Below are 133,486 nucleotides of genomic sequence, written 5' to 3'. Positions count from 1 at the left end.
AACTCGGGAGCATTAAGGACATCTGAATGGAAACACACCACAGTTATCGTAGACTGGAGACTTATTTGGTAAACCACCTCTGCATGGATCAACATCATTGCACCAATCAAACTCTTTGTATCTAAACAATATCAAATATATGTCCACAAACCATGAATGCTAACATTGTCAATTTTACATCAATGGCATGAAAATAGTACTAAACCCATGTTGACATCAATGCCAACACATATGACTACATTTTGAGTTACATGTAGACCATTGAAGGTGCAGCCATATCAGAGAGATTGTATGAAGAAAAATATGCATGTTAGGAAGGAGATGCATGAGCTCAACGGGAGCTACATGAGGTTTGAAGTATTTTTTTTATTTTAGATTTTATCCTTATTTCAATTTGTCATCAGTTGGATTAACCACATATATTTGTTGATAGATTTGGAGCAGTTGCATGTTGATTCTTATGATATTTTTGAGGACATGAAAACCATGTATTTGACCTTATGAGTATGGTCAAGGAGTTTATTTAGTACAAGTGTGATGTGCCTACACATGTTTGTTTGAAGACAATTTATATTTCATATTTTTAATGATTGATATATGCAACGAGAGCTTGTGACCATATTGTGGGAGAATGTTGTCATTTCATGGTTTATAATAGTTTGGTTTGGTGAATATAATTCCTTTTGTTGCCAATTATATGCTACAATGATTTATGCTACTAATGGTGAATCTGCTCAGAGTTTTGTGATTAAGATTTAGAGCATGAACTCTTCAAAGAGAAGGATGCAAAGGAGTGAAGGAAGGGCACATGTTGAGTGGGAGAACCTTTTCTTCTAATGGACCAACATATTGTTGGCATTGTGTTCATTGTGGAGGAGCTTATTATGCATCTATTTGACATTGGTTTATTGTAGGAAGATGTTGAAAAAAGTTTTGTTGTGGCTGCCTCATGAATATTTAGATGTGTTAGTATGCTTGCATGGAAAAGTTGTATGCTTCTAGTGCTCACAACACTAGATTACAAATTTTCATGTATTATCATTCTTGTGTGGCTTCTATTGAGATAAATCGATGGTGTATTGGAGTTGGCACATATAGAGTGTACACATTGTTATTTATGACTTATATATCTAGATGTATGATGTATATTGTTGTTGATGCATGGAGTGAGTATGATGTTGACGAGTCTCATGAGAGTATGTATGTTGCCTATTATGTTTTGGTTTTAGAGATTGATATGCTTCTGATGCTAGGTATTTTGTTCTCACTGTCCAAGGAAAGAGGGTGTTGGCCTTGATAGCATGACGTCAAGGAGATGGTGAGTTTATGAGCTGCTGATGGTCCTATATTGAAACATCTTATGATTTTTTTTGTTTGTTATTTCTTATTTGATGCACTATTTTGTTGGATACTTATAAATGATGTTGGAGATATTATTGTTATATTGTCTTATATGCTACCAATGATTCTTTTACTACTTGCTATTTTGTTTCCCAGAGCTAGAGTTGGTGTTATAGGAGTATCCTTCTATAATATTGAGTGTCATAGATAGATTATTTTACTGATGAGGAGGATATATATTTTGTTGTCACTATGTCAAGTTATATATTACTACTACTATCGCATCATTATGTTACAGACGTCTTTGCAAAAGGGTGGTGGTTGCTAGTTTTTTAGCATGATTTTGCTACAGAGAGTGTTGGGCATCACAATTGTTATTAGACCAAAACTTGGAGGTGTTCGTCAACGATCGCATTGCTAGAGATAAGGATCAATGAGATGTGGTTAGTCCATGTCTTAAAACAAACAGGAGCGTTGGTTTACCCAATGTATAATAATCTCTGCCCAACACGATCCAGGAGTGTATCGAACTCATGACCTATGATCTGAGATGAGTTGTTGTGATCACAATTGTTGTTAGACTAAAACTTGTAGGTGTTAGTCAACAATCACATCTCCAGATATAAGGATCAATGAGAGGTGGTTATTCCATGTTTCAAAACACACGGGGAGTGTTAGTTTATCCAGTGTCCAATGGAGAGTTGATTGTTGGCGTTGGTTGTTATTTTAGTAGTTTTTGATCAGTCATATTTTGTTGCTATACTTAAAGGTTTGTGAGTATTTTGGATACTAAAAAAGGTGCTCATTGAGATTAAATGTATATGATATTAAGAGCTCCATATATGTTGCGCCTCATATCCTTGTCTATCTTTGAGGTGTTGAGAGTATCCATATCCTATCATATTCCCATGTATTTTTCTCCTACTATTGTTGTTGTATAGAGAACATATCATTACACGTGGATGTCATGCATTTGCCACATATCATTGTATTGATCACACATAGAGGAGAGCACACATGTGCATTTATAAAATCCATGTATCATTATTGTCCCATATTTTGGTGCAATGGTCATGGAGAGACACATGGTGTCTAGCATGTATTATAAAAGTTGTCGAATTTAGCTATGTATGGGCTATTGGGTATCAAAGTATTTTTTTCATATCATTGACATTAGCCTTTTTGTATTGGGAAATTTGATTGAATGATGTAAGTTAGGTCCATAGATTCATTGGTTGGTACCAGTAGAAGAGTTATATATCAATCATATATACTTATCACAACCAGGTATTTGCTCCATATAGCATTTATTTGTATTGCATATCATTGTATATCATTGGTCAAAGTTGGTTGAAGTCCTAGTTCATGAGGAGTAGTCTCTTGCACTTGGAAAGAAGGCTTATTGTAGAGAAGTGGAAGTGTTGTTACAACAACAAAGAGAGTATGATTGCAACCCTTTTACATGGAATAAAATTTTAAAATGGGTTTGAACCAAGGTATGAATTTTTTGATTATATTACTTGGAAAAGATAAACATATTCAATAGTGTTCATTCCTAGTGCCAAACTAGCCAATGATTTGGTGTAATTATGGGATGATGTATAGGCATTGTTAATGTAATTTTAAATATTTTACAAACCATGTTGAACCATTATGGAATTTTTTTTGTCACTTATCTTGTTCAAACCCATTAACTATAGTGTATTTTGAAGAGGAACAATCAATCTCAACTTTTAGCATGATGAGTTAGAATGGAGGAGGAAATTATAAATAATAAAGCAAGTTTGAACCCACTTTTAAATAGGAATAAAGGAGGATTCTAAATTTTCAACTAATAATAATATATAGAACATGCATTTTGAAGAAATTCATAGCATTTTGACAAGTAAGAAGGATAATTCTCTCCCACCCATAGCCTAACATGTAAAAGACCCAAACCCAGTTGCATCCATATTCAAGTATGAATATAAAACACCTAAGGCACCCAAACCCATTACATTTATTGGGTGTGGAATCCAATTATCTTCCTCATTCAAAGGTTTTATTTCCACTAGGTTTGGATACTTATCCTTAATGGTGGGGTGTGGGAGGGGGGCCAGTGACAACCCTTTAGCCACCTCCCCTAGTGGGGGTTTGTGGGAAGCTCCCCTGAAAGAAAAAATTATATTATAATTTCCTTGTAAAATGTTGTAATTTTCTAGTCAATTTGGAATGTTCATTAGGCAAAAGACAATAGAAATTATGTTAATTTAGGGGTTTTTTCCCGAGAAGGAAACCCTCGATTTATATGAGGGAATTGTATTACGACTGTGTATTATTTTGTGTAAGAAAAAGAGAGGAGATTGTGTGGGACCAAAGAGGAAGTTATAATGGATTTGCTATAAGTAGTGTCCCTTCAGTTCACCGGATAATATTAATGGAAGGACTAGCTAATTCTACGTGGATGTAACCCAAATTGGTTGAACCACATATATATGTGTCTCTCTTCTTTTATTCTTTTCTATGTTTGTGTTTCTAAAATATTTTTTGTTCCATTGATATGCTATTTAATTTCCAACAACATTCAGATTTGAGTATGAATATATGGAACACGTTATATAATTTGTAAAAATACATTTGATATTTTTATATCTAACCACTAAATAAATATGTTTTCTAATTAAACTAATAAATAGACCATTTCATAAAAATCTAGATCTACCCTCAGCTTACAAACACTAAAGAAACTACATAAAAACTCTCGAAATCAAATAGAAAATGTCTATTTCACCAATCAAACAAGAAAAGTCAATTATATTAGTGTTTTGTATAGCATATGAATGGTTAGTGGGTGTAGTCATATCGAGTAAATATCAACCTTTAAGCTTCAAACTTTAAGCTTAAGTTTGTACACAGTAGGATTGCAAGGTGTGAGTGGAGAGGATGGAGACAAGTTTTTTCTAACAAGTCCAATTACCAACTATAAGTGAGTTTATTTTTATCTTGGAGTCTCAAACACTATGGGGAAATTTTGTGTGTATCTTAGAGTCTCAACTAGAAAGTTTTTTATTTTATTTTCTAGAATCAAATTTGAAATTGCTTATATATATATATATATATATATATATATATATATATATATAGATACTTGTTAAATATTAACCATTTTAAAATTTATACATCTAATCATATTTACTTAATTATTATTATTATTATATATATAATAATAAATGGTAAATATATTAGATGTATAAATTTTTAAATGGTTAATATTTAACAAGTACATAAAAAAATAGCACAACCATATAAATTAAATGACCCATAAATGTTCATAGTTGTAAACAAGATTTCAAGCTCCAATGCATAAATAAGATTTTAGACTTCAGAATAAGCATAGTATTGCAAAGAAAATAAAACAACTGAAATGTAATATAAATCAATTGAATTATTCTATTTCTAATATTATAAAAAAATTATTTGAAATTAAAATTTAAAATAAATATGAAATGAAAATGACTTAGCTATTAAAAAAACTAAATATTATCCAAAAATAATATTCTTCTTTAAATATTATAAATATTAATCATTTCTTCAAATACCTTTTATTGTTATATATTTAAAAACACTATCAAATAAACACATCGCATAAAACTACAACCTCCTTTAAATAGTACACAGCAAATTAAACTACATAATTTACTTATATGTAATACACCAAAGAAGACCCCAAACTCACTTAGCTCATAAGAACTCCCTCTAAAGTAGTAGACCACAAAAACTACAAAAATAGGTTAGATGAACTCCCAACGCCCTCTCCCACTTCAAAGTGGCCAATGTGGTGCTACCCATGAGCTTTCCATTGACTCCCACTTCAACATGGCCAACGTGGTGCTACCCATGAGTTCTTCATTGACATGTGTGATGCATAGAGTAGTCTTTAATTGTGGCTTTTTGGAGTTTCTGGTAGAGTTTTGCCCACAATCGGGTGGAAACATTTGTGGCCAAATCTTGACTTTTGTTGTTTAAATTGGTTTTTAACACCCTCAAAAACCCCCCTGGCACTTTGATTGTGAATATTTAACCTATCAAACTTGTGATTTTAATGAATCCCTGCAGGATTCTAGACAAATTAGATCGGAAAATAAACTAGAAAACTTTCCAAAAGGTCACACTCAAAGACAATTCCTTATGCGTAGAAAATTTGGAAGACATCAAAGACATACTATTTTTTTTTGTGTGTTTAGGTTGAGTCTAAGTCACGATTTATTACCTAATTTTTTTTGTTTAAGTTAAGTTTACCTTAGTTAAAAATACTTATTATTAATATTGTGAGAATTTAAAACACTAAACCCCACAAAAACTTAACCCCACACAAACAAATCATAAACAACAAATCCGTCATATTCCACAACACATGCACGACGAACTAATAAAAGACGTCAAATCAACGTGTGTGATAATTCACAGAACATGTCCTTCGATGAATGCGAAGCTTGTTTGCTTCTATTTAGAGATTTTAGCAAAGATGGTGAATTGACGCAGTCGTATAACACTAAAATTAAATGCCACGGTTTGGCGACTAACGTGAACGGAACAAATAGAAAGCGTATGTAAATGAAATTAAATATTTTAGCACTCCTAGTAAGTTGGTGGGGTTAGTGGATTTCTTTAATATTAAAAACAAGATTGGCACCCTCGTTTGCTTGACCAAGTTGTTGGTGGGGTTAGTGGAGTTCTTTAATATTAAAAAAAAGATCAGTACCACAACTTGTTTATGACGGATTCTTATGATGTCTGGTTCATAGAGACTAGCGCAGTGACGCACATTTAATTATATTTAATTCAATAAAATGTAACACTGTTAGCTGACACCTAAACATGGGTTTATAATATCAATCCCTTAGGTTTATTAATCTAAGGGTTCATATTCTCAGGGTTTAATATTAGTCCCTTAGGTTTTGTAATCCCTTGGGTTTTTACTATTGATTCATAGGGTTTATCGTTCCCTTGGTTTATGATATCGATCATGGTCAACCACGATCAACCACGATTAACCATGTTTTATAAATTGAATCATGGTTAACCATCATCAACCATATTTTATAAAATCAAATGTGGTAAATCATGTTTAATCATAGTCAACCGTTGTTGAATGTCGCATTGAGGCAATGATTTTCTCAATGTGAAAATCAATCATTGTCTCAACCATGGTCCAGCATCGCATTACGATAATGATTGTTTCAATATGATAATCATGGTCAACCATGATCAACCATGGTCAATCATAGTCAACCTTGGTAAACTATGTTCAACCATGTTTTATAAAGTCAAACATGGTCAATCATGACGTTATGAAACCAGCTCAAGAAAAGATAGAAAAGATAGATCAATACCTTAGAATTCAGCCTCTTCGAGGGGGCAACCTCCTTTACATTACATAAATGAACAATTCTTGGATGATTCAAATGATAAAACCTCCTTTCTATATTTAGGAGTCTAAGAAGTCACAATATAATCCAGCCGACCTAACAATAATAATATAAAGCCACAATAATAACAATAGTGGGCTTCTATGGGGCACAACAGTAACAATATGGGCACTACATGGGTACATCAATATAATAAGTGGGTTATACTAATAACAGTAAGGGGTTACACTAGTAGTATAGGGGCCTAACATGCCCCTCTCCTTGAGAAAGCGTTGTCCTCAACGCTTGAGTAGTTCTTGATGCTTCTGTATAAAATTCTTGTCCTCCCATGTGGAATCTTCAGCAGGTAAGTTCTTCCACTTGATGAGATACTCTGTAATTGATCAATTTCCTAGCTGTCGGGTTCTTGTTTCTGTGACTGCTCCAGGTTCTAATATGATTTTTCCTTCCTCTTCAATTTCTGGCAATATTGTTTGAATTGGGATCTTTTGCAACTTTTGAATAAGTGGCCATACTTCTTCGTCCTTCTTCCATTCTTCCCTTGCTTCATTTATCCAATCTGGTTGGATAATATAAATAGCACAAAACAATGCTTCCACATCCTCATCCTTGAAGAGTCTTCCCATTCAGTAAGGTCGCCATTTTTTAAGTGCATGTAGTATTGCCAACATTTCCTTCTCATAAATAGCTTTCTTGAGATGTAGCAGTAAAAATATACAATCACCTACATCAAAACATTTTTCACTATGATGTTGATCTACCTGTTGTTTCATTTGATTTTGCACCGAAGTGATGTTATCCTTTAAAAGTTGGAGAACTTGTTGTTGATGCTCGATGTGATCTTTCACTTCTTGAACATTTTTCTTCTTGATATGTCCTTCTATCTTGATAGTTTGAGGAGTGGTAATTTCGAACAATGAATTACAAGATATGGTTGGATTCATTTCTTCTTTCTCAATGTGATCTTTCACTTCTTGCACCTTTTTCTTCTTGATATGTCCTTCTATCTTGAGAGTTTGACGAGTGGTAATTCTTGCCAATGCTTTGCAAGACATCGTCTGATTCATTTCTTCTTTCTCTGGGGTGGGGTCCTAGCGTATATCTTCTTCTTTTGATATTTCTTGATCCTTTTCTTCCTCCTCTTCATATTCTATGTAAACTAATTTCTTCTCAGCACACTTATGACCTTTAGTGCATTTGCTATCACAATTGTAACAAAGCCCTTTCTCTCTTTTTTCTTCCAATTTTTGTGGTGTAACCCTTGTAGGTTGTGGAAGGCTAGGGGAAACAACACTTCCATCTTTATAGTTGTGAGGGGTAGGCTTCCTAGTTTCTATAATTTTGCTTTCCACTATGTCACAAAGCCCTTTTACTCTTTCCAATTATTGTGGTGTTTCTCCAAAGAAGGAGTTGCTCTTTGTATCCTTATAATGTGCTATCATTTCCTCCATGAAAATTGACCACGTAACAAGTTGTTTATGAGAACAAAGCCCTTCGTAACATAAAAATTTATCTAGTTCTAAATATGAAGATGCAATACATACCTTTTGTAACAGTTGTACACCATGTAGATCAAAATATTGCTCCATCTGAAGTATCCAATTTACCGGATCCTTGCCATCAAATTTCCTCATCTTGCTTTTTCTTGATTTTAGGAGCTCGACCTTGAAATGACTGTAATTTTGTACTTCTGGATCTTTAGGTTTTGAAATTGTGAGCTATTTAGCCCTCTATGTCCTCTTTCTAATGCCACTAGTCTGATCCAAATTGGATTCTCTAAGAAAAAGTTATGCACAATCACCCAGGATGACCTGATTATAGACCTTTCCAGAAGAGCGAAGTTGTATGAAGTGCCACGTGTACAATTTTCGATATTTGGTTCTGAAAAAGATATACAAGAAACTACAGTCCGTCCTCTTTCTATACCATCTTACGAAATTTCAATCTGATTCCCAGAGAGAAAGTTATGACAATTTTCCCGAGGTCACCTATTTTGAATGTAATTCAGGAGTCTGCAAAAAGACCAACTTCCACAGATCATATCTCCGAAAATATCGCGCTAAAAGCTCTGAAATTCGGACCCAAGGTTAAGTGCGATTTCTTCTCAAATAGGTTTCTTTTGCGACTTCTGAAACGTCACAAAAAAAAAAATTATAGCGAAAATGCCACGATGACTTGTTTGGAGCAGCAAAACCCTAGAATCCAAAGCTCTGATACCAAATGTTATGAAACCAGCTCAAGAAAAGATAGAAAAGATAGATCAACGCCTTAGAATTTGGCCTCTTCGAGGGGGAAACCTCCTTTACATTACATAAATGAACAATTCTTGGATGATTCAAATGACAAAACCTCCTTTCTATATATAGGAGTCTAAGGAGTCACAATATAATCCAGCCAACCTAACAATAATAATATAAGCCACAATAATAACAATAGTGGGCTTCTATGGGGCACAATAGTAACAATATGGGCACTACATGGGTACATCAATATAATAAGTGGGTTATACTAATAACAGTAAGGGGTTACACTAGTAGTATAGGGGCCTAACACATGATCAACCATGATTGAACATTGCATTGTTACAAATATTGCCTTGATATGAAAATCAACCACAATTAAGCATGGTGAACCATGGTCCAATGTCACATTGTGACAAAGATTGTCTCAGTATGAATATCTACCATCGTCATCCATGATTATTTTAGTGTTTATAATATTTATCTTATGGTTTATATAACTTCGGTTTATAATATAAGTCCCTTATGTTTAATATTATTCCCTTGGGTTCATAGTCACTTGGGGTTTTAGTATTAATCCATTAGGTTTATTATTCCCTTCAGTTTATAATATCAACCATTGTAAACCATGGTTGAATGTCGCATAGTGACAATGATTGTCTCAACAACAAAATCAATCATTATCTCAACCACAGTCCAATGTGGCATTATGACAAAGAGTGTTTCAATATGATAATTATGATCAACCATGATCAACCATTGTCAAACATGGTCAACCTTGGTAAATCATGTTCAAACATATTTTATAAAATCAAAGATGGTGATCCATGGTCAATCATGGTCAACCATGGTCGAACATCGCATTGAGATAAATATTGTCTTCAAATGAAAATCAACCATGATTAGGCATGGTTAACCATGGTCCAACATCACATTGTGACAAGAATTGTCTCAATATGAAAATCCACCATGGTCAACCATGTTTATTTTAGTGTTTATAATATTTATCATATGGTTTATATACCTTGGGTTTATAATATTAGTCCCTTGAGTTTAATATTATTCCCTTGGGTGGGTTTTAGTATCAATCCCTTGGTTTATAATATCAATCCCTTGAGTTTATTGTTCCCCTGGGTTTATGATATCAATCCCTTGGGTTTATAATATCAACCATCGTCAGCCATGGTCGAATGTCATATTGTGACAATGATTATCTCAATATGAAAATAAACCATTGTCTCAACCATAGTCCAACGTCGGATTATGACAAATTTTGTTTCAATATGATAATCATGGTCAACCATGATCAACCATGGTCAATGATGGTCAACCTTGGTAAACCATGTCAACCATGTTTTATAAAATCTAACATGGTCATCCATGGTCAATTATGGTCAACCATGGTTGAATGTTGCATTGTGATAAATAGTGTCTTGATATGGGAATCAACCACAATTAAGCATGGTCAACCATGGGCGAATGTCACATTGTGACAAGGATTGTCTTAATATGAAAATCGACCATGATCAACCATGTTTATTTTAGTGTTTATAATATTTATCTTAGGGTTTATGTACCTTGGGTTTATATTATTAGTCCCTTGGGTTTAATATTATTCAATTGGGTTCATAATCCCTTGGGTTTTTAGTATTAATCCCTTGGGTTTATAATATCAATAAGTTGGGTTTATTATTCCCTTGGGTTTATAATATCAGTCCCTTGGGTTTATAATATCAATTACTTGGGTTTATTATTCCTTTGGGTTTATACTATCAATCCCTTGGGTTTATACTATCAACCATCGTCATGCATGACCAAATGTTGCATTATGACAATGATTGTCTCAATATGAAAATCAATCATTGTCTCAACAATGTTCCAACATTGCATTATGACAAAGATTGTTTAAATATGACATGGTCAATCATGGTCAACCTTGGTAAACCATGTTCAGACATGCTTTATAAAATCAAGCATGGTCATCCATGGTAAATCATGGTCAACCATGGTCGAATGTCGCATTGTGAAAAGGATGATATTGATATGAAAATAAACCACGGTTAATCATGGTCAACCATGGTCGAATGTTGCATTATGAAAAGGATTGTCTCAATATGAAAATCAAGCATGTTCAACCATGGTCAAGCATCTCTACTTTAGTGTTTATAATATTTATCTTAGGGCTTATGTACCTTATTATAATATTGGTCCCTTGGGTTTAATATTATTTGCTTGGGCTCATAACCCCTTGGGGTTTTAGTATTAATCCCTTAGGTTTGTAGTATCAATCCCTTGGTTTTATTGTTCCCTTGGGTTTATAATATCAACCATCATCAACCATGGTCAAATGTCACATTATGACAAGATTGAATCAATAAGAAAATCAACCATGGTCAACCATGGTCCAATGTCGCATTGTGACAAAGATTGTATCACTATGAAAATCAATCATGGTTAAGCATGGTCAACCATGGTCCAATGTTGCATTGTGACAAGGATTGTGTCAATATGGAAATAAACAATGGTCAACCATGTTTATTTTAGGGTTTATAATATTTATTTTATGGTTTATATACCTTGGATTTACTATCTTTTATCCCTTTGGCTTATTATTCCCTTGGGTTTATAATATTAGTCCCTTGGGTTTAATATTATTCCCTTCGATTGATAGTCCCTTGCTGTTTTAGTATTCATCCATTGGGTTTATTATTCCTTTGGGTTTATTATTCTCTCAGGCTTATAATATCAATCATGGTCAACCATGGTTAATCATAGCCAACCATGGTCAGTCGTGGTCAAATGTCGCATTATGGCAATGATTGTCTAAATATGAAAATCAACCATGGTGAACCATTCTCCAACACCACATTGTGACAAAGATTGTTTTGATATGAAAATAAATCATAGTCAAGCATGGCCAACCATAGTCCAAAATTGCATTATGACAAGGAGTTTCTGAATATGGAAATCAACCATGGTCAACCATGTTTATTTTAGGGTTTATAATATTTATGTTATGGTTTATATACCTTGGGGTTATAATTCTTATCCCTTAGGTTTATTATTACCTTGGGTCTATAATATCAATCCCCTGGGTTCTTTAATCTAAGGGTTCATATTCCTAGGGTTAAATATTGTTCCCTTAAGTTTTTAATCCCTTGGGTTTTTTTATTAATCCATAGGGTTTATTATTCCTTTGGGTTTATAATGTCGATCATGGTTAACCATGTTTATTTTAGTGATTATAATATTTGTCTTAGGGTTTAAGTATACCTTGCATTTATAATATTGTTCATTTGGGTTTAATATTTATCAGCCATGCTCAACCACGTTTTATAAAATCCATCGTGGTCAACCATGGTCCAATGTCTCATTATGATAAAGATTGTCACAATACAAAAATCAATCACTATCTCAACCATTGTCCAATTTCGCAATATGACAAAGATTGTATCAATATGATAATCATCATCAACCATGCTCAAACATGGTCAATCATGGTCAACCTTGGTCAACCATGGTAAACCATGTTTTAAAAACTCAAAAATGGTCATCCATGGTCAACCATGGTCAAATGTCACATTTTCACAATGATTATGTTGATATGAAAATCAACCATGGTTAAGCATGGTCAACCATGATATATAAATTACCCATGGTTAATAATTAACTATTATTAAATTATAATGATTATGAATTGATAAATAATTAATTAAAGATGATGATGATGATGGTTAACATCCTAGCTTTCATGATGAGGAATCATCTATAGTTTTTAGGAATCTTTTCCTTTCATAGAAAAAATTGAATGGAAGCATGAAATTTACAATGGAAACTACAAACTTAGTTGTGGTTAAGGTCAAGCAAGAAAACCTAATGGAAATATCACCGCTAAGATAGAAATAACATAGGTTATTAGAGAAACATTTTTTTGAGATGACATACAAACTAAAACAACAAAAGGAGAGAATAAAAAATTTCATGAATCAAGACTCTTACTATAAAGTTTGAAAACATAATGTGAATGAATTTGTCCTTTACTTTCACGATTATGTGAAACAAATTGTGCCACTTGTCATTGACTTCTTAAAGAATATTCTCACAATCAAGGATTATGATGCTAATATCATCATGGTAAAATAACAATTAGAATAGGGAATTTCATAAGTGGCGACAAAGATTCAAGACTTAAATGAAAACATCACATTGTAAGAGAAATACAATTTTATCTCAACCAATGTACACTCGTTTCTATAAAGTGAAATATATTGGTTTTCAACCAACATTTATTAAACCAAAATTATGAAGTGCATTTGAAGACATTGAGTTACTAAGGAAAGAGAATAATGGGAACCTAGTTAAGGGTATGGAAACGATCCAGTTAGAATAAATATAATGTCCCAAAGAAAAAACAAATTAATACCATTCTTTTATAGTTTGGACATTTTATATGATTGAAATAGGGATAAGAAGCAACAAGTAACTAAATTAATAACATCATATAACAAATGATGATGGAGTTCATTAATGTTACCCTTACTATTAAAGTATTTCTATTCATCTGTGCTAATAAAATTAGACCGATATCTAATGAATAAAAATTATTATCCATTGCATTGTGAATTAAGGTGATATGAGATTACTTGTGCTATGAAATGTTTGATTTAAATCATTTACTTATAACAGTTCTTGAATATTAATGAAGAACATTTTCATAAATTTTTTGGAGTTAAGAGTTGTGCATTACCTTCACTTTGAACATATTCTGTAATATTGACCTAGTTGAAATCTCCTTGAAACACAATATATGATAAAAAAGAAACACAAGTAAAGAAACAAAATTACATAAAAATTTTACTTCATTTTTCTATGCTATTGTTTTTTATGCTACTCTCTTAGAGTGTTTCCTTTACAATATATACTACATACGCTAGTGATATAAACCTATCTACTTATGTCAACCAACCACATTGATTAATATAATTATAGACACAATATAATTATACTAATTATAAATTATGTAATACTTTTATATATATATATATATATATATATATTATATATATATATATATATATATATATATATATATATATATATACATATATATATATATATATATATATATATATATATATATAAGCAACTGAGGATTCTTAAGGATTTCTGCTCTACCATGGGTATGACTGTTAACACTGACAAAACAAAAGTTATGATTATCAAATCCAAGAAGGACACTTACGCTAATTTTATGTATGACAATAATAACTTGGAGGAAGTGTATTCTTACAAGTACCTAGGAATTGATATTCATCACAAGCTCAACTGGAACCATAGCATTGAGAAAAGGATTAATGGGGGTGGAAAGCTTACTATGGTCTTGAAAATAATTGTAAAATTGCAAACCTTGTAATGTGGGATAAAAAGAAGTTCCTCTTTGAAACTTTAGTCACTCCTGTTATCTTATATGGCTATGAGGTTTGGGGTTGCAGCATCTCCAGAGAATCATGGAGAAAGATTGAGCAAATCCAGAAGCATTTTATAACTTATAACCTGAAAATTAAAAGTAATACACCCTATCCTATTCTCCTTATAGAAGCAGGTCTTTCCCCTATTGAGAGCCTAGCTATGCTTAGGTTTCTATTGTACAAGCACAAAATTAGTAACATAAACGATCATAGACTTCCTAAGCTAGCTTTAAATTCTAGCCAAAACCACCTAAGGCTCAATCGAGGGTGGCATAAAGACACAAGGGCCTGGTTAAACTATTGGGAGATCAACGAAAATGATGCATTGCAAAACATAAATAACATTAAAGATATTGTTACTTCTAAGTTCAAAAAAAAATGTGGTGTGAGAAAGACTTAGCGGCTAAAAGAAAATTAAGTTATTATAAGAAGGTCATCAACCCCACCCTAGAAGATCAAAAGTATCTCTCTATTTTAACTAGCTCAAAGAAGAAAATTAATATAGCAAAGACTAGAACGAATTCTCATGAGCTCCATAGTGAAACAGGTCGTTGGGTAGTTCCTAAAACGCCATGGACGGAAAGGATCTGCCATATATATAAGAATAGGAACATCGAGGATGAAAACCACTTCCTCTTAGAGTGCCCCGCATATAACCACATTAGATCTCAGTTTCACAATCTTTGTTACAATACTGACCTTCCTAGCCTTTTACAATGTCAAAATTATAGTGAGCTCGGGAGGCTTCTCTCCAAGCTTTTTGAGCATAGAATAAAATCTTAAATCAAAATAGATAATTTGTTTCTTTAGGTACGATAGACCATTATTTGGTCTCAGTGGACGTTAACCATCATCATCATCATCATCATATATATATATATATAAATTAATTATTATTTTTATAATTCCTTTTGTCATCCCATCATTTATTTATTTTTAAATGATGATGAGTTGGTAACTTGTCAACAACAATATGGGGAGTTTAGATTTACCAAAAGTCATGATTCGAGTTTAAAAGAGTCATTCCTTAATCCAAGAAAAAATACAACGCATAATTTTATGCTGGCAACGGAAATAAAATTGTGAAGGGCTCTGACATATTTCATTATCTTATGTTGCACCCAACAATACGCAATAATGTTTAGACGGGCTGCCCATGGTAGGTTATAATGTTTTTGCTTTTAGTAAAAAAAAAAATAGTTTTAAAATTTTTAAATAAATTTTTTAAAGTTTATTAAAGTTTTGAAAATTTAAATATTTTAAAAATTAAAAATAGATTTTGAAATTTTTTAATTTATATTTTATTTTTTTATTAATTTATATAAATGAAATGAAGTTTATAAATATTATGTATTTTGAAAAATAAAATAAAATGTTATATATTACGAAGTGTTATTATAATATATTAATGTGAATATTTATGATAAAATTTTAATTAAATTTTATGAGCTATAAATATTTTATTTAATATGTTATTATTAAAATATATTTGTTGAAGGCTTTTTATTACAATTTAAGGTGGATTTGGATTTGTTCACTTTTATTTTTATTTTTTTAATTGACAACCTAAATTGATTCTCAAGGGAATATTCTCACCATATGATTATAGTGTGTTACAAAGTTTGTTAGGTTGCATTGACTTTTAATAAATTTAAAAAATTATATTCCTGCCATGTAGCTCCTTCCCACCAATTTCCTAGGGATTTGAGATTATTCTAATTCTAATAAGTTCATATTCTAAATAATAATATCTTTCGAATTAATCACATCATTAATTTTCGGTCGAACCAATTCTAATAAGTTTGTATTCTAATTAGATGGCCAAATTAATATATAAGAAAATGTGGTTGTACTAGTATAATTAAAATTTTATTAACTACTTTTATTGATTTGACATGTTATCATTAAAATATTTTATAGTTAAGATGAATTAGGTTATTTTTTTGTCTTTTCACATGTCAATATGAAAGAAATGTGTAACTCTTATGTTCACATAGCGTTTAAAAATAATATTAAAAGAAATTAATAATAAAAAATATTTGAATAATTATTACAAGTAAATTATTGTAATGTATATCTTAAATAAAATATTCTAAAATCAATTTTATCTAAATAATATAAAAAAAGAAAGTAATAAAAAATAACTCTTTTTTATTTAAATTTCATTCAAAATTATTTTTATAGCTTAATGTGATGGAGATATAGCATTTTTTAATTGTGTAATATAGAATTGGAACATGACATTTAAAAAATTGTTTTAATGTCAATCATATATATATAGCGTTGTCTAATATGAATGAGGTGTAATTTTTATCATGTTCAACAAGGGATTGGTATGTATGCACATGCACTTGGGCACGTATAGACTCACATACTAAGAATTAATGCCAATCCATTTTAACGTTGATCCATCATGCATTGATTTGTAAACAAGAAACTAGTCGACTAGTTTCACTAACACATTTGTGGAATTAACTTTTGATCTTTGTGAAGGAAAAATTTGAAAAAATATTAAATTTACATAAAATTGCTTAACTTAACTTAGACGCCTAGTGAAATGATTGAATTCCCAAAATATATTTTAATTTTAAACATGTTTCATCCCAAGCATCATGTGGAAATCCGATAAATGTTTTCACTCAACTTCCACAAGAGGAACCCCTTATCACCCAACACAAAAGACCATACGATGCCTGCATATATTTCTTTAGTATATATATTTTATTAATACTATGTATAGTGGTGTAATTTATTTTATTTTGTTTGTATGATACACCAATGTGCACACTTCAAAAGGTTTTGATTTCTGAGTACTATGTACATAATCTATTTATATTACATATCAACCTAAATTTTTTGAAAATGAGACAAGGCTAAATACCTTTATAAAGTTGTCAAAATATTTTAATTTCTAAGGTACACTTCTAGTGTTGAGCATATATAAAAGTTACCATTTCAATTATCATATTTATTTTATTTTGATTTCTCAATTACTCAATATTAACTTTTTCATTTTACCTTTCCCTTAAAATTATATATTATGTATTTATTTAAAAATATATATAAGTATGTAAATAAGTTTTCTTTTCTAATTAATAAGTAATTAAAAGTTAATATTTCTTATTTTAACCCACGGGGCTCTAGATTGACGGTGAATGGGTGCGCTGTTAAGGCACTCGTTGCGATAGGTCACTAGTTCAAATCCCCCATGGGTACTTAGGTAGTCTTAACTAGAAAAACAATATATATATTTCTTAGTTTAAATTTTATATACAATTATGTTTTAATTTTATAATTAAGTATTTTCTATATTAATATCAAAAAATAGTTTCATAAATATTTATTATTTTAAAAAATTGATTATTTAAAAATAATATTAAAAGTTAAAATTTTCATAATTAGTTATTACTATATATCAAAATCTAATTAAAAAAAAAAACATTTATAAAATATTTTTATCATCAAAATATATTGAATTATATCAATTATATAATTAGTAGTTTTATAGAAAATTGTTATTACAAATGAACATGGTCTATTTTATGATATTTTTCAAAAATAATTTTTAATATAATAAATATTAATTGCATTATTAAGTACTCAATCACATATTAAGTTGGTTGATCAAATTCACTTGTTGATATTTTCAATGGAATAAGAAAATATGTTTTATGTTGTTTTGATTACAATTCTCTATTAGATATAAGAGAAAATTGATCGAGAAACGTACTTCTAAAAGGGCCAAAACATCCAATAATTCAACCAAACTTTGTGTATTTAATTATTATTATAGATATCACATATACACCCATATAAAATTATAATTTAAAATTTTTTGTTACCATATCAACTTCTAAACCTTTAAGCTAAAAAAAAATAGATTGATTTATGATTGGATTTATTAAAAAAACTTGAATATATAAATAAAATTTTAAAGCAAATCAAACAATTGCTTTACTCTTTTAAAATTTCATCAACCAAACTTAATCGTATTAAATATTATTGTATGTGTGACCTAGGGGAATTTTCAACTAGGACAACCCTTAAAGTACAAGTAATCAATAAAATACAAGCAATTTTAATGTTTCCTAGACGCATCCAATATCTTTATGAAACCAATAAATTTAAAAAATAATAATATACTTTTTTCCTATTCATATCCTAAATAATTTTTTGAATAATTTATTATTATTATTATTATTTTTAATAAAAAACCATTACTAGCACAGATGTGTATTACACTTGTTATGAACAAAACCTCTTTTTTGAATAACCTATTTTTTTATTATTATTAATTTTTTAATAAAAAACATTTACAAGTGTAATACACTTGTCATGAACAAAGTGTTTAGTGAAAAGAAGGTCCAAAAAATAAAAAAAAAATGTGAAGGCTTATGACATAATCTCTTATTTTATGTTGGCAGTTTTGAGGTTTCTATATATATTCACCAAACATTTCACAGGTCTTTCCTTTCAGCCTTTTGAACCATTTCTAATGACTTCGTATTCTAATTAGAAGGGGAAATTAATATATAATTAAATTTTACCAACCAAATTGATATTTTTAATGTGATTGTACTAGTATAATTAAAATTTTATTAACTACTTTTATTGATTTGACATGTTATCATTAAACTATCTTATAATTAAAATGAATTAAGTTTTTTTTCGTCAAAATATATTTTTTACACGTCAATATGAAAGAAATGTATAACTCTTACATTCACATAGCTTTTACAAATACTATTAAAAGAAATTAATAATAAAAAATATTTCAATATTTATTAGAAGTAAATTACTTTAATATATATCTTAAATAAAATATTCTAAAATAAATTTTATCTAAATAATATAAAAAATTAATTGAAAATAATTCTTTTTTTATTTAAATATCATTCAAAAAAGGTTATATCTCAATACGATGGAGACATATCATTTTTTAATGGTGTAATATAGAATTGGAACATGACATTTAAAAATTTGCTTTAATGTCAATCATATATATACATATATATATTTGGTGTGTTGTTTAATATGAGTGAGGTGTAATTTTTATCATGTTCAACAAGGCGTGGTATGTGTGCACATGCACTTGGGCATCTATAGACTCACACACTAAGAATTAATGCAAATCCATTTTAAATTTGATCCATCATGCATTGATTTGTAAACAAGAAACTAGTTGATTAGTTTCACTAACACATTTGTGGAATTAACTTTTGGTTTTTGCCAAGGAGAAATCTAAAACAATATTAAATTCACACAAAATTACTTAACTTAGACACCCATTGAAATGATTGAATTCCTAAATAATATTTTAATTTTACACATCTTTCATCCCAAGCATCATGTGGAAGTAACATAAACGCTTTATCACTCAACTTCCACAAGAGGAACCCCTTATCACTCAACACAAAAGGCAATATGATGCCTGACATATATTTCTTTAGTATATATATTTTATTAATATTATACATGGTGGTGTAAATTATTTTATTTTGTTTGTATAATACAAACACTTTTGAAGCCAAATATCTTTATAAAGTTGTCAAAAGATTTTGATTTTTATGTACCATGTATATAATTTATTTATATTGCATATCAACGCAAAAATTTTGAAAATTGGACAAGGCTAAATACCTATATAGAGTTGTCAAAGAATTCTAATTTTTAAGGTACACTTTGATTGTTGAGTATATATAAAAGCTACCATTTCAATTATCAAATTTATTTTATTTTAATTTCTGAGATACTCAATATTAACTTTTTCAATTTATATTTTTCCTTAAACTTATGCATTTGGTTAGACTTATATATATTTATTAAAAAAAAGATACAAGTATGCAAATAAGTTTTTTTCTAATTAATTAAGTAATTAAAGGCTAATATTTCTTATTTTTTATTTTAATACAATTATCTTTTAATTTTATAATTAAATATTTATTTTATATTAATATCCAAAATTAGTTTCATAAGTATTTATTATTTAAAAAGAGTAATTATTTAAAAATAATATTAAAAGTTAAATTTTTAGTAATTAATTATTAATATATATATATATATATATATATATATATATATATATATATATATATATATATATATATATATATATATCAAAATCTAATTAAAAAAACAATATTTATAAAATATTTTTATCATCAAAATAAATGGAATTATATTAATTATATAATTAGTAATCCTTTAGAAAATTGTTATTACAAATGAACACGATTTATTTTATGATATTTTTCAAAAAGTATTTTTAATATAATAAATATTAATTGTATTATTAAGTACTCAATCACATATTAAGTTGGTTGATTAATTAACTTGTTGACATTTTCAATGGAATAAGAAAATATGTTTTATATTATTTTGATTACAATTCCGTGTTAGATATAAGAGAAAATAGAAAAGTGATCGAGAAATGTACCTCTAAAAGGGCCAAAACATCCAATAATTCAACTAAGCTTTGTCTATTTATTTATTATTATAGATATCCCATATACACCCATATAAAATCATAATTTAAAAGTATTTGTTATGATATCAACTTCTAAACCTTTAAGCTCATAAAAAAATAAAATGATTTATGATTGGATTTATTAAAAAAACTCGAATATATAAATAAAATTTTAAATCAAAACAAATAATTATTTTACATTTTAAAAATTTCATCAAACAAATTTAATCTCATTAAATATTATTGTATTTGTGATCCAATAGAATTGTCAACTAGGACAACCCTTAAACTACAAGTAATCAATAAAATACAAACAATTTGAATGTTTCCTAGGAGCATCCATTATCTTTATGAAACCAATAAATTTGAAAAATAATATTATTATTTTTTCCCATTCAAATCCTATTTTTTTTTTTAATAATTTGTTATTTTTATTATTTTATTTTTAATTTTTTTAATAAAAAACCGTTACTAACACTACAGATGTACTACACTTATTATCAACAAAGTCATTTTTCAGATAACTTTTTATTTTTATTATTTATTTTTTAATTAAAATAGTTACAAGTGTATTGCCCTTGTTATGAACAAAGTCTTTAGTCAAAAGAGGAGAGAAGCCCCAAAAATAAAAAATAAAATAAAAATTGTAAAGCTTTATAATATAAAGTTTTTTTTGAATAAATTTTTATTTTTATTATTTATTTTTTAATAAAAAAAAGTTACAATTGTATTACACTTGTTATGAAGAAAGCTTTTAGTCAAAAGAGGGGAGAGGACCAAAAAATAAAAAATAAAAGATAAAATATAAAAATTACAAGTAATCAATAAAATACAAACAATTTTAATGTTTCCTAGAAGCATCCAACATCTTTATAAAACCAATAAATTTAAAAAATAATAATATTATTTTTTCCCATTCAGATGCTATTTTTTTTTAATAACTTGTTATTTTTATTATTTTATTTTTAATTCTTTTAATAAAAAACCATTACTAACACTACAAATGTATTACACGTATTATCAACAAAATCGTTTTTAAATAACTTTTTATTTTTATTTTTTATTTTATTTATTTTTTAATAAAAAACAGTTACAAGTGTATTACCCTTGTTGTGAACAAAGTCTTTAGTCAAAAGAAGATTTAGTCAAAAAAAGAAAAAAAACCCTAAAAATAAAAAATAAAATAAAAATTGTAAACCCTGATGATATAAAGATTTTTTTAATAACTTTTTATTTTTATTATTTATTTTTTAATAAAAAAAAGTTAAAGTGTATTACACTGGTTATGAACAAAGTTTTTAGTAGAGAGAGGCGAGGGGACCCAAAAATAAAAAATAAAAATAAAATTGTGAAAGATTATGACATAATCCCATATTTTATGTTGCCACCGAACAATACACAATAATCCTTAGACTCACGACCCATCCTTCAAGTGGTTATGAACCGTGTTTGGTCAAGGGAAGCGGAGAGGAAAATGGTCATTTACCAGTTCAAAGCTTTCAAAAAAGTAAGTTCAAGGTTTAAAAGAAAGAAAGAGAAGGCTCCATTATCAAACCCGGATAAAACAAGAAAGCAACTGATTCCCAGAATGAAAAAATTAAGATCTTTGCACATTCCCAATTGAATTAGACTTGAGGTTAATTAATCAACGCAAACCTGCCACGCAAGAAAATTCTTAGGCTGATTAGGGCGGAATGACCATCCTTACGCTGATTGTAGGGTCAGATCATCGAAATTCTTCTCAGCATGCCACTCATGATTTTTCTTCTCCAAATCAGGTCTCTCTCTATATATATATATATTCGCCTAATGTTCAGATCTGAAATAAGTGGTGATTCGCCGAATGTTCAGATCTGAAATAAGTGGTGATTGAATAAGGCAGTTTTGCAGGTCTCTAAATATATTCGCCGAACGTTCAGATCTGAAATAAGTAGTGATTAAATCTATGTTGGAAGGATTGCATTGCTATTAACGTTCCAGGGATCTCTGCCTCAATTGGTGAAACAAAGGAGAAAGGTTGGGTTCTCGTAAGTTAAAAGCCATGGACGTTAGGCCACGGGGTTTCCTTGCAATTTTTTTAATTCAGTTCTTCATTTTATTGGGTTGTGGGGAAGGAGAGCAAGGGAAGGAATTAGTTGTCTCCTCTACTCGGCTGAAAAATCCCGGCTGGAAGCCTGGGAATAACACATACTTGGTTTCTCCAAATGGGACATTCTGTGCTGGCTTCTATAATGTTTCGCCAAATAATTATGCTTTTGCTGTATGGTATGCCAACGATCCTCAGAGGACCGTGGCGTGGATGGCTAATAGAGATCATCTAGTAGGTTACAATTCTTCCTTGACCCTTGAGAATGGAAATCTCACCTTATCTGACTCTGATGCTCAAGGGAGAATATGGAGTGCGCCGATCAACACTTCCAATGGAACCGATGTTGGAATGGGTTTGGTTTTATTAGACTCAGGGAATTTGGTGTTCAATACAAGCACGAAGAACTATGTTTGGCAGAGCTTCGACTCTCCTACTTTTACTCTTCTTCCAACACAGAATTTCTCCCAGACAAGTAGATTGGTGTCCACAAAAAATGACAGCACCTTCGCCTCAGGTGTCTATATCTTCTTTGCCTCTCAGGCCAGCGGTCAAACGCCCTCCTTGTATTATGACAGGAGCGAATTAGAGTACTGGACTTTGAAGGCTAATAATGTAGCAGTTAGTCTGGCTGTTGATGGGTCTCTTGCTTTAAGCGAAGAGGGGAATCTTACAAGTTCAATTAACTCCAAGTCGATATTGATGGCATCAGACAGTGGGGATCCGGCCAGTCCCTTAAGAAGATTGACTTTAGACCACGATGGAAATCTCCGAATTTACAGCTGGAAGGGGAACTCATCTTCTTCTTGGGAAGTAGTGTGGGAAGCAGTGCAAGAGCGTTGCCAAATTAAGGGAACTTGTGGAGACAACGCTATCTGCAAGACCCCCGAATTGAACGACAGTACGCCAGTATGCCAATGTCCACCCGGCTTCCATCCAAATATTACTGATTCTCGCAGCTGCCAGAGAATTGTTCAATTTCCCCAGTCTTTATGCACTTCTAATTATCAGAGTGTCGATTATCAATTTATCCCGCTGGATTACGTCAATTTTATGGGGAATCAAACAATCAGGAATATTGTGAGATTGGAAGACTGTATGTCGACTTGTTTGAACAGTTGCACATGTCTGGGTTTTTCACACAAATTGGACGGCAGAGGATACTGTGCTCTCCATTTCAACAGGCTACTGAACGGATATTGGTCTCCAGATTCGCAAACGCGCACGTACTTAAAGCTGTCTGCAAAAGAGAAAAATACCTCAAATGAAAATCCATACACGGGTATGCTCTCTGTGGCGGAAAATGTTTGCGACGCTGGTTTCAGTCTGCCGTTTCCACCAAACGATTCCGATCACACAACGCGTGATCTTATAATAATTTGCTCCGTATTTGGCATAGAGCTTTTTTGTGGAGTTTTGGCTTTCTGGATTTTTCTGAGGCAGTACTCCAAATATAGAGACAGCGCCGGAATATTCAACTTGGATATTCTACTTAATCTTTCAGGCGGGGGACCCAAGAGATTCACATACGCGGAGCTGAAAACGGCCACTAATAATTTCAGCAATGAAGTGGGCAAAGGAGGATTCGGGACGGTGTACAGAGGTGTTCTTCCCGATCAGAGACAGATTGCAGTGAAGAAGCTCAAGAGGGTATCTCAAGGCGAAGGGCAATTCTGGGCAGAGGTGACAATTATAGGGAGAATCCATCATCTCAACCTTGTTCGTATGTGGGGATTCTGCACAGAAGGTGAACACAGACTGCTTGTGTACGAGTATATAGCAAATGGGTCATTAGACAAATATTTGTTCGATAAGCAGGGCAATGGCGAAACAGTTGTGTTGGACTGGAGCTCACGATATCGAATCGCAGTGGGGGTAGCGAGAGCCATAGCCTACCTGCACGAAGAGTGCCTGGAATGGGTTCTCCATCGTGACATCAAACCGGACAACATATTGCTGGACGAGAGCTTTTGTCCCAAGGTCTCTGACTTTGGTCTGGCAAAGCTGGTGGATAGAGAGCACAGTCTAAGCGTGTCGAACATCAAAGGGACTCCTGGATATCTGGCACCCGAGTACTGGATGCAGAAAACCGAAGCTATAAGTGCAAAAGCAGATGTATACAGTTTTGGGATTGTGCTTCTGCAGATTGTTAGCGGAAGGAGGAATATATGCTTCAGTCAATCAGCTGTGGAGGACGATCAATCGTTCTTTCCACAGAAGGCTTTTGATTGGGTGGTTTTAGAGAGGAATGTGGAGGAGGTGGTTGACAAAAGTATTATGAGTGGAGTAAAAAATGATGGCCTTCAGATGGAGGCGATTAAGAGAATGGTGAAGACAGCGTTTTGGTGTATTCAGAGCAGACCAGATGAAAGGCCATCCATGGGAAAGGTTGCTAAAATGCTGCAAGGAACCCTCGAAGTTCCCCAACCTCCCAAGCCCGATTTCTTTGTCAACTTCCTCCATGCCGAAGTTGGAGATCCTCCTCCCCCTTTCATATGCTACGCACTCGCTACAAGGCTATAACCTTCATAGTAGAGAAGGTGATTGGTTATAATCACATATGTATATCAAAATTTTACAACTCATTTGCCCCTTTCTTTTATTCTGCAGAGAGGCGATACGCTCATGTAATCAATAAATAGTAGATTGCAAAATAACGACTTTGTTGGTTGAATTACGATAGAGGATAACAGACACTTGATTTCTTGCGTGGTCATTCTAGTCTTAATATTAATTAGATTTTCTCTTTTATATCATATAGCATTAGATTTTCCATTTGTCCACTTTTCCTAAGGTAATTATAGACTACAATTCTAATTAGATTTCCCGTAATCTAATTCTGATTATATTTTCGCGTAGTGGTGGCGTATGCACCGTGGCCCAAAGAACATCCACCATCAGCATTTTCTCCATTTCATAGCTAGTGCTACCTAAAAATTTCAACAACAGCGATACTAAGAAAATATGAATGTTTGGACTCATAAATATTGACCTGGCCAGGTAACGAGTATTTAAAGACTAAATATATTAATGCAGGTTAGAATTATTATATTAATGTAGGTTAGTGTTTAGAGATTCTAGCATTTAGAATTATATATTAATGTAGGTTAATATTAAATATATTTGTTATTTTTATTTCCGTGGATAAAGTCTGAAATTTCTATGGATAGAATTTAAATACGCAATTTAAAAAGTGAAGTTGAGAAATAAAATTATATAAATTAAATAATTAAATATAAATGTATAAATTTATAATTAAACTTACTAATATAAATTAAAATTTGATAAATATAACCATTAAAAAAAATACATAACTCATAAATTACCACACTATTATAGAATTTTACACTATTAAAACCATTGCAGTCTATAGCATAATTATATGTTTTCACCTACATGCACTATTTCCACCTATATGCCCTGTGGAAGACTTCTTACACTCGAACTCTTGCGCATCTTCAAATTCTTATTTGAATTTTGAACAACAGAGTCTTGACTTCAGTGGAATTCGTCCTGCGATGCATATTTCCCCTCCATCTAAAAATTATTTCCCCTCCATCTATTATCTTATTTTTCTTAGTTTTCATATTTTTTCCCTTTCACCAAACAAAAGGGAAGAAAATTAAGATATATACATGACCGTGTCCATGGCTTATTTTATTGGCTAATCAAAAAATGTTTTAGAGGTATCTTCATGATACAATATATTTTACTTCGACACAAAATACTTTTAAATAAAATTTATGAATATTAAACTCTTGAGGATTCCACACAAAAGTTGTCATTATGCGGTCGCTTTAACTTATTGGTCGAAAAAGTATAAAACAAAATTTATGAATATTAAACTCTCGAGGATTTTACGTGAGAGTTATTATTATGCGGTTTTTTTAATTTATTGGCCGAAAAAGTATAAAACAAGGCCGTATAGCTAGTGTTCCCTACCACTTAATTTAATAAAATATTTTAATGTCATGATGTGTTGTATATACTCCAAACAATAATAAAATTGTAAAATGAGATATGAATATTTGTTTAACTTTTTTTAACTAAATTTTTAAATATAATTAAACATTTTTTTGGTAAATAAAAGTTATATCTATCTATATATATATATATATATATATATATATATATATATATATAATTGACATTGAAGAGAATGATAACAAGTTAATAATTATTTATTTAATATTGAATGATGGCAATTTTTATATAATGCTCATATTATAATACACATGTCATGTCATTAAAGTATAGATTAATATAATGCGAGTTGTACAAATTGTACACATGTTATTTTTATATATTTTTAAAATTACTTTTTTTTTTAATTAAAAAAATAAAACCCATAAAAATTGTCTATTCAATACTTTACACCAATGAGAAAATATAATTTTTGAATTTAATTTAAAGCCATTTGTGTTTATGGTACATAGTAATATATATATATATATATATATATATATATATATATATCGTTATTTTTGAAATTATTTATATTTATTGTACATAGTAATTAGTGATATAGTATGTATTAATTAATAATAGAGTAAACAAAAGTCAATTCTTGCCATCATTACACAATAAGAGGGGAGACATTTCAACCAATCATACTTGAAATAAATAGAAACAAATGAATTTTATTTAAAAATAATAAATTTGATTTCATAATGTTAAACTTTGTATAGATTTTAATTTTTTTTTGTCAAAGAAAAACTAATAGCAAGTCAATGAAAAACTGAATATATCTTGCTAGTAATTAATACATATCATGCACATTTTATAACTATCCCATAAAGTATAGAAAAGGGTAACAAATATATAGCTGGTTAATTGGCATTAAATGCTTTGGGGATGTATATGCACATGGTTGATAACTGGCTTAGAAAAATCCAAAAATGAGCATATACAACCCCACTCATTTAATACTTATTGGTAGGCTATTATTTTTAGCCTAAATTAAAAGTCAACCTCACCTTTAAATTTTCCTAGAAAATGATTGAAATTTTGACGAGATGTTTTGATAAAATTGAAGAGAAATTTTTGTAAATCAAAAAATTTGCCAAATTCACACCATTTTTAAGGGTCGTGGCTAAAGCTTGGTAGACAACACCTAAAATAAAGGTGTTCAACAAACCATTCTTTGAATATTTAATTTATGATATTCAAACTACGATAATATAGATGTATGATCCAATATTGCTTACTAATCCAAGGTCAAAAGTGTGACCTCATTTTCAACTAGCTCTCTGTGCTTGCAAAATGCCTACCCTCCTTGTACACTAATAGCAAGGGAATCTATGGTTAAATACAAAATCCTCAATCAAGAGGAAAGGAACACTTGGATATATGATGATATGGAAAATCACTTGTGGCTTGAGATGTGGTTAACTGCATTTCAATGCCTTCAATTTTTAATGATTTTACATTTGGAATTTAGTTTTAAACAAGGGGGTTGCGCGGTAGCTAGTCCCTGCTCTAAGCCAGAGGAATTTAGAGGTTTAGTTCCTGGGATGGGTTGACGGGACAAGATGACGTTACATGGGACCATGTTATACTTGGCATCTGCATGCCACTTCTTGAATCCAGCCACGTCACACAAGGATCCCGGCAAATGTTAGACTCTCTCATAAAACAATAGTAAATCCAAACATAAATTAATTAATTAAATATTCCAAGTTAGGAATTTGTGCCTAACTCTTGGGTTGTTCCTCTAAGATAGGAGTTAGTTTAGGTAACTCCTATATTGGTGTGTCTGGTGAGAAATTATCTCAACCAAAGGAGAAATTATCTCAACCAAATATGTCCAAGATAGCAGGCACTATCTTGAGACCAATATCTCTCATCTATTTATTTGTAACACTATTTCAATTATTTTGATGGAAGAATGTAAGAATGAGAGAGAGAATACATGAAGCTTCAGCGTTTTTCCGTCAATATTGTGTCTTTGATTTTGTCTCTGTGATTTATATATTTTTCTGAGTTAATTGCTTTTTCAACCTGTGGTATCAGAGCCTGGTTGAAAGTGGAAGGCGAACCATCACGCTGTTGAGGGAGCAATGGCAGGAAATTACAACTATTTGTGCATCGATCGCCTTCAATAATACTGTCTGCTAAAATGATATTGGCGAATTAGTTTCTGTTTGAGGGAAAACAAGTTTTTTAAGCGCAATTTTGATAGCTTTGACTGCTATTGAATCAGAGCTGCGTCTTGGTTGTGTATTTGTCACTGTTGAGAGAATTTGTGGTACGCTCTGTCCCGAATTAGAGCTGTGGACGGGAAAGCCCTGTTTTTGGATATTCGACAGAGTTTGTTAGAACGACAGGCTTGAATCCTTCAGCCTTCACACCAGACATCAAGCTCGAACACACAATCTGCCAGAAGAGGTTCTTCGAACGCTATTTTGATGTGGGCATGGCGGAGCAGTATGCTATGACACTTGCAGCCGTGCTTGCCACCGACTGACAGTTAAAGGCATTGCTATTAGAATCTGATCCATAACGTAGATGTGGCTATGAGCATGTGGAACCAGCGACAACATCACATGTTAACAAAATTTTACGGATCAACCAAACAGGCGTCCATTTTGTTAGACAAGTTATTTGCTTTCTGCAGCTTTAGTTTCATTTTGTGGATGCTACTAGATTTGATCCCGACACCATGAGACCGACTCTCAGTTTATAAGCTGACACCTTAGATGAAGATGAGAGGGAAATAATAATCGCAGAAGACGAAGACGTGCTCAGATTCAAGTTTCAACTATAAGAGGATGGGCGACAACATTCAATATTTGTTGGGGCAGCGATGCTGATAACGGTAGTGAAGCAACGCGATCATCAATTATCATCGTTGACAGGAGAGCTAGAGGATGCATCAAAGATACTTTTCAAGAGGCGAGGAGGAACCTGCATATTAAAAAATTGTGCAGGAAATGTGTTAATCTGAAATGATAATTCCTTTTTCCAAGTGACTTTTCAACGCATAAAAGTCAAGGTGTATGAGAAATCGATCTTTTCCATTTGAGCCGAGTGTGGTGACCTGTTGTGAAATAGAGCCGAAGTCTAAGCTTAGCATTACTGTTGTTGTGGATTGTGCGTGAATTGAGAAAGGCGAAGCATCTATTCTGCACCACGACGATCTCGTCCCTCAAAATATAACAAGTAGAACGTGGAACTCACAAGGTGCATGAAGAAAGTTCAAATAGAAGTTTACGGTGAACAAGCTTCTAAAAATAAGTACGATTATGGTACGTATAGTTTTTATAAAGGAAATAGTGCATGTGTTTTAAATTAAAATCCAAAATTTATTCACCTTCTTTAAAAGTAACTTTATATCACTTTTCACGTGATTTCATAAAGAGTTTCTTTTGTTTGAAAAGTTACTTAAGGAGTTATTTTGGAATTTTGAAGCATTCTCTATGTAATGGAGTAATAAGATTTTAAAGTGTGTTTTGGAGAGATAAGGAGGGGAAAATATTTTTTTAATTTCTGTAATGAGGTATGCCGTTTAAAGTGTTGAAGTGCTTTTGGGAGATATAAGGAGTGACATAAGAAAGAAGATGAGTGGATAAGGTGTGACTTTAAATTTGTTGTTTTTTAGAGAGGCTTGAAGTGATTTTATGGAGCAATAAGGTGAATTTTGTTTTGTAATATTTTGGAGTGATAAGTGTTTTGTAATGTTGGAGAGATAAGGAGTATATTTTGTATTTTTGAAGTAAGAAGTGATTTTGTATTTGGAGTGATAAGGGAAAATTGTAACTCAAAGTATTGTCGTGTTATTATCCATTCAGATTTTGAAGGCGAGTTGTTTCAAGCATTTGTCAGCTTGCCATTATCATTGCTTCAGATGTACTCCATGATTAATAAAGATATCATTTTTTTGGTGTTGATGTGTCCTAGATCCGCCCGAAATTGAATAAGGGGATCTTAGGTACACGAAGAGTGAGTTGATGATGGTGCATGCTTCATGTTTTTTTGCTTATGATTTGTGTCTAGTTTTGACACATAAATGATCTCATTTTATGCACACATAAAATACAAAGAGCAAGCACAACACCTATATTGAAATAATTGCAAGGAAGGATAATTAAGCTCCACACATACAACAACTCATCAAAGATTTCAACATCGACATTCTACTTCAACAAGCAAATTCAATCAAGTTAATGAATTTGTAAACTTCACTGTTTCAAAGCAAAGTCTACATCAACATTCTTGCAAACAAATTTAAGAACTTGTGAATCAAATTCCAATTGAATTGTACGGGTGCATTCTCGGTTGAAACCGACACCCATGTTCTGATTTGATCAGAAGTCAAGCACTTAGTCAAATTAAGACAAGTGAATTCCTTGTTTTATGTGAGTCATTCAAACCATTGTAAGCTTTTTGGGTGCATTTTCGACAGTGTTCGACACCCTTCCTTTAAAGCACAATCAAGTGAGTCCATGAGTTTTAATTCCTTGAAACAACCATCACAGCAACCAAAACAAGTTCAACTCTAACAAGTAGAGTTCGTCATCAAGCGAGCGTGAATTCCAGAAAGCTCTAACAAGTGTTCTCAGCAAGTACAATAAGCAACAAATCAAGCAAGTTGAGATCAACAAATCAAGTGAGCGTGACAGTCAAGTCCCATAGCAAGCGAGCCTGTCATCCAAGTAACAAAATCAAGTGCAACAGTTCAAAGCACAACATCTACAACAAGAGAGCCTGACTTCAAGTGAGCAAGTTCAGATGACGCAACATATTCAGTTATTAAACATTCTTCACAGTTTCATCATCTCCAGTGATGAAGCCATGGTGCACGTCAGCAAAGAAACTCTTGCTGATATTTCACGGCATCTACAGCAAACGCATGAAACCATTGAGTTTCTTCAGCTTGAGTCCCAACTTCAAAGGAATGAATTGCAAGAAAAGAGTGATACTTTCAAGTCTTTGAACCATCCAGATGATAAGTCATTCATCCCAACAACTTCAAGTGTCGAAGTTGTTCATGATAAAATTCAAATTTCTTCCAAAGCCATCATCAAGCCCTGGGAAGAAATTCAAAATAACAAGAATAGACGTGGCTTAGGATATGTCCCTGATGACACCAACTTACAAATCCCAGATTATTCCAAGCCAATTAAGTTTGTGAGTGCAGGATTTCTTGAACCACTCACCTCAGCAGGTTCTGAGAAAGTTGTAGACAAACGAAATTGCATGCAACCTGAAGTTCATGTTCAACCGAAATGCTCTCATTGTCAAAGAGCCGGTCATTTGGAAGATCAATGTTTTGATCTCCATCCGTGTTGCCATTGTGGCAAGCCCAATCATTCCTCAGCAAAATGTCGCAACCAACAAAAATCAGGCAGATTGAAGATCCATTATGACTGGATTGATCCTTGGGAATGGTCATCCACAGTCAAACGATTGTCTCAGTTCTACAACCGACTACAATCACACATAGTGCAACCAGCAGTGAACAGATGATGGTACTCTCATGCAGTTGAATGAGGGAGTACGACAGTGAAACTCTCCTACACATGAAGGGGGGGAGTTCAAATGTATTTTGAAGATTGTCTCTCCTTTCAACTGACAAAGGGGGGAAAATGTCAATGAAATTGACAAGTGGTTGTCAGACTGAAAGTCTCGACAACATCAGTGAAGTAGCTAGTGGGCATCTTCATCAGCCAGTGGGCATTTGTCATCAGCAGTGAGCATTAGCAAATTCGCCAGTGGGCGATCGACAACCAAAGCAGCAGTGAGCAGCTTTCATCATAGCAAAAGCAACATTGAGTTGTTTTTCGACATCTTCAGCCAGTGGGCAATCATCATCAGCAAACACGCCAGTGGGCGTTCATCAAATTGTGTCAGTGGACACCGGATGCTGTTTTTCAAGCAAAGGACAGTTGGATCCTTTTGCGGCTTGGCACATGATGGAGTTGTCAAGCGTCCTTCAGAGATGAATCAAGCATGCAGCTGATTCATGTTCTCTTCAAATTTGAGTTTTTTCCAGCATCCAGTTTTGGCGGTTTTTTCAGGCAATGTTTTTGAGGATCAACATGAGAACTTGGAAGATGGTTCTCGTTTTTGGATTTATCATTGAGGGGGGGAATGTTAGACTCTCTCATAAAACAATAATAAATCCAAACATAAATTAATTAATTAAATATTCCAAGTTAGGAATTTGTGCCTAACTCTTGGGTTGTTCCTCTAAGATAGGAGTTAGTTTAGGTAACTCCTATATTGGTGTGTCTGGTGAGAAATTATCTCAACCAAAGGAGAAATTATCTCAACCAAATATGTCCAAGATAGCACGCACTATCTTGAGACCAATATCTCTCATCTATTTATTTGTAACACTATTTCAATTATTTTGATGGAAGAATGTAAGAATGAGAGAGAGAATACATGAAGCTTCAGCCTTTTTCCGTCAATATTGTGTCTTTGATTTTGACTCTGTGATTTATATATTTTTCTGAGTTAATTGCTTTTTCAACAGCAAATAGGATCAAGATCCAGTCACCAATTCTGATCTTCTCCAGCTTGAACCAGTTGTTAACGCCTTGTATTCTGTTGATGGAAGTAGAGTTATTTAAGATGTTGAGTGATGGGACAAAAGCTACAACATTCTTTATTTCTGTCTTCAAGGTGGCAACCCCAATGTGGAAGGAAGGTCGACTAAAGTCAAGTAGGTATATATAAATTTATCCGAATAATAAAAACATCTTTGCATGAATAAAATATTATTAAGAAGTTGTTTATCTCCAAGAACGCAAACACCAATACTCTAAAGAGTAAGTTAAAACGATCTGAGTTCAGAAAACATGTTTAAATGAATAACTTAAACCAAAGTTGTTTATCTCCAAGAACTCAAACACCAATGCTCTAAAGATCACAATGCTAGAAAGTGCCAAATTCTTGATAAAAGTTGCCAGTGGTTCACAACAGCTAGTCTGAATTACTTATGTTTATTCAACAGATGAATATCTTGGATCCCAACACAATACCTACTTTTGCTCACTGTAAAAACAACTATTAAATATATCATATATCATCCACATTCCCACGCAACAGGGCCATTTCTATTCAAAGTTCATTTCTTGAACAAATGGTTTACAAAATGATTTTACCTTTTTTGAGAAAACGTTATGTAAGATAAGATATGGCAGTTAAAAAGGTATACATTAAAGCAACTTTACAGAAGCCTCCATCGGCATATAGCTTAGAAAGTGAGCCAATCGACTGTCGGAGGAAAGGGAATTCAAGACCCAACTCAGTCTCAAACAGAGGGAAAAAGAATGGATAGTTTTCTAAGAATCTCGACGAGGAGGACGCTATTATTTATCTGGATGATGGTAAACCCATTGAACATAGCCAATCATCAGTTCTTCATCGACTGTCCTAATATGTGAAGGCACTTGAGGCTCCGTCTCCCTATTCCAAATGTGACATTGGTCCGAAAAGGGTGGACATTCTTAAGTGGCTTGGACACAACCTTGTCATAATGCGAACATGTGGCTATGAGCAATTATTACTTATAGGCATAGTACAAAGTCAAGGAACCCAATTCATCCAGATCTTCGAGGACAGGTGCTAAACTGGAGCAAAGGCAAGCATCTGTATTCGCACTACCGTAGCAGCACCCACATGATTGTTTTGTCATGAGAAACACAACCACGTATCTCTCATGTTGAACACCAACTTGCATGCATACTTAATACCTTATTACAATAAACGCCAACCTACCTGCATGCATACCAAATGCCTTATTTTGGCATAGAGAAATCATCTCGGTAGTGGGCAGTGGAACAAAGGTTAGCTTGGCTGTCAGCTAACCAGTTCTAGCTTTAGTTCTTCTGCTCGTGGTCCATATGAAGACCTTGAACCAACTAGTTCTAGTTTCAATTCTTCTGCTCAGTTCTTCTGCTCGTGGTCCCTTCTTCTCGTGGTCCATATGAATACCTTGAACTAACTAGTTCTAGTTTCAGTTCTTCTACTCAGTTCTTCTGCTCGTGGTCCCTTCTGCTCATGGTCCATATGAAGACCTTGAACCAGCAAGAGCCATCTTGCCTAGTACCAGCGGTATACCAAACAGTCTGGCAACAGTAGCTCTAGAGCCATGTTTTCAGGTGCAGAATCAAAGCGAGTAGTTCCACTAGTAGTAGTTCAAGATGCAGCAAGGGTAGACCATCAATTAATTGTTCTTCCCTTCCCTATATTAGGTGAGGTGGGTGAGGCCCTGATGGCTCCTAGCTTCTATAAAAAGAAAAAAGTTTCAAGGTGACTGGCCAAAGAGGTTACAGATATGGGGATAAAAGCAAAGGTAGCTGATAGGTGCAATTATTTAGCCAATTTATGTGGTATTTGATTGCTGTTTGTAGAGGTATAATAGCATATGAGGCGCTTTTTTGAAGACCAAGCACAATATCTATACTAGGAGATGGGGCATATTTATGATAGGAGTTATATCCAGTAGCTTGGGCACATTTTCCAGGGCACATATTTGATAGGAGTTATAACCTATAGCCTGGGCACATTTTCCAGGGCTGTTATGTGCCTTAGTTACAGCATAAAAGGGAGCAGTCTTAACCATTGTTTCTGGTGCTTGCTGACTGGGTAGAGGGAGCGCACTACTTTAGATCTTCTTTACCCATTTGCTATGATGCCTCTTATTTCAGGCATTAAAACAACAATTATTCTATTAGAAAGTGATTGACTAAGTTTAGCAGGGCAAGCATATGTCTTTTAGTCTCAATTAGTAGTGAAGTGATTGTTGTTTTTAGCACTCAGAAGAGGACGCATGTTGGGTAACTTCATCTAAATTGAATAAGCATGGCATAATAGATAGTGCAGGTGTGTTCTTGCAGCTTTCTTCAGACTTATGAAGAAGCAACTTTCTTCAGACTTTCGAAGAACCAAAGCTAATGCCTCCTGTAGCAAAAGGAAAATGGACAGAAGTAGCTTGCCTCTTGCAGCAAAAGGAAAATAGAAAGAAGCTAGAAAGCTGGAAAATGTTGCATGAAGATAGGTATTACTCTTCATGAATCATTAATGTTAACATTTGTCTACCTGCTCTTACTTATAGTTGAGATGAGAAGATGTGCCTTCGCTTATAACCTTATCCTTTATATATAAAACAGATAAGCATACCTTGATGGTGATAACTCAATGCCTCTAGCAAGAAAAGAATGCCTCTGCAACAAAAAGCCCCAACAAAGATAGGGGAGTTGAAGCCTGCAATAGAAAATCAACTTCCAGGCATGGGAGAAGTGGCTAACAAAGATAGAAGAGCTAAAGCTTGCAACAGAAAATCAACTTCCAGGCATGGCGAAAGCGGCCAACCATCAACTTTCAGGCATGTAGGAAGCGGTCCTGTTATTGAATTGTCGAACTCCCCCTTCATGCATCACCACCGGTATGCTCTACAACTGATAACAACATGCACCACCCCCTGACAGCTGGTTGTTGTTGCACCACATGGTAACTTCAACATGCACCACATCGTAACTTCAATGCACCATCTGGCAACTACAACTTGGGAACTTGCTTTAGCTTACCATTATAGCATCTAATATATGTTAAACTGTGAAACTAATGCTAGCATTAGTTGACACTATGTTTCCATTAGTTTACACTATGAAATAGATTTCTGAAATAAGTACACATAATATATGATTTTGGCCTCTTCGCCTCGGGAAGAGGCCAAATAACATGGTGAAACTATATGCCTCTGAAAACATTGGTTTATAAGTGGTAGGGACTAATAACAAACAAGTGAATTAATAGAATAACATTGTTAACTGACTACTATAGTCCCTGGCCATTCCCAGATGGCAGGGACTAATAATAGAGGATTTTGGGATCTTACTTTAGTTATAACTAGTTGTATTTAACACTATACTCGGTTTTACAAAAATCTTCATGATTGATCTAAACATTATAGTTAGTTTATAAAATCTCATGTTTTAAGAATATTGACTATTCTAGATGATGTTTATCCAAAATGATAAATCTAGAGTTTAATTTATAAATGATCTTTTATATAAAAATTTAATAATATTATGAAAAAGTGTTTATAATAGATAAATTATAATTTGGTAGGGATTTAAAAAATTATCATTAATTTAAAGAAAAATCAAACTTAATAGAATTTGGGTGAAAATTTGTTTGGAATAGATTAACTACAATTTGTTGGGGATTAATAAATCATGATTACTTGAAACTAAATGTAAGTTTGACATAATTTACCTCTTATTAGCTTACTCATTAGAAGAGTTTTCTGGATTGAATCACTGCGGACATGAGAGTGGAGTGATGGCATGACCTTGGGGCCTCCTATTGTCACAAGGTGCCTTTTGGGCACATCGCGATCCCTTGAGTGTGAATCATTAACGTGTTTCACCTTTGCCTCATGGAGCACAAAGTTGCTCCATTTGAAATATGCCTCAAAGAAAGCTCACTTATATAATCTCTATATCCTTAATTACTTAGTGGAATATAGTGACTCTTTGATATAATGCAAGCAATGTTACTGTCACTTCTACTTCAATTCGTAATTCCATTCATAAACACATGAGCATTATACCCAAGATATAAATCCATCATAAACATCATCATCCACATGCACAGATTTATAATGGAATGACCTTCTAGCCTTCTTTTATTAATGAATCAACCTTGCAACAATATTTGAGACAATGGTGTGGGTTGCAAGAATACAAAGCCAAAAAAATGAATGTATAGAGGTTCCAACCTTGTTGCACCCTTTGGAGCCTACTTGGATCCCTCCAGCACATTCATAGGTTGTCTCAGCACCCTACAAGTCATCTCGACACCTCCGTAGGTCATCTTTGTACCTTGCGGTTCACTATCACTGTCCTTGTCCCATCCTTGTCTGAGGTCTCCATGATCGTAGGCACCCAAGCATTTCTTTACTCAACTCCTTCACGCCCTTCAATTTTCACTTCCTTTCACCTTCATTTGCAAGACCGGTCATGCTATCGAAGGTTAGTTTAGTTCATTCAGCTTCCTCCTCCTCCATCTTGTGACTCCTCTACTTATACAAGTCATGCCTCATGTTGTGCCACCTTCTCACGGGTCGACTCACCCTTATGGTTGAGCGCCTTGGGCCAACTGATGAGCGCCAGTATTGCAGCAAGGATATTATAACTCCTTGGCTACCAGCATTACTTATCAACCCAGGGTTTTTACAAACATGGAGGTGACAGTGATGTATGCACAAGTAAAAGTGATGGTTCTACATGTTGTCATTGTTCAGTTGGCGAGAGACCACTGGGATTCCAAGCCCAACTTCTATAGAGTCATAAGAAGCTTTATTATTTGATGGAATAAGGGAAAATCTACTCTAAGAGAGTTACTCTACTACAGTAATGTAAAAAAACCAACATGTAATGCTAAACCACACCATACGCTAATTAACCATTTAAGCAGCTATGCTAAGCAAAATTGCTAAATAAACACTAAACAAATGCTACTATCCAAGTTGAAGAAGTAAAAAAAATCAAACAATACTAATGTGAAAGAAAAGAAGCTAAACTAAATCTGTTTTCATTTCTTTGGTTTTTTTTTTGGCAAAAGCAAGTATGCAAAGTAATTGTTCTTGTGGATATGATAGGTGGATGGAAGGTGTTTAAGTATGGCTAGAAGGTTTATGAAGTGGTTGGATGGTGTGGAGACGTCCTAGGAGGATTTTTGTGACTTCCTAGAGGTTTCCCATCAATTCGGTCTCAAAACAAGCCGTTTCAGGAAAACCTACAGGATGTACTAGAAACCTATAGGATGATCTTGTAGGAATTACAGGAAACCTACAGGATACAACCGAGAGCTAATTGTGAGGTGTTGGAGGTGTTGGGAAGCTTGGGAAAGGTGTGTGATGGGTGGAATGGAGTGTTAGAAGTTCTAGGAGCACTCAGGAGTCAATATCCAAAATAAGAGATGGCTAGATTCACTCAATGTATCTAGGGTAATTTTAATGAAAAATGATGAAAAACTAGTGAGGGTGATGGTGAAACAAGGGATGGCTAAGGTGGATGGAGTGGAAGGTGGTTGCTGGTGATGAAGTCTTGGTCTCCTCCTAAAGTACCTTCTTTTCTTAAAACATGTGTGTCTTCCCAGAACTATGCAACAAGATACATTTTCATAAACTAGAAAAGCATGAATCAATTGCCTATATTATGCATGAAGAATGTTGTTGAAGGGAATGAAAGCATGAGTGGCATCTTATTGCAGAAATGGAGATGGAAAAAGATGACAATGAAATCTACCTTGCAACATTAACCAAATACTGAATCAAAGACAACAAACTCCAAAGCCCATACAAGAACTAGAAATATGTGGTTTTGCGGCTGCTGAAGGGTCCCTTCCTCAAATCATGGTCCGAAAGGGAGGAAGTGAGGTTGAGACACCTGATGACAACCTTGTGGTGATCCTTTTCGTCCTTTCTAACTTGCAACTTGAAAGAAGGCACAAATGGAAGCAAACTATCACACAAACAATCTAATCTACACTGTTATAATGGAAATGCATCTACTAAGCAAATGAACAATTAAGCTATGAATATACACTACCATATATGTACAATAAAGAGGAGCCTTGGCTACTAGAGTTGGGCCCTAACCCAAGAGCTTCAGCTCTCTGAGCTAACTCAGTGCTAGCTCAAAACAAAACTCATTCTTATTACCAAAACAATAGATAGTATCAAAAACTGTCACAAGTCTTGTAACTCAAAAATAGAGTAGAGTTTTACAATATAAATCTGAATCCTAATGAGATCCTAGGCCTCTCTACTTATACATCTAAAGTCTCCAATGACTTCCTTAAAATTAGGGAGGCTCGGCTCCCAAACTCAAGATAAACTAGTGCTTTGTATTTCACTTGCTCGGTTGCCTTCTAGTCCTCATGATTTGGATGTTTGCACTCCAAGCTGATGGAGCAATATTCAAATGGAAGGGTAGTAAATGAGGAGGATTTACCTCCTATAATCCCTCTCGCTTGTCCCATTTGAGTTTTTACCTTAATCTTTGCCAAAGTTCCTTGCTTTTATCCTTTAATCCTACATTAAATGCACACTAGACCACAAAGAAAAATATCCAACTCTAACACATCTCATAAACAAAATATAATCAAAGTATCCAATAAGTTATGAGGATAGTTGGTTTGACTAGGCTAGGAGGTGAATTAAGGCCCATATAATTACCCGATGATGAGGCTCGTCATCACCCCCTACTGAAAGTGTTGCTCATCTTCTGAGCAACTTAGTCAATATCCATATCCTTCATGGCTCTGGTAGCCTCTTTGACATCCCACACCACTATTGTGGTCTCCTCTTCTTGTTCATAGAAGCCTGCTTTCTTTTCTACCTCTTCCAACTGCCTCTTTTCTTCTTCTTCTTTTCTCTCTTCTAGCATCCATAAGAATAGTGGTGGACTGAGTTTTAGGCCTATACAATTGACCTTCAACCTTTGCATAGATTTCTTATACATAGGTGTCATGTTGAGTGCCTCTCTCAACCTTTGAGGGGAGTGATATTCTCTTATCTTTAACTTGTATGGAAGTGTGTTCTATCTCCTTAGGAAATCATGTATACTATCATCTCCTAGTAGCCTAAATATGTCCTCAAAATGTGAAATTGCTTGCTCTTGGGTAGCAAGACATCTAGGTGCTAGCTGAGGATCATTTGCAACCAAATTATGGGTATTGATGAGGGCAATGGGATGTGATTGTTCAGCTCTGATCAAAAGAGGTTCAATTTTCTCTCTGGCCAATATCCTTTTCATATTTGTAGCTCTTGACTCCTCATGGTTCATCCATGATGTTAATGCCATTAATTATAGATCTCCTAGCTTGGCATTAGGGTCCCAAACATTCATGTCTATGAGGGCCATGTTGTGCAAATAAAAATTAGCCCTTTTGTCCCTATTCTCTAGTGTGCTTTGATCATAAAGATCAATAACCTATCTGTAGTCCTAAAATGGCATGTTTCCCATTTGTGCTACTGTCTTAATTTGAAACTGCAGCCATTGTTCTTTTAGGTAGAGAACATAGGATTTGGCTGGCATCCCACATTGGATTGCCTCCAAGGAGAGGCTGGCCATACATGCTAGTTGGTTCTCTCTTTCCTATAGTTGTCCCCTCAGCCATGCATTTTCTGTCTCTAGTTGATTTCTCATTATAGCTTCTCTATCCCCTAAGCCACTTAGTTCTCTGCCCATTTCTTTGATTTTATCTTCCATGTGCCCAATGTCTTCCACCCCTTTGATTTGGTGATCTTCATCCATCGTTGAGTTCTAGCCTTCTCCTTCTCAAGCTCAAAGAATAGTGGGATGGTAAATTTTTGAGGTATGACCCTGCCTCCTTCAATAAACTGGTAATGAGAGTCCAGGTTAGGTTGGGGCTTGGGTTCCTTTGTCTCTGGGTCCCCTTGTTTAGCTTCTTGCTACTCCCCTACCTTTCTTTCCAAATTCTGTGCCTCATGTAGATTCAGCAGAGTATCGTGTAGGACTATTTTTTCTTCCTATACATTTTGCTGTGGATCCTATAGGATTGCCTTACCCTTTGAGGAAGTTGATCTAGTAGTAGGCCTCCTGACATAGGTGATAGGGGACTTTAGGGAAGGAATTTTGTCTTTTTGTGTATGGGAATCTTCAATCTCAGTAGGAATTTTTATCGATGTTTGTGGCTTCCCCTGTTGTATTCTTGTGCTCTTTCTTGTCCTAAAATATAGTGGGGTCTACCTTTGCCTTTTTCCTTTCTGCTTGATTGGGGTGCTAAGAGTAGTGAGGGTAGTTGTTGCCTCCCTCTCTGTGCCCTCTGGAGACACCCTAGGTGACTCCTCCTTGTGTTTTTTCCCCTCTATTCTATTGCCTTCTTCCTCTATGTTTTTCCTGTCTTCTTCTTCTTGTAGATCTTCATCACCTCTATCAGTTTTCTCCTTAATTTCCTCCTCTATTTCTTCATCATCCTTCTTCATCATATTCATCATGTTCCTTTGTGTCATCTCCTTCTTCATCCGTCTCATCCTCATCTTGCTCTGTATCCTCCTCTTCCTGTTTTACTTCCTCTTCACTGATAGTAGGACTAACATCATAAGTGAGAGCTTTGATGTCATCCTATGCAAGCATGTCTCTGAAAATTGGCTATGTTATAGGGGTTCTGAGGTTTTGGAGGGCATCTTCAATGAGGATCCTAATCAACCCATGGTGAGCCAATTGTTGGGAATTCCCCCCCTTCACTTTGATGCTTGAGTCTATGAGTGATTGAAGAAAGAAATATGGTATGTAGAGCCTATGGTGAGGGGGTGTTTCTACTCCAAATATTAATTCTTCAAGGATCGTGAAATGTTAGCCATAAAGAAAACTATATCTACCCTCACATGAGGGTCTTTGATGAGTTGGTAGCCTACCTCACTCCATGGGTATGGCAGACTTTCCCTCCTTACTCCATTTTTGTCCTCAGTGGGTTCTTCACCTTCTAAAAAGAATTTTCTTTTTGCCACCTAACTGTCTCCTTTGTCTTCTTTTCTCCATGGGATTCCTAGGGGAAGTGTGGTGACCTTGCTGATGAGCTCTGGGGTGAGATCTATAGTGAGGCCCCTTATTACAACAGTGGCATGGATTCTGTTGTGTGGAGTGAGGGAGAGAGAAAATTCTTGAGCCACCTCATCATCATACCCTCTGAATTTTTCGAAAAACCCCATCCAGTTATGTCTTGTGAAGATTTCAAGAACTTGGGGGTGTTGTTGGATTCTCATAGTGTTTGTGGGCTCTCTCCTATTAAACCCTCCTATCATCTTGCTGGTGAAGCTTGAGGAGAAAATGAGAGGGTTGAAACAATTTTTCAAATGTAGGAGAAAAATAGAGTTGACTGTGTATTTGATTCCCTTCACATAGTTGCTAACTTCACTCAAATTTAGAGTATCCTTGGTTCATTTACTTGCAAAGGGGGATGTAATTTTAGAGCCTACCTCTTTAGACTGGTTGCAGTGGCCAATTCCCATGATATCCCTTCTGAACTCTTCTTTGCCAATCCTGTAGACAGCCTTTGTGTATCCTATAGACTATATCCTCTAGGAATTCCTACACATGCTCCTGTAGGAATTCCTGTGCAGTGAACGATGGACTTTGCTTCTGGTGAGTGGCCTAGGTTATGAGAGCAACTTGAGTGAGGGAGTTTTGAGGAGGTGAAATGCACGAATGCATGGGAACAATGTTTTATTTCCTCGTATGGTGATTCGGGATGAGGTGGTGTGATGGAAGCAAAGGTACGTTGCCATTTTTCCACCACTAGTCCCCGCTACCACCTCATCATTTCTCACTTCTCATAATCATCTCCCACCTCGTAGATCTACAGTTTAACCATTTTTTGTCCTACTCCTTCTCTGTCTTTGAGTTGACTGCAACCACGTGTGAGAGGACACCCAGTTATGCATGTGCTGACTGAACGAAGGTGGCCAAGTTAATTGGACACCTTTTCACTTATAAACCAACTATCTCGTAACCCTTACAATTTTTTACTACATGATGCATATGAGAGAGCGAGTGGGATACTTACCTATGGTTTCAATGCTATGTTGTAGTTGTCGAAGACCAGAGGTGCTACTGTGTATATTTGTTGCATGCCATTCTTCTTCCTCCTCTTGTTGTCTACTAATGGTTTCTTTGTGTTTGTAGGTATCTGTAGATGAATATCCGATGCTGCTACTTTGGAGCTCCTGGATCAGACTGGTGAAGACTTGTTGCTGGTGTGATTGGCATTCTGTGGGATAGGCTACTACAGGATTTCCTACGGGATGTCCTGTAGCTGCTTCTCCCTCAGAATTATTTAATCATTTTACTTGTGGGGTTATGAGGATGGTGTGTTTAAAATGGAAACAAGAAATGCTAAAAATAGAAGTGCTAAAAATAGCACTACTATAAATAGTAGTTTGGGTATCAGTGTTGTATTGAGCAACAAGGAATGGAAGTACTAAAAATAGCATTTCTATCTTTAGCAATTCATGATGGATTCCAATTTTAGTCAGTCCCTGGACTAAAATAGGAAGTAAAATTCGAATTTGAACTTAACAGCTATTTGAAAATAAACTAATTAATTCACCATGAGTTAATTAGTTGTGAAAAGTCAAACATGAAGTCTATGTGAGGACATGCAACAGTGTCTCTATTAATTGAGGAATTTATCCATCAGTTAAAGAGATAAGGATGAGCTCTAATTTGAGTAGTAATTAGTTGGCTCAGTTAACTGAGTCAAGTCTAGTTAGATTGATTTAAACAATTTGTTCAAATTAATGTGAGTTCAGTTAGTTAATGCATGCTTGCATATAACTGCTACTCTTCAGATAACTTAATATTCTCTCATGAATAACTCATGCATGTCAGTTTAGATAGAGACCTAGTTGAGATCAGAGGAGGGACAATGAACTATCAGTTGGATGGATTTTTCCGATAATGGAAGCTCATCCATGGAGAAGGATTTATATCCTTTAGGATTGCATAGTTAGATCGGAGGTTAGTGAGTGTGTGAAGAGGCCAATTCACACAAGTGATAGCACTGGACCCCAAGCGAAATTTCGCAAAGAAACAGGAGACTTGGAAGGTAGAGCAGAAGGTTGGAGAGAGGCCTTTTACTATCTATGAGTAGCAGAGGGATTGAAGAGAGAGCATGATAGCTTGTGAGCTGATTCTTTTTGTAATCCAGACTATATTTCCACTTGTATGATAATATAGAGTTGGGGTTTTAGGCTAAGGCTTTCCCCAGGTTATTTCCTTTGTGTTATGTGTGATTGATTTCTCTTTCTCAGTTAAATGTGTTCCCTTGATCTTGCTCAATTCGATTAAGCTTCCGCAAAGTGTTGTAGAAGTCGATCTTGTATTTTGTTTTAGTATATTGCATAATCTATTGATCTACAATGGGAATTTCTACATGGTATCAGAGCTATCTGATCTATAGAGAAATTTCTACATAGTATCAAATCAAAGGTGATCAGAGTTGTGAATGGTATATGAAGAAGAGAAATCGAAGTAAAATATATATCTATATCTATCTATCTATATATATATATATATATATATATATATATATATATATATATATATATATAGATATATATATAGATATATATATATATATATATATATATATATAGATATATATATAGATATATATATATATATATATATATATATATATATATATATATATATATATATTGGGTCGAGAGTTTGCAGAGTAGATATGAAAATTTCTATACAAAATTTTCAGAAACAAATAGCAGATCTAGATTCCTTGCGGAAAAAAAACCAAATTCAAAATAAAATTAGCTGAATCAGAGTTCGAATGAGGTAGATATCGCTGATTTAAAATCAGTCCTTTTTCCAGAAAATTTCGTGATAGCGGGAAAGATGAAACAAATTGGTGTGCTAGCCAAGAACCTGTATGCACTTGAGGTACAAGATGCATGCAAAGCCTTGAGGAGCAAGGCAAAGGTTAGATACTTGGTGGTTGAGAGGGAAAGTAAAATACCTCTCAACATGTAGTGCGAGAAGAAGTCTCAGACAATTGTGGAGGAGCCACAATTGGTGAAGTAACTTTAGGAGGTTGTGGAGCAGCCACAACTAGAGAATCCAAGAGGAGACCGAGTGGAAGCATCCACTCATGTAGAGAACTCCAGTAGGGGGAAATTTTGAGCCAAGTGGGTAGAGGGATCACATGCAACCATACCTCCAATTGTGAGGTGGGGCGATGTGGAATGACAGTCCCAAGAAGGCTGGAATAAGGGCAGGATCATTGAGGTACCCAACCTCTTTGATTAGACTTTTCTACGAGAGCCCCGACAAGGAGTTGCAGGACTGGCTGATTGGGTAGAGACAGATGTGGATGGAGTGGCAGAGAGAGCTATAGTGTAGGAATCCCAAGATAGTGCAGAGCTAGTAGGTTGCAACAATGTGATAGGAATAGGAGTGTTGCACCAGTGTAGGATGGCATAAAGAGGTGTGCAATGGTGCGAGATTCATGGAGTGTTGCAGCAACTCAGAGGTCACAGATGTTGGGTTGTGTTATATTCTTTCCATGAGTAGCCCACGTAGTTTATCGGGGGGTTATAAGTGGGGCGGAGCCTCCCCTTCATTGCGCCGATTGCATAGCAGGGGGAGCCGCAAGGGTTTTGAGGGGTGCAGGTAACCCCACTCTAAAATTTTGGTTTCGGACCCTATATTAGGTTGGGCAGACCTATCTATGGTTTTGTGCATGTTCTTCGCACATGATTTTGGATGCGATGGTTTTTGGTCCATGGTTTTGGACGTGATGGTTTTCGATCCATGGTATTAGATGCTTCAGCTTGTATAAATATGTATTGTAACATTGAAAGGAACATAATGAAAAAAAGCTGGTGGTCCCAGTTTTGTGATCCAGGGGAAAATCTCTTTGTATATGTGTTTTATGTGTTATGCTCTCGCATCTTTTATTTTCTTTGTTTTAGAATTTGTATGCAGGTCATTTCTGTACGGGGTTAAAACCTACATTTGGTATCAGAGGTGTTTTCACTTCAAGGGGACGCCTTTGTTGCTGAGGGCTTTCACTCGGGCCTGTGGTAGACCATGTTCTGTGGGAGATCTGTGAGATCAATTCTGGTGGTGAAAGAAGATGGCAAGCCATGGAAAGATAGAGATCAAGAAATTTAATGGTCGGAGTTTTGAGTTGTGGAAACTCAAGATGGAGGATCTGTTGGTGGATAAAGATTAGTGGATCACGGTAGATCCAGGTACTAAACCAACAGGAGTGTTTGACAAAGAATGAAAGAAGTTGGATCGGAAGGCAAAGAGCACAAGATGATTGTGTGTCTCAGATTCAATATTATTGAATGTATCAGGGACTTTGTACCAATCTAAGTCTCTGGTGAATAAACTGTTCCTACAGAAAAAGCTATATAACCTGAGGATGAAAGATGGAGACTCGATGACAGAGCATCTAAATGCATTTAATATTGGGGTAAGTCAGTTAGCATTTGTTGATATCAAAATTTCATAGGAAGATAAGTGCATTAGTTTGTCATGTTCTCCACCAAATTTGTGGGATAGTTTGGTTATTGCAATAGGTAGCAATGAAACTGCCTTGCAGTTTGATGAAATAGTCTCATCCTTGCTAATGGAGGAGATGAGACAGAAAAATATGGAGAGCTAGAATGGTGATGCCTTATCTGTACGATGACGGTCCTAGAACAGAAACAAAAATAAGTCATCGACTGGAAGATCTAAATCTCTAGGAAAACCTGTAAGGGTGGTGTGCTGAAAATGTGGAAAGGAAGGGCACTACAAAAGGGACTGTAAATCTAAAGCTCCTGACAAAGGAAAGGTATCTGATGATTCTACTTCTGAAGAGGCAAAAACCACCTCATATGAAGGTGGGGATGTGTACTTGGCTTCTTCAAGTACACATGTAGATCATGAGCCATGGTTGATTGACTCAAGTGCATCCTTTCACTTCACTCCCCATAGAGAGTGGTCCTGCGAGTATGAGAAATATGATGGTGATGATGTCTTCTTAGCGGATGATAGGTAGGCTAGAATCATTGGTCATGGAAAAGTAAAGTTGAAGTTGCAAGGTGGAAGGGTTAGAACACTTCCAGGTGTTCTGCATATTCCTGCATTGGCCAGAAATCTAATTTCTGTAAGCAAGAGAGATGATGTAGGTGTAAAAATATTGTTCGAGAAGGATACCTGCAAGATGGTTTGGGGAGCACTCGTATTGATGCAGAGAGTTTGGATTGTAACTCCTTACAAGTTGCAAGGTAGCACTATTGTTGATGGGTGCAACAACTCTGTGGTTCTTGAAAGTGGAGCAGAAAATCTAGTGGTCTCTGGAGAGAAGACTATGTTGTGGCATCAAAGGCTTGGACATATTGGAGAGAAGGGCCTTCGAATACTTCATGGTAAAGGTATGGTAGAAGGTATGAGTAATAACTCTCTGGATTTTGATTTCTATGAAAATTGTGTATATGGGAAGCAGAATCAGGTGAGTTTCCCCTCTGGTGGTAAGAGGGTGAAACAGATATTAGAACTTGTGCACAGTGATGTGTTTGGACCTATGAAGATTCCATCACAGGGTAAGTCTGTGTACTATGTATCATTTATAGATGACTTCTCAAGGAATACATGGATATATTTACTTAAGAAGAAATCTAAAGTCTTTGACAGGTTTAAAGAATTTAAGGCTTTGATGGAAAACTAGACAGAGAAGAAGATAAAGGTGCTAAGGACAGATAACAGTGGAGATTTTTACAGTAAAGAATTTGAAGAATTATGTAAGAAGTGTGGTATAGCATGAAAAAAGACTACTCCATATACACCTCAGCAAAATGGAGTTGTAGAAAGAATGAAAAAGACATTGATGGAAAGGGCAAGAAGCACGCTCAGTGGTGCCGAGTTAGGACAAGAATTCTGGGTAGAGGCGGTAGAGACTACATGTTACCTGGTCAACAGATCACCTTCATCAACATTGGAAGATAAGACTCCACAAGAGGTATGGACTGGTAAGAAACCTTCTCTTTCACATCTGAGGGTATTTGGATGTGATGCATATGTACATGTTCCAAAGGGGAAAAGAGCCAAGTTCGATAGTAAATCTAAAAAGTGCATCTTTATTAGGTATAAGGATGGTTTAAAGGGTTATAAGCTTTGGAACCCACTAAAAAGGAAGGTTGTGTATAGCCGAGATGTGGTGTTCAGAGAGGTGAAAGATGTTAGTAAACATGAAGTCCAACCAAAGGAACTTGAGAAGATAGAGTTTGAGTTAAAGGAGGAAGAATCAGACTATATAGTAGCGGAGGAATTAGAATATGAAGAGCCACAAACTCCGGGTGTGAGAAGATCAGTTCGAGAAAGAAGGCCGCCAAAAAGGTATTGTCCATCTGATTTCTGTTCAAATTTTGCTTTATTTATTACTGATGATGATCCCAAAGGTATGAAGGAAGCACTAGATTCAGATGATCGAAAACTCTGGAAAGAGGCCAATGGTTGATGAAATGACATCTTTGCAGAAAAATAAGGCTTGGGATCTGGTGGAGTTGCCGGTTGGAAGGAAACCCATTAGTAGCAAATGTGTGTTTAAGAAGAATAAAAATGCAGAAGGAATGGTGGAGAAATACAAAGCTTGGTTGGTAGCAAAAGGTTACTCCTAGGTGCCGGGAATTTATTTTGGTGATATTTTTTCTCCTGTTGCCAAGGTAGCTTCTATTAGATTACTTTTTTCTGTTGATTTTGAGGTAGAACAGATGGATGTGAAGACAAAATTTCTTCATGGGGATCTGGAAGAGGAGATCTACATGAAGCAACCTGAAGGTTTTGCGGTGAAGGGTAAGAAAGAACTGGTATGCAAGTTAAAGAAGTCTCCGTATGGGTTAAAATAGTCACCATGGATGTGGTATCAAAAATTTGATACATTTATACGGGGACTTGGCTTCACCAGAAGTAAAGCAGATCACTGTGTGTATTTTAAATTAATTAGTGACCATGTTATTTATCTGGTCTTGTATGTGGATGATATGTTGTTGGTTGGGAATGACAAAGAAATTATCCAGGATTTGAAAACCCAATTGTCCTCCAAATTTGACATGAAAGATCTTGGTGCTGCAAACTATATTTTGGGCATGGAAATTAAAAGAGATTGGGAAAAGAGGAAGCTATGGTTAAACCAGAGGAAGTATGTCAAGACAATATTGTAGAGGTTTAATATGCATGATAGTAAACTAGTGAAGGTTCCTATTTCTGTAGGTGTAAAATTATCTGCTGAACAATGTCCCAAGACACAAGAAGAGGAAGACGATATGTCCCGTGTTCGATATGCAAGTGCAGTTGGTAGCCTGATGTATGCGATGGTCTGTATTAGACTAGACATTGCACATGCAGTGGGAGTATTGAGCAGGTTTATGTCAAAACCAGGGAAGGAGCATTGGACAGTAGTGAAGCAGGTTTTCAGGTATTTGCATGGCACTAGTGATTATGGTTCGTGCTACCAAGGAAGACCAGGATTGGATAGAGTTTTGGATATCTGTGGCTTTTTTGATGTGGACTGGGCTAGAGATATGGATCAGAGAAGATCTTCAAGTGGGTATGTGTTTAACCTATTTGGAGGTGCAGTTAGTTGGATGAGTGAGAAACAATCTGTAGTGGCACTATCAACTACAGAGGCAGAATACATGGCAGCCACTCATGCAAGCAAGGAAGTAGTTTGGTTGCAGAGATTGTGTTCAAGTATGGGGTTAGTACAAGGAACTATAAAGATAGACTGTGACAGCCAAAGTGAAATTTTCTTGGCAAAGAACCCTACATATCATTCAAAGACAAAGAACATTGACGTTCCGTATCACTTTGTGAGGGATATGATAGAAGACAAAAAGGTGTTGCTAGTAAAGGTGGACACTTTGAAGAATACTACAGATGCATTGACAAAATTTGTGAGCTCTGAGAAGTTCTCTTGGTGTGGAGAAACAATGGGCATTGCAAGGTTGGATAAATGACTAAGCTCTCTTGTGGACCCCTGTGGAAAGAAAACAACAAGTGGGAGAATGTTGGGTTGTGTTATATTCTTTCCACAACTAGCCCACGTAATTAATCGGGGGGTTAGAAGGGGGGAGGAGCCTCCCTTCGTTGCACCGATTGCATAGTGGGAGGAGTCACAGGGGGTTTGAGGGGTGCAGGTAACCCCACTCTAAAATTTTGGTTTTGGACCCTATATTAGGTTGGGTGGACCTACCTATGGTTTTGTGCATGTTTTTCACACATGATTTTGGACGCGATGGTTTTCGATCCATGGTTTTGGACATGATAGTTTTCGGTCCATGATATTGGATGCTTCGGCATGTATAAATATGTATTGTAACATTGAAAGGAACATAATGAAAAAACGTTGGTAGTCTCGGTTTTTGGATCTAGGGGAAAATCTCTATGTATATGTGTTTTATGTGTTATGCTCTCGCATCATTTATTTTTTGTGTTTTAGAATTCGTATGCAGGTAATTTTTGTACGAGGTTAAAACCTAAAATAGAGGGAGAACTTGTCAGTGGCAGGTAGAGCTTCAGCATCAAAGTATGTTTCTAGCCCAACAGACAGGTCAGTGGGGAGTTCTTTTTGTTTCTAAAGTTGCTGGCGCAACCACGCTTGGTAGAAGTGTTGTATGGAGAACATACCAAAGGTACAGGAATGGGTTCATGTTGAATGTCTTTCTTGTTGAAAGGGAGTATTGGAAATGGCAACAAGAAATGCTAAAAATAGAAGTGCTTAAAATAGCATTGCTATAAATAGCAGTTTGGGTACCAGTGCTGCATTGAGCAACAGGGAATGAAAAATGGAAGTGATAAAAATAGCATTGCTATTTTTAGCAGTTCGAGATGGATTCCAATTTTAGTTAGTCCCTGGACTAAAATAGGAAGTAAAATTCGAATTTGAAATGATTTATTTATAAATGATTTATTATTATTTTATAATTCTTCATATGTTTATAGTTTTATCTCACACCGAATATAACTAATTTTATACATTTATATATAAATTTATATATATTGATTTATTTATTATTATATTTAATTTAATTTTTATCTATTTTTTACCTAATATATCTGAATTGGACCTTGCTCCCTTAGTTAGGTAACCGTTGGTGTCTCTGCTCTAGCTATTTAAACAGGCGAAGCTGGATCTGTTTTTCAACTTGTCCCGACGATGAACCACACTAGTTGGTTCGAAACGCGTCGAAAAAAGATTGATTATGTGATTTTGCCGAAGATTTTCTAAACAATGTTATGGATCACAGAAGTCTAAATTCATTAATAACTTAACAACTGTTTGAAAATAAATGAATTAATTCACTATGAGTTAATTAGTTGTGAAAAATCAAACATGAAGTCTATGTCAGGACATGCAATAGTTTCTCTATTAATTGAGGAATTTATCCATCAGTTAAAGAGATAAGGATGAGTTATAATTTGAGTAGTAATTAGTTGGCTCAGTTAACTGAGTCAAGTCCAGTTATATTGACTTAAATAGTTTTTTTAAATTAATGTGAGTTCAGTTAGTTAATGCATGCTTGCATATAACTGCTGCTCTTTAGATAACTAAATATTCTCTCATGAATAACTCATGCATGTCAGTTCAAATAGAGACCTAGTTGAGATCAAAGGAGGGACAATGTACTATCAGTTGGATGGCTTTTTCCTATAAAGGAAGCTCATCCATGGAGAAGGATTTATCTCCTTTAGGATTGTACAGTTAGATCAGAGGTTAGTGAGTGTGTGAAGAGGCCAATTCACACAAGTTATAGCACTGGACCCCAAGGAAAGTTTTGCAAAGAAATAGGAGGCTTGGAGGGAAGAGGAGAGGGTTTGAGATACGCCTTTGACTGTCTATGAGCAGCAGATGGTTTGCAGAGAGAGAAGGATAGCTTGTGAGCTGATTCTTTTTGTAATCGAGACTATATTTCCACTTGTATGATAATACAGAGTTGGGGTTTTAGGCTGAGGCTTTCCCCGGGTTATTTCTTCTATGTTTCATGTGTATGATTTCTTCTTCTCTGTTATATGTGTTCCAATTGATCTAGCTCAAATTGATTATGCTTCTACAAAGTTTTATTGTAGAAGTAGATCTAGTATTTTGCTTTAGTATATTGCATTATCAGGTGATCTACAGTGGGAATTTCTACATGGTGACATGTATGGAAAAAAGGAGTGGAAGAGTGGAGAGCAAAGGATACTCAGGTAATGCTCTTTACTCCTCTCTATGTGCTCGTTTTTTTTTTTTCTTTTGAAGACTTGAAGAAACTGTTGAAACTAGTTTATTTTTTTTTGAATGGTGAGTGCAGGGATGATGATGGTCGACGAGGTGAGGTGTTAGATCATGAATAGGGTGAATTTTAGGGACCTAAAAAGTCCATCAAATGCCTTTGGATTGCTTCCTGTAGGATTTTTGGGTCACTGTAATTCCTACAGGATCATCCTGTAGGTTTTCAAGGGATCTTGTAGGAATACAGGGGAACCTATAGAAAACACAGTCTTTGCATAAATCGAACCAATGGAGTGGAAAAATGAAAAAAATGATGGAGGGATGCATGGTAAGGAGTGAAGAAAATGAATATGTGAGAGGCAGGGGTCTCCTTGGGATCCTCTTTTGCTACTTGATTGTCCTTCTCACCCACCTGCAAATGGAAATTTCATGATAAATAAATAAATATATATATATATATATATATATATATATATATATATATATTGAAAAACAACTAGGTTGCCTCAGAGAGGTTTTCACCCTAGCTGTTTTCCCTGGGCGCCTCAAGAAAGGTTTTCACCCAGGGATCTTCTTATTCTCTTTTTCTTTTTGTTCTTTTTTCTCTTTCCTTTTTTTTCATCACTTGGGCCACCTCAAGAGGTTTTCAACCCAAAGATGGGACTCAAGCACCTCATGGAGGTTTTCACTTGAGTCCTTATTCTTTTTTCTTTTTTCTCAGTGATTTGATGAGGGAGGAGCTGGAACTTGCTCCACCATCATCATTGTTTTATTGATATCATCAACAAACTCTTGTTTTGATAAAGGCCTCTTGTACATTTTCAATCGGTGTCCATTAACAAGCAAAGGAATGGATTCTTCATCTATGGTTCGGATTTTCACTGAACCGTTATCATGGCATCTTTCCACAACATATCATCTGAGCCACCTTGTCCTTAACTTTCCCTTGAAGTCTTTATACCTAGAATCATATAACAATGCACAATCACCTTCCTGAAATTGCTTATGCTTAATATTTTTATCATGCCAGATCTTCCTCTAAAGTTGAACTACCTATATATGTAGGAGGGTGGTTGAAGGGAAAGTACCCCTAGAGTCCTTTGGGCTGAGACTCTACCAGACTGAAAATTGCTTATACAAAGAAACACACACACACAGCCATCTTTTTTACTTTTAAGCAAATTCTAATGTTTAGGGTACATACCTAAGGTCCTACGTCCGAGAAGATCGTTAGGGTGCAAACCCTTCTTGGAGTTCCCTTCTTCTTTCTCTGACCTGCAAGACAAACAAATCAAAGAACACAACAGTACATGTATAGAAGTTTATGTATAAATCATCTTTATGCTATAAAGTTAGTTATAAATAATCTTTAAGTAACTACTTTCATAAGAATTCAACACAAGAATCTCATAAGCATAAAGAAAGATTATTCGGGAACAAAGACGTGTTTCTTTATATATAAAGGCAAATAAAGTACATATATCGGAAAGATATCACCTGAACACCTTCAGCAGGCTCCAAGCAAGCTTCCTCCCGGATTCGTTCCAGCCTCCAGCCTTCAACAAGAGCTCCTTCCAAGTCTTACTCAATGATGATGTCAAGGATCAATGATCACCAATACACATGGAAACAAGGGTTTCCTATGCAAAATGGGGGAAGTGCAGGATGCACCAAGGACTTCAGACCTGGTCTAAGGGAAAAATCTCAGCATAATAATCTTGCTCTCCTTTCTCTCTCCCCTTGGCCTTCCCTTTGATGTCTTTTTATACCCTCTCCAAAGTAGTTTTTTAGTTAGGAGTTGGTTGGGAACAGTTGGGCCACGGGCACTAACAGGTGATCCAGCAGGTAAACCCGCGATCACCGCCCGAAAAAGAGGAAATTATATTTTTTTAAGTGTTTTAATAGATACACGCGGGTTGGGTATAACAGACCCGCGTATACACGCGTTTAACACAGGGCAAAGTCGCGTACAGGGAATAAAACACTGTTTTTTAAATTTTTGGACCAGGTCTGGAAGGAGGGGTTGCCCTAGGCCATAAGTGCAGCATCACAAACCATAAGAGTGAGATTTGGAGCTATAACAGAGGGCCTGCATTGTGAATTCATCAAAGCCATTCAATTGGAACAATCTCTCTTTTTGTGCACTGCTAAGATCCAGATCTAGTTGGGCTGCCATCCTTAATGTGTTATATTCAAATTCAATGGACATCATGGCCTTTTTCTCATAAACCAGCTCATAGGGTGTGAATCCAATGGTTGTCTTCCATTTGGTATTATAGGCCCAGGTGGCCTCAACTAGTCTTTCTGCCCAATCCTTCCTCTTGCTTCTCACCACCTTGGTTAAGATTCCCTCCAGTGCTCTGTTGGTCACCTCCACTTGCCCATTAGCTTGTGGATGATAGGGAGTGGATGTCCCATGCTTGATCTTGTGATGGCTGAGTAGGTCTTCAATCATGTTGGAGGTAAACTGGTTGCCTTGGTCTGTGATCAGCTCTCTAGGGTACCCAAATTTGTAGAACACATTCTGCCTTAGGAACTCAAACACCTTTTCTTTTGTTGCTACCTTAATTGCCTTTGTTTCAGCCCACTTAGTCAAATAATTAGTTCACACAATAATGTACTATTTTTTCTCTGAAGGAGGGTCAATAGGCCCAATGAAGTCCATGCCCCACTTTTCAAATGGCTCGAAAGTCACTTGAGGTTGTAGAGGCATTTCATCTCTTGCATTAGGCCTTCCCATCCTTTGGCACCAATCACACTAACTAGTGTACTTTTTCACATCCTGATGAAGAGTGGGCCAATAATAGCCTACTTGTAACACTTTGAATGTTGTCCTCTTTGCTGCAAAGTGACCTCCACAAGGCACATCATGACAGGTCAGAAGGATGTCAAATACTTCCTCCTCCATGACACACCTTCTCAAGATTTGATCTAGGCCAAGTTTGAAAAGATTTCCCCCAATCTAAGTGAAGGGGGTACTTTTCCTTACTATCTTTCTCTTTTCTTTGGAGGACAAGTTTGGTGGGAACTATGCTGATACCAAATAGTTTGCTATATTACTAAACCATGGAGAGAGAACTGAAATAGCAAACAAGTGCTCATCTGGTAACTAGTCATCCACCATTCCTTCTTCACCTGCAATAAAATTTACCTTAAATAAAAAGTTTGCAACCACATTTTCCTTACCAGACTTATCAACAATAGTTAGATCAAAGTGCTGTTATAAAAGTAACCATCTTATAATTCGATCATTCACATCTGGTTTGTTCATTAAATATTTGATTGCGGCATGGTCAGTATGCACAAATGTTTAATGGCATGTAATGTAATTCCTGAATTTGTTTAATGAATGCACAACAACCACGAGTTCCTTTTCAGTCACTGTATAATTTAGTTCAGTCTTTGATAAGTTCTTACTGATAAAATAGATAGAATAAGGCAGTTTTTCATCTATCTGACCTAGGGCTGCTCCTATGGCTTTGTGTTGGCTTATGGGGGCCTGAACCAGGTTCAGAGTTAGTTAGTGAAACAAATCCCTACACTATTGGCCCTTTCGGCATCATCCCATGGAGCGCGGATTGGAGTGTCACCCGAAGCAGTATGGGGGGATGCTAGAACCAGGTTTCCGCAACCTTGAGATGGGTGTGATGTCGGTTTAGTCCAAATATACCCGCCTTCGTGTAGGTTGCTTCGCACTCCGTTCCACCCTTTAGTACCCTTACCAAGAGTCACAATCGGCTTCCGCATAGCCCTAACTAGGGGCTGAGATGATTTCACAGTGTTATGGTAGTGAACTACGCTATTTCCCAACCTAAATTGAATATCTTAGTTATCTTATTGAGAGCTCTTAGTTATCTTTGTGTAACAGATATTCTGACTTGCGTTCACTTAACCAGTACGATTATACACATTCACACATCATATAATCATTTAGAAGTGAAATTCATACCTAATATAACAGATGCATAAAACAAGAAATAAAGACATAGAATTGATAGAAACGTCTCTTTATTAATACTTCTAGATAAGTACAGACTCAACTCGCCCTGCGCACTCAGCTGCAGGGGTCCATGCACTTAGCTGTGAACTACTAGGCCTCTGCGCACTCAGCTACAAAACCTTTAACTATGCTACAACCCAAAACTTAGACTTACACTTCAGAGCTATCTCACATACATCATTATTCCTTAGACATTATGTGATGCCTTGACTACTTAGAGCTGCGTTATATTTATACAATCCCATGGTCCACAAAGCATGGGTAGATATTCTACAACCGACATTACATTATAAAGATAAGGGCAAACAACCCTATGACTCTTTTACAACTACGCGCTTCGCACCCACAAAATGTGGAGTCTTTAAATTGGAATTACAAACATGGACCAAAATCTGGGCTCTAAGCCCCAAAACTGCCCTTGGGGTATCCCATGCCCAACATTCCCCCAACACAAAAATCATGAATTGCCCTCGAGTAACTCTGTAGGTGTGGAGATCTTAGCACGAAGACCTCCCAACTCTGATTGGATCACTGCAAGTTCAACAGGGCACTGTGTGGCTTCCTGCTAAACTTCCTCTACACGTCATTAAGTGACTGCTGCGGTTGAACTGCTGCCCTGAATCCTCTCCTAAGTTGATTGCAGCTGCATGAGATTTTCTTCAATGGATGATGTAATTGTATACGCCTCATCGATCCATGGTTGTAGACATCCTTTTAAAACTTCCTCTTTATGCCGAGTGGCATCCACTTGTTACTTGAGCACCTTAGCCTGCTGCATCCTCGCAAGCCTCTGTGTAAGGGAAACCATCTGCGTGGTACCTTTTACCTCATCGTACTTCTGCTATAGCTCCCGCACCTCTGTCTTTAGGTGCTCTATGTTCGGGTCCTCCTACACGATGCTGAGGACCTCGAATGACTGCTCAAACAGCTTCATGCACTCTGTCACTGCACTCTCAACCACCACCATTGTTGTTGTGATCACGGTGGTGTGCTTTTCTCTAACCTTTGGCATAGTTGAAGGTTGCACCTCCAACTATAGTTCTGCTATCTGAAGGTTCAACTCCAGCTAAACCTTGGCTATTATTGCTCTTGCGTCGTGCACCCCTGTCACTAAATTACGTACGTGTGCCTCCAGTGGTTCCTCTACTTGGATGGCCAATTACAGGACCATCTAACTGGCTTCCTCCACAACCTGCACTATCTATTTGTTCTGCTCCACGGCCTCATTGTACTGTAGGCTCAACTACTCAATGTTGATGCACTACTCGCTCATTACCTGTATAGAGCGACTCTCCCCGGCCCGAAGTTCTACAGTGACTCCATCATGCAAGAGAGAGAGAATCTCCCGAGGGAGCGCAACTATGTTTAACCCAATCCCTTGCAAGCTATTAACCATAGGCATGTTGGCCTCATTCTCTATCATGAGTGCTACATCTGGTAGCACTATTGTGTTGGTCATCTTGGCGTGCAACATTTCCTCGGCCACTGAAGTGCCGACTACAAGGCTGGTGGACACTATGCCAACTTGTGGAGTGCACACCTGCAACTCCTGTATTTGTGTCTGGAGAGCCCCCAATACCAACTGGTGTTTCTCCTCAAACTACTGGAGGGCCTTCATGGTGACATCCCTTAGTGTTTCACCGATATCATGTAGATCCCCCTTAGTGAGGGTGATTGGGTCAAACAAAGTCTTTGAGGCCTTTGTCTTCTTTCGCGGCCCCACTTGGTCTCATGGTCACAGAAATTTGAGATGGGTGGACGTTGTCTACGGGTCCGTACCACCTTGTTCTATGTCTGTCTCTGATTCGGGTGAAGGTGACTTCTGTCCTTTGCACTCTTCTTCTGTTTTTTTCTGCTGCTCTGCCAACTACGTAGCGTCGTGCGCCACCTGGGCCATAACCACTGCTTCTTCATTCCTACACTTTTCTGGCAGCTGTGCCATCCAAAATTTGGTCTCTTCCTTCCTCCGTTGCATGACAGACTTCTCTTCTTCCACCACGGAGCCAGCTAGAGTGCGCCACTCTGGCGGCCAAGACTCAAGGACTGCAAAGATTACATCGTCGGTCGCCAAGTATGGTAACTCATGCCACGTCTTCGTGGGGTCCTTCCACGCCCTGATGAAGACATTCTGAAAGTTGGCTTTGAACTTTGCAAAGCTATGCAGACTGTTGTAGACAGTGGGTGATAACCGTGGCTTTCGATTGATCCGCATCCTGAAGTTCATCTCCATAAGCACCCAAAAGGTCTTTCTCTCCCTTATCCTCTGTGTGTCCCTTGTTGCCCATAGCAAAGCGTACTTCGCTACCTCTAGAAGGTCTTGCACAATCAATAGGAACTGGCTATCTTCGGGCAACTCCCATGCCACTAGTACTATCGACAACAGGAGCCATGTGTAATGAAATGTTTTTACCTACTCATGTGTCTCACGGCAGTTCATAAGGAACTCACCACATAAATAGTCTGCCCAGTTGAACTGAACCCTTCTGCGCATTGTGCTGCTAGTGTAACCACTAGCGTGGGCACCTCATCTATGCGACACTTCCGCATCAATTTTCCTACCAATATCTGTGTTTCTTTCTCAACACCTCTGAGCCATTTGCATGGCTCCAACTCTATCATTCTAGCCGATGCATTTGTCTTCTGGTGCATTAGCTGTATAGTCGCTAAATGTGGGAACTTCTCATGGTCTGCGAGGTCCCAATCTTCAAATTTTAATACAAGAACCCATCCCAAGTGCGGTCCCTCAAACATAATATCATCTGGGAGCAACAAATTTTGCAGAGAGCTCTTGCTCTCATCTATATCCTTGGGCACCTTGGCTTCACCCTTCCATGGAGGAACATATGTAGGCAACTTGGTGAGAGGGTCTGCACCCTGGGTTTTGACTTCCATCTCTACATCCTCCACCTCCACCACGAGTTCTTCAAACTCTTCCTCCTCATCAGCCTCCAAATTGATGGCCTTACGCTTTTCCTACAATGTGAGCTTGGTCCTCAGTGGATTTCTGGGCGAGACACACACCGGTATCATGGCCTGATTATCCTTCTTAGGTCTTGATGTGCATGGTGATTTAGGGACCTCTGCGATCATTCTGGCACTTTTTTGGGCTTCTACTTCCACAATTTTCTATGCGGCTACATCGGCTGTCACTACACCTATGTCCATGGCTTCTTCGGGTACTGACATAATGTGATTCCACAGTTCTCTCAGTATCTCTAGTAATTGCTCAAGCAACGAATTTGCTTTTAGAATATCGAATAAGTCTTGGTTCATGAATATCTGAGCGCGCAACAACTCAGTTCTCAAATTGCCGTGTTGTTTGCTGGACAACCATTTGTAATTTATATCGCCTTTTGAATTTGAATTCAACCGTTCCCCCCACATTCGATCCATTAATGCTAGATTGGCGGCAGATTTTCAAGAATCTAGCCCATAAAATTTGCCTTAAATGCTTGCCACCCACTCCATTTGGTCTCAAACCAAGCATCAAATTGTGAATAGTGACTGTAATAGTCACTTTCTAGTACACCTGTAGCACATCTGCCTTCGCACTATCGTGGACCCTATGACACCTTGCTACTGCGTGCAGTCCTAACATTGCACAGTTCCTGGGTAGAGTAGTTTATAGTCTCGTGCCTCCTTTTAGCTACCTGGAGTGGTAAGAATGTGCTTCTGTCAGCTAGTTAGATGGTTGGGCCTCCTGTGTATGGCCTCAACTGACTGCCATTCACTTTTCCTGGGAAGGGTTCTCCATTCAACTTAACCAGCTGGATCGCACCACCATCGGTAATCTCCTTAATAACATATGGCCCCAGCTAATGCATTCTGAGTTTCCCTCAAACTTTATCAAACTTACTATCATACAACAACACGAAATCATTCACCTTAAAGGTGTGCAGCTTAATATGTCAATTGTGCCATGCCTTTTCATGCTACTTCTGGACCTGCTGGTGAAATCTAGCCAAAAATCATTCTTCTTCGAGCTCATCCAGCTACATGAGCCTCTCCTCCAAGGCTCCATGATCTGTCATACCTGTGAGTGCTGCTATACACAGACTAGGCATGATGTATTCCATAGGCGTTACAACTTCCACTGCATAGACAAGCCTAAAAGGTGTTTGTCCTATTAGCTTATTGCATGTCGTTTGATAAGCCCATAATACTACAGGTATGCGTAGATCCAAATCACTTTGTTTCGCATTACATACCTTGGTCATTGCAGTTTCTAGTACTTTGTTGAATGTTTCTATTGTCCCATCAGCCTCTGGGTGATACAGTGTGATCCTCTGATGATACACCCAAAACTCTTCCATCAGCACGTTGATCGTCTCTTTTAGGAAGTGTGTACCGTAATCACTCATCAAGATCTTCGAACATCCAAATCGCGTAAGTACATGTTCAAACAGAAACATCGTGGCTATCACGCCAGTGCAATATATCATCGACTGCGCTTCTACCCATCGAGTCAGATATTCCGTCGCAGTGATAATATACCTCGCGCTTGTCTTTCCTTGAGGCTGAATAGGTCCTACAAAATCTATTGCCCATTTTTCGAAACGCTGCAACATTATTTGTGGATTCAAAGGCATTTCATCCGTCCTTGATGGTTTACCTATTCTTTGGCATACATCACATGCCTTACAATATGCTCTTGAATCCTGATGAAGGGTTGGCCACCACAACCCTATGCGTAGAATCTTCTGCGCAGTTTCTCTCCCTACATAATGTCCTCTAGCAGTGCCCCCATGATTGTCGGTGAGGATGTTGCTTTGTTCAAATTTAGATACATACCTTCACAGTATTTCATCATTCCCAATCTTATATAGATGCCCAGCAATGATAGAGAAATCTGTCGTGTGCACCAGTAATTCCTTCTTTTGCTTGATAGAGTATCCTTCCGGCATAGTTCTAGTTGTTAGAAAGTGTATTATATCTTCAAAATATCCATCCTCTACACGCAGCAAAAATCTGCGTGTCAGGTAATCCTTTCTCCAAATTAGTAGGTTCCTGCCCTGTCTCGATGTGTGACAGGTGATCTAGTCCTGCGTTCAATCATCCAGGCTTCACAACAACTTCAAAATCGTATTCTTGGAACAATAAAAGACATCTGCAGATGCGCACCCCCAACACAAGCTTATTGACTAGGTAATTTAGCATGGAATGGTCTGTATACATCTTAAAGTGGCCTCCTAGCAAGTAGTGTTGATACTTTTGGAGCGCATACACCATAGCCAGTCCCTTGCGTTTAGTGGTGGAATAGTTCTTCTCTGCTTTGGATAATCTGTGACTTGTGAACGCAATAGGGTGATCCAAGCCTTCTCTGCCATCCTGTGTTAGTATTTCCCCCAACGCTATACACAACGCATCAACATGGATATGATACTCTTTCTTTGAGTTTGGGAAGACAAGAATCGGCACAGTAACCATTTTTTCTTTCAATATATCCAGGCTTTTCTTACATTCATTGTTCCAGTAGAATGTGACATCCTTCTTCAATAATTTTTCCATCGGCGCAGTGATCTGGGCATAACCTTTGATAAACTTTCTATAATATCCCGTATGTCCCAGAGTAGCGCGCAGCTATTTCACACTTCTTGGCACTTCCAAATTTAGAATCACACAATCTTCATGGGGTCTACCATTAGCCCTTGTCTACAAACCACGTGCCCCAATAGGTTCCCAAAAGGAACGAGAAACAACCACTTCTTTAGGTTGAGTGCGATTTGGTATCTTCGGCAGGTATCTAGCATCAAGTGCAAGCTCACTACATGGCACTTAACCAGCCCAAATACAGTCCAGTCATCAAAATAGACCTCCAAGAACTTATGAATATATTCCTTAAATGTCATAACAACCATGCACAAAAGGATAGCCGACACATTCTTCAATCCAAATGCCATGACAGTATATTGAAAGAAACCCCACTCAGTCACGAAGGTTGTCTTGCTCCTATCCTCTAGCACGATTTTTATCTGGTGGTACCCTGAGAGCCCATCAGTGAAAGAATATGCTTCATGACCACCTACATTGTCCAATACTTCATCTATGAATGGAGTTGGGAATGGATCATGCACACAAGCTTCATTCAATTTTCTAAGATCCAGACATATCCTTATCTCATCCTTCTGCTTCTTCTCTTGCACCACCATTGGGCTTACCCAATTGGATTCTTCCATAGGCTCAATGATGCCTACTGTGAGCATTTTGTCTAGTTCTACACAGACCTTCTCTTTATATTTTGGATTTAAGAGGTACGACCTTTACTTAACTAGCTTCGTGTCAGGTTTTAACATGATCTTCATTACTCCTAAATCTCTGATTATTCCTTTCAAATATGTAAACTTAGTCAGGAATAAGTCTTGATATTCATGGAGTAATTCAACGACCTTATCCACCATCGCATCATCTCAGTAGTCTCCAATATTCATGAACTTGGGCTCTGCCTCCATACCAGTGTTCACCTGCTTCGTTTTCACCGGCACGGTTATATCAAGGTTCTCAATATATGGTCCTTGAACCTCATGGTGGCTTTCAGTCTTTTGAATGTTAATTTTCCACAGATCTTCATCCTCTTCTTTAGCATCTACATTATAACATTCCAACGCACAGCTCAGCTGAGTAGCTCATTTAGGCTGCGTTAGGTCTAAATGATCCTATGGGATCCTAAAGATGGCTTTTTTCACCTCTTGTAGCACTTCCTCAATGCCATCAAACCCATCCTCAAAACTAAATGTCATTATGAACCCTTCGAGTAGGATATCTCATTCTCATATCCCATGGTGAAGCTCTGTTTCTATATACCAATTCATTGGAATAACATCCAGGGTATGACAGAATAGCTGAACCCACTTAGGTTGTGGCTTTTCTCCATATGCCTGTGTCCACTTGTCCAGATGCGCACGCAGGTCATCCTATCCCTTATACTTGTCTGTTAGTCGCATCTTCGGCTTCCCAAATTGTACTCTCATCATTCTCTTATATTCTTTCCAAACGTAAAAAATCCCTTTTTGCATACCCCACCATCTCATGAGCGTAGCGCGCAGTACCCAATCCAAGGCTTGGAAGCATTTTTTTTCTGGCACCTCCCTTTCAAATGCATCCAAGAAGCTATCTACCTCATTCAGAGCATCATAAGTAGGCAGATCTCTTACTTCTGTCGACACGCAGTGCAATGACTTGGTCATCATATTGTAGTTCAGCATAGTTACTTCGTGTAACCGATTCTGCCAGCGCTCTATTTCTTCATCAGAATCCGAAGTACAGGAGCTCTCATTCTCCCATGTAATCTACCCATCCATGGTGGGATTTACCCAGTCTTTGTCTCACGTTGTTATCTTGTAGATACAGTCTAGATCATCATCACTTTCATAGTTGTGGACTGGCTCCATGTAGCATGATCCTTTAGCAGGTTCTAGGGGTATAATTATGCGCAGTGACTTCTTCTCAAAGATCATTTTCTATTTCTTCATATTAATTACCCTGTTCATATCAGTAGCCAGTCAATTCCCAAGAGTGTGGGGTAGGGATTGCTGTCATCAACAATCTCTATCACTTCAAAATCTGCCAATGTGCTCTCTCCCTCCATATCCACAATGATTCCATGCAATCTCCCCATGGGTATTATTTTCTACTGATTCGCTATCCTTAGTTGAATCGAAGATGATTGCAACATAGGTCTCCCCATTCGCTCCCATGTCTGTTTTGGTAGAACATTCGCATCTAATCCCAAATCCAGAATGACTTGATCCATCTCATATTCTCTGATCTACGCAGTGAGTCTCATTTCACGTCCTGTCCTTGTCTTATGCTTTCTAATTTTGTAGACTATGCGCAGTTCACCTGGCATGGTCCCTGCACACTTATTGATGAGTTCCTGTAGCCCTTTCACAACCTTACTGTCATGCAGTAACTTCATACAAGTTTCCAAGAAATTTGTGAGCATAGATGGGTCCATTTCTGATTCCGGTTTATCCTTGATTCTTGAAGTGGAGGCATGAGCGAAGCTCTTCTTAGCTTCCATGAAGGTTTCCCAAGTGTGGTCCAAATCAAGATCAGCTTCTTTCATTGGGGCTTTGCGAACCCATGTATTGTCTTCTAGCTATTTTCCCTTGTCATCTCCCTTCACGATTCCACTTCGAAGCACAATGTTTACATTTGAGTCTTCCTCGCATGGCTCAGAGCTCATCATCTGTAGGTTCTATGTCAGGGGAGGCCATAGTGCTCCTTTGTCGCTTATCCTAGCTATCAGCGTAGTACAATATTTTGTCTCATTATCAAACATCGTGCAATATTTGCAAAGCAGGCACGTTGGATTCATGCAATCATGGGCATAGTGTCCTGGCCCTCTGCAATTGTAGCAAATCAAATGTTCACGACCTCTTCCAGGTCCTCCTCCACCTCAGCCTCATATGCACCCCTGAAATCCTGTCCACGCCATCCCTGCATTCTGGTCAAGGGAGTGCGTTTCGACCTGAACTCTGTAGGTGGGTGATCTATCCATAATAAATTCATAGCTTCTGCAAGTACATGCGTCATGTCCCACCAACCTACAAAAGTTGCAAAACAACTGTTGTGAATTTTGCGTATACTTCTATAACAAGTGGTAGTTGTTCGTGGCATGTTTTCCTACTATTTGATAGATAGCGCACCACAAAGCAGGCGTCGTGCTAGGTCCTACTTAAGCTTCTAGCCTTAAAGGCATCGGTCCTCCTCTTGCAAGGCAATTCGTAAAGATCGGGCAATGGTCTTTGTCATGACCCTGGCTCTTACATTTTACGCACCACACTTCTTCGTGCACTTCTGGTCAAATCATCCTGTACTGTTTCAAACTCTGCATCTCAAGGCACAAATTCTTCAGCTGTGCGTGGATCTGCTGAACTCCTAGGTTGGGATCCTGCATCGGGGTCTCATGAAGCCTCATGGAAATCTCCAAAGCCTCTGCTTGAGTTGTTATCTTCTACTGCGATAGTGCACTCCTTAAATGTGGTAGTAGTGAAGCTACAAACCACTCGCGATGTTGTCCATCCATCAGATTCATGTTGGCTTTGCAGATCGTACATTTCATCCTCTGATCTAGTTCCCAAGGTGTCTTGCTTGGTAGCATCGTGATCTCTTTGAATCCCACAATCAACTACGCTTTAGATTTAGGCCTGCTAAATTCCCTATTTAGCGTTGTTTGGATATCTACGACTCTCGCATTCAGGTTATCGTTGGAGTACTTAATATACCAGGTAAATACACGATCCTACAGGGTGCTAACTAGTGTCGCTTTCTTTATATGGTCATCTGTAACACCTTGTCCTTCCCATATAGCCCTTACAACGAACAAGAATTGGTCTGGATCCTCATTTCCCAAACCTTTGAACACAGGCAACTTCACTATGCTTGCCACACTAAATTGCGGTGGTGGTGGAGTTGGTATGGGTCAAGATGGAGGTGATGGTGGTGGTGTGGGTGGAGGAGGAATTTGTGGAAGTCTTTGTCTTATCAGATGAATAGCATTTCACGGAGAGACCTTCATGAGATCTTCCTCATCCCCTTGCGGAGGTAAAATCAAGGGTCTATTTTCTAGACCGTTATTTCCTTTGTTCCTGTAAACCTTTCCACTTCGCATAGCTCCGAACATCAAGGTAACTGCATAACCTGCTTTTCGCACAACATCATTTTAATCCAAGTATTCAAAGACTTTTCATACTTACCTCACAGTCCTTTGAGAAAGCATCACTCTGCCTCACTATAGCTAACTAAGGTGTCAACCGCAAACTCAGTGACAAATCCTCCTATAATATGATCGAGCCAATGATCGACAACGCACGTGATATTATCCTCTGATGCTTCCAATCTTCGCACTAACTCTAGGGTCAACATAATAGGACTGTCAAGCTTCCACCTTCCTTGGCTATCTTATAGCTTCATAATCCACTCGTATAGCTCAGTAGGGAAGGACGTGAAATTTTTTTTGTGGATCTCCGTATACAGGTAGTTGTCTAGCCACTCTTCTTTTGATAGTCGCGAGTTTCTGTTCTCTTGTGCCATGAACTCGTGAATTCTTCTATCCAACCAGATTTCGATTTCTTTCTTAGTTGGATTCCAATGATACGAAATCACACATCTCTCATGCAAATTCTGGTCCCAGCAACGAAACCATTTGTTGGCTTATGGGGGCCTGACCCAGGTTTAGAATTAGTTAGCCAAAAAAATCCCTACACTACTAGCCCTTTCAGCATCAGCCCGTGGAGCACGGCCTAAAGTCTCACCCGAAACAGTATGGGGGGATGCTACAACCAAGTTTCTGCACCCTTGAGATGGTTGTGATGTTAGTTTAGTCCAAATATACCTGCCTTGGCGCAATTTTCTTCTTGCTCCGTTCCACCCTTCAGTACCCTTGTGAAGTGTCACAATCAGCATTCGCTCAACCCTAACCAAGGGCTGAGATGCTTTCGCGCTACTATGGCAGTGAACTGTGCTATTTCCCAACCTAGACTGAATATCTTACTTATCTTATTGACAACTCTTAGTTATCTTCGCATAACAGATATTTTGACTTGCGTTCACTTAACCAATACAATTATACACATTCACGCATCATATAAGCATTTAGAAGTGAAATTCATACCCAATATAATAGATGCATAAAACAAGAAATAAAGACGTAGAATTGATAGAAACTTCTCTTTATTAATACTTCTAGATAAGTACAAACTCGACTCACCCTGCGCACTCAGCTGCAGGGGTCCATGCACTCAGCTGCAGACTACTAGGCCTCTGCGCACTCAGCTGCAGAGCCTCTACCTACGCTACAACCCAAAACTTAGACTTACACTTCAAAGCTATCTCGCATACATCATTATTCCTTAGACATTCTGTGATGCCTTAACTACTTAGAGCTTCACTCTATTTATACAATCCCATGGTCCACAGACCATGGGTAGATCTTCTACAGCCAACATTACATTATCAAAATAAGGGTGGAAAACCCTATGACTCTTTTACAACTACACACTCCGTGCCCACAAAATGCAGAGTCTTTACATTGGAATTACAAACTTGGACCAAAATATAGGCTCTAAGCCCCAAAACTACCCTGAGGGGATCCCCCGCCCAACACTTTGTGTGAGACATCAACATGAATATGAAAGGGGAGGGCCTTGTTTGGGCCTTGGAGAATTAGTGTAGTGGTTAACTTATCCTTTAGGATGTCTAAGGCCTCTTAATAGCTTTTTTACCATATAAACTTAGAATATTTTGCCAACAAACCAAATAAAGGAGAGGCTAACTTGCGGAAGTCTTTTATGAACCTTCTGTAGTATCCATCTAACCCTAGGAAACTTCTGACATCTCTCTACTTTTGAGGAGGTGGGACCTTTTGGATGATTGCCATTTTGTTTGGGTCCACCTGCAGTCCTTATTGAGATATTGAATGACCTAGCATGGTCCCTGCAGTTATTAAGAATTCACATTTTTCAGGACTGAGAGATAGGTTCATTTCAATGCACTTGTGCAGTACTTTTCCTAGGTTAGACAGGGCTTCTTGAAAATCACAACCATAAGGTGTAAAATAATCCATATAAATATCCACCACATCATGGACTAATTCAGAGAAAATACTCAAGACTACTCTCTGGAAAGTGGCAGGAGCATTGCATAAGCCAAAAGGAAGGACCCTATAGGAAAAAGTACCCCAAGGACAGGTGAATGTGGTCTCATCCTGGTCTTCTAGGCAGATCTAGATTTGGCTGCACCCACTGAATCCATCTAGGAAAGAGAAAAACCTTTTCCCTGCCAGGCTGTCTAGAACTTGGTCAATGAAGGGTAGAGGAAAATTATCATTCTTTGTGGCTTTGTTCAACTCCCTGTAATTGACAGAAATCCTCCACTTACCATTTTTCTTGGGAACTAACACCGAAGGCGAGACCCACTCACTGTCTTAGATAGGGTAAACGAATCCTGCATCTAGCAGTTTTTGCAGTTCTTCTTTGACTATATCTTTAAGAGTTGGATTCATCCTCCTTTGTGGTTGTTGGACCAGCTTGCAACCTTCTTTGATGTATATGTGCTGAGTACACAGTAAGGGGTGCACTCCCTTCATTTCCTTATAACTCCAAGAGAAGGCTTCTAGATTTTCCATTAACATGTTGCATAACTTCTCCTCTTTGAGAGCAAAAAGAGATGGATTGATTTTAAAGGTTTTCTCAGGGTCGAATTGTATGGTTTTGACACGGAGTGGGTTGGAGTCAGCCAAGCATAAGTCAATTGGATTATTTTTTTGGGTTTCCTTTACTACTTCTTCCAAAGGTAATGAACTGGGAGTTGGACTTTGGAGCAAGTGTTCAATCAAGTAATCCTCATCTTTTTGTCCTCCTCCCATGGTTGCTTCCAAAGCATAAAGTTGGGTGGAATAAGCCTCATCTTCTTCCTCCTCCTCCAACCATAAAGGTAAATCATGCTCTAGAGAAGGTTGAGCAGGAGGGTATAGGACTAACTTCTGGGACATATGCCTCTTCTTGATGGTCATATTCCTAGCTCTGCAGCTAATCTAAGCATTGACTATGGCAAACCATGGCCTCCCAAGGATGAGAGGATAACCAGTAAGCTTAGCCTTAGACTGGAGAAATAGGAAATTTGCAGGGTACTCCCAAGAGTCAATGGAGACCATCACATCCTCCACAATTCCCTCGGGGGTTACTGTGGAATGGTCTACAAGTTGCAGAATTGTTGTGGTCTTCCTCAATGACCCTTAGAGGTTGAGCTCAAGCATGGTGTCCTTTGTCATCACATTAATGGTAACCCCAAGATCAATCAAAGTGTGTGGGACAATGGTGCTGTTGATGTGCACATCTACTATAGGGCTTCTAGGGTCCAAATATTTTGGACATATTACCTGCCCCAACATTAAGTTAGACCGTTGTCCAATGAAATTAATGGTAGGGGCATCCCTTTTTCGCCTCCCTGGATGCTTGAAGCATTTCTCCTTAATCAACTTATTATAAATGGGAACATCTTTTATTGCCTGGAGAAGGGGGATCTTTACACATAGATTTTTCAATTCTCCCAGAAGTTCAGTCTCTTATGGGGTAGGCTGGAGTGGTTGGGCTAATCTCTCAGGAAAGGGTGGATTTACTTTAAGGTTTTTTTCCTCTCTTTCTTCCTCAACCTCCCTAGGTGGAGGGGGAGGTTGGTTATCTGGGAGAATTCTCCCAGATCTCTGGTTAATCTCCTGGATTTCCATAGCATAAGCTGGATATGAGGTGTCTCCACTGTATACTTGTTGAGCCTGCCTATTGTTCGGGTTTGGATTTGGCTAGGTAGGCATATGGGGTTACTTGGGTGGAGTAGAGTGTAGGAGTTGTGGTTGGGTAGGTGGTGGAGGCAATAGAGATGGAGCATTTTTGTATCGAGGCCTCCACCCCTAGAGTGGTGTATTCCGCTGAGGTTGTGGCAGAGCGTAAGGTTGAAATTACTGGCTGGCTTGCTGGGAATGATACTGAGATGCATAGGACCAAGTAGTGGGTGTAGAACATGAAGGATGAGCAGGGGGTGCCCAAAAAGGTATAGCTGTGGTTTGGTTGGGGTTGTAATATGCATGGGATGACCCTTTCATGCCCTGTTGGTATGGCCTAGGCCCAGGAGGTCTCCTTTGGTTAATGTAGCAAAGTTTCTCAGTGACCCATTCAGCTCCTTGATATACAAATTTGAGTCTGGATAAAGAAGGCCACTTGTCTGTGGAGTGGTTTTCTTCACAGACCAAGAAAATTTCAATATAGTTCAATGGATATTCATTCCTAGGATGCCTCCTGGTGCATCTTGGACAAATGATGGCCAAGGTTCTCTCTACTTCCTCCTGCTTCCTTTTAATGTTCATGGTGTCCATTTGCAAGGCAAGGGTTTACAGCATCTCACTTTTGAAATCTTCCATCATGTTTCCAATTTCACCCTTGATGGATGAGTTGGAAGATGATGTACTGGCCATAGGTTGACTACCACTAGGATTCCATGTCAAACTTCTATAGAGTGAGAAGAAGCTTGATTCTTTGATGGAAGAAGGGCAAATCTACTCTAAGAGAGTTACTCTACTGCAGTAACGGAAAATAACCAACATGTAATGCTAAACCACACCATATCCTAATTAACCATTTAAGCAGTTATGCTAAGCACAATTGCTAAATCAACACTAAACAAATGCTACTATCTGAGTTGTAGAAGTAAAAAAAATCAAACAATATTAATGTGCAAGCAAAGAAACTGAATAAATCTATTTTCATTTTTTTGGTTTTTTTTTTTTGGCAAAATCAAGTATGTAAACTAATTGTTCTTGTGGATGTTACAAGTGGATGGAAGGTGTTTGAGGATGGCTAGAAGGTTTATGAAGTGGTTGGATGGTGTGGAGGGGTCCCAGGAGGATTTTTGTGACTTGCTAGAGGTTTCCCATCAATTCGGCCTCAAAACAGGTCGTTTCAGAAAACCTACAGGATGTACTAGAAACCTACAGGATGATCCTGTAGGAATTACAGGAAACCTACAAGATACAACCGAGAGCTAATTGTGGGGTGTTGGATGTGTTGGGAAGCTCGGGAAAGGTGTTTTATGGGTGGAATGCAGTGTTAGAAGGTCTAGGAGCACTCAGGAGTTAATATCCAAGATAAGAGATGGCTAGATTCACTCAATGTATCTAGGGGAATTTTAATGAAAAATTATGAAAAACTAGTGAGGGTGATGGTGAAACAAGGGACGGATAAGGTGGATGGAGTGGAAGGTGGCTGATGGTGATGAAGTCTTGGTCTCCTCCTGAAGTACCTGCTCCGCTTAAAACATTTGTGTCTTCCCAAAACTATGCAACATGATACATTTTCATAAACTAGAAAAGCATGAATAAATTACCTATATTATGCATGAAGAAAGTTGTTGAAGGGAATGAAAGCATGAGTGAGATCTTATTGTAGAAATGGAGATGGAAAAATATGACAATGAAATCTACCTTGCAACATTAAACAAATACTAAATCAAGGACAACAAACTCTGTTGAGAGATTAAATTGTCAGATTAAATCCCTTAATATTAATTGTCAACTCGGGGTTTGTAAACACAAGTTTCCTTGCACTTTCTTCGTTTAGGGTTAAATTAGAGTTTTAACATTTCCTTATAATGATTCGTGGAGTAATAAACACATTAACACTTACAAACATTTAGCTGTCAAAAGCAGACCCAATAATAAAATTTAATCTAGAGATTTCAAAAACCTTTACAAACTCTAGCATTCAAATCTGAACTCAACAAACTACTGAGCTATGAATCTCAAGCGATAAAAATGGAATTCTACTCACACAAAACCTTACTCAATCAAACCCTCAAATGCTAGTACCAGACCTTCTATTTGTAATAACAGTTTATTCATCACTCAGCAAGCAATCTGTAATGATGGTGATTCAATCCTTAAGTAGACAAACAAACCTGTACTAATAACCATTCAATCCTTAAGCAATCTACACAAACAACAATTCATTCCTGAAGCAACTAAGTAGTCTATAACAATTCAATTCTTAAGCAAACAAGCAATTTATACTGATAGAAACTCAATCAAACAATCAATTTGTACCTAATGGTTTGTTACCCTATTAACAAAGATTTGAAAGTTAAGTACTGATCTGGAGCAATCACTCTATTCTACTCTATCACTCACTAATTTATTGTTATACTCGCAATCAAGTAATCTACAGGTCTTAATTTGATGAAAGCAACTCAAACACTCAACCTATTCAGCACCTAGCAATTCAACCAAACAATTCCTAAGAAACTGTACTCTAAACCATTCTGTAATCACACCAACCCTTACTGGCAAATAACCTTACTTGGAGCCAATGTACTGCTATTTGAAATCTGATTGATATCTGACTCCTGAAAACTGGAATCAATCACCTCACAAAGCAAAGTTTCTATGGAAACAACCAAAATATCCCATCAATTAGCACCTATGAAAATTGCCAAACAATCCCATGAGTCTAATAAAGAACAAAACAAATCAATACACTTATCTTCATATGAAATCTTAATATCAATATATAATAGTTGAATTACCACAATATGGAAGGCATTTATATGCTTTATCACTGAGTTTGCATTCTTCATCCTAAGGTTATATGGGATTTTCCATTGCAAATTTTTTTCACCAAGGAATTCAACTGGAATAAAGTCCCTAACTTGTTCCATAATGGCTTTGTTTTAGCTTCTCCTTAAACATTCACTAATACTGAATTCGAGACGCATAATTGTATCGTGTACTTTATCTTTCTATCCAACTTGGTCCAATATTGTGTTGACATCCATGATAGTGCACTACCTAAATCCACAAAAACAACTAATCTTTGTCCACCAACAGATCTTCCATTTTGAGTTTTCATAGATTAAAAATCAACCCATTGAATTTCTCAATCTCTATCTTTGAACTACTCCCATTTCCTTTTACCACAATAATCAGTTACATAGATCTCCCATTGTAACAGGGTCTACCACAAACCCAAGTAAGACCGGTTAGCCACAAAAGTGTCCCCTTCAAGCCAAACCGCTCTGACATGAAATGTAGGGTTTAATCATATATAATTAATTGTTGCAAACAAATGATGAATAAAATAGAAAACAAAATGGCACATACACACATTCACATTGAGATTCGACCCTAGAAAACTAAAAGTATTTTTCAATGTATTCATCTTTATAGTATTACAATACAATATGTATATCCTATGACATATCTAAACTACCAATCCATTTATGCTATATTAAAATATAACCATAGTACCTTAATTGAAACTACAACACCATGGAAAAAACCACCTTGCACCACAAAATTGCTGAAGGTGAAAACCATTTGCTGAAAATTTGTAAACAATAATGCAAAAACCATCAAATATTTGGAAAAAATTACAAAAGTTGATCTTTATGAGTGAGTGATAGGAAATCACACATTTGTTCCAATTGTTCAAATAGTAATTACAAGATCCACATGTCTATTTCTTCAACATCCACATAGTTTGTTTGCGTAATGCATATACACAAATGTGATAAACAAAGATCCAACTAAAGGCACTTATGTGTTGGAAGAGGTCTTTGATAAATGATTGAATGAAATTTGGACATAAAGAGTAGTCCTACAAATAATAAAGGTAGGATAAAGAACATTGGAGTCATCAATATGTGGTGTGGATTTTATTGAAGCCTTAAGTCAAATTCCACTAAATTTGAGAGGTTGTTGTTACCTACATAAAACCACAAAAATAGTTAGACTAGAGATAAACAAAATAAAACATAAATAATGTTGCACATATTCTTAAATGGATAAGTAAATCAACAATTGACAAAAACAAGAAACAATTTGGATTAAGGGAAGCAATGACTCTATCTTCCAAATCGTTGAAGAAATTTTGTCTACTAAGAGACACAATGGAGGATATGAGGGTTATGGAGCTCTTTTCTAGTCTCTAATGGAAGGTTATCCTTCCATTCCATTTGCAATATCTCTCTCCCAAAAGTGTTGAACAACTTGATGATGGATGCTCAAAGGTTACAAGGAAAATGCTATCAATATTTGAGAACTTGTGATGAAAAAAATAAAATTGATTTTGGGAACATGACCTTACACTCTTTCTCTTCATGAAATGACTATCTTAAGGGTCCTATTTGTAACTTTTTCCTAGATCATCGTCATGGTTGTTGGTTCATCGAATGAGTTTGGATGCCATTTTGTGACGATCATGCTTGGAGGACATGAGGAGTACTTTGGGGGACCCAAGTCGTCTCTCTCAAGTCTGTGGGAGGTGGAGGGTAGCCATGCAATCTTAGTACTTTAATTATGATATGATATTAATCTTTCCTTGTGTAATTATTTGATAGAAGGTTACTTTTTGCATATATGCATAGCTACCGAAGGCTTACGAACATGGATCTGTGTAAATCTAGACCGATCATTTTGCATGGATTAGTAAAACTGAATTTATATTGTTTAGTCAATTATTTTTAGGTTGTTTATTAGAAAGGTTGCATAACCATTGTTCTACTTAATTAATGATGTGTTCCATTGATAACCTATGTAGTTGCATGAGAAATTTTTAGGAAATAACACCCTCGTACACCCTCATACACCCTTACACTCTCTCTCTCTCTCTCTCACACACACACACACACATAATGACCCCCTCTATCTCTATCCCTCTAGTTCATTATCCAATTCAACAGTCCAAAATTATGGACATTTGGTGCAGTGGGTGTTTGCAATGATGAGGAAAGGGAGAGGGATTGAGGAAGTAGTGGATCCCAAATTGCATGGAAATTTTGATTCAGAAGAGGTGGAGAGATTCTTGAAAACAATAGTTCTCTGAATTGAGTATGAAAAGGATGTGAGACCTTCCATGAGCGAGGCCGTCGAAATACTTTCTAAACTAGATTCCTTTACCACAAAAAATTTCATGTTTCCTTTCGACTCGACGGATTTCTCTTCCACAGCAAAGGGTGATTCCTATTCCTCGTCTTCCGTAGTACAGAGTTAACAGCGTGCCAACCAGAGGATTCCTCTTTACTCACATGCATTCATATATCCATTATTGTTGTAATGTAATGAAAGCATATATCCATCATTAGGACAATGTAATTAAAGAAAATGAAACTAATTTGTTTTCATTATTTTCATCATTGTATCTAAAATCATAATCCTTTCATGGATGTAATAGGATTAAAATCATAACCCTTTAATGGATGTAATAGGATTAATGATGTAACAAGATGAAGAATTTGATTTTCATGGCAGTCCATCTATCTGTTTGGTTTATTTAAGAATTTTTTATTTTTTTTTATAAAATATCTCACTTTATTTGAGAGAGGAGAGAGAGAATTTGTAAGTTCGAAGCTGGTAGTTTGTAATCATAATTTGCACATTTTGTTTTTTACAATTTGCAATGCATTTCCCCTATTGGTTTAATGATTTCTTAAGGATTCACATTTTATCACTTTTCTAACTAGTGCCCTTTCTAAGGAAGAAGGCCCCCTTCTTTAGTAAAGTATGGTTTATATCCATAACTTAGTTATAGTTAAAATTTATATTTCTATTTATTTATGTATGTATTTTATTTTTGGTATGGTTGTAATTCTAATAAATTGCCAATTTCTACAACTTCAATCTTTATTCATGTATTTGTTAAGGAATTACAACATCATGTGAGTTAGGTTTTTTGTTGTAACTTTAATATAGCTCTAACATTTCTACAGGGCATTGCAACTTGATCAGACAAAATCATGGAAGGCAATGTGGGGCAACATGTTTTTTAATGTGCAATAACTGAGCTGCTGTTGTGGGGAAAAATGCCTATGCAGGACGATCCTATCCACCTAAGGCGTGATAGTGCCTTAGCAACAAACGAATGCAGCTACTTCGGTTTCTTCCTTTATGAAATATGAAAGCGATGAGATTGGTAGACTTACCGTTATCTTCCGGTTGTCCCTCGATCTAAATCCTCTCCTCTTTGTGTGTCCACAGCTACTTGCCTCCTCGCTTTTGCTCCCACGAGATCACAAGAGAACAGCTACCTGTGACAATAGAACAGCTACATGCAACAAGAGAAGGACACAATACAAAGGCAAATATACATATTCATAAATGATTCAGGATTAGAAGTAAATCAAATACACTAATGCAAATCATACAATAAACACCAGCATATAGGAAAGAACCAAGAAGCTTTATTGATTGATAAACAAGGTTCAGGAAGAGATACAACCCATAGGGTTCCAACCCAGCATCTCCTTCCCAGCAGAATGGAATTCCTTCTTCAGCCCCTTTCAAAGCATAAACACCCAATGATCTAACCACAAACCAACAGCAATTCTTTGCAATTACAATAATCCAGCCTCCCTAGACCTCATGAGAGAGCTCTATATATAGGAGTTTTGGAGAAAGGATGAGTCAGCTTGAGGCTTGCATGGAGCTGACTAGTGTCCTCTCCCACTTCAGTTCTTGAGTCCACTTGGAGGTTCTTGCTTCCACTTGGAGATTTGGAACCTCTTACTCATCACCAGTCGAATTCCCTGATCCAAGTGTCATTTTGGAAGCTTCCTGGGCATTGACACCTTGAGAAATGAGTCTGCCACTTGTCCAGTTACGCTCAGCGCAGGTAGCCTTCTTTGTAGTTGACATTCAGCGCAGGTAGACAGTGGAGCAGTTGACATTCAGCGCAGATGCTCAGTGGAGCAGTTGACATGATCCAGAATTGCCTTGTTTTTTAGTGTTTTCAGGTGGAGAACTTTTGTAAACTGCTGTGGTTTGCTGGCCTTGTTCCTCTAGGGGTAGGAACAACATGTTTAGGGACTTTGGATCCCTTAATTATTGACATTTCATGCTCAGTGATGCAAGGCACAAAAATGTCTATAACAGTTGCCCCCTAAAGTATGAGGCCGTTTATCGGGTGAAATGCTTTATCCAGGGGAGTCCGAAGTTCATCCATTTGCTGGGAGGAGACCTGTAATAAGATACAATACAATACATTATGATTCATTCTGTTTTCATGATCTAGCTGAGGCGGGCATTCCCATGCTCAGTTTTATAAATACATTTTGGTACATAGAACAGACGATCGTCTGATGGTAGACTAATAATTCTGGCGAAACTATCATCCTTTGAGTAGGATGATCATCTGCTGCAATGATGTACATAACAAATGTATTTATTTTCCTGAATATATATCGCAGCCCGGATGGATGAAACTAGATCCGGGGTCTTCAAAACGCGTTCGATCTTCACTCTAAGTACAAGTCGATCCATGTGAGAATTGCGCTGAAGTCGAACATGGAAAGACATCGCTTGATTACCGGTCAATGATGTAAACCGTTAACAAGCGCGAGAGGAATCACCGATAATGATAATGACCCTCAAGGTACTGCAGTACAATTCACGTGGTGTGAATAAAGGACTTGGCGTCGAACACCACGCAAAATCTTCTGGTCGAAGGTCATTGATGTATACCTGTCGCCGGAAGTGAGAAACTTGCCATTGAGGCATGCAAGCTTCAAAGTACTGAAGGGGTTGTTCCTAGATCAACTTCTTGGATAATGAGCTGATGTCGACAAGAAGCGATCCGTCAAAGGAGGGCCTTAATGAATCCCACATCAGTGACACGGAACGGAGCTAATGATTTTAGTGGAGGTGAAAACAACCTGTGACATATGATTCAGGGTGGCGGTCATGAATGGATGAAGGATAATGTATGGCAGTGGATGGGACCTGGTTGACTCTTTCTGAACGACTTCTCTTGAACATATGGCGACACTGATGCGATGGATTGGTAGCATTACCCCAAGTATGGATGGTGTGGCAAAGACCATGGTGATGTGACCGGTGAATGAAACAACCCAACCCGATGTGGTACGGAGGAAAAGTGTCATGTTCAAGAGCGACCTGCTACCATCAAAGACTTCTTGATTTTTTCCCAATTTTTCCCCAGTCATTGCTGACCAGTACCTCTTTATTTTTGTCAAGCTTGAGGAGGATAACATATGCTTGTTCTATAACCTGCCCTTCGGGCAAGCCCATCGCTATGTTTTAACGAGCCTAGCGATAGTGAAACTCGTTCTCGTCTAAAGACAAGTTTGTCGCTATTTAGTGATTTTAACGAGTCTAACGACAAGGAAAACTCGGCCCTTTTCATTTTTAGAGAGTCTGAAAAGGTACATAAAGTTAACTCCACAATTCCTTTTTCGTCATCTAATCCCTCAAGTCCGAAAAAGTATAAAACAATACAGAAGGGATGAGTTTTCGATAGTTTTAACGAGCCGAACAAAACAAGCGCTCGATCTTTTTGTGCAATAATCCCTCAGGTCCAAAAAGATTAAAATCTAGAGGAGGGATAGCTCTTCCGGTCGTTTAACGAGCTGGAAGGCCAAAACTCGGCAATCTTTTCATATTTTACGAGTCAGTTGAAAAGAGCTTAAAGAAGACTCGTCTTCTGAGGAACGAGTGATGAACAGGGATAGCAACTGATTCCAGGTACAGGTTGGAATTTTCCAATCACGATAGTGTCACAAGGATGGCTAGGTGAAATCACTCTTTGCAGCTGTTCCTCAAAATGGGTAAACAATCATATGGAGGTAAACAATCGGCCAAATGAACGGTGGAGGTGACGGTGCACAAAACACGACCAAGGTCTTTTTACGGTTGATCAGGTTACATACTCAATAGTTATTTACCGGTATGGGTTCATTTTTTAACGAGCTTGAATGCGGCAAAACACTGCTCAATCTTATGTTTATTTTTTAACTAGCATGAACTATCTGCTAAAACTGCTCGGTTCTTGCGTTTATTTTTTAACGAGCATGAACTTTATGCTAAAACTGCTCGTTTATATGGTCAAATTTTGACTTTTTACCATTACTAGCTTTTCTCTTTTCAAGGATAGTACTGCATTTTCAATTGCTGCATCAAACTTAGTTAGAAATACATAATCATGAGATGAAAACCCTAATATTTTGCTTTGAACTATGTAAAAAGCCATTAAAAAGTGTTTTTACCTCTCATTTTACCATTTCATTTGCACTTGGTTTGTTGGAGCTTTGGAGGTGCCTCTTCCCCCTTGATTTTCACCAGCTGATTTCGGGAGATTCTGCGGACGATTCTCGGCGCCGTCTGGACCAGGTAGGAGCTAAACCCTAGCTCTTTCTTTTCATGGTTTCCTTTTTCTATTCTGTGCCTGTTTTCCAGCTTTTCTGAGCCTCAGGGGTTTTGCCAGGGCGCCCTAACTTCAGCGCAGGTTGCCCATTCAAAACCTGCGTTGAATGTCAAGCTGCCTTAAGGCAGCATGACCTTCAATGCAGGTAGGACACTGCCTGCCTGCGTTGGGCTCAAAAAACTGAGTTTTCAGCACATTTTTTGATGAAATTTCGCCAGTTTCTCATCAAATTCAGGATCTTACTCATTCTCTTATTTGTTTTGCAGGAACCTTTGAGCAAAATGTCCCTTACATGGCAAGAAAGAGAACATGAAGAAGAAGATATGATTGCTCTCCATGACCCTGTCACGGTGAACGCGCTGCGGAACTGTGGCCTGCTGAAGTTTTTCCGTATCTCTAGTATGAGAGCACAGATTACTTTGCTGCAGTATATGCTTGATGCTTGGGATCCCATCAACCAAGTATTCCAGATTAGGGGAAAATCCATCCCCTTGACCATAGTGGACATTTACTTCTTGACTGGGTTGTCAAGGCGGGGTGCCCCCATTTCTTTGTCAGGTTCGGCCCGGGGGAATGACTCCGTGAGAGACTATGTTCGCCAGTACTGCAGGGAAGGTTCCCAGCCGAGCAGAGATGGAAAGGTTGTTATCCATGAGATTACTGATAGGTCTCTCAGGTCCATTCTGTATACTATTGGTAGGATGGCCGGTAGCGCATCTTTACATGTTGCCAACAGGTCTTATGTGCAGCACACCTTGGAGTGTCTCCAACCGAAAGTATTCAACTGGTGTGATGCAGTACTTGTTCAGATGAAAAGTCAATTGACCAAGGTAAAGGACGGGAAGCTGAAGAACTTTAGATTTGGTTCTATCCTGACTGCCTTTGCCTTGGAGAAAATCCCACTGATGCAGCCTCAGTATATTGTACTCGACTTGCCTTCTCTGACCGAGCCACGCATGCAGAGGTGGGTCGATCACATGTCTAGGCATGCTGGTCAACCTCAGATTACTTTCACTGATGCCTTCCTCAGGTGGTTCGAGTGCCAGGAGATGGTCTTTTCCGAGTATCCATATGTGGGTATGGATTTCCGAGGTGATCCGGATTTGGTGCTACCGGATGGCGAACAGTGGGGCGCTCTTGGTAAACTCTTTGACCATATCACTGTTTACTGTCTTTATTCATAATGTTGCTGTGCTTTATTCTGTCAAGACTTTTAATCATACTCTTGGGTGCATGCAGATGTTGGTCCTGTTCGTCCAGCAGTTCGTCCGAGACCGCCAGTTGCTGCCCCAACAGTGGAGCCTGCTAGGAGAGTCATCCTTCGCGACCTTGACGACACCGAGACCCTTACAGCTGTGCAGGAGCAGGTTGAGAGTCTTACTCTCGGTATTCCGGATGTACGGATCGACAAGTTACCTTTACAGTTGCCGCGGCATACTACTGGTGTGCCTAGACGATGGACTCGTCTCTTGCACATGATCGCACAGGCCGTGACGTGCTATCATGAGCACCACTAGGCTAGGGTGCCCCCTAGCACTTTTGAGTTTTTGGGTCATGCGACCAATTTTTGTCTTGGTTACAGAACATTATGTATAAACGATAAACAACTTTTATATATTTTGATTTTCGAGGTTTATTCTGGTTGATTTACGTGATCCACTTGCATAACACTATTGCATTTCTTTTTATAAATGTCGTAAATGTCTATCTAATACATAGTTTGCTAATGAATCGGTTAATGTGTTTAAGTTTCTGGAAATATGCTGGTATTGAATTGAATCAAACTGCCTTTCCAAAATCTTAACCCTTAGAAACTTTCGATAAATAGCTGGATTGCGGACAGAATATATACCATTGAGTTGTAGTATCACAAGTTGTGAGTCTAGCCTGACGATTAGTCGGCGTATACCATGGGCGATGGCATCAGAGAGGAGTTCTATCAATGCGCTATACTCAGCGATGTTATTCGTTGATTTCCCAATACACACACCTCTGAAACTCACTAACTCACCGCTTGGATCAAAAATGGCCCAGGCTGCAGAGGACAGATTCCGTGAACTACGACTCACTCCGTCGGCATATCCCACACATGTCTCAGAAAAGTTCGACATCTGCAACAAATGAAAAAGGTGGATTACTCGACCGAAACAAAACCCTTTAGCGAAAACAAAATACAACAAAAGCACTCAGGTTACTATTTAGGCATAGTAACGCTTGAGGTACAACCCGTTGCGGGGGTGCGCCAGTGGGATTCCGTCATAATCCATTAACTCGTAGGCTCCTTTTGCTAACACTCGTTTAACAATATAGGGACCCATCCATAAAGAATTAAATTTTCCTGCTCCCAACTTGTCGGATTCTTGGTCGTAAAGCAAGACCAAGTCACCTTCAGAGAAGACACGGGGTTTGACATTTTTGTCGAACTGCGCCTTGACTCGTTTCTTATGGGCTTCGTTAGCCAGAGCGGAATCATGACGGGTTTCATCCAATTGGATTAATTCCAAGAAACGGGCCTCTTCTTCTGAAGTTCCGGGGAGGAGGTCAACTGCGAGTTTAAGAGACGAAATTTCACACTGGATTGGTAAGACTGCCTCTAGGCCATACACCAGTTGGAACGGTGTGAACCCAGTGGCATTTTTTACCGATGTTCGGTAAGCCCACAAGGCTAAGTACAGGATTAGGTGCCACCTTCTTTTGTGAACCCCGATCATCCTTTGCAACATACGCTTTAGGACCTTGTTGATTGCTTCAACTTGTCCGTTGGCTTGCGGATAATACGAGGTAGAGCTGTCGTGAGATAGCCCTAGCTTGGCAGCTAATTCAACCATCATGTGATTGCGAAAATGCGATCCATGATCTGTAACTATAGCCTACGGTACGCCGAACCTGGCGACTACATGATTGAAAAAGAAAAGGGCAGCTGTTTCACCAGTGTTATCCAATGTAGGCATCGCCTCGGCCCATTTGGTAAAATAGTCAACGGCGACTATAATATACCCATGCCCCCCGGTCGAGGTGGGGTTACATTACATGAAATCGATGCCCCATTTGGCGAAAGGCCCAACAGCAACTATTGGCTGTAAAGGTGCGGGTGGTCTTCTGGTTTTGCTATCAAAAATCTGACATGCATGGCAACTTCTGACTGCGATTATGCAATCTTTGAACATGGTTGGCCAGAAGTATCCTGCTCGTAAGATCTTTTGTGTTGTTGCATATCCAGATTGATGTCCCCCACACGCGCCTGAATGACACTCATTCAGGGCTTTCTCGGCCTCCTCATGGGTAAGGCACCTCCTCAGAACTGTATCGATACCACGACGGTAAAGCGTATCACCGACGATCATGTAGTCTTTAGCTTGGTATCATATACGTTTCTGTTCAGAGTGAGAGGTGTTAGGCCTGAACCTTTGGGTTTGGAGATAAACTATGATATCTCCATACCACTCATCGCTTGTTGATATCAGAAACAAATTTTCATCCACGATTGACTCTTCCGATGTTTCATCGTTGGATGACGATGGGAGATCGCATAATAATTCCGCGAAAACTAGAGCTTTCTTTGATTTGGATTTTACAAATTCCAGATCAAACTCTTGAAGGATCGCTATCCATTTTGAATATTTGCCCCCCAGCAACTATCGCGACAGTATATACGTCATGGGGTTGCAATCTGATAAAATGGTAGTTTTCCGAAAGAGGACATAATGTCGAAACCTTTGAATCGCTTGAACAGCTGCAAGCGCTAGTTTTTCAACATAAGAATATTTGCTCTCTGTATCATTTATGTTTTTACTTAAATAATATATAGGATGTTCAATTCCATCGACTTCTTGTACTAAAACCATTGCGATGGTCGTATCCACTGCAGCCAGATACAGGTTAAAATCTCTTTGATAGTCCGGGGCATACATTAATGATGCTCTTACTAGAGAATCTTTCAGAGCATCAAAGGAACTTTGCTCGACCTGATCCCAGACGAAAGGTACATCCTTTTTCAAAAGACGAGTGTAACCTTTAGCAAGTTCTGCGTAATTTGGAATGAACCTCCTCAGAAAGTTTGCTTTCCCTTGGAGTTTCTGAATCTGAAGCACATTTGAAGGTGGAGGCAAATTAATGATTACCTGAACCTTGCAAGGGTCGAGACGAATCCCATCCTTAGAGACTACAAAGCCAAGTAAACGACCAGAACCGGCGCAAAACACACACTTGTGTGGATTGAGTCTTATCTTGTAGTGTCGACAACGTAGAAATATCGCTCTTAAATGCTGCGGATGATCAGTCCGCTTTCGCGAATGAGCCGGAAGGTCGTCGAGATAGGGTTGAACGATGTTCTTGATGTCATGGAAGGCATAATTCATAGCCCTCTGAAACGTCGCCCCTGCGTTCTTTAAACCAAAGGGTAATTTTCGATAAGCGAATGTGCCCCACAGACAAATAAATGCAGTCTTTGACTGGTCCTGTGGGCGGATATTTATTTGATTATACCCGGAAAATCCATCCATAAATGAAAAGATTTCACATCCGGCGCATTCATCAATTATCTGGTCGATGAAGGCTGTAGGGTAGTTGTCCTTTGGACAAGCTTGGTTTACATCCCTATAGTCGACACACACTCTAATTGTCCCTTGTTTCTTCATAACAGGGACAATATTTGATACCCAATCGGTTAGAGGAACCGGGTAGATGAAACCAGCATGGAGAAGTTTCTCAACTTCTGCCTTAATGGCAGCGGCTTTCTTAGGGTGCACCTGTCGAAGCCGTTGTCTTACTGGTTTGACATCAGGATACATTTTAATTTCATGTTCAACAATACTCGAGTCAATGCCTGGAATTTTATCATATGACCAAGCAAAGACATCTCTAAACTCGCGAAAAAGAGCGTCATATATTTCCAGTTCCGAAGGGGAACAACTTTTGCCGACATAAATATTCTCTACAACATTGGGTTTAGTCGAGATATTTATGGCTATAGTCTCTTCAATATTGGATAAGTTTCTCTCGGAATCCACCGTGTTTACAGTATTTGTTAGGAATTCAAAAACTGAAGGGTGGTAAAGGTCATGTTGAGTATCTTCTTCACACTCCGGAAGAAGGGAACGATGGTGGTGATCATTCCATGGTGCCCCCTCAATCAACATTTATTTTAGGATTCCTTCGTCAGTCCCATGTACTTTTGACCAAGGATCTAATGGGGTGCCATATTCTCTAGACCTATCTACCCAAACGCTTGACGAGCGTTGACTTCGGTTTGCCTCCCATGCCCGAAACATTGATTGCTACAATATTTCTATAGGGCTTGGGGGCAAAACCATTGCATGATCCATGACGACTTTGTCTTCTGCGACCTTCAAGGAAGATATCATGTTGCACGTCGCTACAAACGGTATATTTCCTATGTAGATAGGAGGTGGTAGCGCGAAAGTTCCCATCATTGTGGGGTCTTTCAATAGTCCTACTCCGATATCTTGAATTGAATGGTCGCTCCCATGGATCATGGGAATGCTTCCTGTAACTTGTGAACCATTAGGGAGGAAGTTCTGTTGGTCGGCGACCGTAATCCCTCCTTCAAACGGGAATGCGATCTTCCTAAAATAAGTCGACACTACAGCTGCCATGGCATATATCCATGGTCTTCCCAGTAGGATGTTATAGTCAAGATTGCCATCAATGACTTCAACATCAATTTCCACTATTTTTCCCCCTAGTTCAACCTTCAAGTTATTTAGGATTCCGTACGGGGTGTACGTCCTTCCGTCGAATGCTTTTAGTGTTGTCGAAGATCGCAACAAGGTTGGAGATCCGAGAGTTTTCCAGCAACTCATTGACATGATACATGTCGATGCTCCCTCATCAATAATTGTTCTGTGAACAGTTTTGTTGAGTGCTTTCACTTGAATAAGGAAAGCTAGTTGAGCTGGTAACTGAGGATCATATCCTTTGTGATCAAAGGATACAAGATTGGAATCTTTAGGATCCACTCCACCAATAGCCGATAACAACGCCTGCCTCTGGGATGGGCAATTTTGTAGCACCTCAAGAGTCGACATAGCGGATGGCGATTGGGCCAAATCTTCCACTATGTTATAATGCTACGCCGCCCTGGCGCGACGATTAAATGTCGACTTGTGTACTACTCCTTTTGGCGGTTTTATTGTTAACTCATGAGTGATGGGGGGTACAACTTCTGCCGAAGTTGTCGTCGAACTACTAGGTTGATCTTTACCTTTGTCGTTCGACACCTGTGGATTCCCGTAATCTTTGCTCCTTGTCGAAATCAAAGCATCATTTTGTTGCTTAGAGATCGATAACATTAGCACTTGCGACGGGGAAGCATTTCCACTATCAACCATATTTTGACCTGGATTTGGAAATGGATCAGTCAACACAGCTGAGGTTTTAGAACTCTTAAAGAATTTCTTTAGCTCAGTTCTTAACGGACAATCTGTTGTCCGATGATCCTCCTCATCGCATATTTGACAAGGAAATTTCCTATTTCCAGGAGGGTTTGAAGAAGTTTTCTAAGGGGATGACTCACCCTGTTTCTTCTTCTTCCCTTTGTTTTGCTTCTTCTTGCTCCATGGTTGATTGGAATTTTTGCCTTTATCTGCTGATATGGCATTTATTTCCGAAGCAAGAATTTCTTGATTTGCATTTTGATTCGAAGTCTTACGGGCTTTCTTATTCAAATCCCTTGTCGACTTTGCGTTTGCAGTGCCAATCACACCATCGTCGGCATGAGAGTCACTATTTGATCCAGGAGGAGGAGGAGTTGAAAATTCTGGTCTAGGGGCGTCAGGTATCTTGTCATAGAGCGTGCCAGACTGAGTATAAACTAAGTCTAGATACTGTGCATGAGCAATAACCTGCTCCTCTGTTACGACCCCCCCCCTTGGCCACATCTTCCGTTATAGCGGGAAGTAGCGACTTTATAAACCACTCAGCTAATAGCTGATCTGAAACATAAGTCTTTACCATTCTTTGACGACGACGCCACTCATGTATATGATCGGATATATGTGTGGCTGTTGTCTGCTTGAAATTGGTTAATATTTCTGTTCCAGTTTCATACCTTATAGGTAACTGAAAATGGGTTAAGAAAGTCGTGGCTAGGGAACTGAAATTGTCGAAAGAGGCTCTAGGTAATTCAATGTACCATTTAGCCGCTGGACCTGTCAATGTCCTCTGAAAAAGGCGAAGCCTTATCGAATCATCATTCAAGGTATTCGACGAACACCACAGATGAAAAGTCATCACATGATTCGACGGGTCTTCGCCAGGATTTCCATTGAATTTAGGAATGTCCGATGGAAGCTTGTGAGGAATCGCTGGCCACCAATGGGCATAAGCAATTGGATCGTTCGTCAATCGGTGTAAATCTGGTAATTCTAAAGTTGCCACGAATGGTAACTGTTGATTCAGGTTTGGCGAGGCGTACCCAGGATACAATGGAATCACCTGAGCAGTAGGCCTTTGCACACCAGCATAATGCAATTGATATTGGTATGACTGATACGGCTGGTGGATTTGACCACTGTAAAGCGGTTGATTTAACCCGTTTTGAATATACGGTTGTCCACTATTCGCAAAGATCTATTGCTGAGATCCTTGGTACACCTGTTGGAATTGTGGTTGTTAGTATTGCACCATCCACGGCTGTGAAGCCATGTTCTGTTGTGCTATACTAACCGACGGACCAAGATGTGGGGTAATTGTACCCGTTTGGACCTGTGTCGTCCCGGCAGTTGGCGATTGTGGTTGTGTCGCAGGGTCAAGGGGCTGTTGCATTACAACCTGAGGTTGACACACAACAGGCATCATTTGAACTTGCGACACTGTTACAATAGTTGGCGTCATCGAGATGCTGGACATAGGTACACATTGTTGCATAGAATACACAACTCTTGGCTGTTGGGGTAACATAGGTACCCAACCACTTGTCATAACTCCAGTAAAACCTGAATACGGTTGAGAACTGCCGTATGGGTATCCTCCCAGAGGGGGTAATGAAAGGGCATATTGCCCCCCATACGGTAACAACCCGGAACTCAAAGGTATGGTCGGCCCTTGGGTACTGGATGGCCCAAATTGACCTCCATAGGGATCAATTTGTCTAGTTTCAACATAAGAATTACCGAATATTATTCCGAAAGAACAAACTGGAACAGACCACACTGTCGAAATGGTCCCTGGGTGGACTCCTTCTAGCTGTTGAGAGCTAGTTGGGACAGATGGTACGCCGGCAAACATCGTCGGAGTGGCGGCAAGGAGCTCTGCCGTCGCTGTGTCGTTCGACACAGTCCTAGATGTCGACGGTTGCTCAGACATTTTAAGTCTATCCAATAAATTGCCTAGCGATTCTACAGGAACTTCCACTAGTGATGGACAAACTTCTGATGTCGCAGGAAAAAGAGTGACCCCTACTCCAAAATGAGTTGGAGTACTGGCTTGCGGGTCCTCTAGAATTTCCTCTATCGCAATCAAACCAGGTGGAAGAGGAAGACCGTCAGGTCCGTAAAAGATTTCTGGTGCCGAAGAAGGGGTTGTTTCGACAGCGACAGTTGTTTGAGCAACAAGACTCTCTGGACTGGTTACAGATGGAACTGGTTCAGTAATGCAAGTACTTGTTCTCGGACCAGGATCAGTGCTACTGTCCCTCTGTGGCTGTCGAACTTCTTCAATAGAGACAGGGTTTCCAGAAATGCTTGGAGTAACCGGAATCTCAGATGTTGTTGGAACGGTTGTTCTAACTTTGATGGGAGATTTTGAACTGGTTAAGCGAGTTCGCTTTGTCCGTACTACTTTCGATTCCGGAGACAAAGACGGTTGACTCGCAAGCCTCCGTGAACGACGGGGTTTCAATTGACTTTCTTCTACGGTTGCGGATTAATCGATCAACTAAAATACAAAAGGGGAAATTTTGTTTCCGAATTGAATGAATTTTATTAGACGCTTTTAGACACAACTTGCTTTTTCAGTTTTAAAGAGTCGAGAAAAAGCTAAAGATGACTCTAGTCTCCTTCGATGTTTTAACGAGCCCGAAGTGACAAATGCTCGGTTGGACTTTTTCTGTTATAGAGTCTGAAAAAGGCCAAAAGAAACTGCTCTGGAGATCTAGGCAGAGGGTGTGCCAAACTTTTCGCAAAACCACAGAATACGTTTTACGGTACAGGTGGTCGATCTTCGTGAATGCTGTGTTCACTGGATTGCGATCAGTAGGGCAGCCGACACGGCTTCCTAGGGATAAAGGATATATGCCTATAGGGGTCTCCCAATATATACGCGACGGTACATGGGAGCACAAGTCCGTATTAGTGCTATCGTCTCTCAGGAGGAATCACCCACCTTCTTAGAGATCGACAGTCACTACGTTTAACGACGCCGAAACACGTCTCTACCTAGACCTCTACGATGAGCGTTATGTTGCAAAGTGTTGTTAGGTTCATTCAATATATTTTAAGTTGATCTTTTTAAAGTTTGTCTTTCAGGATCACCACGAGATGTATTGGTACAAATTCCTAAATGCAGTCTAAGATGATAAGCAAGCTTTATAATCTTTCAACTTTGAAAATCCTAGCTACTAAGGGAAAAGAGAGCGACTATCTTTTCTCAAAGAGCAATCAGCACACTCTAATGCACTCTTCTTAAATCCAACATGCAAACTTATCAAAATGCAAATGCACAATGCAGGTGTTTGTTTTCACTTTCTTAGTATAAATGCCTACAAAGAAAGCTTTTTGTACAACTTCAAATTTGCTTCTAAATGACTGAAAATAAACAAGTTTACTTTTTCCCAAATCAGCAAGGGTAGAAGAGATTACAATCACTTTGCGATTTTTTTCGAAAGAAATACTCGTTTCGACACTTAAAAGTGACAAATTCAAACCAATAAGCAAAATCAAATGATAATCAAACTGCAAACAGCCAATGAACTCTCTCCTAAGATCACAATCAATCACTCAATCAGATCTGAATCAAGGCTACAGGATGACTATTTCGCTCATGCAAAGGAAAACTGTAAATGACGCCACAAACACATAAAAACACTTACAGTCTTTTTGTAGAAAAATGAGGTGGAATACAAGCAAAGAAAAGGGGTATCAGAGGTGGTACCTATGCTGGTTAAAGGCAGCAAAAACAAAGATCAAAACAGGGCAAAAGACAGCAAGGAACCCCAGCTGCACAAGGCCACACTGGTTCAGCGCAGGTACAACACTGTCAGTTTGACATTCAGCGCAGGTACAACACTGTCAGTTTGACATTCAGCTCAGGTAGCCTTCACGGGACCTGCGTTGAAATGCAGACTTCCTTCACAGTGTCTGCGCTGAAAGGAGAAACTCTCGTTTCTCTTGGTTTCCGGGTCACAAAATGCTCAAAAATCAACTGTTTCAGGCCAAATCAGAAACACAAGCAAGGTATAAACAGAGGGATGCTTTGAAAGGGTACTAACGACTATCACAAAGGATCATCAAGTCATTTATGAGTCCATTGTTGAGATCATAGACAAAAACCCAGTGAAGGATCAAAGCAACAACATTCTACTTTGCAAAGCAATTCGATTGTTGCCGTTGAGTCTATGAAGTAAACAATGATGCAAACTCAAACAAAATGACTAAAACAAACTTTTCTCCCCAGTGGAGTCGCCAATTTGTTGTGGGGAAAAATGCCTATGCAGGATGATCCTATCCACCTAAGGCGTGATAGTGCCTTAGCAACAAACGAATGCAGCTACTTCAGTTTCTTCCTTTATGAAATATGAAAGAGAGGAGATTGGTAGGCTTACTGTTATCTTCCGGTTGTCCCTCGATCTAAATCCTCTCCTCTTTGTGTGTCCACAGCTACTTGCCTCCTCGCTTTTTCTCCCACGAGATCACAAGAGAACAGATACCTGTGACAAGAGAACAGCTACATGCAACAAGAGAAGGACACAATACAAAGGCAAATATACATATTCATAAATGATTTAGGATTAGAAGTAAATCAAATACACTAATGCAAATCATACAATAAACACCAGCATATAGGAAAGAACCAAGAAGCTTTATTGATTGATAAACAAGGTTCAGGAAGAGATACAACCCATAGGGTTCCAACCCAGCATCTCCTTCCCAGCATAATGGAATTCCTTCTTCAGCCCCTTTCAAAGCATAAACACCCAATGATCCAACCACAAACCAACAGCAATTCTTTGCAATTACAATAATCCAGCCTCCCTAGACCTCATGAGAGAGCTCTATATATAGGAGTTTTGGAGAAAGGATGAGTCAGCTTGAGGCTTGCATGGAGCTGACTAGTGTCCTCTCCCACTTCAGTTCTTGATTCCACTTGGAGGTTCTTACTTCCACTTGGAGATTTGGAACCTCTTACTCATCACCAGTCGAATTCCCTGATCCAAGTGTCATTTTGGAAGCTTCATGGGCATTGACACCTTGAGAAATGAGTCTGCCACTTGTCCAGTTACGCTCAGCGTAGGTAGCCTTCTTTGCAGTTGACATTCAGCGCAGGTAGATAGTGGAGCAGTTGACATTCAGCATAGATGCTCAGTGGAGCAGTTGACATGATCCAGAATTGCCTTGTTTTTGAGTGTTTTCAGGTGGAGAACTTTTGTAAACTGCTATGGTTTGCTGGCCTTGTTCCTCTAGGGGTAGGAACAACATGTTTAGGGACTTTGGATCCCTTAATTATTGACATTTAATGCTCAGTGATGCAAGGCACAAAAATGTCTATAACAGCTGCATGTATTCCTCTCCTCCCGCCACATCTCTAGTTAGGGTTTGTAAGCACGACATGACTCATAATAACTTTCAACTCATATCTTTGATTTATTGCAATGATGTCATCGAAATATGAATATTATAAAATAAAATTGTAGCCAAGCAAACAAATTGTTAGCTCCCTATAATAGTAATATATTCCCCCATTAGTATTGTCATTATAGCCCCTATTGTTATTGTTGTTGCTGTGTTGTCCCCATATTGTTATTATTGTGGTCCATAGAGGCCCACTATTGTTATTGTTGTGCCCTTACATTATTATTGTTATGTGAGCTCTGATTATATTTTGACCCCTTAGAATCCTATATATAGAAAGGAGGTCTTGTCATTGAATCATCCAATAATTACTCATTTATGTAATGTAAATGAGGTTTTCCCCTTAAAGAGGTTGATTTTGAAGTGGTTGATCTATCTTTTCTATCATTTTGTGAGATGGTTGCATAACATTTGGTATCAGAGCTTTGGATTCTAGGGTTTCGCTACTTCAAATAGGTCCTCATGGAATGTTTGCCATAACATTTTTTCTACAAAGCTTCAGAAGCTTAAAACAAAACCCATTTGAGAAGAAATCTTGATGAACGTTGTGACAGAATTACAAATCTTGTATCGCTATATTTGCGGACATATGATCCAAGGAAGTTAGGGTTTTTGCAGGCTCCCGAATTCCATCTCAAACATGTGACCGTGGGACAATCATCATAACTTTCTCTCTTTTCTGATCTTGTAATTTATGTTTTTGAACTGCCAAGTGTGATTTAATTTACAGCATTTGAATTTCTGTCTGAGTGAAAGCAGATCTGCAGTGTGAAGTAGTTAAATTTCCTTTTCTGCATCTGATTTTGAATTGGTTTTCCCCACCTGGTTTGAGCAGGAGAAATTACTTGCACCAGTGCACATTGGTGTGCTATTCACTTTCTACATGATTGGTTTGGTTTTCCCCACCTGGTTCGAGCAGGAGAAATTACCTGCACCAGTGCACGTTGGTGTGCTATTCACTTTCTGCATGATTGGTTTGGTTTTCCCCGCTTGGTTCGAGCAGGAGAAATTACCTGCACCAGTGCACATTGGTGTGCTATTCACTTTCTGCACGTTTGGTTTGGTTTCCCCCTAGTTCGAGCAGGAGAACTGTTCCTGCACCAGTGCTAGATAGTGTGATGTAGTAAGCCTCTTTAGTTTACTTCTAACAGCTTTCTTGCTTTCATTAACATTTCACAATAGGATAAATTGAAAAGATTGTTTCTTTATTTCTGCAGACATTCATCTTTTTGATATTCATAACACTTGCAATAATCAAGCATTGATTTCAAGAATTAAAAGTTAAAGTGTAAGAAGCTTTGATCGAGTACAAGAACCAGTTTCTTGGTACTATATCTGAGTGCTTTGGACTTGAGAAAGTTCAAGCCCTTGCACGAAGAAAAACACTTTTAGTACATACATTACTTTACACCTTCTGCATAAATCGTTGTTCCTGCACTAGTGCAAGCAGACTGCACTAGTGCAAGATCGATTCCTGTGAGAAGGACATCTTTACATAAGCAGGTTTGAAGGGGCCCATCTGTTGAAGACTGCTAAGGTGTTTTTGCTAAAGAAAACACATTCTCAGTAGTTAATCAATAGTCAGCTAGAGTAATTGCCTCCTTTTATTTCTGAATGGCTTTTGCAAGTACATTTCCTTTTTTCTAGCCTTGGATTATTTTGATGGTTTGAGTTTCCTTTTCCTCTATAGTTTGATTCTGCAATTTTTCCTTTTAAGAAAGTAGGAGTTGATATTAGAAATATTCATACCATCTCTGGCATTGCTTGTGCTTCGTCTCTAAGTTTACGAATCCCCCGGGTTGACAATTTAAGCATTGAGGAGTTTACTTAAGTATAATTCCTGCACCCAACACTGTAGTTGTCATGCGGAGGGGCCCTGTCTGGAGGTCGTGGCCACCATCTTCTTCTTTCCTTGAGGGTGTATCATCAAGAAAACAAATTTCCCTTTTTTGGAAATGAACTTACTGCAATGTTTTGCAGTAACCAAAGAGATGGCGGTAGGCAGTGCTACCTTAGGTATCCTGTACAACTTATTTCCCAAAGTAATAATAATAGCATGAGGCCTTGATTCATACAAATCATGTCGCTTCCACAAGTATGGTTGGCCTAATATTACATCAAAAACATCAAGGGGAGCAACATCACATAATACCTCATCAGTGAAGGGCTTGATGTTCTATGGAAGGCAACACTACTAGCTCACACGAAGATCCCATCCTTGGTGAAGCCACCTGATGGTGTATGATTTTGGATGTGTTGTGGTTGGTAAGCCCAACCACTTCACGACCTCTGCCAAAATGAGGTTCTTTTCACTCCTGCTGTCGACAATGAACTGTAGCAAGGAGCCCTTTACCCACATCTAGGAGTGGAACAGGTGCTCCTCCTCCTCTGGATCTTTGTGGTGGCAACGGTGGCGTTGGGATCCACATCGATAATCTGATTCCCTTTTTCATTCCCCTTGTTGAGTTTTGACATAGAGTCGGAACATGCATCTGATTCTGAAGCCTTTAGCTCGGCCACCAGTGACTGCTTGGCCTGACACTCACTTGTGTTGTGAGTGGAGCTCTTATGGAACTCACACCAGTTTCTGTGTGCTTTTTTAGCTTCACGACGTTGTTCTTTTCTTGTAGCTTTGGTAGGTTGTCTTGGGCCGCCACACCTTGGATTTGTCCTTTGTTCTGCAGTTTGGGGGCACCTTTCCCCTACTTCAGATTCGCAGATCCAAAGTCTTGCTTCTTCTGTTTAAACTTTTGCTCGATCTTAATGGCATATCAGTATGTCGTGCCGAGCGAGGAGATGTTCAGGAATTCTATTTCCTCTTGGATGTACATGTGCAGGAAGCCACACTATTTGAGTACCAAATGCTGCTCTGAATCCTTAATACCCAACTTTGTGTGAAGGGTATGAAAAATATTGGTAAACTCTGGAATGTCTTGGTCCCTTCCCTGCCGCAACGTGGTGCACTTTATGTATTGATCCTCATAGCTTCCGACAGGGTAGTACTTCTCCTTGATGGTAGCCTGGAATGAATTCCAAGTCGGTGTGGCTGAAAACAGTGAGGTCGTACTTTCATCCTTCTTCTTGCAGTAGGTTTCTCACCAGTCCTTAACGTGGGGGGCGACTTTGAGAAGAGCAAATGTAATCTTTTCCCGGCAGGAAAAATCATGAATAGAAAAATACACTTCTAGAATATTTAACCATTTATCTACAGTGTTTTCATATATCTTACCCTCAAATATGGGAATGTCAAAGTTAACTTGTACCTTAAACAGTGCGGTGCTTCCAGAGTAGCTGTTGGAAGTAGATGTGTCACCCCTGGGTAGTCGCTGAAGGATCTGGGCAAAGTTGTCCATCATTATGTTCCTTTGTCACTCGAGGACCTCTTCAAGCAAGATTTTGATAGGATCTCGTGCCCCCTCATCTTTCTTTTCATCTTCCATGGGAGGTCGTCAGGATTTGCAAGGCTGGTCTTGCAAAGGTTTGACCAGTTCAAGCCCTAACTCCTTCTATCCCGACCTCGTTGGGGACATGCAAGGAAAAACAAAGAAAGAGCAAACTGCTATGATACCACTGATCTAGATTTAAACAGGAACACAATAAAGTACAGAAATAAACACAGATACAGAGATACAATAGAAATAATACTTCATTTCATTAATGGAGAATATTGAAATATGCTTACAAACAGAAATGGAAATAAACTAGCTCGGGCGATGGTAGCTTATCTCTGAGAAGAGATGTGGTGGATACATGCCTCTGAACTGCCTTACAATGAGGCTCAAGGGCCTTTTTATTGTTGAACAATAAGGGACAACCCTAAACAACCAAAACCCTAACCCGAGGAGATGTAACAAGAAGAGTTTATGGGCCCTGTTGGGGTGAGTTGGACAACCAACTTCTTGGGGTCACGACTTGGTCATATTATCTTCATTTGACGTGCATGATAACCTATTGGAAAGATTTCTCTAAGGATGGCAATGGAAAATATAATTTTAGATAGAAACTTGCTCGCGGTAGATTTCCAAAAAGACGTCGTTTAGGGCCTCAAAACGGCTTTGGAAGTTTAGGACCCAAAAAACTACTAAAAATAGTAAATTGTGCTACAATTAAGGAAACTGAAAAACTGAAAGAGGCAATGGTGGGGGTCCAAGTATAATTTGCAGGTGGCCACCAATATCCACCTGGATCAGAACACCACATATCAGCTATACACAACCTTCCTTGTTACTGGGTTCCAAAGTTTATAACCTTTTAAACGATCCTTATACCCAATAAAGATGCACTTTTCAGATTTACTATCCAACTTTGTTCTTTTCTCCTTTGGAACATGTACATATGCATCACATCCAAATATGCTCAGATGTGAAAGAGAGGGTTTCTTACCAGTCCATACCTCTTGTGGAGTCTTATCCTCCAACGCTGATGAAGGTGATATGTTGACCAGGTAACATACAGTCTCCACTGCCTCTGCCCATAATTCTTGTCCTAACCCGACACCATTGAGCATGCTTCTTGCCCTTTCCATCAACGTCTTGTTCATTCTTTCTGTAACTCCATTTTGCTTAGGTGTGTATGGACTAGTCTTCTACCATGCTATACCACACTTCTTACAAAATTATTCAAATTCCTTCTTGCAAAACTCTCCACCGTTATCTGTTCTCAGCACCTTTATCTTCTTCTCTGTCTGGTTTTCCACCAGAGCCTTAAATTCTTTAAACCTAACAAAGACTTCAGATTTATTCTTGAGGAAATATAAAAATGTACATCTACGTCTAACTTGATTCTCTACTTTGATGCCGACTTCTAGTACCTATGTTTATAGTCCCGCACCTTTGTCCGACTTTTCGGGTCACGAAGACTGTGCTTTGGTCGGTTAGTCAGATAATCGGCCCACCCATGTAGGGCTTCAGGAAACTGCCATTTAATCTTCCTGGGAAGGGTTCTCCATTAAGTTTGACTAGCTAGACCGCACCTCCATTTGTGACCTCTTTTACCACATATGGTCCCAACCAATGCATTCTAAATTTTCCAGGAAATTTTTCAAACTTTCTATCATACAACAACACTAAATCGTTTACCTTGAATGTGCACAACTTGATATGGCGACCATGTTAGGCTTTCTCGCACTATTTCTGTACCTGCTGATGGAATCCCACCAGAAACTATTCTTCCTCAAGTTCTTCCAATTGCGCGAGCTTCTCTTCCAAGGCTTCATGGTCTAACATGCCTGTAAGTGCTGCTATCCACAAAATGGGTACGATGCATTCCATTGGCATGATTATTTCCATGCCATAGACTAACCTGAAAGGTGTCTGACCTGTCAATTTTTTGCACGTCGTTCTATATGCCCATAATACGGTAGGTATGCGTAGGTCCTAGTCGTTTCACTGCGCGTTACATACTTTGGTTATGGTAGTCTCCGAAATTTTGTTAAATGCTTCTAATGTCCCATTAGCTTGTGGATGGTATGGTGTACTTTGTTGATGATACACCTGGAATTCCTCTGGGAGTGCACTGATGGATTCATTCAGGAAGTGCGTTCCATGGTCACTCATTAAAATTTTCGGGCAACCGAACCATGTCAACACATTGTCGGACAAAAATTTCACACTTGTAGCAGTCGTGCAGTCCTTAACTGGCTATGCTTCTTCCCATTGAGTTAGGTACTCTGTCACGGTGATGATGTAGTGCACACCCATCTTTCCCTGAGGTGTGATCAGTCCCATAAAGTCGATTGCCCATTTTTTGAATGGCTGTAGTGTCATCTGTGGATTGAGTGGCATCTCATCCCTTCGTGATGGTTTCCTAGTCCTTTGACATATGTCGCAGGCTCGACAGTGTGCTTTCAAATCTTGATGCAGGGTTGGCCACCATAGCCCAGTGCGAAGAATCTTCTGTGTAGTCGTGCATCCTGCATAATGTCCTCCTGCAGCCCCCCCCCATGTGCTTCCGCAAGGATCTATCCTTGTTCAAATTCAGGTACATATCTTCACAATATCTCATCATTTCCCATTTTGTAGAGGTGCCCCGCGATGACAAAAAGTTTTGCTGCGCGCACCACCAATTCCTTCTTCTACTGGACTGAATATTCCTTTGGTGTAGTCCCTGTGGTTAAAAATTGAATTATATCTTCGAAGTGACCATCCGCGACACGCACTGCAAAGAGTTGTGCATTCGGTAGTCCCTCCTCCAAATTTGTTGGCTCCTCGCCTGTCTCAATTCGTGATAAGTGATCTAGTCCCACATTTAGGCGTCCCGGCTTTACGATGACCTCAAAGTCATATTATTGAAATAGTAACAACCATCTACATATGCGCCCCCCCAACACAGGCTTGTTCACCAGGTATTTCAACACGGAATGATCGGTATACATCTTGAAGTGCCCTCCAAGTAAATAGTGTCGGTATTTATGGAGCTCATAGACCATTGCCAACCCTTCGCACTCAGTAGTAGAGTAGTTCTTTTCGGCTTTGGACAGTCGCCAACTCGCAAACGCGATCGGGTGATCCATGCCTTTCGCACCTTCCTGCATAAGTACAGCTCCCAGCACAATACACGACGCATCAACATGTACATGAAATTCTACATCCCATTTTGGGAAGACCAGGATGTGAGCAGATGCCATTTTCTCCTTGAGAACATCCAAAATTTTCCTACAATCATCATTCCAACAATATGTAGCATCCTTTTTCAATAGTTTTTCCATTGGTGTTGTTATTTGTGCATAGCTCTTGATAAACTTTCTATAGTAACCAGTGTGCCCCAAAGTAGCGCGTAGTTGTTTGACACTTCACGGCGCTTCCAGATTGAGAATAACAATAGTCTTCACAGGGTCCACCATCAGGCCTTGTTTGCAGACCACATGGCCAAGCAGGTTTCCAAAGGGGATGGGGAAGGTGCACTTGTTAAGATTCAGTGCAATCTGGTGTCATCAGCAAGTATCCAGCATCAAATGTAACCACGCTATATGGTGTTTAACTAACCCAAATATAGTCCAATCGTCCATATAAACCTCCAAGAACTTGTGGATGTATTCCTTGAACACGGCCACCACTATGCATGAAAATATTACTGGCACGTTCTTCAGTCCAAAGGGCATAATGGTGTATTGAAAGTAGACCCATTCAGTTGTGAAGGTTGTCTTGCTCCTATCTTCTGGCACGATCTTGATCTGATGGTATCCTAAGAAGCCATCCGTGAATGAGTAAGCTTCCTGACTGCCAACATTCTCCAATACTTCATCTGTGAATGGTGTCGGGAATGGATCGTGAACACAGGCATCGTTAAGCTTCCTGAGGTCTACACATATTCTAATTTCTCCCTTCTGTTTCTTCTCCTATACTACCATAGGACTCACCCATTCGGATTCTTCCACTGGTTCAATAATTCTGACTGTGAGCATTTTGTCTAATTCGTCACGAACCTTTTCTTTATACTTTGGATTTAACCGGTAAGGTCATTGCTTGACTAGCTTCACGTCCAGTTTCAAAGTGATCTTCATCATCCCTAAGTCGCCAATGATCCCCTTTAAGTCTGTGATTTTGGTCGGGAACAAATCTTGATATTCACGGAGTAACTTGGCGACCTTATCTATTGTAGCATCGTCCCAATAGTCCCCAAGCATCGCGTACTTCGGCTCCACGTCTGTGCCAATGTTTACCTGCTTTGTTTTTAGTGGTGCAGTGATGTCGAGATCCTCAATTGATGGTCCTCGAACCTCACGACAACCTTCAGTTTCTGGAATATTAATATTTTGGGGGTCTTCATCATCCTCCTCTACTTGCACATTATAACATTCTAGGGCACTTCTTAACTGGGTTGCCCATGCTGGTTGAACTACTTGCAGTGGTTCCTATGGTATTTTGAAGATGGCGACTTTTACTGCTTGCAGCGCATCGTCAACAGTATCCGACCATCGGTCTTCAAATGTGAATGTTAACAAAAATCCCTCGCACAAGACATCCCATTCACCCGTACCATGTTGGAGTTTTATCTCAGTATACCAATTCATGGGTATGACATCCAGGGTATGGTAGAATAAGTGTACCCATTCAGGCTGTGGTTCTTCCCCATAGGCCTTGGTCCATTTTGTAAGGTGCATGCACGGGTCATCTCGTCCATCGTATTTATCTTCTATCCATAGTTGCGGTTTCCCAAATCATAGGTGCATCACCCTTCTACATCCGCTCCAATTCTCAAAATTTCCTTGGTGTGTTCCCAACCAGTGCATAGGTGTTGCGTACAATGCCCTCTTCAATGCATCGAACCGCTATTGTTCCGGTACTACGCTTTCAAACTTGCTCAAGAATTCATCCATCATTGTCAATCCATCATATTTTGGCAGATCTCAGGTCTGTGTTGTTACGCAACGTAGTGATCTAAGCATCATGTAGCAATTCATTGTTGCCACTTTGTTCAACCAATTGTGCCAGCGATCATCTTCTTTGTCTAAATCTGAGGTGCAGGAACTTGTGTGCTCCCATGAGGTAGTTGGATTCACCCAATCCTGAACTCGCATAGTTATCTTGTAAATACAATCCAGCTCATTGTCGCTTCCATCATCACGCACAGGTTCAGTGTAGTGCGCTCCTTCGGCTGGGTCTAGCAGGACTACTACGCGTAGGGACTTTTTCTCGAATATCATCTTCCGCTTCTTCAGGTTGATGACTCCATTCACATCAGTGGCCTAGTATATTCCTAGCAACACGAGATAAGGATTGCTTTCATTGACAATATTTATTACTTCAAAGTTTGTCTGTGTGCTCGCGCCTTTGATATCAACTATTACCCCTTGCAACCTCCCCATGGGAAAAATATTATGTTGGTTCACAATTCGTAAATGAATAGGGAACCACTGTAATGCGGGCCTGCCCATACATTCCCATGTCTGCTTCGGTAATACATTTGCGTCCGAACCTAGGTCTAGGATTACCTGATCCATTTCATACTCGCCAATCTGTGCCGTCAATCTCATTTCCTTCCCAATGCGCAATGCGTGCTCTCCTAGTTTCCGGACTATGCACAGTTCCCTTGACCCTGCACACCTGGTGATCAACTCTTGTAGTCCCTTAACTACCTTATTGTCGTGTAGAAGTTTCATGCATGTCTCCAAAAAGGTAGTAAGCATAGAAGGATCCATCCCTGGCTCTGGTTGATCCTTGCTACCTGAAGTGGAGGCCTTCATGAAGTTCTTCTTAGCTTCCATGAACATCTCCTTTGTGTGTTCTACATCAAACTCAGGTTCCTTTGTAGGAACCTTGCAAACCCATGTATCTTCCTCAAGCTACTTCCCCTTATCCTCCCCTATGGTCAGATCGCTTCTGAGCATCGTGTTCACATTTGAGTCTTCTTCGCGTGGTTCAAACCTCGTCATTTGAATATTCTGTGTCAGAGGAGGCTAAAGTACCCCTTTCTCGTGCATCTGTGTGATCAACATAGGACAATCTACTACTTCATGATCGAACTGAGCAGAGTATGAAAAGGATATTATCATTAGGTTGGTACAATCGTAGGCATAGTGCCCTAGTCCTCCACAATTGTAACAAATTAACTGTTCGTGGCCTCTTCCTGGTCCCATTCCTCCTCGTCCTTGACCTTGCCCTCTAAATCGAGTGCACACCATCCTTGCCACTGGGTCGAGGGCTCGCATTTCTGTCTGCATCCGATAAGCTGCGGTCTAATCCATCATTAACTTGTAGTTGTGACAAGTACGCTCATCGTGGCCTACTGACCTGTAGAAATTACAAAACACTTGTTGGGGAGTCTGTGTATACTTCTACAACAAATGACAATTATTCATCGTGTGTTTTCCTCCTATCTGACAAATTGCGCACCCTAACACAAGTGTCGCACTCAACCCTTCTTGTGCCTCTGGTCTCAACGGCATTGGTCCCCCTCCTGCCAAGTAGTTCGTGAATACTAGACAATGATCCTTGTCATGGCCCTGGCCCTTGCATTTTATGCACCATACTTCCTCACGTGCCTCTGGCTGCGGTGCCCTATCCTACTTCAAGCTCTACATTTCCAGGCAGAGATTCTGTAGTTGCACGTGGATTTGTTGAACTCCCAAATCCAGATCTTGTATCAGTGTCTCATGCAACCTCATCACCATTTCCAATGCTTCAGCCTGGGTTGAAATTTTCTATTGTGACAGCGTCGTCCTCAGGTGCAGTGTCAGAGATTCCACAAACCATGCATGGTGGTGCACATCCGTTAGCAACATATTAGCGTCGCGGATTGTGCACATTATTCATTGATCTAGATCCCAGGTGGTCTCACTTGGAAGCATCTCAATCTCTTTAAACCCGATGATTGACTGTGTCTCTGATTTCGGTCAACTAAATTCTCTGTTCAATGCATTATGGATCTCTGCTATCCCTGCATTTGGGTGATCATTAGAGTGCTTGATATACCATGTCAATGCGCGATCCTACAGTATGCTCACCAATGTAGCCTTCTTAATGTTGTTGTTCATGACCCCTTGTGCTTCCCACACTGCTCTTACCATGAACCAGAACTAGTCTGGATCCTCATTCCCTACTCCTCTGAATATGAGTAGCTTGATCGTGCTCACCATGCTGAACTGTGTTGGGTCATGGAAAAGGTATGCATTTACTATTAAACTCATCATCCTTTTCCTTTATTCTTAACCTTTCTATATCTCAATGCGCTAATATATTAAGGAATTATGGTAAGAAATGAAGAAATTACCTGCAGTTATGACTTAGCTAATTATTACTTTCCTTTATGTAGGAAAACAACAAAAGGGACAAATGCTATTCCCTAAGAAGGAACAACAAGAATTGACAAGCTAAAGAAGGAACATGGTGGTTGCAGATATGGCCAAAAGCAAATCAAGAGGATATGCACAGGAAAGGAAATGATGTCTGAAGATTGAAAACTGTTGTGAATCCCTCAAGATCAAGAGATCCTGAGGGATCGCATTTAGCATTTAGCTTTTCACCCTTTCCTGAAGTAACTATGTAGTTTTTCGCTAGCGGCTAAGGGCCCGACCTCTAGTGGATTCAACTGATCTTCTTGTGTCATACATTTCTAATTCTCGCAAGTGTGATGTTTTGATAGTATTCTTGCTTTTTGTGATTTTATTGTTGCGATGTTTATTATTTTCCATTATTGACAGAATCTTTTTATTTTATAATTTGCAGGATTGTCATTGATTTAAGTTGCTTTCATTTTAGATCAAGTCTCTTAGATAAATATTCCTCTTTATGTAATCAACTGTAAAGAGTATTAACTATTGTTGTTGAAACTCTTAGATTGATATTCATTTGCTGTTTAAATTAATTATTGAGGATTGGGTTTGATTTAGATTGAATCAATTAAAGAGGGATGAGTTATCATTACTGTACTCTCAACCGATGTTGCTATTACTTTGATGAATGTAAGATTTTATTTAGTTAAAGGATTCATTTTTCTTTAATTGCAATTAAAATTTACTAGATGCATCCGTTTAATCTTGTATTTAAAATATCTATACTGCAATTTAGAAACATTACTCTCTGAGTAAATAGCAGCCACACACTGTGTACACTCTTGAAATAAGAATACTTGCTTGGATTGATAATTCATTTGAGGATAATTAAGAGTTTTAAAAGGCACCTTTTATCGAGCAACATTTTGGCGCCATTGCCGGGGAGAATGTAGCCATTTCTAAAGAGTAATGTACATTTGATGATTTCTGTTGAAGAAGAATTGGGTATTGAAACAGAAGGTAAGAACCTACGTACCGAGTAAGTAAAGTGCTTTCTCCTCCGCTTGCTTTTTAGCACAATTACAAAAATTTGAAGTAGGTATTTGCTGTGTGTCTATTGAGAAAGAACTGGGTATTAAAAATGAAAGGTAAGAACCTGCGTACGGAGCACGTCAAACACCTACTCGCCCACCTGCTTTCCAGTATAATTTTTAGGAACTTAGGGTAGAGATAAACATTTGAATTGTTTGCATGAATGACTAAGAACAAAAAACTTGAAAGCAATCGAATTCCACTACCCAAACCTAACAAATCTAAGGGACTAGTGACCCTTGCACAATCAACTTTCATAGACGACATTTTAAAGAAAGCCAAATCTCAGCCATCAGTAGGTCCTAGAAACGTTGCTTCCAGAAAACCTACTATCTCCCTTCAAGCCACAGGCTCACCATCTGTAACCTACGCTGAGGTCCACAGTAAAATATTAGGGATTGAGCAGAGTTTTCAATAAATTGAAAATTCACACCCAATTTCCTCACAAGAAGGGAATTCTTGTAATATTCATGAAGGAGGAGGAGAAACAGGGGAAACAGAGGAGCCAATATCCCCTTAGGTAGTAATTCAACAAGGAACACCCAGTATCCCAGACCGAGGGAGTGCTATTAAAATCATTCCCACACCTTCTAACCATCCTAGGAATAACTCTTTAGAGATCTCAAAAGGGTACCGACATATATTTGATCAAATCACCAATAACCCACAAGCACCCCAGACTTCCACATTGTAGTATCCCATTGTTGACACAACGGTCAATCCACCCATGAAAGCCATCCCTTTGCAAAATATTCCCACTTTTCATGGACTCACATCAAAGGATCCAGATGCATTTCTGTTTAAATTTGATGTATTATGTCAGGGCTATGATTATACCACCGACCCCAAAAAACAAAACTTGTTTCCTTCTACATTGAAAGGAGCAGCCTTGCATTGGTTTATGGGATTAGGTGGGGGTACAATAAATGATTGGGATCAAATGAAAACCGCTTTCCTTAAAAAATATCAGGACTATTGTAGATCTAGGGAATTGAAGGACGAAATATTCCAAATGGTAGCAAGACCCAGTGAAATGTTAGAAGAATATGTGGAACGCTTTCAATATAACCTCCAGTGGTCTCCCTATGCAACTTTTCCTTTGCCTGATAACGTGCTAAAAACTACACTGATTAAAGGGATGAAGGAACAATGGGTAGAGACATTAAATATTATGGGTAAAGGTGATATATCTCAAGAAGACTATGATGATATTATTAAATTGTGTATCAGGTGCTCAAGAGGCAGTATGAGATTGAAACCAACAGAATGCGACATGAACTCCCGGGACAACAAAATCTCTGGTGGAGGTATAACTCATGTAGAAATTGGCAACCTACTAGAGGATTTCAAAATAGATATCTTGGGAACTCTGACAATGCAATTAGACATTATGCAAGCCAAGAAAAAGTAGGCTGAAGCAGAACAAAACTTGGTGATATTCTGTCCTAGATGCAAGAAGAAGCATAGTAAAAAAGAGTGCCCGCTGAATATGGTGCAAACCTGTGCCATATGTACTAAAGATCATGCCACAGAAAGCTACCCATCACTCCCAGGGTTAAAAGTAGTCTATAAAGAGGCAGAGGAAGAAATAGAACCAATCTACCTACTAAATCAGCATCACCAATGGCAACCACGACAAACAAGTATGCCTACTGGTCCATCTTTCAACCCTCGCAATATAATTCGCAACAATACCCAGGAGCTATGTGGCAGAACCAGCCACCTTTTTCCAATTGGTCACAACAACCATTCTCTATGCCACCTTGGCCCAACCAATCAAATCAAAATAACAATTGGCCAAACTCCTCTTACTTCCCACTGTTATGGCAGAACAATGCATATCAATCTCAATGGTCACCCTCCACCTCACAGAACCAGAACTGGCAATCAGGCTGGCAAAGACCTATGAACTAGCTAGCAAGAACAATCCCCCTACCTCAACCCACACTACCAGCACCCTACACATTACAATAGAACCCTCATACCAACCTACAACCGCATCTCCCAACCCAACCCAACCCAAACCCCAACAACAGATCGGTTCAATCTATGTAAATTATTGAAGGACCAAAACCAGAAACCGAGTTGAGGGAGTGCAATGAGCTTCAATTAATGTCTAGGCAGATAATAGAATCATAGGGGGATAAAAATAAACAAATCTAGGATGTGTTACCTGTAGAACAAGCACCACAAGTGGAGAACATGGTTAAACAGAAAACTCACGATCAAGCAATCACCTCTTCTCCACCATTCCCAAAAAGATTAATCATACCCCACCTAATAAAATATCCCGATTTTGATCTTCTAAGAGAATTGAAAAATTTATGTGTAAAAATACCTCTCCTCCAAGCTAGTTAGGACATTCCAATTTATGCAAAAACTATTAAGGAATTGTGCACGAAAAATCCAAAGAGAAAATAAAAACAACACCAACTGTCCATGTAGTCGGTACCTTATCTGATTTACTATCAGGCAGAGAAACACCTGTAAAATATGAGGACCTAGGAAATCCTATAGTCATTGTGAAAATAAATGGATGCTCATTTCCCAATGCATTAGTTGATTTAGGGACAGCAATCAATATTCTTACAACAACAACTTGGCAAAAGCTTTGTTGTTGGGAAAAGTATCCAATACGGAATGACCCTATCCCACTCTAAGGGTGATAGTACCTCAGCAACAATCGAAGCAAAGCTATCTAAGATTTCTTCTTTATGAAAGTAAAATAGGGGAGAAAGAGATCCACTAACCGATGTCTTCCGCTAATGGTTGATCCAATCTTCTCTCCTTGCTGCTTGCTCCCAGCCCCTTGCTCTTTCACTGGCCCAGCTACACCAAGATCCTGCAAAATGGCAAGAGAGGGAAACTACAAGAAGCATACATTCATAATTGATTCAAGGATTAGAATAAATCAAATACACAAGCATGACAATACATCATTGAGACACATGCATATAGAAGAACCTCAAATGCTTTATTAATGGAAGAAGTAAAGTTCAGAAAGTGATACAACCATAAGAGGCCCAATCCAGCATCACCTTCCCAACAGAAATAAATCTCCCCTTAACCTCCTTCAAAGCAAATCACCCAATAGCTCTAAACTCAAACCAACAACACTTCCTTACATTCACAAGATTCCAGCCCCCATACACCTCATGAGAGAGCTCTATATATAGGAGTTTTGGAGAAAGGATGAGTCAGCTTGAGAGCTGACTAGTGTCCTCTCTCACTTCAGTTATTCTTCAGTTCTTGAGTCCACTTGGAGGTTCTTGCTTCCACTTGGAGATCTAGATCCTCTTACTCATCACCAGTCGAATTCCTTGATCCAAGTGTCATTTTGGAAGCTTCCTGGGCGTTGACACTTTGAAGAATGACTGTGCCACTTGTCCAACTACGCTCAGCGCAGGTGGCCTTCTTTGCAGTTGACATTCAGCGCAGGTACAGAGTGGAGCACTTGACATTCAGCGCAGATTCTCAGTGGAGCAGTTGACATGATCCATAATTGCCTTGTTTTTGAGTGTTTTCAGGTGGAGAACTGCTATTCAGTGTTGTGGTTTGCTGACCTTGTTCCTCTAGGGGTAGGAACAACATGTTTAGGGACTTTGGATCCCTTAGATTATGGAAATTTCATGCTTCATGTTGTAAGGCACAAAAATGTCTATAACAGTTGCCCCCTAAAGTATGAGGTCGTTTATCGGGTGAAATGCTTTATCAGGAGGATCCGAAGTTCATTCAATCGCTGAGAGATGACCTGTAATAAAATAAAATACAATACATTATTTTTCATTCTGCTTTCATGATCTAGCTGAGGCGGGCATTCCCATGCTCAGCTTTATAAATTCATTTTGGTACATAGAACAGACGATCGTCTGATGGTAGACTGATAATTCTCTGCTGAAATTATCATCCTTTGAGTACGATGATCATTTGCTGCAATGATGTACATGTCAAATGTCTTTATATTTCCTGAATATATATCGCAGCCCGGATGGATGAAACTAGATCCGGGGTCTTCAAACTCGTTCGATCTTCGCTCTAAGTACAAGTCGATCCATGTGAGAATTGCGCTGAAGTCGAACATGGAAAGACATCGCTTGATTACCGGTCAATGATGTAAACCGTTAACAAGCGCGAGAGGAATCACCGATAATGATAATGACCCTCAAGGTACTGCAGTACAATTCACGTGGTGTGAATAAAGGACTTGGTGTCGAACACCACGTAAAATCTTTCGGTCGAAGGTCATTGATGTATACCTGTCGCCGGAAGTGAGAAACTTGCCATTGAGGCATGCAAGCTTCAAAGTACTGGGGGTTTTGTTCCTAGATCAACTCCTTGGATAATGAGCTGAAGTCGACAAGAAGTGATCCGTCAAAGGAGGGCCTTAATGAATCCCACATCAGTGACACGGAACGAAGCTAATGATTTTAGTGGAGGTGAAAACAATCTGTGACATATGATTCAGGGAGGCGGTCATGGATGGATGAAGGATAATGTATGGCAGTGGATGGGACACGGTTGACTCTTTCTGAACAACATCTCTTGAACATATAATGACACTGATGCGATGGATCGGTAGCATTACCCCAAATGGATGGTTTGGCGAGACCATGGTGATGAGACCGGTGAATGAAACAACCCAACCCGATGTGGTACAGAGGAAAAGTGTCATGTTCAAGAGCAACTTGCTACCATTAAAGCTTTGAGGTTCTCCCAATTTTTCCCCAGTCATTTCTGACCAGTACCTCTTTATTTTTGTCAAGCTTGAGGAGGATAACATATGCTTGTTCTATAACCTGCCCTTCGGGCAAGCCCATCGCTATGTTTTAACGAGCCTAGAGATAGGGAAACTCGTTCTCGTCTAAAGACAAGTTTGTCGCTATTTAATCATTTTAACGAGTCTAACGACAAATAAAACTCGGTCCTTTTCATTTTTAGAGAGTCTGAAAAGGTACAGAAAGTTAACTCCAAAATTCCTTTTTCGTCATCTAATCCCTTAAGTCCGAAAAAGTGTAAAACAATACAGAAGGGATAAGTTTTCGATAACTTTAACGAGCCGAATAAAACAAGTGCTCGACCTTTTTGTGCAATAATCCCTCAGGTCCAAAAAGATTAAAATCTAGAGGAGGGATAGCTCTTCCGGTCACTTTAACGAGCTGGAAGGCCAAAACTCGGCAAACTTTTCATATTTTACGAGTCAGATGAAAAGAGATTAAAGAAGACTCGTCTTTTGAGGAACGAGTGATAAACAGGGATAGCAACTGATTCCAGGTACAGGTTGGAATTTTCCAATCACGGCAGTGTCACGAGGATGGCTAGGTGAAATCACTCTTCGCAGCTGTTCCTCAAAATGGGTAAACAATCATATGGAGGTGAACGATCGGCCAAATGACGGTGGAGGTGGCAGGTGCAAACACGACCAAGGCTTTTTATGGCTGATAAATTTACGATCACAGAGGTTATTCACCGGAAATAGGTTCATTTTTTATTTAAAAATGAGCTTAAACTCTGGGGGAAACATTGCTCACTGCTTTTATTTATTTTTTAACGAGCATGAAGACCGCGTTAAAACTGCTCGGATCTTGCGTTTATTTTTTAACGAGCATGAACTTTATGCTAAAACCGCTCGATATACCAGTCATAAGATAAGAAATGTCCCCTGTGAGATCTCTATTTTTTAAGGAGTTTCATCTTCACTAAGCTTTACTCCATATCCTTTCTTTATGCAAGTTCGGAAACGACTAATCCAAAAAACAGATAAATAACTGCTCTTCGCTTGCACTCCAAAAAGTTTGCATGCCCCCAAGTATAAAATACAATTTCAAGGCTGCCCCTCCTCCTTCCCACCTCTGTTTTTCTTTGGGTGTTCACAGCTACTTGTCGTCTTTCCAGTCTAATGTTAACGATACTTGTCTTCTTGTTATTTTTAACGGGTCTTACGTGATACTTGTCTTCTCGTCAGCCCAATTTTTAACAGATCTTTTGCAAGATCACAAGAGAACAGCTACTTGCGACAAGAGAGAAACTACTTGCGACAAGAGAAGAACACTACTCAAAGACAAAACATTTGTGTTATTGAGGGAGGCTTGCCTCTTTCTGGTTACCCAAAGATTGTTTCGTTAACTTCTTCAAACAAAAACATTTCCTCGGCACTGTCTACCGAAATAGACAAGGGTGAATGACTCTTGTCAAACACGTAACTTTGACAAAAGAATCCTATTCCAGAACAACCCCTCTTCCTCTATGGACGGGGTACGGACTAGTCATATTCTCTCGTGGAAATTCTATCTTATACCCAAGGTTTTCTCTGCCCAAAGCAGACCAGGATGCATGCCCCCTGGGTTCCAGTCCTATCTTTCTGAATCACTCGCACTCATCGGGAAGAAGGACTGGGGGTGGAGACATTTCTTGATTGAATAGGCCATTCAGGGTTGGTATGTGACTATTTGTGATGCGTGATCCCGGAAATGAAAGTTGGTCTACGAGCTTGACCATTCTTCCTTCGTGTGGAAAACACATTACTCTAAAGAGTGAGGAGACTATTGCTCCCATGCAATATATATAGTCTCGTCCAAGGAGTAGGTTATAATCCAAGGGTCCTTGAACGACCATCACGTTCATTTGAACGGTCTTTCCTTTCAATGTTATAGGCACATTGGGGAGGATCCGTAATGGTCGACTGGTTCCTTTATCGAAACCCGAGAGATTTCTTATCTCAGGCAAAAGTGTCGGGGAACCCAGTGCTTTCCAAGCAATAGAGGAAAGGATACTCACAGATGCCCCTTCATTAATGATAGTGCCAGCCATTACCATTCTGTATATTTGGACTATGATTCTGAATGGTATACTGGCTAGCAACCGGGGTCTGCCTAGTTGATTCCAATCAAAGGATACAACCAGGTTGCTTGGTGGTGGGACCGAATATACGGCCGGATATGACCCTGACGATGTTCCTTCCTGCGATAAAGGAATGGGCGCATTGCCCTGATGCTCATCAGAGTCTGTGTTGATGAAAATAATCTGGATGGTGTCATCCTTATTCTCTTCAGTGAGGGTGTCATTTGAAGATGAGTCTTCAGTGACGGTGTCATTTGAAGATGAAACTTCTGAAGGGAGAACCGGGTCAACTGCCGTTTCGACCTTTGGACTTTCGTCCGGTCTGGATTCAGTAGGTTCATTTTCAATGACTGACGCTTCAGCCGACCACTTGAGCGGGCCAGCTGTATTCTCAACCAACAAAGGACTTGGCACGAGTTTTTTGTATCCAGGAGGAAGTCTCAACGGTGAAACCGGACGATCTTCCAAAACTCTCTTCGCTTCGTCTAAGAAGGGACAACGGTGGATGGCGTGATCGCCCTCACACAGTCTGCAGGGGGATCTTACTTCCCCTCTTTGTCTTGAACCTTCACTTTCGCTGGTTGACGGTAAGCATTCAACATGGCTATCAGAGGTTGATGCTCCCGAATTGTGCAAACGAGGGGACCAGTCCCTTAGTATCCGGGGAATACAGGGACAATCTCTATGGAAGTGGTCTCCTCTACATATGACACATGGCGATTTAGGCCCGGTCTGTGCTGTGTGTGGATTTTTGTCAGATGTCTTTTGCTTGCCCCCAGTCGCCTTAGGCTCCTTCTTCTTCTTCTCTCTCTTCTTCTTCTCCTTCTTCTCCATGGGAGCTTGGCTTTTGCCGGCTCTACCTTGCGAAGACGAGGGATTGGAGGAAGAGTTATAGGAAGTAGAAGGCTGGTGGGCAGCTCTAGACTGATCTAACTGTTGACTCGACTGTTCAGGAACCATGGTGTTCTGAACTACATTGGTTGAGAATAGCCAAATTGGCAGGCCAATTGTCAGTCCTGGAAGCGACAATGTGGCCATGTGGGGCGCACCAACTTCTCCCCAAGAGGAGAAAAGGCTAGGATTTCCATCATGGGGAATTCCTTGGTTGGGGCGTTCCATGTTTTCGACCTACAGATCAATGCAGGAATAGGAGGTGATTATGTTCCATTTAAAATAAATTTTATAACGATGCTTTAGACACAACTTGCTTTTTCACTTTTTAAGAGTCGAGAAAAAGCTAAAGATGACTCTAGTCTCCTTCGATGTTTTAACGAGCCCGAAGTAACAAATGCTCGGATGGACTTTTTCAGTTATAGAGTTTGAAAAAGGCCAAAAGAAACTGCTCTGGAGATCTAGGCAGAGGGTGTGCCAAACCTTTCGCAAAACCACAGAATACGTTTTACGGTACGGGTGGTCGATCTTCGTGAATGCTGTGTTCACTGCATTGCGATCAGTAGGGCGGCCGACACGGTTTCCTATGGATAAAGGCTTTGTTCCTATAGGGGTCTCCCAATATATACGCGACGATACGTGGGAGCACAAGTCCGTATTGATACTTATCGCTTCACCGTGGAGGAATCACCCAACCACTCAACGCTAAGATATCACGTTTAACGACGCCGGAACACGTCTCTAGCTTAGACCTCTATGTGTTTGCGTTATGTTTCAAAGCGTTGTTATGTAAATTCAATTCATTTTAAGTTGATCTTGTTTAGCAGTTTGCCTTTATGGATCACCACGAGATGTATAATACAACTTCCTAAATGCAGTCTAAGATGATAAGCAAGCTTTTCAATCTTTCAACTTTGAAAATCTTAACTACTGAGGGAAAAGAAAGACATCATCTTTTCACACAGATCATAGAGCACACACTAATGCACTTTTCCCTAAATCAACATACAAATTATCAAAATGCACATGCACAATGCAGGTATTTCTTTTCTCTTTCTTAATGTTGATGTATTACAAAAAGAAAGTTGTTGTATAATTTTGAATTCAATTTCAAGTGAAAGCAAACAAGCTTTGTCCAAAATCAAAAGACACCTTAAGATTTACTTGTTTCAACACTAGAAATACATAAATTCAAACCATATGACAAAAGCAAAAGCTCAATCAGCTATGAACAGCAAACAAACTAACTCTTAAGATCAATACGACACTTATCACAGGTCTAGATCTAAGAGGCCACAGCAAGACTAGTTCAATTTTCGTTATGGGAAACTGCAAATGATATAAGAAATACAAAGAACAAATACAGTTTCTTTATACAACCGAGGCGGAATAGTGGCAAGGAAAGGTGGTTTCAATAGGTACATTGACTAATAACAGGCTGCAAAAACAAGGATGAAAACAGGGCAATAAACAGCAGGGAACCCCAGTTGCACAAGGCAAAACTGGTTCAGCGCAGGTAGTACACTGTCAGTTTGACATTCAGCGCAGGTAGCCCCTTCGGGACCTGCGATGAAATGCAGACTGCCTTCACAGTGCCTGCAATGAAGAGAGAAACTCTCGTTTCTCTTGGTTTCCGGGTCACAGATTGCTCAAAAATTCACAGTTTTTGGCCAAATCAAAAGCTATCTATCAAGTACACACTAAAGGGTAATTAGGAAGATGAAAAGCTATCACTAAGCACTGTTCAGAGTCCTTGTGGATCAGGTCTTCAAATCATAAACATGCCCAAAATCTGAGCTAGAGTAGCTGCCCTCTACTTTGCATTTGAAAGATCCAAATGCAGTTCGATTCGGTACTCCCTGTGTTTATGAAATGAATAGCAAAAACACAAACAACCAACAAGATACGATCCCCAGTGGAATCGCCAATTTGTTGTTGGGAAAAGTATCCAATACAGAATGACCCTATCCCACTCTAAGGGTGATAGTACCTCAGCAACAATCGAAGCAAAGCTATCTAAGTTTTCTTCTTTATGAAAGTAAAATAGGGGAGAAAGAGATCCACTAACCGATGTCTTCTGCTAATGGTTGATCCAATCTTCTCTCCTTGTTGCTTGCTCCCAGCTCCTTGCTCTTTCACTGGCCCAGCTACACCAAGATCCTGCAAAATGGCAAGAGAGGGAAACTACAAGAAGCATACATTCATAATTGATTCAAGGATTAGAATAAATCAAATACACAAGCATGACAATAAATCATTGAGACACATGCATATAGAAGAACCTCAAATGCTTTATTAATGGAAGAAGTAAAGTTCAGAAAGTGATACAACCATAAGAGGCCCAATCCAGCATCACCTTCCCAGCAGAAAGAAATCTCCCCTTAACCTCCTTCAAAGCAAATCACCCAATAGCTCTAAACTCAAACCAACAGCACTTCCTTACATTCACAAGATTCCAGCCCCCATAGACCTCATGAGAGAGCTCTATATATAGGAGTTTTGGAGAAAGGATGAGTCAGCTTGAGAGCTGACTAGTGTCCTCTCTCACTTCAGTTATTCTTCAGTTCTTGAGTCCACTTGGAGGTCTTGCTTCCACTTGGAGATCTAGATCCTCTTACTCATCACCAGTCGAATTCCTTGATCCAAGTGTCATTTTGGAAGCTTCCTGGGCGTTGACACTTTCAAGAATGACTGTGCCACTTGTCCAACTACGCTCAGCGCAGGTGGCCTTCTTTGCAGTTGACATTCAATGCAGGTACAGAGTGGAGCACTTGACATTCAGCGCATATGCTCAGTGGAGCAGTTGACATGATCCAGAATTGCCTTGTTTTTGAGTGTTTTCAGGTGGAGAACTGCTATTCAGTGCTGTGGTTTGCTGACCTTGTTCCTCTAGGGGTAGGAACAACATGTTTAGGGACTTTGGATCCCTTAGATTATGGACATTTCATGCTTCATGCTGTAAGGCACAAAAATGTCTATAACAAGCTTGGCATTACATCCTTGGACCCAAACATGACCTTGTTGGAACTGGCTGACAGATCGATAGTCAAACCAAAAGGCACATTACAAGATGTAATGGTGCCTGTAGACTCCTGGGAATATCCTGCAGATTTTCTGATCATCAATCCTAGAAACTGACTCGATGGACATCCCCTAATTCTAGGTAGACCTTGGCTAGCAACTGCAGATGCTTACATAAGCTGTCGAACAGGCAGCATGACTATAGCAAGAGGAAGCAATGTGAAGAATTTAGCCTTATATCCTCCAACTCAGCCAAGTTTAACAATAATCAAAACTAGAAAACAACATGTATCATATCTAACTGAAAAAATTAGATCACCGCTAACTATAGAAGATGCTCTCGAATTCAGGATCAAACAAAAGATGACATCATTAACACTTACAGTAACCAACCAGATGCCATATCCCATCTAAAATGTCACATGATCAAAGCAGCCCTCGATAATGAAATAAAAGAAGATCCCTTAAAAGAGATTAACGACCAGTAAATACCAACAACTTCTGTTTATAACAGCAAAACCGTAGAAATTGAACCAGGAAAAACTTTAAATATTAACAAAAACCTGACTGTTGACCAGGAGTAGAAGCTTGTTCAACTTCTTAGAAAATATAAAGAGGCCTTTGCATGGGATTACCCAGACATGAAAGGGATTGATCCCCAACTATGCATGCACCACATCTATACAGAGAAAGATGTTAGGCCCATTTGACAACCTCAACGGAGGTTAAACCCTCACCTTCAAGACATTGTTAAAGTTGAACTACAAAAATTGTTAGATGTAAATTTCATCTACCCTATATCTAACAGCAAATGGGTCTCTCCTTTAGTAGTGGTGCCAAAAAAGAATGGAAAGTGGCGTATATGTGTTGACTATAGAGAGCTTAATAAAGCAACCCAAAAATACCATTTTCCCCTTCCGTTCACTGACCAGGTCTTGGACACATTGGTAGGAAAAAAAATATTTTCTTTCCTAGACGGCTTTACTGGCTACAATCAAATTCAAATAGCCCCTAAAGACTAGGATAAGACTACCTTTACCTGCCCTTGGGAAACATTTTCTTACAAGGTCTTACCTTTTGGGTTGTGCAATGCACCTACAACATTCCATAGGGCTATACTCAGCATTTTTTCAGATCTGATAAATGAAGGGCTCGAGGTGTACATGGATGAATTTACACCTTATGGAGATGACTTCGAGCCAACATTACAAACATTAGATAAAGTTCTATAAAGATGCATTGCTACCAGGTTCTGTTTAAGCCATGAAATATGCCACATGATGATGACCTAGGGCCTCATCTTGGGTCACTATATCTCAGCAGCTGGAATCCAGGTAGATCCAACAAAAATTCAGATAATTCTCTTAATACCCACCCCTTCCACACAGACTGACGTACACAGTTTCTTGGGATTTTCTAGCTATATAGAAGATTTATAAAGAATTTTTCTCAAATTGCTGCACCATTATATGCATTAACAGGAAATATCGATTTCATTTGGACTAACAAATGTCACATTGCTTTTGAAGATTTAAAAAGGCTTGTATCAATATCCCTCGTATTATGGGGCCCAAACTGGGATTTACCGTTCAAGATTTCATCCGATGCTTCAGACATAGCCATTGGAGCAGTTCTTGGCCAGGAGCAAGATAAGAAGCCATATGCAATATACTATATCAACAAAAATCTATCTCCTGCTGAATTAAATTATACTGTGACTGAAAAAGAATTTTTTCCTATAATCTATGCTATCAATAAATTCAAACATTATATAATAGGATATTGTGTGGTTTTGTATACTGATCACTCTTCTATTAAATATCTAGCTAATAAACCTGTTACAAATGGAAGAGTGACAATATGGTTGATCCTTTTGTAGGAATTCGACTTAACTATCAAAGATCAGACAGGAAAAGAAAATCCAGTAGTAGGCTTCCTTTCACAAATGCCAAAGACAGGTGACTCAGCAGCAGTAGAAGACCAGTTCCCTAATGAACACTTATTTGCTATCACCGTGAAAATACCACGGTACGTGGATGTCGCAAATTACCTAGCAGTGGGAAAATCACCTAAGCACCTAACGCCTAATGAAAGAAAACAAATAGTACAACGTAGCACTCGGTTCTCCTAGATCGATAGATATTTATTTCATACAGGGGCTGATATGCACATTCAAAGATGTGTCAGGGAAGATAAAGTTTTCGACATCCTAAAAGCTTGCCATGATGGGCCTTGTGGTGGTCATTTTGTAGACCACAGGACTGGTCACAAAGTCTTACAAACAGGCTATTATTGGCCCACCATTTTTAAATACACCAAGAAGTTCGTCTAGGCATGCAATAGTTGCCAAAGAATGGGATGCCTTGGGCAGTCTGATGAGATGCCCCTGCATCCGCAATTAGTCATTGAACCTTTTGAAGAATTGGAATTAGATTTCATTGGTCCAATAAACCCATCATCTAATCAAAAGACATACATACTAGTCACAACAGAATATGTGACTAAATGGGTGGAGGCAGAAGTATTACCTAGCGAAACAGAGGACTAGGTAGTCCACTTTATTTTCCAAATATTCATGTGATATGTCTTTCCTAGAGAAATAATTACGGATGGAGGGCCACAATTTATATGCCATAAAATTACTGCAACATTAAAGAATCATCATACCATGCACAGAATCATAACTCCATACCACCCACAGGAAAATGGCCAGGTAGAAAGCACCAATAAAGTAATCGAGGCAATACTCATAAAGACAATTACATCACGTAGACGTGACTGGGCCATTTGATTTCTAGAAGCCCTGTTGGCATACCGCATGACATGGAGAAATAGCACGGGATATTCCCCATATCAGATAGTGTTTGGCAAAGAACCTATCTTCCCAATCGAATTTGAAATCCAGACATTGAGGATAGCTCAGGAGGTAGGCTTGGACTTAAATGAAGCACAGATTAATAGGCTACATCAAATCAATGAATTGGATGAAATTTGGCTATCAGCTCTTCAGCACACTACATTGATCCAACAACAAAGAGAGAAATGGCATGATTCCCTTATCAAGAAGAAGATCTTCCACGAAGGAGATTGGGCACTCCTGTATGATTCTAGGTTCCAGGATTTCCTAGGAAAACTCCAGACCAGATGGTTAGGGCCTTATGAGATACAAGAGGTGCATGATAATGGCACCCTCACATTAGCCACCATTGATGGGTTTGGCTACTATTTTAAAGTGAATGGACATCGAGTACGACTTTATCACAAACCGCTTACCAGGGAGTCCTTTTGCCAACAATTATGGGAAGATTCCACCATACAAATTCATGCTGAGGAGGGCAACCAGTCCACAACATTGGCCTAGTGGAGAATTTATTTGTTTTTGAAATTTGTACATAAATTCTCCTTTCTATTTGATTGAATTTGCTTGTATAAATTATATATAAGTTCTTTTTTTCCCTTTGTTGTTCCCTCTAAGGAACAACTATTGTTCCCTCTAAGGAACAACTATTGTCCCTTCTAAAGAACAACAATGTTTGTGCAGATTTTTCTTGTTGTTCCCTTCAAGGAACAGTTGTTGTTCCCTCCAAGGAACAACCACTGTTCCCTCTAAGGAACAACAATTTTGTGAGCAATTTTTCACTTCTTTGTTTTCGTGTTGTTCCCTTTAAGGAATAGTTGTTGCTCCCCTAAAGATCAATTGTTGCTCCTTTTAAGGAACAATAGTTTCGCGTGTATTTGTTTTCGTGCTACTCCCTCTAAGGAACAGCCATTTCGTATGGTTTTTTTTTCCCACTATTCCCTTTAAGGAACAATTGTTGTTCCCTTTAAGGAACAACTGTTGCTCTCTAAGGAACAACTGTTGTTCCCTCTAAGGAACAATCATTTCGTATGGAATTGTTTTTCCACAATTCCCTTTAAGGAATAGTTGTTATTCCCTCTAAGGAACAGCTACCATTACCTCTAAGGAATAGTTGTTGTTCCCTTTAAGGAACAACGATTCTATGTGTTGTTGTTTTCTTATTGTTCCCTCTAAGGAACAGCTGTTGTTCCCTCTAAGGAACAACAATTTCATGTCTAATTTTTTCTTTCTTTTTGTTGTTCCTTAGAAGGAATAGCTGGTGTTCACTCTAAGGAGCAGTTTTTTTCCCTCTAAGGAACAGCTGCCATTCCCTCTATGGAACAACCATTTTTTCTGGCATGTATTTACTTTGTTTTTCCCTCTAATGAACAACATTTTTGGTGTGCAGTTTTTCTTCTTGTTGTTCCCTCTAAGGAACAATGATTTTTTCTGGCATGTATTTCCTTTGTTTTTCCCTCTAATGAACAGAATTTTTGGTGTGCAGTTTTTCTTCTTGTTGTCCCCTCTGAGGAACAGTAGTTTCGGTGTGCAGTTTTTCTTCTCGTTGTTCCATTTAAGGAACAACTATTGTTCCCTATAAGGAACAACACTTTCATGTATATATCCTTTTGTTGTTCCCTACAAGGAACAACACCATCTATGTGTATTTTTCATTTGTTGTTCCTTACAGGGAACAGTTGTTGTTCCCTCTAAGGAACAACACCTTTTTGTGTGTTTTTTCTTGTTGTTCCCTATAAGGAACAACACTCTTCAGGTGAGGTTTTATTTTGATGTTTCCTTTAGGAAATAAGCACTTTGTGAATATCATCCCTTTCCTTTGCTCACTCTTTATGATCCTCTATAGGGCAAGTATACAAATATATATGTAAGGATACAAAATTTGAAGTTTACTGGAACAAGAAAATCAAATATTATCATCTTTAATGAGATTGCTTTGTATTGATTGAAAAAGGAAGGACACAACCATCTATATCACTTCACTGTCCTTATTTTCACTATAAATCGAATTGATTGATTATTTGTACCATGCTAGTTCTTCCCTAACCCCTATAATTCTCTTTATTCTTTATCATCAAATAAGGTTAAGGGCACACTTTTTTTCTATTGATATGTTCAGACTTATTCCACCATCCCTACTCTTAAGGAGTGTTGAGCCACCCTCTATATATAAATAGGAAGTGTTGTCTAAAAACAAAAAAAAACAAAATACATATGTTTACTAACAATTCTATGATTTTTCAGATGGAGGATAGGGGTGTCATCATGAGCCATCCTACCATGATCATGAGGAAGCAGTGAAGTGGCATTCCCACTAATGCCACCTCACCAGGGATATGATCCAATGGATGCATAAGAAAAATAAAATCCTTGGAACAGGAGGTCTCATCACGAGCCGACCTACCCACCTTTCGCTCCTTCCCAGTGAATGGAATTGTATTCATCTGGTTACCAAGTCAGTACATTGGTCTCTACTCTGACATCATAATGCACTTTCCTAATTATACATAGAGGATCATGGTTCCAGAAGGTGAAAAAGCAACTCTGTTGAGGTTATAAACACCTGCGGGCAACAGAAGCACTGCTGATGGTATTGGAGTCTTATTTTTAACATCAATAGTTATTATAACTCCCTTTTCTTATTTTTTTTACCATTACTATAGAGAAATTATGTTCCTAATCTATTTTTGAACCTTTATGCATGCGATATCTTTTAAAAATCAATCATAGTCGTTTAAGTGGAATGATGATGGAAAGGTATCTTTCCTGTGTCAGATGTCCTTTTTCTTTTTTGAATCACCTCATGACATCTCCACACTTATTGATACTTTTTGTTATAGGCATTGATTTCAACACTCCAATATATTTTGCAATCCTATCATTAATATGCATACCTTGCCAATTTTATCACCCCTGTACTTCGTTGCCAGCACATCATTCCTTCACTCATTCAGTCGAAGGCGACCTATCATTTCAAAGGGGGGAGGAGCAACCTCGAATGTATTTATGTATGCGTTCTAGTCCTTTATTCGATTGTGCAGGGCAATACAACATCCCATAATTACGAAGTATGTGGAACAATATCAAGTCCTAGTTAACGGTATTTATGCCTGTAAAGTATCATCCGAAATAACCATTATAACAACTTGTTGTTCCGTCACTCAGCTCTATCTATTGTTGCGATATATCTACTACACTAACTGTTTGTTGAATCCAGGTAGTATGGGAGGAAGAATGGTACGCAGGGATCCGCTAATACTAGTTGTTTTTGATGCAGCCAAAGAAATTCTAGCTCGAGCTGGGTGGATAACATATTTCACATGATTTCAGCAACCCAACGAAGCATTGCTATTGAATTCCTACAAAATTTATAGAATGGGAAATCTATGATAAGAGGGAGGCAAATCACAATGTCAAATGCGATGATAGCTGAAGTGTCTGGATTACCAGCAAAAGAACCTGTATGGGCTAATAAAATATTAAAGTTGTAGGATGCTATTGCAGTCTTCAAGGACGAGGGACAGGACCTGATCATCAAAGGCAAAGGAGTTCGACCATCATCCCTGGGAGAACCATGGGGAGAACTAGCTAGAGTCATCCAGAACTACATCACATGTGATGGGTGAAAACACGTGGTAAGGCCGCATCAACTTAAACTCCTAGTAGTTCTGAAACAAAAATTCTCTGTGAATTTTCCTGCATATTTGAATTTTCTGTTGCATGACACTGCTCGAAGCATGAAAAAATCCCAACATATAGAAACCGTCGTGAGCCACCACTGCTTGATTAGGCTGATAGTGAGTTACAACCTCACCCAGTAGCAATCAAGTTGGGAGGAATTAGTATTTTCCATTGAAGGGGGCCTAGCTCTACCTACGCCTAACCCTATTCCGAAAAGGAAGAGGACTACCCTTACAGCAAACACTCCCAAAAAGCACAGACATTCTGCTTGCCTGAGGATAGACTTAGGAGCAACTGAAAACCCCCAGGGCAGTATCAACTAGCACATAGAATTATCTAGCCTGGGAAGTGAACAAAAATTGCAGATAGAAGGCCAGGATAACCCTGAGTCGGACCATGGGGAAGAATCAAGGCATTCTGGAGAAGAGGAAAGCAATGAATCAGAACTCCCCTCAACATCAAGTCCCCCAGGTGATTTACTGCATGAAATTGAATTGGCCCAGATTTTGGCCAATATGAATGAGTTCATACAACCCGAAATCCTGCTCAATTTGAACATTGGAGCAACCCAATCTGCAATGAACTCTGGCCACGATAGAATTATATCAGAAAACATAAGCTACGAAGCAGAAACAAGGGTAGAGGCCACTCAAGAAGAGGTGAACCAACTTGGTGATATGCCTCTAGAAGAACCCAGTCAGGTAGGCCTAAATACAGAGAATGTAGGCCAAACAGGAGAAATAGAAACAAACCAGGGAGATGACTACCAATCTGGGGACACAGTTCTTGTAGAACAAAGCCAAGATGAGCAACCGAGCTCGTTAGGAGCAGAGATGATTAGCAGAACAATTTTTCCTCCTAAAAATAAGAAAAACAAAATTAAGAAGCTTAGGAAGGAACAACAGAGGCTGCGGAAAATAGTAAAAAGGCTTAGGCGAAAGATAAGAAAATTAGCAGTGGGGAAGGTTCCAGATAAAACCCCAGAAACAATAAATGCAGTCGTTCAAACTGAATTACATGAAATAAAAGCTACGGGGACTCAAACTGAGCCCTTACTCACTAAGCTTGTTAAGGAACAACATGCAATTTTTGCAGAAGCAACTACCCAAATAGAGGCTATACCTTCTCATGACTTAGCTATTCAGACAGAGACGGTACCCTCCTATAGCACGGATACCTAGATAGAGGCTTGGGCCTCCTACAGCAAAGAAACACAAACAATAGGCATCCGTTCTCATAGCAGGAGTACACAGACAAATACCCAAGCCAAAGATATCATGACGAGCAGCGACCCCAGCATAGTGAAACTTCAAGAAGATTTAGCTCAGGCTCGGCTTACCATAGAATGGCTTGAGCTGGAAACTGTCTCCCAACAAAAATACCAAGAATTACAAAGGCAACTTCAAGACATAAATACATCAGAAAGTGAGACCTTCGATAAATACCGAAAGGAAGAGGAAAGAATTGAGAAAATGAAGCTCAGATTAGAGAAGGTCATGAGTCAAATGGATACTATTTGCTCATTGTACACTGATGTCTTGGCATGTAGATCCCTTGCCAATAATTATGCCTTATTTTTGCTAGAAAGATACATGTAGCTGAAAATCAAAGCCGTCAGGGCCGGAAATCCGATCGAATTAAAAACAACTAAGGATTTCATAAACTATTGCAAACAACATGGGTTAAAAGTTCAGAGATTGTTGTCTGAATTTTAATTACATTGTTTTGTATTAGAGGAAGAAAATGAAAAGAACCCTAGTCCTTTTGTGGGGGATGTGCAATTCCAAGGTTTTATTTCATTTGTTGTTAATCAACTAAAATGGTTCAAGGCTCATAACATGTTCCAGAAGCAGGAAAATGGACTAGACCTTTGGGTCAGAGGTGAACCAAAACAACCGTTACAAATGCTGGCCAATCACAAAATTTTGATGAAAAGGGAAGGAGTAATCAAAATTATGGGGCCTATTCATGAAGAAATTATCGAGAAGGGAGTAGAATACTTCCTCTCCATTTAGGAAATATCCTTGGCCATAGCCAAGTTCAGGTGGACAATTTCTAATAGCAATGTATAGAATAGAGAGCCATTCAATTATAAAAATTATAAATTGGCTACAGAATGCTTTGTCACTTATAGCAATCTCATCCTAAGAGAAGGCCCTTATTGGCTAGGTTGCCGGTTCCACAACTGTATTATTTGGTATCCTGTTGAAGGGTATCGGGCTATATATAAACTGACTGAAGGATAGACAGGGAACATCTTTGAGCTCTTGGCCAAGAATCATGGCTTCAGACCATTTTATGACATTCCTTCTCCAACTTATTCCTTGACTACTCTGCATATGAACTACATGGTTTTCATGAGGACATCAAAAATGATAAGCAGGGGAGTATGTTGGGTCATGGAAAAGGTATGCATTTACTATTAAACTCATTTTCCTTTATTCTTAACCTTTCTATATCTCAATGCACTAATATATTAAGGAATTATGGTAAGAAATGAAGAAATTACTTGTAGTTATGACTTAGCTAATTATTACTTTCCTTTATGCAGGAAAACAACAAAAGGGACAAATGTTGTTCCCTAAGAAGGAACAACAAGAATCGGCAAGCTAAAGAAGGAACGTGGTGGTTGCAGATACGGCCAAAAGAAAATCAGTAGAATCAGCGTAGGAAAGGAAACGATGTCTGAAGATGGAAAACTATTGTGAATCCCTCAGGATCGAGAGATCCTGAGGGATCGCATTTAGCATTTATCTTTTCACCCTTTCCTATTATAAAAGGAGACATTTTGTAAGAAGAAAGGGAGGAGGAATTTCTACATTATTGTAATTGTAATTGTAATCACAGACTCTCGCTGTCAAGAAGAACATGAATATATTGTAATGCTTGTTCAGTTTGATGATTAATATGTAAGTAAAGTTGTTCCCTCGCATTTCCTAAAGTAACTTAGCCGTGTTTTGGAGGTGGCTAAGGGCCTGACCTCTGGTGGATTCAACTGCTCTTCTTGTGTCATACATTTCCAATTCTCGCAAGTGTGATGGTTTGATAGTATTCTTGCTTTCTATGATTTTATCACTGCACTGTTTATTATTTTCCATTATTGACAGAATCTCTTTATTTTATAATTTGTAGGATTGTCATTGATTTAAGTTGCTTTCATTTCAGATCAAGTTTCTTAGATAAATATTCCACTTTATATAATCAACTGTAAAGAGTATTAACTATTGCTATTGAAACTCTCAGATTGATATTCATTTGCTGTTTAAATTAATTATTGAGGATTGGGTTTGATTTAGGTTGAATCAGTTAAAGAAGGATGAGTTATCATTACTGTACTCTCAACTGATGTTGTTGTTACTTTGATGAATGTAAGATTTGATTTAGTTAAAGGATTGAGTTTTCTTTAATTGCAATTAGAATTTACTAGATGCATCTGTTTACTCTTGTATTTAAAATATCTATACTGCAATTTAGAAACATTACTCTCTGAGTAAATGGCAGCCACACACTGTGTACATTCTTGAAATAAGAAGACTTGTCCGTATTGATAATTAATGTGAGGATAATTAGGAGTTTTAAAAGGCACCTTTTATTGACCAACAAACTGCGGGGTTGGTGGAGATGGAGGCGAAGCAGGTGAAACAGGTGGTGGCATGGGTGGAGGTGGTCACTGCAGAATCCACTGCCTTATCAAACTGACTGCACTTCTCAGAGAGAACCAAGCGAGCTCTTCCTCACTCTCTTGTGAAGGTGAAATTAAGGGACTGTTTCCTAATTCTCCACTACCTTCGTAGATCTTTCCGCTCCGTGTCGTTCCAAACATTAGTGTATTCGCATAACCTACTTTTCACATAACAAGATCTTAATCTAGGTATTCAAAGATTTAATGTACTTACCTCACGGACCCTTGAGAAAACGTTGTTCTACTTCGTTGTAGCTCACGGTCATGTCTATCACAAACTCAGTGATAAATCCCCCTATTATCCGATCGAGCCAATTGTCCATAGCTTGCATGATCTTTTCTTCTGATGCCTCTAGTCTGCGCACTAATTCCGGATCCCACACCATCAGTTGGTCGAGCTTACACCTTCCCTGGCTATCGACTAATCTCACAACCCACTCAGAGGGAAAGGATGCAAAGAAAATCTCATGGATTTTCATATAGATGTAACGATCCAGCCACCTTTTCTCAGATACTTGTGTAGTTCTATTTTCCTGTTTCGTGAACTCGTGAATCTTCTTGTCCAACCACTCTTCAATTTTCTTCTTTATTGGGTTCCAGTTGCATGACATCAGACATCCCTTAGGCAGATCCCGGTCCTGGAAACAGAACCATTTGTTGGCTACGTGGGGCTTGACCCAGGTTCAACAGTGAGTTTAGCCAAGAAAATCCTGGTACTACTGGCCCTTTCAGCAACAGTCCGCGGAGCGTGGATTGAGGTCTCACCTAAAGTAGTATGGGAGGGTGTTGGAACGAGGTTTCCGTAGCCTAGGGATGTCTTGATGAAGGTTCTGAAGGTTCGTGATCCTAATCTGTACACTGCGCAGGTCCACACAACTTTCCATTCTTTGCAACCCATGTGCACCTTTGGGAATACAATATTATTCCAATCTGATTCTTACTGTGCTATTATATTAGTGCTTAACTTAGTTCATGCGAGCCCAATATTCTTATTACTTATTCAACTTTCTGGTAAGCTCGTGTACTCGAAAATAATATAAATGCATAAACATAACCAGACATAGAAATACAGATCTACAAACAGACGCACAATATGCTAAATCAGTCTTATCTTTATTAATACTCAAGTTCAGTTACAGACTTCACTCTGCCTTGTGCACTCAGCTGCAGGGGTCTGCGCACTCAGCTGCGGACTCTACTAGGCCTCTGCGCACTCAGCTGCAGAGCCTCTACCTACCACTACAACCCAATATACTTCAGATCCACTTCTATCTTCTAACCATGCCTTCGCATCTGTCTATTACTTGTCAAAACTAAGACTATCTTTACACTTAGAGCCTCGCTCTATTTATACAATCCCATGGTCCGCAAACCATGGGTAGGCCGACATACTATACATTAAATTACATTACTTTAGGGTGGACAACCCTAGACTCTTGCGCTCTGCACCCGCATTTCGCGGGGTCTTTACATTACACTTGACCAAAAATCAGGCTTCAAGCCCCAAAAACATGCTATGGGGGGATCCGCTGCCCAACAGGTTTTCAGTTCATGCAATTGCATACACATGCGCTTTTTTCCAAAGAAACACGCGTATATGTGGGTTTCCTTGAGTACAGTCTCGTATACACACAGGTTTGTCACTGCACATTCACGTATGTTTGGTTTTGAATGGATTTTTCAGATCTTGAGTCCAGTAAAGGGTTTTTCCTAATTTTTATTGGTTCTGTTTAGCCATTGATTGTCTAGGAGAGTCTTGCTTCTTGCATATTTTCAGTTCCTATCTCTCTTTGTGGAAAAACCTAGTCAACCTAGGGTTTGCTTTTTGGTGAAGTGTTAGTTTTTGTGTTTGGGTTCAAGGATTCTTAGTGAAGTTCTTGGTTGTTCTAAGCTTTTGGAACATGGAATTGGTCTCAATTCACTTATAAACCAGCCTTTACATTGCTTTCTTGAAAGTTGACATATTTGGTTTTTTCTTGGTTTTTGAGAAAGTCCTTCTCACAATCTTGAAAAGGTTTTCTTGGTCTTCTTGAAATCTTTCTTGTTTTCTGGAATTTGTATGTTGTTGTTCAGATCAGTTTGTTTGAGTTTGCAGCCTCTTTTTACTTTAAGTCTTATCATGTTAATGATTCCTATGGCTTGTGAAATTTGAGGTTCTTTATGCTCAAATTTGATCTTGAAGTCTTTAGTAGTTTTGTTTTCTCACGAACTCTTTGTGCCCTTAAAAAGAAAAAAGATAAAAAAATATTTTGTTGCCTTTATTTTTATTTTTGGTTTTGTTTTTGGTCTTCTTATCATTTTAGAGAAAGTGTGAAGTCTTTTCATTAGGTTGAATTTTCTTGCTTTTGGGAAAAAGTTTTTGATTGAATTTGTTCCTCCTTTTTGTCAAGTTTTTGCCTCTTGATCTCTTTGAGAAACACATTTTCTTTCTTTAAGAGAAATCCTTGGAATATTTCATTAAGCATTTTTAGTTTGCATTAGGATAGATGCACTGTAAGCATTTTTAGTCTTTTTGTAGATTTTGAGTGTGTGAGTGTGTGTTTTGAAAAAGAAAATGAAAAAATTATTTCTTAGTTTGTTCGTAGAACCTTTTGTAGAAATCTCTTTCATCGAAGAAAAAGAGTTTCATATGCATGTAGTCAGGTTTTCTATTGGTTTTTTCTTGTGTCAAATAACATAATAAGTTTCACTTCCATTTTACCCTTGACTTAAGAACAACCATTAAAATCAAGCGCTAAAACTAAAATGAACTAGAATTTTTTGATTTGTCATAGTTACATCAACTATTCTAGGTCATTTAGGGCCTTGGAATAGGTGTGCGGAGAGTTAACTCTCCAACTCTGAATTTAAACATATAAGTTGATTAAAAGAGTGAAATATAGTGTCATTAATTTGTCTGAGAAAGATCTTCTCTTCTGGGAGTTAAGAACGAGGGCAAGTGAAGGTAGGGAAGAGAGATACCCCCTCTTCTACTTGTTAGATCCCAACCAAATACTATTCCGCCTGGCTTCCGATATGAAATGGTGACCTCAGTTTCCATTCCTAGGGACCACATAGGTGACTGCAGGGGGGAATACCCATGGTACTTGAGGCAGACATTGTATCACTCTCATTAGTACTTCTGGAGGGTTCCGTTGCAAAGCTCGGGTACTTGCACTGACAAAGTCTTTTGTCTAGGGGTCAGGGTAATTGTTTCCGTTACCTTCTCTAGTAGGTTTGGGCCATAATCATCCCAAAATATCTTCGAAAGGTCCTTTAATTCACTTTATTTTATTTTGGTGTCGAGTCCTCATCACCCGGAGTGGAAATAATTAGAACTTGCTTGATTTGTTGCATCTTTAGGGACTTTATAGTGGAGTGGTCTTTTATCTTTGTGTTTAGTTGGATTTAGGTGGATTTCTCTTGTCACTTTTGGACCTTAGATTCTGAGTGAGTGACCAACCACTCCACCTGTCCTAAAAGGATTTTGATATTTCTTTTGAAATCTGTGGAGTTTCCTCCTTAAGGGAAAAGGTTTGAATGTGCATCTCTCTTCTTTAGAAAGTCATTTGTATGATACTGTAAGGAAAGGATCTTCGTATAAGTTGGGTATGGACAATATTCCTGTGGAGGCCAACCAAGGGACCCTTCCAAAATGGGATTCTTGTGCTTCTCCTTTCTTTGGAAATGGTACCCCCTTGATGGCCACTTTGAATATTCTTGGATTGAATGTTGGACTACCAGTTTGACTGTGATCCACATTGAATATTCCAAATGTTCTTGAAGCTTCTCAGATGAATGCTTTATTTAAAGGGCATCAAATGGGCATTAATTGTTGATCTTCTTCAAAAGAGAAATCTAGGATTCCTCTTTCTCCTCCCTCTTGTAATAAGAGATCTAAAAAGAAGAGAAAGAGTAAGAAGAATAATAAGAATAGTTTTATCCATGTATCATCACCAACCCCTACAATTCATGGTGGAGATGAGTTTTCAGTCATTACAAGTCATGCTGGGGGAATAAGTCTAGTCACTGCAAGTCATACTAGCAATGGGTCACCTACCTCTATGAGTCATATTTCTGTTGACTCACCTGCTTTTGTGAATAAGAATGGGGGCACGAGTCCTAACTCTCTTGGGAAAGAGTCACTAACCTCTGCGAGTCATGTTTGGGACTCTCCACCAACCACTTCTAATCATCTTGGTGGAATGGATGTTGATCAAAAACCTAGGTGTAGAAGATTTAAACCAAAGTTCCCTTGTAATCTATATAAGGGAGACCATCTTACTCATTTGTGCCCTGGTATTTCAGTGGTACAAAGGTTATGTTCTGAGTCTGATGGTTCTTCTACTCCTGAATCTGTTATGGTTTCTCAACAGTCTAATCAACCATTGGTTGATGAAGTGGTCAAGCTAGTGCAATCTCTAGCTGATTCCACTTCTCTTTTGGGGGTGAAGTGCCTAACAACATATTCTTCTTGATTTCTAGTAAAAAGTATTCTAGTCTAGGGGGCATTCCAGTCTCTTGGAGTGTACCCCCTCCAAGTTCTATGAATGTCTCCTTTGATTGGGATAGTCTTGTCGAGCCTCATCTTCCTTCTGCTGCACCTTTTCAAATAATGGTTAGAGTTAATTCCACAAATGTCTATCAATGTATGGTGGATGAAGGATCCTCTACAAGTATTATATCCTCCTTGACTTGGAAAGATTTGCGTTCTCCAAAGTTGTTGGCAGTTGATAGTCAGTTGTTAGCCTATGATAGAAGACCTGGTGAATCTATGGGTGTTCTTCCTTAATTGCGTATTACTTTAGGTGGGAAGATTGTCTTAATTGATATGATGGTGGTTAATCGCCCTTTAGACTTTAATATGCTACTTGGGAATGATTTTGTCTATGATATGAATGTTGTGGTGTCTTCACTCTTTCGAGTGATGTATTTTCCTCATAACAAAAATATTGTCACTATTGATCAACTTGCATTTAATAATCACCCCCCTAATTCAAATTTACTACAGAATACCCCTTTGTATGTTCCAAGTGTTCAGGTAGACTCTACGCAGCCATGGGTCAACTATGTGGCATTGTATCCTCAATGTTTAATTGCTTCTGAGAATGATCCTTTGAACTATTATTTTCCTTCTCGGGACTTGGTCCCAACAGTTGACCGCATGTTTTCTCCTATGGGGACATGGGACCCCCTAATTCCCTCTTTTGATCCTTCTATTTCTCATGATTTCATGGAAGTTAAGTTTCCTTCATAGGAGGATATTTTTGAAGCCATGAGTTTTGACTACCAAAGGAGTCCTTCGCCCGAGCCTCGCAATGGGCTTGTCTCGAAGAACTATTATGCGTAAGCCGCAAGGCTGCATGGTTCCCTATACCATATTGTACATATAAGGTACATATTTTCAAGTTTTGTATTCTATAACACAAGATTTTATCTAAATTTTATATATGGGATGTATTAACTTCTTGTCTAGTGTTCCTAATTATGTCTAGAGAACTTGGAAGACTTCTCCTTTGCGCATTTTTATAGTTGATCCTCTCTGACAGGTATTGGTTCTCGAACTAGCATATAGGTTAGGTTTTTCACCTGCATTGTGCATTTATCAGTTTTCTTTTCCATTTTAGCCTTAGAATCGACCCCACCAAGATATGACGCAAAAACCTTCTCATAGCTTAGAAGTATCATAACTTGTGTGGTAGAGCCTACCTTATCATGGGCGCCCTAGATAGTACCTTGTCGTCACTTGCCACACATGTTGAACTTTTCTTCTTAGGCTCGGGAGTTCTCTTTAGTCACATCATGACTTTATGATGAAGCCTCATTCCTCTTCATCTTCACTATTTTTCTGGCTTTATACCCTAGAGGCTCCCACATGTTGAGTTTTACTACTACATTTCATGTTGTCTATTTGTACCTTTTGGCCTTAAGCCAACTTCACCTTGACTCATGTATAAGCCACTTATTGACCATGTCTTCTGCAAAATCAACCTTGCAATCACTTAGTCTCTACAAATTGACACCTTATGCTCATGGAAAGAACATTCCTTTGAGTGTCATTGACCCGTTTTGTCACCTTGCATTGAGCATAGGAATGTTCCACTCCGAGGAACTAGTGCATTTGTATTTAGACACTCGTTCTTTCCACTGTACCATAGGCATTCTTTTATTCTTTTTCAAGCTTTTTAATATGAAAAAGAAAAAAAAATTATATATTGAAAAAAAATAATGGGAACAAAACATTACTTCCATAATTGATGGCAGCAAGAGTCAGTTGTGTCGCCCTTGAAAAAAACACTCAAAGCAAGTCTTTCCTCCATTGGGATGGGCTTTAGTTTGACTTAGGAGAGCCATAACCTTGTCATTGAGTCAATACTTGTTGGCTTAGGGGCTCCTGACCTAGGTTTAGTGTTAGTTGTGCCAACCAACAAATCCCTACACTACTGGCTCTTTCGGCGACAACCCCCGTAGCGCAAGCTGCAATCTCACCCAAAGAAGTATGGGGGCATGCAAGAACCAAGTTTCTATATCTAGAGATGAGTGTGATGTATTTTAATGCCTTAGATCTACCTTCATGTAGATTGACAAGTCCTTAGGGCTCAGTATTGCAACTTTATTCCAATAGTCTTCAGACCTTCGCGAAGGTCTACGATTGACTTTTGCGAACCTTTACCAGTTGATTTATCCACTTACGCGCATTACAGAACCATCCTAGATTAGTGTTCATGCATATATACTTAAGTTATTTAAAAAACATAACATAATTCATCACAGTCTTCGCAAAAGTACTTAACGTGTATTGCATACATCTATTAAGACTTATTCAAGTGAATTGCACATCATTAGATCAATATTTCATAAATACATTATTCACCAGCAACATATATTGTAAACAGAAATAAATAGAGATAAACAGATATACTCAAGAATTCTTCAATAATCTTCTTTATTGATCTTTAGTTCAGGTTTACAGACTAAAAACTACCCTGTGCACTCAGCTGTAGGGGTCCGTGCACTCAGCTGCAAACTGTACCTAGGCCCCTGTGCACTCAGTTGTAGAGCCTTTCTCTCCTCTCTAACCCACTTCTCTATGCTATCACTTCTAAGACTCCATTCGTTATCCACCATGATATGCCTTAGAATGTCTAAGACACACCTATTTATAGCCTTTTACATACAATCCCATGGTCCGCGGACCATGGGTAGATCTCAAAACTGACTCAAACTTTACATAAACAAGGGGCTAAAACCCCTTTGACTCCTAATCATATACGCGCTCTGCATCCAAAAATCGTGGAGTCTTTACTTCATTTACAAAAAATACATCAAAAGTTGGGTTATTTTAACCCCAAAACTGACCTAGGGGACCCCATCCCAATAGTACTCCTCCAGTTGGTTATCTCTTCCAATCATATGGAGAGTTTGTTTATGCCTCATGCATGAAAAACTTATACAAAGTTATCATATGCTTCCATACAGTCACATTGAGTCGTGCTTTTGTTCAAGGGATGTAAACCTGAGTCAGCCTTTCTGCGGTGTCTCTTGACTTATTTTCAGTCAACCATACCTGGTCAGTTAGAGTTATGTCTAGTATCACATCAGCTATTTGGTCCTTTGCTCGTTCTAGTTAAGAAGGTCTCCATTGACTTTTTGCTGGCGGGTCTACTCTTATCAACTTCGACAAATTGCTCTGAGAGTAGGCCTAGAGCCGCACCCTAACCCTATTTCCATCCTTGTACTCAACATCGATCAGTATCATGGGTCTCTGACTGAGTGGTTTCCCTTGTGTTCAATGTCAGCTTACATTATCACACATTGGGATTTATGCAATACCTTAGTTTCCATTTGACCCTATTGGTGGACTTCTCGCCTCTGTGTCAGCTTTCATTATTGGTTGGTTCGGAGGGTTTCTATCATGCGCTAGCCACATCTTGTGTATGCCAGAAACATGCTTCGGTATGGTTACTTCATCTTTCTTCATTTGATTCCTTCCAAATTATTGGATTGTGGGTTACACTCATGTTGGATTGATGTGGGATGCCTTAATGTATTCCTTCTAGCAGATCTTTTCCCATCGACTTCAACTCATTTATCTAGGAATAAGGTTTAGAGTCCTTTGGCAGTACCTTAGGATTTGCAGTCATTAGTGGAAGACTCCTTCGCTATCGATAGTGAGAATACATCAATGTCTCCTAATTGGTAGATTCTCTCGAGTGTTTGACTTCAACTCATTTATTTTCACTTGTTAGATTGTATTGGGGTACCTTGAATCTCATCATCATTATTGGTGAGTTGTCTTGCATTTGTTAATAATATACTTCAATGACTAGTAATCAAATGATTTTTCACATGGTTGACTTCAACTCATTTATTCCCATAGTGTAGAAATGTACCATGGTAGTCGGTGAAGACCTTGGGTTGCATCAGAATTTTTTGGTTCACTTGTCAGTACCTCTAGTTTTCTGTCCGTGACACCATCCACCTTATATGTTGCAGTTCATCACAACAACATTTTATATGTTGGCACCCGAGTTGCATGCAGTACCGTCATTCCACTTTTTGTCTTGGTACTTTGAGGATCAATTATGTGACATCAATGATCAGATATCTCCTTCAGCATCGTTGATCAATTCTTTTATATGTGATGTTGTGGCATGGCCTTGATATGTACTTTTGTGGCTATGATCAGATGATCCACTATGTATTTCTCAGTTTCCTTTGTACTTGTAAACATATTGGATCCACTCTACACTTGATATGTAGAAGTGCTTCATTATATCTAAGCATGTGTATGCCCACCTCAAACATGAGATTTATTTCTGATCTCTTCCATTGGTTTGGCAGGATGGAATTTAGTGATCTCCTCCCAAGTCCTCGCATGATTCTTTCAACACACTTAATACATTTTGGCCATCATGTTCCCCTTCTGACCTCATATATTAAGGGGCATTTGTTATAGCATCATTTAATGCCCTTGTATACTTGATGCTCTGAGTCATGGCCTTGGGCAATCCTTTCCCTCTAGACTTGGTCCTTTTACTAAAAAACATTATTTTAAAATCCATTGGCAACTCTTCCCTTCAAAAAGCACGTGCACACGTGGGTCCGGCTATACCCAAACTGCGTATATAATTTGAAATATTAAAAAAATATAAAATCCTTATTTTATGGGCAGGGTTTATGGGTTGCACTGGAAGCCCACCTGTTAGTGTCGGTATCTTCATCCCTCCATCAGTGATCAAATTTCTCTTTTTGCATGCATTTTAGGTGTCCCATCCGATCAGTTGCATTCCATTAGGTCATGGATCAATTGATGGTAGTGATTCATTGTCAATTTCCCTCATGTCATTTACCTGCTAGCCTATTTTTACATGTTCAGGTCATTTACAGTCATTTTTTGTCATTACATTTACAAAAATCATTTTTAGGATTTTAGGTCTCATTAGGTCTAGGGTT

The 133,486-nt window shown here is 38.4% G+C and overlaps 1 protein-coding gene across 1 annotated transcript; it reads left to right on the top strand.

Moving 5' to 3' along the window:
- The first annotated feature begins 22,964 nt into the window (after positions 1–22,964).
- On the top strand, positions 22,965–121,550 carry LOC149186448 (putative receptor protein kinase ZmPK1). Its single transcript, XM_089409347.1, has 2 exons — positions 22,965–25,478; positions 120,735–121,550. The coding sequence occupies exons 1-2, from the start codon at positions 22,965–22,967 to the stop codon at positions 121,548–121,550; spliced, it is 3,330 nt and encodes a 1,109-aa protein (XP_089265473.1).
- The last annotated feature ends 11,936 nt before the right edge of the window (positions 121,551–133,486 follow it).

This window comes from Pinus tabuliformis, chromosome 3_1, assembly GCF_031772625.1.
Source record: "Pinus tabuliformis cultivar Carrire ecotype Pingquan chromosome 3_1, CPIR1, whole genome shotgun sequence".
Taxonomy (NCBI): domain Eukaryota; kingdom Viridiplantae; phylum Streptophyta; class Pinopsida; order Pinales; family Pinaceae; genus Pinus; species Pinus tabuliformis.
This window is presented reverse-complemented; position numbering and strand designations above follow the sequence as displayed.

Excerpts from the sequence above, each read along its gene's own strand:
- LOC149186448 (XM_089409347.1), top strand. The coding sequence starts at position 22,965 with ATGGACGTTAGGCCACGGGGTTTCCTTGCAATTTTTTTAATTCAGTTC. Across the intron at positions 25,479-120,734 it reads TCAACTTCCTCCATGCCGAA|ATAGAAGGCCAGGATAACCC; the intron begins GTTGGAGATCCT and ends CAAAAATTGCAG.